This window comes from Oncorhynchus clarkii, chromosome 20 (assembly GCF_045791955.1).
Source record: "Oncorhynchus clarkii lewisi isolate Uvic-CL-2024 chromosome 20, UVic_Ocla_1.0, whole genome shotgun sequence".
Taxonomy (NCBI): Eukaryota; Metazoa; Chordata; class Actinopteri; order Salmoniformes; family Salmonidae; genus Oncorhynchus; species Oncorhynchus clarkii.
Genome location: NC_092166.1, coordinates 3,816,179 through 3,960,357, shown reverse-complemented (window position 1 = coordinate 3,960,357; position 144,179 = coordinate 3,816,179). Strand labels below are relative to the sequence as shown.

At 42.1% G+C, this 144,179-nt stretch overlaps 3 protein-coding genes across 7 annotated transcripts; all 3 read right to left on the bottom strand.

Moving 5' to 3' along the window:
* Positions 1-40,012: 40,012 nt before the first annotated feature.
* On the bottom strand, positions 40,013-52,060 carry LOC139377212 (twisted gastrulation protein homolog 1-A-like). 2 transcript variants are annotated; one of them, XM_071120212.1, is made up of 5 exons: positions 51,687-52,060; positions 48,586-48,776; positions 43,425-43,524; positions 42,734-42,994; positions 40,013-40,652 (listed from the first exon to the last, which is right to left on the bottom strand). In XM_071120212.1, exons 2-5 carry the CDS (start codon positions 48,721-48,723, stop codon positions 40,471-40,473), a joined length of 681 nt encoding a protein of 226 aa, XP_070976313.1. In that variant the 5' UTR covers positions 48,724-48,776; positions 51,687-52,060; the 3' UTR covers positions 40,013-40,470. The 2 variants fall into 2 exon arrangements, with proteins under 2 accessions (XP_070976313.1, XP_070976314.1); XM_071120213.1 differs by having other exon boundaries at positions 40,392-40,652; positions 48,586-48,770; positions 51,687-51,718.
* Positions 52,061-59,029: 6,969 nt separating this feature from the next.
* LOC139375790 (ankyrin repeat domain-containing protein 12-like) lies at positions 59,030-124,621 on the bottom strand. Of its 4 annotated transcripts, XR_011627849.1 has the most exons (16): positions 124,454-124,621; positions 97,542-97,678; positions 95,212-95,368; positions 84,745-84,828; positions 83,679-83,825; positions 83,199-83,402; positions 82,637-82,779; positions 82,149-82,296; positions 76,152-80,692; positions 74,995-75,246; positions 74,308-74,406; positions 72,779-72,955; positions 70,670-70,768; positions 70,128-70,342; positions 59,930-59,999; positions 59,030-59,147 (listed from the first exon to the last, which is right to left on the bottom strand). XR_011627849.1 is itself a non-coding variant. In XM_071117650.1 (14 exons), the coding sequence occupies exons 2-14, from the start codon at positions 97,617-97,619 to the stop codon at positions 70,157-70,159; spliced, it is 6,315 nt and encodes a 2,104-aa protein (XP_070973751.1). In that variant the 5' UTR covers positions 97,620-97,678; positions 124,454-124,621; the 3' UTR covers positions 69,991-70,156. The 4 variants fall into 4 exon arrangements, 3 of the variants coding, with proteins under 3 accessions (XP_070973751.1, XP_070973752.1, XP_070973753.1); XM_071117650.1 differs by lacking the exons at positions 59,030-59,147; positions 59,930-59,999 and having other exon boundaries at positions 69,991-70,342; XM_071117651.1 differs by lacking the exons at positions 59,030-59,147; positions 59,930-59,999 and having other exon boundaries at positions 69,991-70,342; positions 70,670-70,764; positions 72,808-72,955.
* A 9,087-nt stretch (positions 124,622-133,708) lies between these two features.
* LOC139376514 (NADH dehydrogenase [ubiquinone] flavoprotein 2, mitochondrial-like) lies at positions 133,709-143,446 on the bottom strand. The gene is made up of 7 exons (XM_071119201.1): positions 143,408-143,446; positions 141,931-141,993; positions 141,616-141,732; positions 141,209-141,377; positions 138,571-138,680; positions 135,018-135,094; positions 133,709-133,913 (listed from the first exon to the last, which is right to left on the bottom strand). The coding sequence occupies exons 1-7, from the start codon at positions 143,444-143,446 to the stop codon at positions 133,820-133,822; spliced, it is 669 nt and encodes a 222-aa protein (XP_070975302.1). The 3' UTR covers positions 133,709-133,819.
* Positions 143,447-144,179: the final 733 nt, after the last annotated feature.

Below are 144,179 nucleotides of genomic sequence, written 5' to 3'. Positions count from 1 at the left end.
AGATGTAGCTGGTCTGTCATATTATAATAGAGACAGTAGATCTAGCTGGTCTGTCATAATATAATAAAGACAGTAGATCTAGCTGGTCTGTCATAATATAATAGAGACATTAGATCTAGCTGGTCTGTCATATTATAATAGAGACAGTAGATCTAGCTGGTCTGTCATATTATGATAGAGACAGTAGATCTAGCTGGTCTGTCATAATATAATAGAGACAGTAGATCTAGCTGGTCTGTCATATTATGATAGAGACAGTACATCTAGCTGGTCTGTCATAATATAATAGAGACAGTAGATCTATCTGGTCTGTCATAATATAATAGAGACAGTAGATCTAGCTGGTCTGTCATAATATAATAGAGACAGTAGATCCAGCTGGTCTGTCATATTATAATAGAGACAGTAGATCCAGCAGGTCTGTCATAATATAATAGAGACAGTAGATCTAGCTGGTCTGTCAAAATATAATACAGACACAGAGAAGGTAGATGTAGCTGGTCTGTCATATTATAATAGAGACAGTAGATCTAGCTGGTCTGTCATAATTAAATAGAGACAGTAGATCTAGCTGGTCTGTCATATTATAATAGAGACAGTAGATCTAGCTGGTCTGTCATAATATAATAGCGACAGTAGATCTAGCTGGTCTGTCAGAATACAATAGAGACAGTAGATCTAGCTGGTCTGTCATATTACAATAGAGACAGTAGATCTAGCTGGTCTGTTATAATATAATAGAGACAGTAGATCTAGCTGGTCTTTCAATATATAATAGAGACAGTAGATCTAGCTGGTCTGTCACAATATAATACAGACACAGAGACAGTAGATATAGCTCGTCTGTCACAATACAAGAGAGACAGCAGATATAGCTGGTCTGTCACAATACAATAGAGACAGTAGATCTAGCTGGTCTGTCATAATATAATAGAGACAGTAGATCTAGCTTATCTGTCAAAATATAATACAGACACAGATACGGTAGATCTAGCTGGTCTGTCATATTATAATAGAGACAGTAGAAGTAGCCTGTCTGTCATAATATAATAGAGACAGTAGATCTAGCTGGTCTGTCATAATATAATAGAGACAGTAGATCTAGCTGGTCTGTCATAATATAATAGAGACAGTAGATCTAGCTTGTCTGTCATAATATAATAGAGACAGTAGATCTAGCTGGTCTGTCATAATATAATAGAGACAGTAGATCTAGCTGGTCTGTCACAATACAAGAGAGACAGTAGATATAGCTGGTCTGTCAGAATACAAGAGAGACAGTAGATCTAGCTGGTCTGTCATAATACAATAGAGACAGTAGATCTAGCTGGTCTGTCATAATATAATAAAGACAGTAGATCTAGCTGGTCTGTCATAATATAATAGAGACATTAGATCTAGCTGGTCTGTCATATTATAATAGAGACAGTAGATCTAGCTGGTCTGTCATATTATGATAGAGACAGTAGATCTAGCTGGTCTGTCATAATATAATAGAGACAGTAGATCTAGCTGGTCTGTCATATTATGATAGAGACAGTACATCTAGCTGGTCTGTCATAATATAATAGAGACAGTAGATCTATCTGGTCTGTCATAATATAATAGAGACAGTAGATCTAGCTGGTCTGTCATAATATAATAGAGACAGTAGATCCAGCTGGTCTGTCATATTATAATAGAGACAGTAGATCCAGCAGGTCTGTCATAATATAATAGAGACAGTAGATCTAGCTGGTCTGTCAAAATATAATACAGACACAGAGAAGGTAGATGTAGCTGGTCTGTCATATTATAATAGAGACAGTAGATCTAGCTGGTCTGTCATATTATAATAGAGACAGTAGATCTAGCTGGTCTGTCATAATATAATAGAGACAGTAGATCTAGCTGGTCTGTCAGAATACAATAGAGACAGTAGATCTAGCTGGTCTGTCATATTACAATAGAGACAGTAGATCTAGCTGGTCTGTTATAATATAATAGAGACAGTAGATCTAGCTGGTCTTTCAATATATAATAGAGACAGTAGATCTAGCTGGTCTGTCACAATATAATACAGACACAGAGACAGTAGATATAGCTCGTCTGTCACAATACAAGAGAGACAGCAGATATAGCTGGTCTGTCACAATACAATAGAGACAGTAGATCTAGCTGGTCTGTCATAATATAATAGAGACAGTAGATCTAGCTTATCTGTCAAAATATAATACAGACACAGATACGGTAGATCTAGCTGGTCTGTCATATTATAATAGAGACAGTAGAAGTAGCCTGTCTGTCATAATATAATAGAGACAGTAGATCTAGCTGGTCTGTCATAATATAATAGAGACAGTAGATCTAGCTGGTCTGTCATAATATAATAGAGACAGTAGATCTAGCTGGTCTGTCATAATATAATAGAGACAGTAGATCTAGCTTGTCTGTCATAATATAATAGAGACAGTAGATCTAGCTGGTCTGTCATAATATAATAGAGACAGTAGATCTAGCTGGTCTGTCACAATACAAGAGAGACAGTAGATATAGCTGGTCTGTCATAATACAATAGAGACAGTACATCTAGCTTGTCTGTCATAATATAATAGAGACAGTAGATCTAGCTGGTCTGTCATATTATAATAGAGACAGTAGATCTAGCTGGTCTGTCATATTATAATAGAGACAGTAGATCTAGCTGGTCTGTCATAATATAACAGAGACAGTAGATCCAGCTGGTCTGTCATATTATAATAGAGACAGTAGATCCAGCAGGTCTGTCATAATATAATAGAGACAGTAGATCTAGCTGGTCTGTCAAAATATAATACAGACACAGAGAAGGTAGATGTAGCTGGTCTGTCATATTATAATAGAGACAGTAGATCTAGCTGGTCTGTCACAATACAATAGAGACAGTAGATCTAGCTGGTCTGTCATAATATAATAGAGACAGTAGATCTAGCTGGTCTGTCATAATATAATAGAGACAGTAGATCTAGCTGGTCTGTCTAAATATAATACAGACACAGATACGGTAGATCTAGCTGGTCTGTCATATTATAATAGAGACAGTAGAAGTAGCTGGTCTGTCATAATATAATAGAGACAGTAGATCTAGCTGGTCTGTCATAATATAATAGAGACAGTAGATCTAGCTGGTCTGTCATATTATGATAGAGACAGTAGATCTAGCTGGTCTGTCATAATATAATAGAGACAGTAGATCTAGCTGGTCTGTCATATTATGATAGAGACAGTACATCTAGCTGGTCTGTCATAATATAATAGAGACAGTAGATCTATCTGGTCTGTCATAATATAATAGAGACAGTAGATCTAGCTGGTCTGTCATAATATAATAGAGACAGTAGATCCAGCTGGTCTGTCATAATATAATAGAGACAGTAGATGTAGCTGGTCTGTCAAAATATAATACAGACACAGAGAAGGTAGATGTAGCTGGTCTGTCATATTATAATAGAGACAGTAGATCTAGCTGGTCTGTCATATTATAATACAGACAGTAGATCTAGCTGGTCTGTCATATTATAATAGAGACAATAGATCTAGCTGGTCTGTCATAATATAATAGAGACAGTAGATCTAGCTGGTCTGTCATAATATAATAGAGACAGTAGATCTAGCTGGTCTGTCATAATATAATAGAGACAGTAGATCTAGCTGGTCTGTCACAATACAATAGAGACAGTAGATCTAGCTGGTCTGTCAGAATACAAGAGAGACAGTAGATCTAGCTGGTCTGTCATAATACAATAGAGACAGTAGATCTAGCTTGTCTGTTATAATATAATAGAGGCAGTAGATCTAGCTGGTCTGTCAAAATATAACAGAGACAGTAGATATAGCTGCTCTGTCATCTTATAATAGAGACAGTGGATCTAGCTGGTCTGTCATAATATAATAGAGACAGTAGATCTAGCTGGTCTGTCATATTATGATAGAGACAGTACATCTAGCTGGTCTGTCATAATATAATAGAGACAGTAGATCTATCTGGTCTGTCATAATATAATAGAGACAGTAGATCTAGCTGGTCTGTCATAATATAATAGAGACAGTAGATCCAGCTGGTCTGTCATATTATAATAGAGACAGTAGATCCAGCAGGTCTGTCATAATATAATAGAGACAGTAGATCTAGCTGGTCTGTCAAAATATAATACAGACACAGAGAAGGTAGATGTAGCTGGTCTGTCATATTATAATAGAGACAGTAGATCTAGCTGGTCTGTCACAATACAATAGAGACAGTAGATCTAGCTGGTCTGTCATAATATAATAGAGACAGTAGATCAAGCTGGTCTGTCATAATATAATAGAGACAGTAGATCTAGCTGGTCTGTCTAAATATAATACAGACACAGATACGGTAGATCTAGCTGGTCTGTCATATTATAATAGAGACAGTAGAAGTAGCTGGTCTCTCATAATATAATAGAGACCGTAGATCTAGCTGGTCTGTCATAATATAATAGAGACAGTAGATCTAGCTGGTCTGTCATATTATGATAGAGACAGTAGATCTAACTGGTCTGTCATATTATGATAGAGACAGTACATCTAGCTGGTCTGTCATAATATAATAAAGACAGTAGATCTAGCTGGTCTGTCATAATATAATAGAAACAGTAGATCTAGCTGGTCTGTCAAAATATAATACAGACACAGAGAAGGTAGATGTAGCTGGTCTGTCATATTATAATAGAGACAGTAGATCTAGCTGGTCTGTCACAATACAATAGAGACAGTAGATCTAGCTGGTCTGTCATAATATAATAGAGACAGTAGATCTAGCTGGTCTGTCATAATATAATAGAGACAGTAGATCTAGCTGGTCTGTCTAAATATAATACAGACACAGATACGGTAGATCTAGCTGGTCTGTCATATTATAATAGAGACAGTAGAAGTAGCTGGTCTGTCATAATATAATAGAGACAGTAGATCTAGCTGGTCTGTCATAATATAATAGAGACAGTAGATCTAGCTGGTCTGTCATATTATGATAGAGACAGTAGATCTAGCTGGTCTGTCATAATATAATAGAGACAGTAGATCTAGCTGGTCTGTCATATTATGATAGAGACAGTACATCTAGCTGGTCTGTCATAATATAATAGAGACAGTAGATCTATCTGGTCTGTCATAATATAATAGAGACAGTAGATCTAGCTGGTCTGTCATAATATAATAGAGACAGTAGATCCAGCTGGTCTGTCATAATATAATAGAGACAGTAGATGTAGCTGGTCTGTCAAAATATAATACAGACACAGAGAAGGTAGATGTAGCTGGTCTGTCATATTATAATAGAGACAGTAGATCTAGCTGGTCTGTCATATTATAATACAGACAGTAGATCTAGCTGGTCTGTCATATTATAATAGAGACAATAGATCTAGCTGGTCTGTCATAATATAATAGAGACAGTAGATCTAGCTGGTCTGTCATAATATAATAGAGACAGTAGATCTAGCTGGTCTGTCATAATATAATAGAGACAGTAGATCTAGCTGGTCTGTCACAATACAATAGAGACAGTAGATCTAGCTGGTCTGTCAGAATACAAGAGAGACAGTAGATCTAGCTGGTCTGTCATAATACAATAGAGACAGTAGATCTAGCTTGTCTGTTATAATATAATAGAGGCAGTAGATCTAGCTGGTCTGTCAAAATATAACAGAGACAGTAGATATAGCTGCTCTGTCATCTTATAATAGAGACAGTGGATCTAGCTGGTCTGTCATAATATAATAGAGACAGTAGATCTAGCTGGTCTGTCATATTATGATAGAGACAGTACATCTAGCTGGTCTGTCATAATATAATAGAGACAGTAGATCTATCTGGTCTGTCATAATATAATAGAGACAGTAGATCTAGCTGGTCTGTCATAATATAATAGAGACAGTAGATCCAGCTGGTCTGTCATATTATAATAGAGACAGTAGATCCAGCAGGTCTGTCATAATATAATAGAGACAGTAGATCTAGCTGGTCTGTCAAAATATAATACAGACACAGAGAAGGTAGATGTAGCTGGTCTGTCATATTATAATAGAGACAGTAGATCTAGCTGGTCTGTCACAATACAATAGAGACAGTAGATCTAGCTGGTCTGTCATAATATAATAGAGACAGTAGATCAAGCTGGTCTGTCATAATATAATAGAGACAGTAGATCTAGCTGGTCTGTCTAAATATAATACAGACACAGATACGGTAGATCTAGCTGGTCTGTCATATTATAATAGAGACAGTAGAAGTAGCTGGTCTCTCATAATATAATAGAGACCGTAGATCTAGCTGGTCTGTCATAATATAATAGAGACAGTAGATCTAGCTGGTCTGTCATATTATGATAGAGACAGTAGATCTAACTGGTCTGTCATAATATGATAGAGACAGTACATCTAGCTGGTCTGTCATAATATAATAAAGACAGTAGATCTAGCTGGTCTGTCATAATATAATAGAGACATTAGATCTAGCTGGTCTGTCATATTATAATAGAGACAGTAGATCTAGCTGGTCTGTCATATTATGATAGAGACAGTAGATCTAGCTGGTCTGTCATAATATAATAGAGACAGTAGATCTAGCTGGTCTGTCATATTTTGATAGAGACAGTACATCTAGCTGGTCTGTCATAATATAATAGAGACAGTGGATCTATCTGGTCTGTCATAATATAATAGAGACAGTAGATCTAGCTGGTCTGTCATAATATAATAGAGACAGTAGATCCAGCTGGTCTGTCATATTATAATAGAGACAGTAGATCCAGCAGGTCTGTCATAATATAATAGAGACAGTAGATCTAGCTGGTCTGTCAAAATATAATACAGACACAGAGAAGGTAGATGTAGCTGGTCTGTCATATTATAATAGAGACAGTAGATCTAGCTGGTCTGTCATAATTAAATAGAGACAGTAGATCTAGCTGGTCTGTCATATTATAATAGAGACAGTAGATCTAGCTGGTCTGTCATAATATAATAGAGACAGTAGATCTAGCTGGTCTGTCAGAATACAATAGAGACAGTAGATCTAGCTGGTCTGTCATATTACAATAGAGACAGTAGATCTATCTGGTCTGTCATATTATGATAGAGACAGTACATCTAGCTGGTCTGTCATAATATAATAGAGACAGTAGATCTATCTGGTCTGTCATAATATAATAGAGACAGTAGATCTAGCTGGTCTGTCATAATATAATAGAGACAGTAGATCCAGCTGGTCTGTCATAATATAATAGAGAGAGTAGATGTAGCTGGTCTGTCAAAATATAATACAGACACAGAGAAGGTAGATGTAGCTGGTCTGTCATATTATAATAGAGACAGTAGATCTAGCTGGTCTGTCATATTATAATACAGACAGTAGATCTAGCTGGTCTGTCATATTATAATAGAGACAATAGATCTAGCTGGTCTGTCATAATATAATAGAGACTGTAGATCTAGCTGGTCTGTCATAATATAATAGAGACAGTAGATCTAGCTGGTCTGTCATAATATAATAGAGACAGTAGATCTAGCTGGTCTGTCACAATACAATAGAGACAGTAGATCTAGCTGGTCTGTCAGAATACAAGAGAGACAGTAGATCTAGCTGGTCTGTCATAATACAATAGAGACAGTAGATCTAGCTTGTCTGTTATAATATAATAGAGACAGTAGATCTAGCTGGTCTGTCAAAATATAACAGAGACAGTAGATATAGCTGGTCTGTCATCTTATAATAGAGACAGTGGATCTAGCTGGTCTGTCATAATATAATAGAGACAGTAGATCTAGCTGGTCTGTCATATTATGATAGAGACAGTACATCTAGCTGGTCTGTCATAATATAATAGAGACAGTAGATCTATCTGGTCTGTCATAATATAATAGAGACAGTAGATCTAGCTGGTCTGTCATAATATAATAGAGACAGTAGATCCAGCTGGTCTGTCATATTATAATAGAGACAGTAGATCCAGCAGGTCTGTCATAATATAATAGAGACAGTAGATCTAGCTGGTCTGTCAAAATATAATACAGACACAGAGAAGGTAGATGTAGCTGGTCTGTCATATTATAATAGAGACAGTAGATCTAGCTGGTCTGTCACAATACAATAGAGACAGTAGATCTAGCTGGTCTGTCATAATATAATAGAGACAGTAGATCTAGCTGGTCTGTCATAATATAATAGAGACAGTAGATCTAGCTGGTCTGTCTAAATATAATACAGACACAGATACGGTAGATCTAGCTGGTCTGTCATATTATAATAGAGACAGTAGAAGTAGCTGGTCTGTCATAATATAATAGAGACCGTAGATCTAGCTGGTCTGTCATAATATAATAGAGACAGTAGATCTAGCTGGTCTGTCATATTATGATAGAGACAGTAGATCTAGCTGGTCTGTCATATTATGATAGAGACAGTACATCTAGCTGGTCTGTCATAATATAATAGAGACAGTAGATCTATCTGGTCTGTCATAATATAATAGAGACAGTAGATCTAGCTGGTCTGTCATAATATAATAGAGACAGTAGATCCAGCTGGTCTGTCATATTATAATAGAGACAGTAGATCCAGCAGGTCTGTCATAATATAATAGAGACAGTAGATCTAGCTGGTCTGTCAAAATATAATACAGACACAGAGAAGGTAGATGTAGCTGGTCTGTCATATTATAATAGAGACAGTAGATCTAGCTGGTCTGTCATAATATAATATAGACAGTAGATCTAGCTGGTCTGTCATAATATAATAGAGACATTAGATCTAGCTGGTCTGTCATATTATAATAGAGACAGTAGATCTAGCTGGTCTGTCATATTATGATAGAGACAGTAGATCTAGCTGGTCTGTCATAATATAATAGAGACAGTAGATCTAGCTGGTCTGTCATATTATGATAGAGACAGTACATCTAGCTGGTCTGTCATAATATAATAGAGACAGTAGATCTATCTGGTCTGTCATAATATAATAGAGACAGTAGATCTAGCTGGTCTGTCATATTATAATAGAGACAGTAGATCCAGCAGGTCTGTCATAATATAATAGAGACAGTAGATCTAGCTGGTCTGTCAAAATATAATACAGACAAAGAGAAGGTAGATGTAGCTGGTCTGTCATATTATAATAGAGACAGTAGATCTAGCTGGTCTGTCATAATTAAATAGAGACAGTAGATCTAGCTGGTCTGTCATATTATAATAGAGACAGTAGATCTAGCTGGTCTGTCATAATATAATAGAGACAGTAGATCTTGCTGGTCTGTCAGAATACAATAGAGACAGTAGATCTAGCTGGTCTGTCATATTACAATAGAGACAGTAGATCTAGCTGGTCTGTTATAATATAATAGAGACAGTAGATCTAGCTGGTCTTTCAATATATAATAGAGACAGTAGATCTAGCTGGTCTGTCACAATATAATACAGACACAGAGACGAGACAGTAGATATAGCTCGTCTGTCACAATACAAGAGAGACAGCAGATATAGCTGGTCTGTCACAATACAATAGAGACAGTAGATCTAGCTGGTCTGTCATAATATAATAGAGACAGTAGATCTAGCTTATCTGTCAAAATATAATACAGACACAGATACGGTAGATCTAGCTGGTCTGTCATATTATAATAGAGACAGTAGAAGTAGCCTGTCTGTCATAATATAATAGAGACAGTAGATCTAGCTGGTCTGTCATAATATAATAGAGACAGTAGATCTAGCTGGTCTGTCATAATATAATAGAGACAGTAGATCTAGCTGGTCTGTCATAATATAATAGAGACAGTAGATCTAGCTTGTCTGTCATAATATAATAGAGACAGTAGATCTAGCTGGTCTGTCATAATATAATAGAGACAGTAGATCTAGCTGGTCTGTCACAATACAAGAGAGACAGTAGATATAGCTGGTCTGTCAGAATACAAGAGAGACAGTAGATCTAGCTGGTCTGTCATAATACAATAGAGACAGTAGATCTAGCTGGTCTGTCATAATATAATAAAGACAGTAGATCTAGCTGGTCTGTCATAATACAATAGAGACATTAGATCTAGCTGGTCTGTCATATTATAATAGAGACAGTAGATCTAGCTGGTCTGTCATATTATGATAGAGACAGTAGATCTAGCTGGTCTGTCATAATATAATAGAGACAGTAGATCTAGCTGGTCTGTCATATTATGATAGAGACAGTACATCTAGCTGGTCTGTCATAATATAATAGAGACAGTAGATCTATCTGGTCTGTCATAATATAATAGAGACAGTAGATCTAGCTGGTCTGTCAAAATATAATAGAGACAGTAGATCCAGCTGGTCTGTCATATTATAATAGAGACAGTAGATCCAGCAGGTCTGTCATAATATAATAGAGACAGTAGATCTAGCTGGTCTGTCAAAATATAATACAGACACAGAGAAGGTAGATGTAGCTGGTCTGTCATATTATAATAGAGACAGTAGATCTAGCTGGTCTGTCATAATTAAATAGAGACAGTAGATCTAGCTGGTCTGTCATATTATAATAGAGACAGTAGATCTAGCTGGTCTGTCATAATATAATAGAGACAGTAGATCTAGCTGGTCTGTCAGAATACAATAGAGACAGTAGATCTAGCTGGTCTGTTGTAATATAATAGAGACAGTAGATCTAGCTGGTCTTTCAATATATAATAGAGACAGTAGATCTAGCTGGTCTGTCACAATATAATACAGACACAGAGACAGTAGATATAGCTCGTCTGTCACAATACAAGAGAGACAGCAGATATAGCTGGTCTGTCACAATACAATAGAGACAGTAGATCTAGCTGGTCTGTCATAATATAATAGAGACAGTAGATCTAGCTTATCTGTCAAAATATAATAAAGACACAGATACGGTAGATCTAGCTGGTCTGTCATATTATAATAGAGACAGTAGAAGTAGCCTGTCTGTCATAATATAATAGAGACAGTAGATCTAGCTGGTCTGTCATAATATAATAGAGACAGTAGATCTAGCTGGTCTGTCATAATATAATAGAGACAGTAGATCTAGCTGGTCTGTCATAATATAATATAGACAGTAGATCTAGCTGGTCTGTCATAATATAATAGAGACATTAGATCTAGCTGGTCTGTCATATTATAATAGAGACAGTAGATCTAGCTGGTCTGTCATATTATGATAGAGACAGTAGATCTAGCTGGTCTGTCATAATATAATAGAGACAGTAGATCTAGCTGGTCTGTCATATTATGATAGAGACAGTACATCTAGCTGGTCTGTCATAATATAATAGAGACAGTAGATCTATCTGGTCTGTCATAATATAATAGAGACAGTAGATCTAGCTGGTCTGTCATATTATAATAGAGACAGTAGATCCAGCAGGTCTGTCATAATATAATAGAGACAGTAGATCTAGCTGGTCTGTCAAAATATAATACAGACAAAGAGAAGGTAGATGTAGCTGGTCTGTCATATTATAATAGAGACAGTAGATCTAGCTGGTCTGTCATAATTAAATAGAGACAGTAGATCTAGCTGGTCTGTCATATTATAATAGAGACAGTAGATCTAGCTGGTCTGTCATAATATAATAGAGACAGTAGATCTAGCTGGTCTGTTATAATATAATAGAGACAGTAGATCTAGCTGGTCTTTCAATATATAATAGAGACAGTAGATCTAGCTGGTCTGTCACAATATAATACAGACACAGAGACAGTAGATATAGCTCGTCTGTCACAATACAAGAGAGACAGCAGATATAGCTGGTCTGTCACAATACAATAGAGACAGTAGATCTAGCTGGTCTGTCATAATATAATAGAGACAGTAGATCTAGCTTATCTGTCAAAATATAATACAGACACAGATACGGTAGATCTAGCTGGTCTGTCATATTATAATAGAGACAGTAGAAGTAGCCTGTCTGTCATAATATAATAGAGACAGTAGATCTAGCTGGTCTGTCATACTATAATAGAGACAGTAGATCTAGCTGGTCTGTCATAATATAATAGAGACAGTAGATCTAGCTGGTCTGTCATAATATAATAGAGACAGTAGATCTAGCTTGTCTGTCATAATATAATAGAGACAGTAGATCTAGCTGGTCTGTCATAATATAATAGAGACAGTAGATCTAGCTGGTCTGTCACAATACAAGAGAGACAGTAGATATAGCTGGTCTGTCAGAATACAAGAGAGACAGTAGATCTAGCTGGTCTGTCATAATACAATAGAGACAGTAGATCTAGCTGGTCTGTCATAATATAATAAAGACAGTAGATCTAGCTGGTCTGTCATAATATAATAGAGACATTAGATCTAGCTGGTCTGTCATATTATAATAGAGACAGTAGATCTAGCTGGTCTGTCATATTATGATAGAGACAGTAGATCTAGCTGGTCTGTCATAATATAATAGAGACAGTAGATCTAGCTGGTCTGTCATATTATGATAGAGACAGTACATCTAGCTGGTCTGTCATAATATAATAGAGACAGTAGATCTATCTGGTCTGTCATAATATAATAGAGACAGTAGATCTAGCTGGTCTGTCATAATATAATAGAGACAGTAGATCCAGCTGGTCTGTCATATTATAATAGAGACAGTAGATCCAGCAGGTCTGTCATAATATAATAGAGACAGTAGATCTAGCTGGTCTGTCAAAATATAATACAGACACAGAGAAGGTAGATGTAGCTGGTCTGTCATATTATAATAGAGACAGTAGATCTAGCTGGTCTGTCATAATTAAATAGAGACAGTAGATCTAGCTGGTCTGTCATATTATAATAGAGACAGTAGATCTAGCTGGTCTGTCATAATATAATAGAGACAGTAGATCTAGCTGGTCTGTCAGAATACAATAGAGACAGTAGATCTAGCTGGTCTGTCATATTACAATAGAGACAGTAGATCTAGCTGGTCTGTTATAATATAATAGAGACAGTAGATCTAGCTGGTCTTTCAATATATAATAGAGACAGTAGATCTAGCTGGTCTGTCACAATATAATACAGACACAGAGACAGTAGATATAGCTCGTCTGTCACAATACAAGAGAGACAGCAGATATAGCTGGTCTGTCACAATACAATAGAGACAGTAGATCTAGCTGGTCTGTCATAATATAATAGAGACAGTAGATCTAGCTTATCTGTCAAAATATAATAAAGACACAGATACGGTAGATCTAGCTGGTCTGTCATATTATAATAGAGACAGTAGAAGTAGCCTGTCTGTCATAATATAATAGAGACAGTAGATCTAGCTGGTCTGTCATAATATAATAGAGACAGTAGATCTAGCTGGTCTGTCATAATATAATAGAGACAGTAGATCTAGCTGGTCTGTCATAATATAATAGAGACAGTAGATCTAGCTTGTCTGTCATAATATAATAGAGACAGTAGATCCAGCTGGTCTGTCATATTATAATAGAGACAGTAGATCCAGCAGGTCTGTCATAATATAATAGAGACAGTAGATCTAGCTGGTCTGTCAAAATATAATACAGACACAGAGAAGGTAGATGTAGCTGGTCTGTCATATTATAATAGAGACAGTAGATCTAGCTGGTCTGTCACAATACAATAGAGACAGTAGATCTAGCTGGTCTGTCATAATATAATAGAGACAGTAGATCTAGCTGGTCTGTCATATTATGATAGAGACAGTAGATCTAGCTGGTCTGTCATAATATAATAGAGACAGTAGATCTAGCTGGTCTGTCATATTATGATAGAGACAGTACATCTAGCTGGTCTGTCATAATATAATAGAGACAGTAGATCTATCTGGTCTGTCATAATATAATAGAGACAGTAGATCTAGCTGGTCTGTCATAATATAATAGAGACAGTAGATCCAGCTGGTCTGTCATAATATAATAGAGACAGTAGATGTAGCTGGTCTGTCAAAATATATTACAGACACAGAGAAGGTAGATGTAGCTGGTCTGTCATATTATAATAGAGACAGTAGATCTAGCTGGTCTGTCATATTATAATAGAGACAGTAGATCTAGCTGGTCTGTCATAATATAATAGAGACAGTAGATCTAGCTGGTCTGTCATAATATAATAGAGACAGTAGATCTAGCTGGTCTGTCACAATACAATAGAGACAGTAGATCTAGCTGGTCTGTCAGAATACAAGAGAGACAGTAGATCTAGCTGGTCTGTCATAATACAATAGAGACAGTAGATCTAGATTGTCTGTTATAATATAATAGAGACAGTAGATCTAGCTGGTCTGTCAAAATATAACAGAGACAGTAGATATAGCTGGTCTGTCATCTTATAATAGAGACAGTGGATCTAGCTGGTCTGTCATAATATAATAGAGACAGTAGATCTAGCTGGTCTGTCATATAATGATAGAGACAGTACATCTAGCTGGTCTGTCATAATATAATAGAGACAGTAGATCTATCTGGTCTGTCATAATATAATAGAGACAGTAGATCTAGCTGGTCTGTCATAATATAATAGAGACAGTAGATCCAGCTGGTCTGTCATATTATAATAGAGACAATAGATCTAGCTGGTCTGTCATAATATAATAGAGACAGTAGATCTAGCTGGTCTGTCATAATATAATAGAGACAGTAGATCTAGCTGGTCTGTCATAATATAATAGAGACAGTAGATCTAGCTGGTCTGTCAGAATACAAGAGAGACAGTAGATCTAGCTGGTCGTCATAATACAATAGAGACAGTAGATCTAGCTTGTCTGTTATAAGATAATAGAGACAGTAGATCTAGCTGGTCTGACAAAATATAACAGAGACAGTAGATATAGCTGGTCTGTCATCTTATAATAGAGACAGTGGATCTAGCTGGTCTGTCATAATATAATAGAGACAGTAGATCTAGCTGGTCTGTCATATTATGATAGAGACAGTACATCTAGCTGGTCTGTCATAATATAATAGAGACAGTAGATCTATCTGGTCTGTCATAATATAATAGAGACAGTAGATCTAGCTGGTCTGTCATAATATAATAGAGACAGTAGATCCAGCTGGTCTGTCATATTATAATAGAGACAGTAGATCCAGCAGGTCTGTCATAATATAATAGAGACAGTAGATCTAGCTGGTCTGTCAAAATATAATACAGACACAGAGAAGGTAGATGTAGCTGGTCTGTCATATTATAATAGAGACAGTAGATCTAGCTGGTCTGTCACAATACATTAGAGACAGTAGATCTAGCTGGTCTGTCATAATATAATAGAGAGAGTAGATCTAGCTGGTCTGTCATAATATAATAGAGACAGTAGATCTAGCTGTTCTGTCTAAATATAATACAGACACAGATACGGTAGATCTAGCTGGTCTGTCATATTATGATAGAGACAGTAGATCTAGCTGGTCTGTCATAATATAATAGAGACAGTAGATCTAGCTGGTCTGTCATATTATGATAGAGACAGTACATCTAGCTGGTCTGTCATAATATAATAGAGACAGTAGATCTATCTGGTCTGTCATAATATAATAGAGACAGTAGATCTAGCTGGTCTGTCATAATATAATAGAGACAGTAGATCCAGCTGGTCTGTCATAATATAATAGAGACAGTAGATGTAGCTTGTCTGTCAAAATATAATACAGACACAGAGAAGGTAGATGTAGCTGGTCTGTCATATTATAATAGAGACAGTAGATCTAGCTGGTCTGTCATATTATAATACAGACAGTAGATCTAGCTGGTCTGTCATATTATAATAGAGACAGTAGATCCAGCTGGTCTGTCATAATATAATAGAGACAGTAGATCTAGCTGGTCTGTCATAATATAATAGAGACAGTAGATCTAGCTGGTCTGTCATAATATAATAGAGACAGTAGATCTAGCTGGTCTGTCACAATACAATAGAGACAGTAGATCTAGCTGGTCTGTCAGAATACAAGAGAGACAGTAGATCTAGCTGGTCTGTCATAATACAATAGAGACAGTAGATCTAGCTTGTCTGTTATAATATAATAGAGACAGTAGATCTAGCTGGTCTGTCAAAATATAACAGAGACAGTAGATATAGCTGGTCTGTCATCTTATAATAGAGACAGTGGATCTAGCTGGTCTGTCATAATATAATAGAGACAGTAGATCTAGCTGGTCTGTCAGAATACAAGAGAGACAGTAGATCTAGCTGGTCGTCATAATACAATAGAGACAGTAGATCTAGCTTGTCTGTTATAAGATAATAGAGACAGTAGATCTAGCTGGTCTGACAAAATATAACAGAGACAGTAGATATAGCTGGTCTGTCATCTTATAATAGAGACAGTGGATCTAGCTGGTCTGTCATAATATAATAGAGACAGTAGATCTAGCTGGTCTGTCATATTATGATAGAGACAGTACATCTAGCTGGTCTGTCATAATATAATAGAGACAGTAGATCTATCTGGTCTGTCATAATATAATAGAGACAGTAGATCTAGCTGGTCTGTCATAATATAATAGAGACAGTAGATCCAGCTGGTCTGTCATATTATAATAGAGACAGTAGATCCAGCAGGTCTGTCATAATATAATAGAGACAGTAGATCTAGCTGGTCTGTCAAAATATAATACAGACACAGATACGGTAGATCTAGCTGGTCTGTCATATTATGATAGAGACAGTAGATCTAGCTGGTCTGTCATAATATAATAGAGACAGTAGATCTAGCTGGTCTGTCATAATATAATAGAGACAGTAGATCCAGCTGGTCTGTCATAATATAATAGAGACAGTAGATGTAGCTTGTCTGTCAAAATATAATACAGACACAGAGAAGGTAGATGTAGCTGGTCTGTCATATTATAATAGAGACAGTAGATCTAGCTGGTCTGTCATATTATAATACAGACAGTAGATCTAGCTGGTCTGTCATATTATAATAGAGACAGTAGATCCAGCTGGTCTGTCATAATATAATAGAGGCAGTAGATCTAGCTGGTCTGTCATAATATAATAGAGACAGTAGATCTAGCTGGTCTGTCATAATATATAGAGACAGTAGATCTAGCTGGTCTGTCACAATACAATAGAGACAGTAGATCTAGCTGGTCTGTCAGAATACAAGAGAGACAGTAGATCTAGCTGGTCTGTCATAATACAATAGAGACAGTAGATCTAGCTTGTCTGTTATAATATAATAGAGACAGTAGATCTAGCTGGTCTGTCAAAATATAACAGAGACAGTAGATATAGCTGGTCTGTCATCTTATAATAGAGACAGTGGATCTAGCTGGTCTGTCATAATATAATAGAGACAGTAGATCTAGCTGGTCTGTCATATTATGATAGAGACAGTACATCTAGCTGGTCTGTCATAATATAATAGAGACAGCAGATCTATCTGGTCTGTCATAATATAATAGAGACAGTAGATCTAGCTGGTCTGTCATAATATAATAGAGACAGTAGATCCAGCCGGTCTGTCATATTATAATAGAGACAGTAGATCCAGCAGGTCTGTCATAATATAATAGAGACAGTAGATCTAGCTGGTCTGTCAAAATATAATACAGACACAGAGAAGGTAGATGTAGCTGGTCTGTCATATTATAATAGAGACAGTAGATCTAGCTGGTCTGTCACAATACAATAGAGACAGTAGATCTAGCTGGTCTGTCATAATATAATAGAGACAGTAGATCTAGCTGGTCTGTCATAATATAATAGAGACAGTAGATCTAGCTGGTCTGTCATAATATAATAGAGACAGTAGATCTAGCTGGTCTGTCATATTATGATAGAGACAGTACATCTAGCTGGTCTGTCATAATATAATAGAGACAGTAGATCTATCTGGTCTGTCATAATATAATAGAGACAGTAGATCTAGCTGGTCTGTCATAATATAATAGAGACAGTAGATCCAGCTGGTCTGTCATAATATAATAGAGACAGTAGATGTAGCTTGTCTGTCAAAATATAATACAGACACAGAGAAGGTAGATGTAGCTGGTCTGTCATATTATAATAGAGACAGTAGATCTAGCTGGTCTGTCATATTATAATACAGACAGTAGATCTAGCTGGTCTGTCATATTATAATAGAGACAGTAGATCCAGCTGGTCTGTCATAATATAATAGAGACAGTAGATCTAGCTGGTCTGTCATAATATAATAGAGACAGTAGATCTAGCTGGTCTGTCATAATATAATAGAGACAGTAGATCTAGCTGGTCTGTCACAATACAATAGAGACAGTAGATCTAGCTGGTCTGTCAGAATACAAGAGAGACAGTAGATCTAGCTGGTCTGTCATAATACAATAGAGACAGTAGATCTAGCTTGTCTGTTATAATATAATAGAGACAGTAGATCTAGCTGGTCTGTCAAAATATAACAGAGACAGTAGATATAGCTGGTCTGTCATCTTATAATAGAGACAGTGGATCTAGCTGGTCTGTCATAATATAATAGAGACAGTAGATCTAGCTGGTCTGTCAGAATACAAGAGAGACAGTAGATCTAGCTGGTCGTCATAATACAATAGAGACAGTAGATCTAGCTTGTCTGTTATAAGATAATAGAGACAGTAGATCTAGCTGGTCTGACAAAATATAACAGAGACAGTAGATATAGCTGGTCTGTCATCTTATAATAGAGACAGTGGATCTAGCTGGTCTGTCATAATATAATAGAGACAGTAGATCTAGCTGGTCTGTCATATTATGATAGAGACAGTACATCTAGCTGGTCTGTCATAATATAATAGAGACAGTAGATCTATCTGGTCTGTCATAATATAATAGAGACAGTAGATCTAGCTGGTCTGTCATAATATAATAGAGACAGTAGATCCAGCTGGTCTGTCATATTATAATAGAGACAGTAGATCCAGCAGGTCTGTCATAATATAATAGAGACAGTAGATCTAGCTGGTCTGTCAAAATATAATACAGACACAGAGAAGGTAGATGTAGCTGGTCTGTCATATTATAATAGAGACAGTAGATCTAGCTGGTCTGTCACAATACATTAGAGACAGTAGATCTAGCTGGTCTGTCATAATATAATAGAGACAGTAGATCTAGCTGGTCTGTCATAATATAATAGAGACAGTAGATCTAGCTGTTCTGTCTAAATATAATACAGACACAGATACGGTAGATCTAGCTGGTCTGTCATATTATGATAGAGACAGTAGATCTAGCTGGTCTGTCATAATATAATAGAGACAGTAGATCTAGCTGGTCTGTCATAATATAATAGAGACAGTAGATCCAGCTGGTCTGTCATAATATAATAGAGACAGTAGATGTAGCTTGTCTGTCAAAATATAATACAGACACAGAGAAGGTAGATGTAGCTGGTCTGTCATATTATAATAGAGACAGTAGATCTAGCTGGTCTGTCATATTATAATACAGACAGTAGATCTAGCTGGTCTGTCATATTATAATAGAGACAGTAGATCCAGCTGGTCTGTCATAATATAATAGAGACAGTAGATCTAGCTGGTCTGTCATAATATAATAGAGACAGTAGATCTAGCTGGTCTGTCATAATATAATAGAGACAGTAGATCTAGCTGGTCTGTCACAATACAATAGAGACAGTAGATCTAGCTGGTCTGTCAGAATACAAGAGAGACAGTAGATCTAGCTGGTCTGTCATAATACAATAGAGACAGTAGATCTAGCTTGTCTGTTATAATATAATAGAGACAGTAGATCTAGCTGGTCTGTCAAAATATAACAGAGACAGTAGATATAGCTGGTCTGTCATCTTATAATAGAGACAGTGGATCTAGCTGGTCTGTCATAATATAATAGAGACAGTAGATCTAGCTGGTCTGTCATATTATGATAGAGACAGTACATCTAGCTGGTCTGTCATAATATAATAGAGACAGCAGATCTATCTGGTCTGTCATAATATAATAGAGACAGTAGATCTAGCTGGTCTGTCATAATATAATAGAGACAGTAGATCCAGCCGGTCTGTCATATTATAATAGAGACAGTAGATCCAGCAGGTCTGTCATAATATAATAGAGACAGTAGATCTAGCTGGTCTGTCTAAATATAATACAGACACAGATACGGTAGATCTAGCTGGTCTGTCATATTATAATAGAGACAGTAGAAGTAGCTGGTCTGTCATAAAATAATAGAGACAGTAGATCTATCTGGTCTGTCATAATATAATAGAGACAGTAGATCTAGCTGGTCTGTCATATTATGATAGAGACAGTAGATCTAGCTGGTCTGTCATAATATAATAGAGACAGTAGATCTAGCTGGTCTGTCATATTATGATAGAGACAGTACATCTAGCTGGTCTGTCATATTATAATAGAGACAGTAGATCTAGCTGGTCTGTCATATTATGATAGAGACAGTAGATCTAGCTGGTCTGTCATAATATAATAGAGACAGTAGATCTAGCTGGTCTGTCATATTATGATAGAGACAGTACATCTAGCTGGTCTGTCATAATATAATAGAGACAGTAGATCTATCTGGTCTGTCATAATATAATAGAGACAGTAGATCTAGCTGGTCTGTCATAATATAATAGAGACAGTAGATCCAGCTGGTCTGTCATATTATAATAGAGACAGTAGATCCAGCAGGTCTGTCATAATACAATAGAGACAGTAGATCTAGCTGGTCTGTCAAAATATAATACAGACACAGAGAAGGTAGATGTAGCTGGTCTGTCATATTATAATAGAGACAGTAGATCTAGCTGGTCTGTCATAATTAAATAGAGACAGTAGATCTAGCTGGTCTGTCATATTATAATAGAGACAGTAGATCTAGCTGGTCTGTCATAATATAATAGAGACAGTAGATCTAGCTGGTCTGTCAGAATACAATAGAGACAGTAGATCTAGCTGGTCTGTCATATTATAATAGAGACAGTAGATCTAGCTGGTCTGTTATAATATAATAGAGACAGTAGATCTAGCTGGTCTTTCAATATATAATAGAAACAGTAGATCTAGCTGGTCTGTCACAATATAATACAGACACAGAGACAGTAGATATAGCTCGTCTGTCACAATACAAGAGAGACAGCAGATATAGCTGGTCTGTCACAATACAATAGAGACAGTAGATCTAGCTGGTCTGTCATAATATAATAGAGACAGTAGATCTAGCTGGTCTGTCAAAATATAATACAGACACAGATACGGTAGATCTAGCTGGTCTGTCATATTATAATAGAGACAGTAGAAGTAGCCTGTCTGTCATAATATAATAGAGACAGTAGATCTAGCTGGTCTGTCATAATATAATAGAGACAGTAGATCTAGCTGGTCTGTCATAATACAATAGAGACAGTAGATCTAGCTTGTCTGTTATAATATAATAGAGACAGTAGATCTAGCTGGTCTGTCAAAATATAACAGAGACAGTAGATATAGCTGGTCTGTCATCTTATAATAGAGACAGTGGATCTAGCTGGTCTGTCATAATATAATAGAGACAGTAGATCTAGCTGGTCTGTCATAATATAATAGAGACAGTAGATCCAGCTGGTCTGTCATAATATAATAGAGACAGTAGATCCAGCTGGTCTGTCATATTATAATAGAGACAATAGATCTAGCTGGTCTGTCATAATATAATAGAGACATTAGATCTAGCTGGTCTGTCATAATATAATAGAGACAGTAGATCTAGCTGGTCTGTCATAATATAATAGAGACAGTAGATCTACCTGGTCTGTCACAATACAATAGAGACAGTAGATCTAGCTGGTCTGTCAGAATACAAGAGAGACAGTAGATCTAGCTGGTCTGTCATAATACAATAGAGACAGTAGATCTAGCTTGTCTGTTATAAGATAATAGAGACAGTAGATCTAGCTGGTCTGTCAAAATATAACAGAGACAGTAGATATAGCTGGTCTGTCATCTTATAATAGAGACAGTGGATCTAGCTGGTCTGTCATAATATAATAGAGACAGTAGATCTAGCAGGTCTGTCATATTATGATAGAGACAGTACATCTAGCTGGTCTGTCATAATATAATAGAGACAGTAGATCTATCTGGTCTGTCATAATATAATAGAGACAGTAGATCTAGCTGGTCTGTCATAATATAATAGAGACAGTAGATCCAGCTGGTCTGTCATATTATAATAGAGACAGTAGATCCAGCAGGTCTGTCATAATATAATAGAGACAGTAGATCTAGCTGGTCTGTCAAAATATAATACAGACACAGAGAAGGTAGATGTAGCTGGTCTGTCATATTATAATAGAGACAGTAGATCTAGCTGGTCTGTCACAATACATTAGAGACAGTAGATCTAGCTGGTCTGTCATAATATAATAGAGACAGTAGATCTAGCTGGTCTGTCATAATATAATAGAGACAGTAGATCTAGCTGGTCTGTCTAAATATAATACAGACACAGATACGGTAGATCTAGCTGGTCTGTCATATTATGATAGAGACAGTAGATCTAGCTGGTCTGTCATAATATAATAGAGACAGTAGATCTAGCTGGTCTGTCATATTATGATAGAGACAGTACATCTAGCTGGTCTGTCATAATATAATAGAGACAGTAGATCTATCTGGTCTGTCATAATATAATAGAGACAGTAGATCTAGCTGGTCTGTCATAATATAATAGAGACAGTAGATCCAGCTGGTCTGTCATAATATAATAGAGACAGTAGATGTAGCTGGTCTGTCAAAATATAATACAGACACAGAGAAGGTAGATGTAGCTGGTCTGTCATATTATAATAGAGACAGTAGATCTAGCTGGTCTGTCATATTATAATACAGACAGTAGATCTAGCTGGTCTGTCATATTATAATAGAGACAATAGATCTAGCTGGTCTGTCATAATATAATAGAGACAGTAGATCTAGCTGGTCTGTCATAATATAATAGAGACAGTAGATCTAGCTGGTCTGTCATAATATAATAGAGACAGTAGATCTAGCTGGTCTGTCACAATACAATAGAGACAGTAGATCTAGCTGGTCTGTCAGAATACAAGAGAGACAGTAGATCTAGCTGGTCTGTCATAATACAATAGAGACAGTAGATCTAGCTTGTCTGTTATAATATAATAGAGACAGTAGATCTAGCTGGTCTGTCAAAATATAACAGAGACAGTAGATATAGCTGGTCTGTCATCTTATAATAGAGACAGTGGATCTAGCTGGTCTGTCATAATATAATAGAGACAGTAGATCTAGCTGGTCTGTCATATTATGATAGAGACAGTACATCTAGCTGGTCTGTCATAATATAATAGAGACAGTAGATCTATCTGGTCTGTCATAATATAATAGAGACAGTAGATCTAGCTGGTCTGTCATAATATAATAGAGACAGTAGATCCAGCCGGTCTGTCATATTATAATAGAGACAGTAGATCCAGCAGGTCTGTCATAATATAATAGAGACAGTAGATCTAGCTGGTCTGTCAAAAGATAATACAGACACAGAGAAGGTAGATGTAGCTGGTCTGTCATATTATAATAGAGACAGTAGATCTAGCTGGTCTGTCACAATAGAATAGAGACAGTAGATCTAGCTGGTCTGTCATAATATAATAGAGACAGTAGATCTAGCTGGTCTGTCATAATATAATAGAGACAGTAGATCTAGCTGGTCTGTCTAAATATAATACAGACACAGATACGGTAGATCTAGCTGGTCTGTCATATTATAATAGAGACAGTAGAAGTAGCTGGTCTGTCATAATATAATAGAGACAGTAGATCTAGCTGGTCTGTCATAATATAATAGAGACAGTAGATCTAGCTGGTCTGTCATATTATGATAGAGACAGTAGATCTAGCTGGTCTGTCATGATATAATAGAGACAGTAGATCTAGCTGGTCTGTCATATTATGATAGAGACAGTACATCTAGCTGGTCTGTCATATTATAATAGAGACAGTAGATCTAGCTGGTCTGTCATATTATGATAGAGACAGTAGATCTAGCTGGTCTGTCATAATATAATAGAGACAGTAGATCTAGCTGGTCTGTCATATTATGATAGAGACAGTACATCTAGCTGGTCTGTCATAATATAATAGAGACAGTAGATCTATCTGGTCTGTCATAATATAATAGAGACAGTAGATCTAGCTGGTCTGTCATAATATAATAGAGACAGTAGATCCAGCTGGTCTGTCATATTATAATAGAGACAGTAGATCCAGCAGGTCTGTCATAATATAATAGAGACAGTAGATCTAGCTGGTCTGTCAAAATATAATACAGACACAGAGAAGGTAGATGTAGCTGGTCTGTCATATTATAATAGAGACAGTAGATCTAGCTGGTCTGTCATAATTAAATAGAGACAGTAGATCTAGCTGGTCTGTCATATTATAATAGAGACAGTAGATCTAGCTGGTCTGTCATAATATAATAGAGACAGTAGATCTAGCTGGTCTGTCAGAATACAATAGAGACAGTAGATCTAGCTGGTCTGTCATATTATAATAGAGACAGTAGATCTAGCTGGTCTGTTATAATATAATAGAGACAGTAGATCTAGCTGGTCTTTCAATATATAATAGAGACAGTAGATCTAGCTGGTCTGTCACAATATAATGCAGACACAGAGACAGTAGATATAGCTCGTCTGTCACAATACAAGAGAGACAGCAGATATAGCTGGTCTGTCACAATACAATAGAGACAGTAGATCTAGCTGGTCTGTCATAATATAATAGAGACAGTAGATCTAGCTGGTCTGTCAAAATATAATACAGACACAGATACGGTAGATCTAGCTGGTCTGTCATATTATAATAGAGACAGTAGAAGTAGCCTGTCTGTCATAATATAATAGAGACAGTAGATCTAGCTGGTCTGTCATAATATAATAGAGACAGTAGATCTAGCTGGTCTGTCATAATATAATAGAGACAGTAGATCTAGCTGGTCTGTCATAATATAATAGAGACAGTAGATCTAGCTGGTCTGTCATAATATAATAGAGACAGTAGATCTAGCTTGTCTGTCATAATATAATAGAGACAGTAGATCTAGCTGGTCTGTCATAATATAATAGAGACAGTAGATATAGCTGGTCTGTCAGAATACAAGAGAGACAGTAGATCTAGCTGGTCTGTCATAATACAATAGAGACAGTACATCTAGCTTGTCTGTCATAATATAATAGAGACAGTAGATCTAGCTGGTCTGTCATATTATAATAGAGACAGTAGATCTAGCTGGTCTGTCATATTATAATAGAGACAGTAGATCTAGCTGGTCTGTCAGAATAGAATAGAGACAGTAGATCTAGCTGGTCTGTCATAATAAAATAGAGACAGTAGATCTAGCTGGTCTGTCATATTATAATAGAGACAGTAGATCTAGCTGGTCTGTCATATTATAATAGAGACAGTAGATCTAGCTGGTCTGTCATAATATAATAGAGACAGTAGATATAGCTGGTCTGTCATAATATAATATAGACAGTAGATCTAGCTGGTCTGTCATATTATAATAGAGACAGTAGATCTAGCTGGTATGTCATATTATAATAGAGACAGTAGATCTAGCTGGTCTGTCAGAATAGAATAGAGACAGTAGAAATAGCTGGTCTGTCATATTATAATAGAGACAGTAGATCTAGCTGGTCTGTCATAATTAAATAGAGACAGTAGATCTAGCTGGTCTGTCATATTATAATAGAGACAGTAGATCTAGCTGGTCTGTCATATTATAATAGAGACAGTAGATCTAGCTGGTCTGTCATATTATAATAGAGACAGTAGATCTAGCTGGTCTGTCAGAATAGAATAGAGACAGTAGATCTAGCTGGTCTGTCATAATAAAATAGAGACAGTAGATCTAGCTGGTCTGTCATATTATAATAGAGACAGTAGATCTAGCTGGTCTGTCATAATTAAATAGAGACAGTAGATCTAGCTGGTCTGTCATATTATAATAGAGACAGTAGATCTAGCTGGTCTGTCATAATATAATAGAGACAGTAGATCTAGCTGGTCTGTCAGAATACAATAGAGACAGTAGATCTAGCTGGTCTGTCATATTATAATAGAGACAGTAGATCTAGCTGGTCTGTTATAATATAATAGAGACAGTAGATCTAGCTGGTCTTTCAATATATAATAGAGACAGTAGATCTAGCTGGTCTGTCACAATATAATACAGACACAGAGACAGTAGATATAGCTCGTCTGTCACAATACAAGAGAGACAGCAGATATAGCTGGTCTGTCACAATACAATAGAGACAGTAGATCTAGCTGGTCTGTCATATTATAATAGAGACAGTAGAAGTAGCCTGTCTGTCATAATATAATAGAGACAGTAGATCTAGCTGGTCTGTCATAATATAATAGAGACAGTAGATCTAGCTGGTCTGTCATAATATAATAGAGACAGTAGATCTAGCTGGTCTGTCATAATATAATAGAGACAGTAGATCTAGCTTGTCTGTCATAATATAATAGAGACAGTAGATCTAGCTGGTCTGTCATAATATAATAGAGACAGTAGATCTAGCTGGTCTGTCACAATACAAGAGAGACAGTAGATATAGCTGGTCTGTCAGAATACAAGAGAGACAGTAGATCTAGCTGGTCTGTCATAATACAATAGAGACAGTACATCTAGCTTGTCTGTCATAATATAATAGAGACAGTAGATCTAGCTGGTCTGTCATATTATAATAGAGACAGTAGATCTAGCTGGTCTGTCATATTATAATAGAGACAGTAGATCTAGCTGGTCTGTCAGAATAGAATAGAGACAGTAGATCTAGCTGGTCTGTCATAATAAAATAGAGACAGTAGATCTAGCTGGTCTGTCATATTATAATAGAGACAGTAGATCTAGCTGGTCTGCCATATTATAATAGAGACAGTAGATCTAGCTGGTCTGTCATAATATAATAGAGACAGTAGATCTAGCTGGTCTGTCATAATATAATATAGACAGTAGATCTAGCTGGTCTGTCATATTATAATAGAGACAGTAGATCTAGCTGGTATGTCATATTATAATAGAGACAGTAGATCTAGCTGGTCTGTCAGAATAGAATAGAGACAGTAGAAATAGCTGGTCTGTCATATTATAATAGAGACAGTAGATCTAGCTGGTCTTTCATAATTAAATAGAGACAGTAGATCTAGCTGGTCTGTCATATTATAATAGAGACAGTAGATCTAGCTGGTCTGTCATATTATAATAGAGACAGTAGATCTAGCTGGTCTGTCATATTATAATAGAGACAGTAGATCTAGCTGGTCTGTCAGAATAGAATAGAGACAGTAGATCTAGCTGGTCTGTCATAATAAAATAGAGACAGTAGATCTAGCTGGTCTGTCATATTATAATAGAGACAGTAGATCTAGCTGGTCTGTCATATTATAATAGAGACAGTAGATCTAGCTGGTCTGTCATAATATAATAGAGACAGTAGATCTAGCTGGTCTGTCATAATATAATAGAGACAGTAGATCCAGCTGGTCTGTCATATTATAATAGAGACAGTAGATCCAGCAGGTCTGTCATAATATAATAGAGACAGTAGATCTAGCTGGTCTGTCAAAATATAATACAGACACAGAGAAGGTAGATGTAGCTGGTCTGTCATATTATAATAGAGACAGTAGATCTAGCTGGTCTGTCATAATTAAATAGAGACAGTAGATCTAGCTGGTCTGTCATATTATAATAGAGACAGTAGATCTAGCTGGTCTGTCATAATATAATAGAGACAGTAGATCTAGCTGGTCTGTCAGAATACAATAGAGACAGTAGATCTAGCTGGTCTGTCATATTATAATAGAGACAGTAGATCTAGCTGGTCTGTTATAATATAATAGAGACAGTAGATCTAGCTGGTCTTTCAATATATAATAGAGACAGTAGATCTAGCTGGTCTGTCACAATATAATACAGACACAGAGACAGTAGATATAGCTCGTCTGTCACAATACAAGAGAGACAGCAGATATAGCTGGTCTGTCACAATACAATAGAGACAGTAGATCTAGCTGGTCTGTCATATTATAATAGAGACAGTAGATCTAGCTGGTCTGTCATATTATAATAGAGACAGTAGATCTAGCTGGTCTGTCAGAATAGAATAGAGACAGTAGATCTAGCTGGTCTGTCATAATAAAATAGAGACAGTAGATCTAGCTGGTCTGTCATATTATAATAGAGACAGTAGATCTAGCTGGTCTGTCATATTATAATAGAGACAGTAGATCTAGCTGGTCTGTCATAATATAATAGAGACAGTAGATCTAGCTGGTCTGTCATATTATAATAGAGACAGTAGATCCAGCTGGTCTGTCATATTATAATAGAGACAGTAGATCCAGCAGGTCTGTCATAATATAATAGAGACAGTAGATCTAGCTGGTCTGTCAAAATATAATACAGACACAGAGAAGGTAGATGTAGCTGGTCTGTCATATTATAATAGAGACAGTAGATCTAGCTGGTCTGTCATAATTAAATAGAGACAGTAGATCTAGCTGGTCTGTCATATTATAATAGAGACAGTAGATCTAGCTGGTCTGTCATAATATAATAGAGACAGTAGATCTAGCTGGTCTGTCAGAATACAATAGAGACAGTAGATCTAGCTGGTCTGTCATATTATAATAGAGACAGTAGATCTAGCTGGTCTGTTATAATATAATAGAGACAGTAGATCTAGCTGGTCTTTCAATATATAATAGAGACAGTAGATCTAGCTGGTCTGTCACAATATAATACAGACACAGAGACAGTAGATATAGCTCGTCTGTCACAAAACAAGAGAGACAGCAGATATAGCTGGTCTGTCACAATACAATAGAGACAGTAGATCTAGCTGGTCTGTCATAATATAATAGAGACAGTAGATCTAGCTGGTCTGTCAAAATATAATACAGACACAGATACGGTAGATCTAGCTGGTCTGTCATATTATAATAGAGACAGTAGAAGTAGCCTGTCTGTCATAATATAATAGAGACAGTAGATCTAGCTGGTCTGTCATAATATAATAGAGACAGTAGATCTAGCTGGTCTGTCATAATATAATAGAGACAGTAGATCTAGCTGGTCTGTCATAATATAATAGAGACAGTAGATCTAGCTTGTCTGTCATAATATAATAGAGACAGTAGATCTAGCTGGTCTGTCATAATATAATAGAGACAGTAGATCTAGCTGGTCTGTCACAATACAAGAGAGACAGTAGATATAGCTGGTCTGTCAGAATACAAGAGAGACAGTAGATCTAGCTGGTCTGTCATAATACAATAGAGACAGTACATCTAGCTTGTCTGTCATAATATAATAGAGACAGTAGATCTAGCTGGTCTGTCATATTATAATAGAGACAGTAGATCTAGCTGGTCTGTCATATTATAATAGAGACAGTAGATCTAGCTGGTCTGTCAGAATAGAATAGAGACAGTAGATCTAGCTGGTCTGTCATAATAAAATAGAGACAGTAGATCTAGCTGGTCTGTCATATTATAATAGAGACAGTAGATCTAGCTGGTCTGTCATATTATAATAGAGACAGTAGATCTAGCTGGTCTGTCATAATATAATAGAGACAGTAGATCTAGCTGGTCTGTCATAATATAATATAGACAGTAGATCTAGCTGGTCTGTCATATTATAATAGAGACAGTAGATCTAGCTGGTATGTCATATTATAATAGAGACAGTAGATCTAGCTGGTCTGTCAGAATAGAATAGAGACAGTAGATCTAGCTGGTCTGTCATAACATAATAGAGACAGTAGATCTAGCTGGTCTGTTATAATATAATAGAGACAGTAGATCTAGCTGGTCTGTCATAACATAATAGAGACAGTAGATCTAGCTGGTCTGTCATAATATAATAGAGACAGTAGATCTAGCTGGTCTGTTATAATACAATAGAGACAGTAGATCTAGCTGGTCTGTCATAACATAATAGAGACAGTAGATCTAGCTGGTCTGTCATAATATAATAGAGACAGTAGATCTAGCTGGTCTGTCATAACATAATAGAGACAGTAGATCTAGCTGGTCTGTCATAACATAATAGAGACAGTAGATCTAGCTGGTCTGTCATAACATAATAGAGACAGTAGATCTAGCTGGTCTGTCATAACATAATAGAGACAGTAGATCTAGCTGGTCTGTCATAATATAATAGAGACAGTAGATCTAGCTGGTCTGTTATAATACAATAGAGACAGTAGATCTAGCTGGTCTGTCATAACATAATAGAGACAGTAGATCTAGCTGGTCTGTCATAATACAATAGAGACAGTAGATCTAGCTTGTCTGTTATAATACAATAGAGACAGTAGATCTAGCTGGTCTGTCATAACATAATAGAGACAGTAGATCTAGCTGGTCTGTCATAACATAATAGAGACAGTAGATCTAGCTGGTCTGTCATAATATAATAGAGACAGTAAATCTAGCTGGTCTGTTATAATACAATAGAGACAGTAGATCTAGCTGGTCTGTCATAACATAATAGAGACAGTAGATCTAGCTGGTCTGTCATAATACAATAGAGACAGTAGATCTAGCTGGCCTGTTATAATACAATAGAGACAGTAGATCTAGCTGGTCTGTCATAACATAATAGAGACAGTAGATCTAGCTGGTCTGTCATAACATAATAGAGACAGTAGATCTAGCTGGTCTGTTATAATACAATAGAGACAGTAGATCTAGCTGGTCTGTCATAACATAATAGAGACAGTAGATCTAGCTGGTCTGTCATAATATAATAGAGACAGTAGATCTAGCTGGTCTGTTATAATACAATAGAGACAGTAGATCTAGCTGGTCTGTCATAACATAATAGAGACAGTAGATCTAGCTGGTCTGTCATAATACAATAGAGACAGTAGATCTAGCTGGTCTGTCATAATATAATAGAGACAGTAGATCTAGCTGGTCTGTTATAATACAATAGAGACAGTAGATCTAGCTGGTCTGTCATAACATAATAGAGACAGTAGATCTAGCTGGTCTGTCATAATACAATAGAGACAGTAGATCTAGCTGGTCTGTTATAATACAATAGAGACAGTAGATCTAGCTGGTCTGTCATAACATAATAGAGACAGTAGATCTAGCTGGTCTGTCATAACATAATAGAGACAGTAGATCTAGCTGGTCTGTTATAATACAATAGAGACAGTAGATCTAGCTGGTCTGTCATAACATAATAGAGACAGTAGATCTAGCTGGTCTGTCATAATATAATAGAGACAGTAGATCTAGCTGGTCTGTTATAATACAATAGAGACAGTAGATCTAGCTGGTCTGTCATAACATAATAGAGACAGTAGATCTAGCTGGTCTGTCATAATACAATAGAGACAGTAGATCTAGCTTGTCTGTTATAATACAATAGAGACAGTAGATCTAGCTGGTCTGTCATAATATAATAGAGACAGTAGATCTAGCTGGTCTGTCATAACATAATAGAGACAGTAGATCTAGCTGGTCTGTCATAACATAATAGAGACAGTAGATCTAGCTGGTCTGTTATAATATAATAGAGACATTAGATCTAGCTGGTCTGTTATAATACAATAGAGACAGTAGATCTAGCTGGTCTGTCATAAAATAATAGAGACAGTAGATCTAGCTGGTCTGTCATAATATAATAGAGACAGTAGATCTAGCTGGTCTGTCATATTATGATAGAGACAGTACATCTAGCTGGTCTGTCATAATATAATAGAGACAGTAGATCTAGCTGGTCTGTTATAATACAATAGAGGCAGTAGATCTAGCTGGTCTGTCATAACATAATAGAGACAGTAGATCTAGCTGGTCTGTCATAACATAATAGAGACAGTAGATCTAGCTGGTCTGTCATAACATAATAGAGACAGTAGATCTAGCTGGTCTGTTATAATACAATAGAGACAGTAGATCTAGCTGGTCTGTCATAACATAATAGAGACAGTAGATCTAGCTGGTCTGTCATAATATAATAGAGACAGTAGATCTAGCTGGTCTGTTATAATACAATAGAGACAGTAGATCTAGCTGGTCTGTCACAAGATAATAGAGACAGTAGATCTAGCTGGTCTGTCATAATACAATAGAGACAGTAGATCTAGCTTGTCTGTTATAATACAATAGAGACAGTAGATCTAGCTGGTCTGTCATAACATAATAGAGACAGTAGATCTAGCTGGTCTGTCATAACATAATAGAGACAGTAGATCTAGCTGGTCTGTCATAATATAATAGAGACAGTAGATCTAGCTGGTCTGTTATAATACAATAGAGACAGTAGATCTAGCTGGTCTGTCATAACATAATAGAGACAGTAGATCTAGCTGGTCTGTCATAATACAATAGAGACAGTAGATCTAGCTGGTCTGTTATAATACAATAGAGACAGTAGATCTAGCTGGTCTGTCATAACATAATAGAGACAGTAGATCTAGCTGGTCTGTCATAACATAATAGAGACAGTAGATCTAGCTGGTCTGTTATAATACAATAGAGACAGTAGATCTAGCTGGTCTGTCATAACATAATAGAGACAGTAGATCTAGCTGGTCTGTCATAATATAATAGAGACAGTAGATCTAGCTGGTCTGTTATAATACAATAGAGACAGTAGATCTAGCTGGTCTGTCATAACATAATAGAGACAGTAGATCTAGCTGGTCTGTCATAATACAATAGAGACAGTAGATCTAGCTTGTCTGTTATAATACAATAGAGACAGTAGATCTAGCTGGTCTGTCATAACATAATAGAGACAGTAGATCTAGCTGGTCTGTCATAACATAATAGAGACAGTAGATCTAGCTGGTCTGTTATAATACAATAGAGACAGTAGATCTAGCTGGTCTGTCATAACATAATAGAGGCAGTAGATCTAGCTGGTCTGTCATAATACAATAGAGACAGTAGATCTAGCTGGTCTGTTATAATACAATAGAGACAGTAGATCTAGCTGGTCTGTCATAACATAACAGAGACAGTAGATCTAGCTGGTCTGTCATAACATAATAGAGACAGTAGATCTAGCTGGTCTGTTATAATACAATAGAGACAGTAGATCTAGCTGGTCTGTCATAACATAATAGAGACAGTAGATCTAGCTGGTCTGTCATAATATAATAGAGACAGTAGATCTAGCTGGTCTGTTATAATACAATAGAGACAGTAGATCTAGCTGGTCTGTCATAACATAATAGAGACAGTAGATCTAGCTGGTCTGTCATAATACAATAGAGACAGTAGATCTAGCTTGTCTGTTATAATACAATAGAGACAGTAGATCTAGCTGGTCTGTCATAATATAATAGAGACAGTAGATCTAGCTGGTCTGTCATAACATAATAGAGACAGTAGATCTAGCTGGTCTGTCATAATACAATAGAGACAGTAGATCTAGCTGGTCTGTCATAACATAATAGAGACAGTAGATCTAGCTGGTCTGTTATAATATAATAGAGACATTAGATCTAGCTGGTCTGTTATAATACAATAGAGACAGTAGATCTAGCTGGTCTGTCATAACATAATAGAGACAGTAGATCTAGCTGGTCTGTCATAATATAATAGAGACAGTAGATCTAGCTGGTCTGTCATATTATGATAGAGACAGTACATCTAGCTGGTCTGTCATAATATAATAGAGACAGTAGATCTAGCTGGTCTGTTATAATACAATAGAGACAGTAGATCTAGCTGGTCTGTCATAACATAATAGAGACAGTAGATCTAGCTGGTCTGTCATAACATAATAGAGACAGTAGATCTAGCTGGTCTGTCATAACATAATAGAGACAGTAGATCTAGCTGGTCTGTTATAATACAATAGAGACAGTAGATCTAGCTGGTCTGTCATAACATAATAGAGACAGTAGATCTAGCTGGTCTGTCATAATATAATAGAGACAGTAGATCTAGCTGGTCTGTCATAACATAATAGAGACAGTAGATCTAGCTGGTCTGTCATAATACAATAGAGACAGTAGATCTAGCTTGTCTGTTATAATACAATAGAGACAGTAGATCTAGCTGGTCTGTCATAACATAATAGAGACAGTAGATCTAGCTGGTCTGTCATAACATAATAGAGACAGTAGATCTAGCTGGTCTGTCATAATATAATAGAGACAGTAGATCTAGCTGGTCTGTTATAATACAATAGAGACAGTAGATCTAGCTGGTCTGTCATAACATAATAGAGACAGTAGATCTAGCTGGTCTGTCATAATACAATAGAGACAGTAGATCTAGCTGGTCTGTTATAATACAATAGAGACAGTAGATCTAGCTGGTCTGTCATAACATAATAGAGACAGTAGATCTAGCTGGTCTGTCATAACATAATAGAGACAGTAGATCTAGCTGGTCTGTTATAATACAATAGAGACAGTAGATCTAGCTGGTCTGTCATAACATAATAGAGACAGTAGATCTAGCTGGTCTGTCATAATATAATAGAGACAGTAGATCTAGCTGGTCTGTTATAATACAATAGAGACAGTAGATCTAGCTGGTCTGTCATAACATAATAGAGACAGTAGATCTAGCTGGTCTGTCATAATACAATAGAGACAGTAGATCTAGCTTGTCTGTTATAATACAATAGAGACAGTAGATCTAGCTGGTCTGTCATAACATAATAGAGACAGTAGATCTAGCTGGTCTGTCATAACATAATAGAGACAGTAGATCTAGCTGGTCTGTCATAATATAATAGAGACAGTAGATCTAGCTGGTCTGTTATAATACAATAGAGACAGTAGATCTAGCTGGTCTGTCATAACATAATAGAGACAGTAGATCTAGCTGGTCTGTCATAATACAATAGAGACAGTAGATCTAGCTGGTCTGTTATAATACAATAGAGACAGTAGATCTAGCTGGTCTGTCATAACATAATAGAGACAGTAGATCAAGCTGGTCTGTCATAACATAATAGAGACAGTAGATCTAGCTGGTCTGTTATAATACAATAGAGACAGTAGATCTAGCTGGTCTGTCATAACATAATAGAGACAGTAGATCTAGCTGGTCTGTCATAATATAATAGAGACAGTAGATCTAGCTGGTCTGTTATAATACAATAGAGACAGTAGATCTAGCTGGTCTGTCATAACATAATAGAGACAGTAGATCTAGCTGGTCTGTCATAATATAATAGAGACAGTAGATCTAGCTGGTCTGTTATAATACAATAGAGACAGTAGATCTAGCTGGTCTGTCATAACATAATAGAGACAGTAGATCTAGCTGGTCTGTCATAATACAATAGAGACAGTAGATCTAGCTTGTCTGTTATAATACAATAGAGACAGTAGATCTAGCTGGTCTGTCATAACATAATAGAGACAGTAGATCTAGCTGGTCTGTCATAACATAGAGACAGTAGATCTAGCTGGTCTGTCATAATATAATAGAGACAGTAGATCTAGCTGGTCTGTTATAATACAATAGAGACAGTAGATCTAGCTGGTCTGTCATAACATAATAGAGACAGTAGATCTAGCTGGTCTGTCATAATACAATAGAGACAGTAGATCTAGCTGGTCTGTTATAATACAATAGAGACAGTAGATCTAGCTGGTCTGTCATAACATAATAGAGACAGTAGATCAAGCTGGTCTGTCATAACATAATAGAGACAGTAGATCTAGCTGGTCTGTTATAATACAATAGAGACAGTAGATCTAGCTGGTCTGTCATAACATAATAGAGACAGTAGATCTAGCTGGTCTGTCATAATATAATAGAGACAGTAGATCTAGCTGGTCTGTTATAATACAATAGAGACAGTAGATCTAGCTGGTCTGTCATAACATAATAGAGACAGTAGATCTAGCTGGTCTGTCATAATACAATAGAGACAGTAGATCTAGCTTGTCTGTTATAATACAATAGAGACAGTAGATCTAGCTGGTCTGTCATAACATAATAGAGACAGTAGATCTAGCTGGTCTGTCATAACATAATAGAGACAGTAGATCTAGCTGGTCTGTTATAATATAATAGAGACAGTAGATCTAGCTGGTCTGTCATAATATAATAGAGACAGTAGATCTAGCTGGTCTGTCATAACATAATAGAGACAGTAGATCTAGCTGGTCTGTCATAATATAATAGAGACAGTAGATCTAGCTGGTCTGTTATAATACAATAGAGACAGTAGATCTAGCTGGTCTGTCATAACATAATAGAGACAGTAGATCTAGCTGGTCTGTTATAATATAATAGAGACAGTAGATCTAGCTGGTCTGTCATAATATAATAGAGACAGTGGATCTAGCTGGTCTGTCATAATATAATAGAGACAGTAGATCTAGCTGGTCTGTCATAATATAATAGAGACAGTGGATCTAGCTGGTCTGTCATAATATAATAGAGACAGTTTAGAAACATGTGTCTTCATAAAGTCTTCATACTTCTTGACTTATTCCACATTTTATTGTGTTACAGCCTGATTTCAAAATGGATTAAATATATTTTTTTCTCACCCATCTACAAAGTACCCCATAATGACAAAGTGAAAACATGTTTAGAAATGTTTGCTAATTTATTGCAAATGAAATACATAAATATCTCATTTACATAAGTATACACACCCATGAGTCAATACTTTGTAGAAGCACCTTGGGCGGAGATTACAGCCGTGAGTCGTCTCCCATCCTACCTTGCAGATTTTCTCAAGCTCTGTTAAGATAGATGAGGAGCGGCAGTGAACAGCAATCTTCAAGTCTTTCCACAGATTTTCAAGGAGATTTAAGTCTGGGCTTTGGCTGGGCCACTCAAGGACTTTCACATTGTAGTTCTGAAGCCATTCCAGCATTACTTTGGCTGTATGCTTGGGGTCATTGTCCTGTTGGAACGTACATCTTCACCCCAAGTCTAAGGTTGTTTGCATTCTGAGGCAGGTTTTCATCAAGAGTTTGCCTGGCCAGCTCTAGTAGAGTCTGGGTAGTTCCATATTTTTTTCAATTTCCCAATGATGTGTTCGCTGTGTTCTTAGAAACTTTCAACACTCTAGAAATGGTTTAATAACCTTTCCCAGATATAGGCCTCATCAAAATTCTATCTTGGAGATCTCCGGACAGTTCCTGGTATAGTTTCTGCTGTGACATGATGTGGGACCTTATATAGACAGGTGTGCTTCTAAATCATGTCCAAACAATTTGAATTGGCCACAGGTGGACTCTAATCAAGTTGTAGTGACATCTCTAGAATGACCAAAGTAAATGGGATGGCATCTGAGCTCCGTTCGGAGTGTCATAGCAAAGGGGTGGGAATTCTTATGTAAATTAGATATTTCTTTATTTCATTTGCAAATATTTTGAAAAACAGGTTTTCACTGTGTCATTATTATACAAAAAAATACATTTAATCCATTTTGAATTCAGGCTGTAACACAACAAAATGTGGAATAAGTCAAGGGGTATGAAGGCACTGTAAATGATATCAAACTCAACCGTTAATCTTTCCCAGTGATGAAGACATGGATGTCTCGTGGTAGGGTAAGATATGCAAAAATGGGTCAACTTTGAGCACCTCTATCTCCTAAATGTTTTGTCATTCAGGTCCAATAAAAGTAACTTTCTGAGCTCTTCTACCAACGGGTAAAATAATGGATGGAAGGTTCCGTTCAAATCAAAAGGAACGACCCACAAGCTTTAAGATGAGAACAAGCCGAAGGACGAAAAATACCAGAGTTTTGGCGCAGGTATAACCAACTTGCGCCAGCTAACACTACCTAGAAAAGAAAAAAAATCATAGTCAACCTTTCTGTAAATGTTCATGTTTACAAATCAATATTTTGAGTCAAAGTATCAGTGAAATACCCCCCCCCCCCCCCCCCCCCCCCCCCCCATATTGCATATTAGCCATATTAAGATGGATGAACTAAGTATAAGTCACTTAAGATGGATGAACTAAGTATAAGTCACTTAAGATGGATGGACTAAGTATAAGTCACTTAAATTAATGATGAACTAAGTGTAAATCACTCTTGATAAGAGCAACTGCCAAATGATTCAAATCTGTAACTCGATATAAACAGTAACAAGGTAATGTCTCTTATTCGTCTTCTTCTTGAACTTTTTCTTCTTCTTCCCATGTTCTTAATCCTCATCTGACACGGCGTCGATGACCTCATGATGGTGGTGTCCGTCGTGGGGGGACGAAGGCTCGCCCGTCCCGTACAGCCCGGGGAATTTGGTGGGGCTGATCTCCTCCGAGCTGGGCGTACGAGCCACCCCTCCTGGGTGCTCCGCCCGACGTACTGCCGCTGGGCTGCTCCTGGGGGGATGGAAGCATTCGGTCATGGCTGGGCACTCTGCATTGGGCACTGTTCTAGACACAGAGTCCTGGGTCTCTTCTCTCCTCTGGTCAGTGATACGTCACCTCCCCATTAGACCTGCAGGGGGCAGTACACACACACACTTCGTCACGCAGTACAAAGAGTAATACAGGTAGGTTACTAAAGCCAGCCAGGACAGGGGAGAACGACTGCCTCCTCTCATTGAAGCCACAAAAGTTCAAGGCCCACCGCAGTACATTATTTGCAGAAAGCAGGACCGCCCCCCAATTATAATGAATGGAAAAATGGCCTTCTTCCTAGTCAACCTTCGTGTAAATAAAAAATGTTTAGAAAACAATCATGGCACCAATAATAGCTTCTAATTAGGGGTGTGATGTGTGTGAACGTTAATGTTAAGGATCACAATTTCGTTTTAAGAAAAATAATCTTAACATAGATGCAGAAAGTAACCAGCATAGTGGGTCTAGGAGCGTTGAAACACAAGGCCTTACTGTTTTGAAGCCTTGGCTACCACACTGTGAACAGAGTGAAGTGAACCCTACAATTATATTTTTACTTTACTTGACCAGTTGTCCGTGTAGTTGGTCCTTTAGGAGGTGGGAATGTGACACAATATATCCACAGGAAAGTATAAAGACATGAACTTTTCAAAGCGCTGGTAGTGCGTTCTGATTTCTATCACCTGAAACGTGCTCAGAACGAGGTGCACCAGCTCGGTCAGTAGTCTTGTATTTGTATCTTCTGAGCACGCTTCAGGTGTTATAAATCTGAACGCACGACCAGCGGTTTTGAAAAGTTCACGTATTTATAATTTCCTGTGGATATATTGTGTCACATTCCCACCTCCTAAAGGACCAACTACACGGACAACGGGTAATGTACACTAAAGAAATACATTTAATTAAACATTCTGGCTTGTAGAGGTCATAACAGGAAACTTTCCTGATTCAAATTCTCATTTCTGTTCGACATCGAATTCAATTAAATTCAACGTCGGGTTTACAGCTGCTTCAGAAGGGGGAAGGGCAGGTAGATTACATACACACAGGTAAAGACTTTCAGCTTGCAAGCAGACACTGGAAGAAGGTTTCTGATTGACAGACGGAAGGGGTTCTGCGCATGCGTTTTGTTGCATATTTTTGTGGGTTATTAACCAGTTCCCATGCACTATTGAGTGTTCACATGGGAATGAATGGTTTCACGTGATCGATGAATTTGTCTACACGGTCAAGGACACGCTGACACGTCACCTTTCTATCACACCTGCAGGAGGCCGTACACACACACGCTTCAGTCAAACAGTACAGTGGAACAGCTGCAGCATTGGTAAGGGAAAGAACGATACCTAGTCAGTTGTACAAATGAATGCATTCAACTGAAATGTGTCTTCTGCATTTAACTCAACGCGTGTGGACCAGAATGGTGTAATAACAGGAAATGATGCGCTTCCTGTCACAATACCACTACGATTAAGAGCGGGAGACTGGACACCCAAGACACACACTGTAGTCGTCTTAAAACTATAGCCAGTAACTTGGTCCCCAGCATTTCACTTTTTTATTTTTACAGATTGGTTAGCTAGCTAGCTAACAGCCTGATTTGTTTATTGAGAAAATAAGTTCCATTTAAATGTTTAAATTATACTGTGTACAAACTCTTGGTCTGAAGTAGATGTCAATCAATTCCAAAACAACACAATTTGGTTATATCTGTATTATAAAAGTCTTGTGTGTTCTGTGAAATAACATGAGGTTTATATTGTTATATTGCGCCAGAGTAGAAAAAGGTTCAACTTAATACAAACCATACCAAGTCAAACATTTTATTTGGCATGATTATTGTAAAAAATAAAAAACATTATCAACAAACAGCTCTAGTAAAAACTTTTTTTTTTTTTTTAAACATCTAAAATATACAACATACACAGAATAAAATAATGATAAAACAATGCATCAGTAAATATTTGACCTATATGATGTACTAAAACAATGTTTTTTGGGGGGGGGCTAGGCTATTTTTGAGGAGGCTTCAGCATCGTCTAGCCCCTCTTTGGAGCCACCCATTGTTTTGGTCCATATTTTTGGTGCCAGTCTCCACCACCGTGGAGCCATCAGTTTTCAGAACAGACAGTTCATGGATCCATCCACCATCTGTTTTCAGAACAGACAGTTCATGCACTTCACAGCCTTGCTGCCGTAGTCCAGACACTCCGGGCCGATGCACTGACAGCAGGCGTTGTGGAACCAGCGGTACTTCGACCCTCCCATCGACTCACAGTATAGTTTACACTGGCGGATGGATACGCAGTCGTCAAAGTAGACCACCGTACACATGTTATCTGGCGGACAAGGGTGGAAGGTGGAAGGATACAGAGAAAAAAAATAGGGCACTGGTCAGCTCTCTCAGTAACCACATCTTTAAAACATAACTAGTAATCCCATGAAAACATATTTATATCCGTAGTAAGTAGTTACCTGCTAAAAGCGGTCATCATTAACCTTCCAATGTTTTCCTTAGGGTTTGCTTTTATGACTGAGGACAATGGGTGTGCTGCTAACACTAAGTGTGACCATGTGTTCTAGATTGCGTCCCAATTGGCACCCTATTCCCTATGCAGTGCACTACTTTTCATTGGGCCCTGGTCAAAAGTGGTTCACTACATAGGGAGACTAGGGTACCAATTGGGACGCACATCTGGTGTTTCTAATGAGTTAACAGCTGGGCATTGTGGTGGGATCCAACCAATGCTCTCATATTTAACCAATATGGGGTCTCAGGAAACTCATGAATGCAGTGTCTTTTTTTTCTATAAGAGCTAGATCAAAGGTTCAGGACCAAACCAGAGAGAGGAGAGAGAGGAGGGGGAACGGGAGGAGAGAGAGAGAGAAAGAAGAGGGGGAACGGGAGGAGAGAGAGAGAGAAAGAAGAGGGGGAACGGGAGGAGAGAGAGAGAGAAAGAAGAGGGGGAACGGGAGGAGAGAGAGAGAGAAAGAAGAGGGGGAACGGGAGGAGAGAGAGAGAGAAAGAAGAGGAGGAACGGGAGGAGAGAGAGAAAAGAGGAGGAACGGGAGGAGAGAGAGAAAAGAGGAGGAACGGGAGGAGAGAGAGAGAAAAGAGGAGGAACGGGAGAAGAGAGAGAGAAGAGGAGGAACGGGAGGAGAGAGAGAGAGAAGAGGAGGAACGGGAGGAGAGAGAGAGAGAAGAGGAGGAACGGGAGGAGAGAGAGAGAGAAAGAAGAGGGGGAACGGGAGGAGAGAGAGAGAGAAAGAAGAGGGGGAACGGGAGGAGAGAGAGAGAGAAAGAAGAGGGGGAACGGGAGGAGAGAGAAAGAAGAGGGGGAACGGGAGGAGAGAGAAAGAAGAGGGGGAACGGGAGGAGAGAGAGAAAAAAGAGGAGGAACGGGAGGAGAGAGAGAGAAAAAAGAGGAGGAACGGGAGGAGAGAGAGAAAAGAGGAGGAACGGGAGGAGAGAGAGAGAAAAGAGGAGGAACGGGAGGAGAGAGAGAGAAGAGGAGGAACGGGAGGAGAGAGAGAGAAAAGAGGAGGAACGGGAGGAGAGAGAGAGAGAAGAGGAGGAACGGGAGGAGAGAGAGAGAGAAGAGGAGGAACGGGAGGAGAGAGAGAGAAGAGGAGGAACGGGAGGAGAGAGAGAGAGAAGAGGAGGAACGGGAGGAGAGAGAGAGAAGAGGAGGAACGGGAGGAGAGGATGATGAGAGAAGAGGAAGAACGGGAGGAGGAGGGGAGGAGGAGAGAGAAGAGGAGGATGATGAGGAGAGGAGGATGATGAGGAGAGGAGGAAAAGGCAGTTCACATCACCAACATCATCCCTCCGGACTGAACACAACATCCGATTTGGTGTTTCTCCTCTAGTGGGATGACATGTAGTGTAAACTAGAAAATAAAGGAGAGCTGCAAACTCTAGGAGCTCAGATGTAAAAATACAATATCCAACGTTTCGTTATACCCTGATGAAGACAGCTCGTCTGTCGAAACGTTGGATATTACATTTTTCCATCTGAGCTCCTAGAGTGTGCCTTTATTTTCAAGTTTTCAACTCCGCTAGCCAGCACCTCGCCTAAATAGGTGTGCGTTTCTTTCCTTCTAGAATGTAGTGTAAACTAACCACTCAGTGTTTTACACAGTCTAAACAGTGTTCACTGCAACGAAGCCCAACTGTCTCTGTAATGACTACGGTGGTCCATTCATAGAAATGTAATCTATCATACTATTCTAGTTCTGTGGTTCCACAGTCAAATCATTCTAGTTCTGTGGTTCCACAGTCAAATCATTCTAGTTCTGTGGTTCCACAGTGATTCTGTGGTTCCACAGTCAAATCATTCTAGTTATGTGGTTCCACAGTCAAATCATTCTAGTTCTGTGGTTCCACAGTCAAATCATTCTAGTTCTATGGTTTCGCAACCTTGAGTGTCGTAGCTGCCGTGGATGCTGTTGGCGGGGAGCGATATGTTCTGGTGCTGGTCGTCAAGCGTCTCTAGGAAAGAGACCAGGTTCTCATGGTGAGATAGTTCCTCGGCAACGGGAAAGGACACCACCATCATGTTGATAGGGGCGTCGCCCTCCGTGAGGGCTCGGAACAGCGAGGGGATTGGTCGATGGAGTTCCTCCACTGTGCTCTTGGAGGTGGCTGGAGTATCACTGTAGTTCTTAGGGTTACACATCCCTGAGAGAGAAAAAGAGAGAACGAGGGAGAGGCAGAGGGAGAGAACGAGGGAGAGTTTACAACGTAATTAGTGCAGTAAAAAATATAATGCAATACGGTCTGATATACCACGGCTGTCAGCCAACCAGCATTCAGGGCTCGAACCACCCAGTTTATAATTCAGTATAGCTCCCTTAATTTTCAGAGTCCAATAACGAGTCCACTTTTAAACCAACCTGTGCAGAAAACAACTTGCCAAGTGCACTCAGTCATTTAAATAACTCCACAGACATTCCTGTCTAATTGAGGAGGCTGGTAACAACCGTATCGTTTTTGACTGAGCTGAGGTATTGTTGTGTTTCATGAATAAACACACATATTGTACTGTTTGAGATGTGACTTACCAACACACACATACACACACACACACACACACACACACAGTACTCACCAACACAGTCACAGCATTCCTCCCACAGTGTCCCCAGACAGAGCATACACTCTTTACAACATGAACAGTTCCCGTCGGATGGACGACACTGACACAGCTCCTGCAACACACACACACACACACACACACACACACACACACAACCAAGTCAATACAATAAACTACTGACAAGATACAGTATGTTGTTCTCAGAGCTGAGGTTATAGTTTTCAAAGACAGAACCAAGTCTCCACAGAGACCTGTCTAGAAACATTTCAGAAAAACAGCAGGTCTCTGTCCAGATTTACATTCCACTGTTAGAAATAAAACAAACAGTCAAGCATTCATAACAGAGACCCTCTATTACTAGTCAGAGCAACTTCATATCACATGGTATCTTCTCCAGGAAGGAAGGGGAATCTACATGATACTGTATGGTATCTTCTCTAGGAAGGAGAGGAACAAACCTGATACTGTATGGTATCTTCTCTAGGAAGGAAGGGGAACAAACATGATACTGTATGGTATCTTCTCTAGGAAGGATGGAGTTACAGTTGGACACGCTAGGCTCATGTCTGGTTAGGAGTGGAACATAAATACATGATATTGTATGCATGTACATGTTCAGGCACGCGGCAAGTTCACAACACACAAGCAATTGATTTTTCTGCATTAACCCAAACTCAATTGTGAACCAGAAGAATTTTCACTGTACAAGTATGCTAAATTCTAATAAAATCTTGTCTTGGAAAGCACAAAGAAAAAGGAAAATCTAGGACACATGTACATTGTTTCAACAAAAGTGAAAACACATTTTGGCAACAAACTAAAGCCACCGTGGTGGGGTAAAGAGTGAGCAATGAGTTGGGCCGGGGTGCCATTTCGGGGGGCCACAAGGGGGTCCAAAATTGTTGTCACAGGGGCACTTGCCTCCCCCCCAGAACCGCCACTGCCGGCCTAAAGCCTAGAACAGCCTCACAACTCATCCTCCTTCCTGTCCGGGGAGTTCAGACCAATGACTCTGGTTGTTGTGGATGTGTCACTAGCCCATTAAATCACTAGGAGAGACTGTTGCTTTCACGGACAAGTTAACAAGCGTCTGAGAGTTCAAAGCAGCAAGTCTATAAATACTCAGAGGCTCTACTCAGAACACACGGAATATCCAGTGGCTACAGACAGGTGTCATGCATGGAAAGATGTGATGGTAGAGAGAGAGAGGTAGAGAGACAGGCTATGTGCCCACTGCCCACAAAATGAGGAGGAAACTGAGCTGCACTTCCTAACCTTCTGCCAAACTGTATGACCATATTAGAGAGACATATTTCCCACAAAGAATTTGAAAACAAATCCAATTTTGAGAAACTCCCATATCAACTGGGTTTACATACCAGTGTGACATCACAGCAGCAAGATGTGTGACCTGTTGCCACAAGAAAAAAGGGCAACCAGTGAAGAACAAACACCATTGTAAATACAACCCATATTTATGTTTATTTTCCCTTTTGTACTTTCACTATTTGCATGTCGTTACAACACTGTATGACCTTTGAAATGTGTGAGTAATGTTTACTGTTCATTTTATATTGTTTATTTCACTTTTGTTTATTATCTATTTCACTTGCTTTGGAAATGGAAACATATTTCCCATGCCAATAAAGCCCTTTGAATTGACATTGACAGAGAGAGAGAGTTCATCTGGATTTGGCCTAAGGAGCAGGAACCCAGACTTCACCAAATAAAAACACAGGCATTCTCATCCTACAAGAAGCATGGTATAGAGGAGATGGACCCACTGGTTACCCTCTAGGTTACAGAGAGCTGGTCGTCCCATCCACCACACTACCAGGTGTGAAACAGGGAGGAAACTAGGTCTGCTATTAGCTAATATAGAGCAGACCTAACCCACTATTACATTTATCAAAACAGGAACCTTTTACTTTTGGTTAGAATATAATTTAAAAAAGGAAACTAGAAATCCATGAAGTTTCATGCAAATGTCTGCTAATTATCACTGTTTATAGTTTAGAAACATTTAAGAGTTGTAGTTAGGCTAGCCAGCTATATTGTAAATGTAGAACCCTCTGTGGAAAGGGTTCTACCTGGAACCAAAAAGGGTTCTACCTGGAACCAAAAAGGGTTCTACCTGGAACCAAAAAGGGTTCTACCTGGAACCAAAAAGGGTTCTACCTGGAACCAAAAAGGGTTCTACCTGGAACCAAAAAGGGTTCTTTAAAATGGTTCTCCTATGGGGAAAGTCGAAGAACCCTTTTAGATTATAGATAGCAGCTTATTTTCTAAGAGTGAATAGCTGTTGTTTTTAATGGTACAGAATAATGTATAGAATTACAGTGGCAAGGAAAAGGTGTGTGAACCCTCAGGAATTACCTGGATTTCTGCATAAATATGACATAACATTTGATCTGATCTTCATCTAAGTCACAACAACAGACAAACACAGTCTGCTTAAACTAATAACACACAAATTATTGTATTTTTCTTGTCTATATTGAATACATAATTTAAACATTCACATTGTAGGTTGGAAAAAGTATGTGAACCCCTAGGCTAATGACTTCTCCAAAAGCTAATTGGAGTCAGGAGTCAGCTAACCTGGAATCAATGAGACGAGATTGGAAATTTTGGTTAGAGCTGCCATGTCCCATAAAGAACACTCACAAAATTTGAATTTGCTATTCACAAGAAGCGTTGCCTGATGTGAACCATGCCTCGAACAAAAGAGATCTCAGAAGACCTGAGATTAAAAGTTGTTGCCCTACATAAAGCTGGAAAGGGTTACAAAAGTATCTCTAAAAGTCAGTCCACGGTAAGACAAATTGTCTATAAATGGAGAAATATCAGCACGGTTGCTACTCTCCCTAGGAGTGGCCGTTCTGCAAAGATGACTGCAAGATCAAAAGCGCAGAATTCTCAATGAGGTTCAGAAGAATCCTAGAGTGTCAGCTAAAGACTTACAGAAATCTCTGGAACATGTTAACATCTCTGTTGACAAGTCTACAAAACGTAGAACATGAAACAGGAATGGTGTTCATGGGACGACACCACGGAAGAAGCCACCACGGAAGAAGCCACCACGGAAGAAGCCACCACGGAAGAAGCCACCACGGAAGAAGCCACCACGGAAGAAGCCACCACGGAAGAAGCCACCACGGAAGAAGCCACCACGGAAGAAGCCACCACGGAAAAAGCCACCACGGAAGAAGCCACCACGGAAGAAGCCACCACGGAAAAAGCCACCACGGAAAAAGCCACCACGGAAAAAGCCACCACGGAAAAAGCCACCACGGAAGAAGCCACCACGGAAGAAGCCACCACGGAAAAAGCCACCACGGAAGAAGCCACCACGGAAGAAGCCACCACGGAAGAAGCCACCACGGAAGAAGCCACCACGGAAGAAGCCACCACGGAAGAAGCCACCACGGAAGAAGCCACCACGGAAGAAGCCACCACGGAAGAAGCCACCACGGAAGAAGCCACCACGGAAGAAGCCACCACGGAAGAAGCCACCACGGAAGAAGCCACCACGGAAAAAGCCACCACGGAAGAAGCCACCACGGAAGAAGCCACCACGGAAGAAGCCACCACGGAAGAAGCCACCACGGAAGAAGCCACCACGGAAGAAGCCACCACGGAAGAAGCCACCACGGAAAAAGCCACCACGGAAGAAGCCACCACGGAAAAAGCCACCACGGAAGAAGCCACCACGGAAGAAGCCACCACGGAAGAAGCCACCACGGAAGAAGCCACCACGGAAGAAGCCACCACGGAAGAAGCCACCACGGAAGAAGCCACCACGGAAGAAGCCACCACGGAAGAAGCCACCACGGAAGAAGCCACCACGGAAGAAGCCACCACGGAAGAAGCCACCACGGAAGAAGCCACCACGGAAGAAGCCACCACGGAAGAAGCCACCACGGAAGAAGCCACCACGGAAGAAGCCACTGCTGTCCAAAAAAAAACATGTTTGCTGAAGTTTGCAAAGGAGCACCTGGATGTTCCACAGCGCTACTGGAAAAATATTCTATGGACAGATGAAACTAAAGTTGAGTTGTTTGGAAGGATGACACAACACTGTGTGAGGAGAAAAAAAGGCACAGCACACCAACATCAAAACCTCATCCCAACTGTAAAGTCTGGTGGAGGGAGCATCATGGTTTAGGGCTGCTTTGCTGCCTCAGGGTCTGGACAGCTTGCTATCGTTGACGAAAAAATTAATTCCCAAGTTCATCAAGACATTTTTGAGGAGAATGTAAGGCTATCTGTCCGCCAATTGAAGCTCAACAGAAGTTGGGTGACGCAACAGGACAACAACCCAAAAACACAGAAGTAAATCAACAACAGAATGGCTTGAACAGAAGAAAATATGCCTTCTGGGGTGGCCCAGTCAGTCCTGACCTCAAGGGACCTCAAGGGAGTGGTTCACACCAGACATACCAAGAATATTGCTGAACTGAAACAGTTTTGTAAAGAGGAATGGTCCAAAACTCCTCCTGACCGTTGTGCAGGTCTGATCCACAACTAGAGAAAACGTTTGGTTGAGGTTATTGCTGCCCAAAGGAGGGTCAACCAGTTATTAAATCCAAGGGTTCACATACTTTTCCCACCCTGCACTGTGAATGTTTACACGGTGTGTTCATTAAAGACACGAGAACGTATAATTGTTTATGTTATTAGTTTAAAGCAGACTGGGTTTGTCTGTTGTTGTGACTTAGATAAAGATCAGATAACATTTTATGACCAATTTATGTAGAAATCCAGGTAATTCTAAAAGGTTCACATACCTTTTTCTTCCCACTGTTTACTCAGGGTCTTTCAACCCCGGTGGAACTCTAGAGCTTGGTGGCAGCTCCTGGCTTTCCAACACCGGGTCCGGCCACCAGGGGGGAGTCTTTTATACTTTTTCCTTACCACTGTTGTAAAGGCACATAATGCAACTGGATAAACCACATGAACAAACTAGTGGAGGGAAAAGTGAAAATTCAATAATAGGATACAAATATACAAGACACAGTCACACACACACACACGGTTGTAATGCAAAGATAGTGTTTGGTTTGGAGTCTGTTCAAAAAAAATAATAATTGGCTGGATTGATGACATCACAAGTGTTCACATTACCCTCTTCTACACATCACCAAGATATGACACACACACACACACACACCTGTATGAGGCACTTGCTGACGTCGGAGGCGCAGAGGGCCTTGTTACAGGCGCTGGTCTGAGAAGATCCTGATAGGACCAGGAGGAAGAGGAGGGTAGTGGAAGCTGGGACCAGAACACACAGCTGACCAGGCCTCATCCTGATGGTCGGCTCAACACACAGCAACGCAACGTGTGTCTGTCCACCTGACTCTACACACAAGAGAGAATAGTGTTAGTGGGAGGTGTGTGTGTGGGGGGATACAAATCTGATAGATACTTCACTACATTCCTAAAGAAAATAATGTACTTTTTACTCCATACATTTTCCCTGACATCCCAAATGTACTCATTACATGTTGACAAGAAAATGGTCCAATTGATACACATCAAGAGAACATCCCTGGTCATCCCTACTGCCTCTGATCTGGAGGACTCACTAAACAGAAAACATCCCTGGTCATCCCTACTGCCTCTGATCTGGAGGACTCACTAAACAGAGAACATCCCTGGTCATCCCTACTGCCTCTGATCTGGAGGACTCACTAAACAGAAAACATCCCTGGTCATCCCTACTGCCTCTGATCTGGAGGACTCACTAAACAGAGAACATCCCTGGGCATCGCTACTGTCTCTGATCTGGAGGACTCACTAAACAGAGAACATCCCTGGTCATCCCTACTGCCTCTGATCTGGAGGACTCACTAAACAGAGAACATCCCTGATCATCCCTACTGCCTCTGATCTGAAGGACTCACTAAACAGAGAACATCCCTGGTCATCCCTACTAGCCTCTGATCTGAAGGACTCACTAAACAGAGAACATCCCTGGTCATCCCTACTGCCTCTGATCTGAAGGACTCACTAAACAGAGAACATCCCTGGTCATGCCTACTGCCTCTGATCTGGAGGACTCACTAAACAGAGAACATCCCTGGTCATCCCTACTAGCCTCTGATCTGGAGGACTCACTAAACAGAGAACATCCCTGGTCATCTCTACTGCCTCTGATCTGGAGGACTCACTAAACAGAGAACATCCCTGGTCATCCCTACTAGCCTCTGATCTGGAGGACTCACTAAACAGAGAACATCCCTGGTCATCTACTGCCTCTGATCTGGAGGACTCACTAAACAGAGAACATCCCTGGTCATCTCTACTGCCTCTGATCTGGAGGAATCACTAAACAGAGAACATCCCTGGTCATCTCTACTGTCTCTGATCTGGAGGACTCACTAAACAGAGAACATCCCTGGTCATCCCTACTAGCCTCTGATCTGGAGGACTCACTAAACAGAGAACATCCCTGGTCATCTACTGCCTCTGATCTGAAGGACTCACTAAACAGAGAACATCCCTGGTCATCCCTACTAGCCTCTGATCTGAAGGACTCACTAAACAGAGAACATCCCTGGTCATCCCTACTACCTCTGATCTGGAGGACTCACTAAACAGAGAACATCCCTGGTCATCCCTACTAGCCTCTGATCTGGAGGACTCACTAAACAGAGAACATCCCTGGTCATCCCTACTAGCCTCTGATCTGAAGGACTCACTAAACAGAGAACATCCCTGGTCATCCCTACTAGCCTCTGATCTGGAGGACTCACTAAACAGAGAACATCCCTGGACATCCCTACTAGCCTCTGATCTGGAGGACTCACTAAACAGAGAACATCCCTGGTCATCCCTACTAGCCTCTGATCTGGAGGACTCACTAAACAGAGAACATCCCTGGTCATCCCTACTGCCTCTGATCTGGAGGACTCACTAAACAGAGAACATCCCTGGTCATCCCTACTAGCCTCTGATCTGGAGGACTCACTAAACAGAGAACATCCCTGGTCATCTACTGCCTCTGATCTGGAGGACTCACTAAACAGAGAACATCCCTGGTCATCCCTACTGCCTCTGATCTGGTGGACTCACTAAACAGAGAACATCCCTGGTCATCCCTACTGCCTCTGATCTGGTGGACTCACTAAACAGAGAACATCCCTGGTCATCCCTACTGCCTCTGATCTGGTGGACTCACTAAACAGAGAACATCCCTGGTCACCCCTACTGATCTGATCTGGAGGACTCACTAAACAGAGAACATCCCTGGTCACCCCTACTGTCTCTGATCTGGAGGACTCACTAAACAGAGAACATCCCTGGTCATCCCTACTAGCCTCTGATCTGGAGGACTCACTAAACAGAGAACATCCCTGGTCATCCCTACTGTCTCTGATCTGGAGGACTCACTAAACACAAATGCTTCATTTCTAAATGATATCTGAGTGTTGGAGTGTGCCTGTCGCTTTCCGTTAATAAAATAAAATGAGTAAATCATGCCGTCTGGATTGCTTAATATAAGAAATTTGAAATTATTTATACTTTTACTTTTGATTCTTAAGTATATTTAAAACCAAATACTTTGACTTTTACTCAAGTAGTATTTTACTGGGTCACTTTCACTTGAGTCATTTTCTATTAAGGATATCTTTACTTTTACTCAAGTATGACAATTGGGTACTTTTCCCCACCACTGCATTTACACACAGAACAGTCAGCTTCTGCTGTGAATAATGCAGAGGATTTACATTCTCTATGACAAGACACCAAAAATCACAACCTTTATAGGCAATTACGTCAAGATAAAAAAAGTTATATAAAATCAATAACAAACCGTATTGTTATGAAATCCTGTTTGGTTACAACATATTGACAATAATGTAGGCTCCCATTTGATGTAATGAATAAAAATGTCTCCGCTGTGATATTTGTTGTTGTTTTTTGTGTGTTTCTCTTACTACAAATACACTGAAGCAGCCCGGGCAGTTAGTAGAAGATCTATGTGCCCCAAGTGAGAGAATATTAGAGTAGCATTTGCCTTGCCCTTTCATTTTTCACAATGGAAAGAGGAGAAGACCATTGTGAAAACCACAAGTTATAGTCATTTCGTTAATGACACTGCACTTACAGTAAGTAGCCTAGCATACCTTCTACTAGTCGTTTTACACGTCGCTTTCCTAGGGGCTAAAACGCCTACCTAGAACACCTAAACCGTTTCCTCGTACGCACAACACCGATTCATCCAGTAACGCCACATGCGTCAAGATGAGATTTTTTAACACTCACCGCGACAGAGTTGCAATAGTTTGGGACGTTTGTTTTTGATTGACGGCTGTATCTCCTATGAACGCAACGCCGCCAGTTTCCTCGCCGGTTCTGGATGGAATAATAACGTGGACTACAGGGTCCCGGGCGTCAGTTTCTCTGCCACAGCAACACACATCTACAGGGCAGTAGGACGCCTTAAAGACACACCGTTCATTTTCACATCCAGAGTAGACCAGCAACTTGGTACGTTAGTTAGTTGGACACATAGGACGCGTTTGAGTGGTAACATGCTGACCAGACCGGACACGTCGCGTGCGCAAGCGTAGCAAAATACATTTAGAAATCCATGTTAGTCAATTATTGCGCGCGCGCCAACGCGCTTCTGCGTTGCCAAGGGCTAAAATAGAAATCAGTCCTTTTTATGACGCAGATCGTGCTGAAAGTCCTGCCTCTCCCATCTCCTCATTGGTTTATAGAAGCAGGTACCCACGTGCCATCTCCTCATTGGTTATAACAACATGGGTGATTGGAAGAGCAACTGTTTTGCAGGTTGTTGTGGTAATACAATGAAAGTTTAGATGCATCACCATACAAGTTCAAAGATGAAAAAGCCTGGAAGGAGGAGAGACTAGAAAATAATTTGGTTGGCCGTTTTATGTGTGGATTAATTGTCGGAGTAGAGGACCTTGTGCATTTCAGGTAAAATAACAACTCAATGTTTATATCCCAGGACAAATTAGCTAGCAACAGCAAGCTAGTTAAAAAGGACAAATTAGCTAGCAAGTGCAAGATAACTAGTTAAATTGCCATACATGTTTAATGCTTTTCGACCTGTCCCCAAATTAATGTCATTGTTTCAGAGTTTGTTTTGATTTTTTTTTTTTATTATTATTTTTTTTAAATTAATTTCAAATCAATACATAAAGCACATGAGGGAACACAAGCATACATAGATTACAAACAATAGACAATCGAGCTAGGGGGTACAATATCACATTACAATTACACAAGGACCTTAAGGGACATGCATATACAGTGCCTTGCGAAAGTATTCGGCCCCCTTGAACTATGCGACCTTTTGCCACATTTCAGGCTTCAAACATAAAGATATAAAACTGTATTTTTTTGTGAAGAATCAACAAGTGGGACACAATCATGAAGTGGAACGACATTTATTGGATATTTCAAACTTTTTTAACAAATCAAAAACTGAAAAATTGGGCGTGCAAAATTATTCAGCCCCCTTAAGTTAATACTTTGTAGCGCCACCTTTTGCTGCGATTACAGCTGTAAGTCGCTTGGGGTATGTCTCTATCAGTTTTGCACATCGAGAGACTGACATTTTTTCCCATTCCTCCTTGCAAAACAGCTCGAGCTCAGTGAGGTTGGATGGAGAGCATTTGTGAACAGCAGTTTTCAGTTCTTTCCACAGAATCTCGATTTGGATTCAGGTCTGGACTTTGACTTGGCCATTCTAACACCTGGATATGTTTATTTTTGAACCATTCCATTGTAGATTTTGCTTTATGTTTTGGATCATTGTCTTGTTGGAAGACAAATCTCCGTCCCAGTCTCAGGTCTTTTGCAGACTCCATCAGGTTTTCTTCCAGAATGGTCCTGTATTTGGCTCCATCCATCTTCCCATCAATTTTAACCATCTTCCCTGTCCCTGCTGAAGAAAAGCAGGCCCAAACCATGATGCTGCCACCACCATGTTTGACAGTGGGGATGGTGTGTTCAGCTGTGTTGCTTTTACGCCAAACATAAAGTTTTGCATTGCTGCCAAAAAGTTCAATTTTGGTTTCATCTGACCAGAGCACCTTCTTCCACATGTTTAGTGTGTCTCCCAGGTGGCTTGTGGCAAACTTTAAAAAACACTTTTTATGGACATCTTTAAGAAATGGCTTTCTTCTTGCCAATCTTCCATAAAGGTCAGATTTGTGCAATATACGACTGATTGTTGTCCTATGGACAGAGTCTCCCACCTCAGCTGTAGATCTCTGCAGTTCATCCAGAGTGATCATGGGCCTCTTGGCTGCATCTCTGATCAGTCTTCTCCTTGTATGAGCTGAAAGTTTAGAGGGATGGCCAGGTCTTGGTAGATTTGCAGTGGTCTGATACTCCTTCAATTTCAATATTATCGCTTGCACAGTGCTCCTTGGGATGTTTAAAGCTTGGGAAATCTTTTTGTATCCAAATCCGGCTTTAAACTTCTTCACAACAGTATCTCGGACCTGCCTGGTGTGTTCCTTGTTCTTCATGATGCTCTCTGCGCTTTTAACGGACCTCTGAGACTATCACAGTGCAGGTGCATTTATGCGGAGACTTGATTACACACAGGTGGATTGTATTTATCATCATTAGTCATTTAGGTCAACATTGGATCATTCAGAGATCCTCACTGAATTTCTGGAGAGAGTTTGCTGCACTGAAAGTAAAGGGGCTGAATAATTTTGCACGCCCAATTTTTCAGTTTTTGATTTGTTAAAAAAGTTTGAAATATCCAATAAATGTCATTCCACTTCATGATTGTGTCCCACTTGTTGTTGATTCTTCACAAAAAAATAGTTTTATATCTTTATGTTTGAAGCCTGAAATGTGGCAAAAGGTCGCAAAGTTCAAGGGGGCCGAATACTTTCGCAAGGCACTGTACTTACAATTCTAACAGCTTTTTTGTTAGTAGAGCATTTAACTGTCTTAAAATACAGTTCAATTTATTTTTGTAGGGTACGAAAATGTGGTTTTCTGTTTGTAAATTTACTTTTGTGTATATGAAATTTGGCCAAAAGAATAATGAAATGAATTACATAAAAATTATTCTGCTTATTTCTATTGTATGTAAAGAATCCAAACAGGATTGTTTTGATATTTTAACATGCGTGTCATGATCGCGTTTGGTGTAGGGGGACAAAATAAATTTGCGCACGATGGTGCACACGCGCAGCCGATTTGGGTTCCGTGTAAGGCGAAAGCAACTGACTGTACGAAAGTCGAGGGTTGAATTCGGGGATGGGTGAATCTGCAACAGCCGAAAGTCAGACACTAATATGGGTTAACCGATAGCAAGTCTCTGATCTACATGGCAGTTGTTTATAACAGTTGGTCTTTAACCTCTACAGCAGGGGTGTCAAACTCAAATACCCAGTGGGCCAAAATGTAAAACCTGAACAAAGTCACGGGCCAACATTGAACAAATTAACCTTTTAATATGGACCCAAACAAGTTTTGCTTTAACATTGAATATGGAACAAGCATCGCTTATTACCATACAATATATAATTTAATAGTGGAGACATGCAAAATCGAATTTCAAATGAAAAAACACATCAATGGCATTCATTTATTAAATAAATAAAATTTAAATAAAAATTGTATGCCTCTTTTCTATTTGCAGCCTTCTGATTTAAATACCAAAATAAACTTTTTCCACTGGCTAATAATTTTACAAATAAAATGATAATAAATCAATCAACCATTCAAGCCCATGCCTTGTAGCAAGAAAAAGTGCATAAAGAAAACGTTAATTATTGCACACTGGTCTAATCTGATGTGCCCAAGCCAGATACCTGGCATCTCTTCTTGAATGCTAGTTCATCAATGTCTGGGCTCAAGCTCTGAGCTGAAGAAATCCTCAGTATCGAGCGAAGATGTTCATCAGTCAGACGTCTCCTGTGAGTTGTTTTGGTCATCTTCATCGAGGAGAAAAGTTGCTCGCATAGATAAGTGCTGCCGAACATGGAGAGCATCTGAGCAGCTTGGGTGCGGAGCTGAGGCATTGTGTCAGGGATGAACCGTGGAAACTGTGCGGCGCCCACAGCATCATACTTTGACTTCAGCGTGTCGTTGCACTGGAGTTCAATCAGCTCCATTTGGATGTTGGTTGGTGCATTTTCCACATCAACTGCGAAGGGATTACTAAGCAGTTCAAACTTGCATTTCTGGGCATCGAAGTCGGCAAATCGCCGGCTAAACTCAGCGGCGAGAACACTGAGTTTTTCAGCAAACTGTGCGCATGGGAACACGGCGGTAGAGATCTGCGCTTTTATGGATTGGCAGCAGGGAAAATGACAAGGGTTTCCTTGCAGCATCTGATTCTCCCACAGGCACAGTTTAGTTTTGAAGGCCCTCACTGCAGCGTACATGTCTGTGATGATGCGCCCCCGCCCCTGAAGCTGCAGGTTCAGCGCATCGAGATGGCTCGAGATGTCACAGAGAAAGGCCAGCTCACACAGGAACTTTTGCTCCCGGAGCTCTGCTGTATCCTTCCCTTTGGTTTCCAGGAATTGACATATTTCCTCACGCAGCTCGAAACATCTGTTCAGTACTTTTCCTCTGCTTAGCCATCTCACCTCTGTGTGATACGGCACGTCTGCGTATTCCGAACCACACTCCTCCAGAAAAGATTTAAACTGGCGGTGATTTAGACCTTTGGCTCTTATAAAGTTAACTACCTGTGTTACTGTGGTCATAACATGTTCCATCTTTAGGGCTTTGGCACACAGTGCTTCCTGATGTATGATGCAGTGGTAAACAGTTAGCTCACCTGCACAGTTCTCTTCCCGCATCTTCTCCCGAACCATGCCCACCAATCCACTCTTTTTACCGCACATCGCTGGCGCACCATCTGTCGTTAATCCAACGAGTTTATCCCACGGCAGCTTTATTTCAGTTACACATTTGGAAACCTCCTCAAAGATTTCCTTTCCTGTGGTTGTGCCATGCATTGATTTGAATCCTAATAGCTCCTCCGTAACACACAGATTTGAGTCCACTCCACGGATGAAGACTGACAGCTGAGCAGTATCAGATGCGTCGCAGCTCTCATCCACAGCGAGGGAGAACGCAACAAAATCTTTTCCCTTTTCCATCAGCTGGTCATACAGATTGGTGGCAAGATCACATGTGCGATCAGCTACTGTGTTCCTGCTCAGGCTCACGTTTGAAAATGCTTGTTTTTTCTCTGGGCATACGAGGTCACAAACCTTCATCATGCACTTTTTCATGAACTCTCCCTCATTAAAGGGCCGGGCTGATTTTGCGATCTCTGCTGCCACTATATAACTAGCCTTTACAGCAGCCTCGCTTTGTGATGTGGCTTTTTTAAGCATATTCTGTTGTGAAACCAAACTTCTTTTCATCTCCTCTACTTTCTGGCTCCTTTGAGTCATGTCCAGGTCCTTGTATTTGTCATGGTGTTTCGTTTCATAGTGTCGTCTAATGTTTTACTCCTTACTTACAGCCACGTTGACTCCACAAACAAGACAAACAGGTTTGTCTTTTACATATGTAAACAGATATTCTGCCTCCCACTTGTCCAGAAAGCTCCTGTTTTCTGCCTTTCTTTTCGCCATTTTTGGGAAGGGTTAGCTCGCTGACAGTTGTAGCGTCTATGTTGCTATGACTACTGTCACAGAGGAGAGAGCGTTTCTGGGTTCTGTCCTGATTGGCGCGCGAAAACAGCAGAGCATTATGGGATTCGTAGTATTAGTGGTGAATGCGCTGTATAATACCGGCGGGCCAGCTCTAGTAGTAATTTGGTATTGTCTCGCGGGCCAAATATAATTACCCCGCGGGCCAAATTTGGCCCACGGGCCAGAGTTTGACACCCATGCTCTACAGGATCGGTTGTCTTTAATCTGGCGATGCATCATTCAGGGCAAGTGAGGCTCCTGTTTAGCTAAATATATATATATTGGCCTGTTTTGCATGTTATTGTGGCATTAATAAATGTAACATATCAGTTTGCAAACAATGTCAAAAAAAAATTAATAATAATAAAGAATTGAGTTAATAAAGCCGCATACAAACATGGTCTCTTTTTTTGCTTTCTTGAGTAATGCCCGGTGTAGACCCTTTTCAACGGAAGGAAAGCGCTGAGAAGCAGAGCGGGTGGGGGGGCCGTTGGGCGGCGCGAACGTGGCGTGGGAAGCGGTGAAAAAAATGCAACATTTTCCAACTTTATGCAAACCACCAGCGGAGACCGCTGGGCGATGACCAATCAAATCGAGTGGTTCCCAGTGATGAATGTGACGCGATGCAACCCAAGGCTGGAGACTTTCTTCAGCAAAGATGGGCTGACAAAAATACTAGGATGGAAGTAAATGTAAATGATAACTTCATAACGAATCATGCAAAACATGTACAGTGGACAGGAATATGTTAGTTATTTCTGTAGACAAACAATAATGCATTTTTTTTTTTGTCATAAAGTTAATTCACAAAAAAATCAATATTTAGCAAGCTAGCTGGCTAGCTGAATGTACAATGTTGTAAGCTTGCCTTGCTGATATTTGCCATGCAATGCAGTTGAAGTAACATAGCTAGCTAATCATGCAGTGGTGGATTAAAATACCTGTATGCCTATGGATGTGTAGCCGATCTGTGTATGTGACCCTAAAACGTTTGATATAAATATTAGTTCAGAACCTCAGCTATCATAGCCGGTTGTATCAACTTCAAAACAGTCTGAAAGACATGAATGAGGCCTATGGACTGAGTAGAATATAATATTAACTTTGTACCAAGTATGCAAAGTCGTATGTATATACATGTAGTTATTACCATGCATGAGATCCCCACATTGTGGCCTGTACATTGAACATATTCACTGATCATGTACTCTTCCTTGGCAAATAAAGGTGCAGTTCAGGTATGAATGTCTTTGAGATTATTTGTCAGTCTTATCCAATACCAGGAGTATCAAACTCCATTATTTGAATAATGCTGTGTCTGCATGTATGTATTACCAGATATACACTTCAACAGTGTTTTTCCACTCCTGCTCCTGGGACATCAATGATTACACATTGTAACTATGCAATAGACTAGAAACATGATTGATTTGTAATTCATATATACAGAAGAAAACAAAACCTTTGCATATCTAACTCCCTTCATCTGCATTAATCTGAGGACACAGGATAGTATTTTCAATCAGATACTTAATTTCACCCCGTGGAGAAATGCTTTTATTGAAAGACGTTCATTATCCAGGTGTTATAAATACATACTAATTATGATAATAATTATAATATTATTATTATGATAATCTGCGTTGATCTGATAAACACAGGATAGGTGTAGTATTTCGTCAAATGAGAGACTTAATTTCAACCAGTAGATAATGTGAAACGCTTTATTGAAAGAAGTTCATTATCCCAGGTGTTATAAATACATAATTACATGGATTATAAATATTATAATATTATATAAATACAAGTTAAATCTGTACTTCAATGCACATCTGTTGTGCGTGATAAAAACATAGGAAGAAAGAGGTGTAAAAGACAAAGGGAAAGAGGTAAGAACGAAGGAGCAGGGAAGGCAGCATATGATTAATGAATCACAGTGCTACCCTAATAGAGCCTCTAGTGATGTCTCCTAACCAGCCTTGGGCTCCCAGTCGGCCTGAAGGATATCTTAAGAGCGGGTGAGGTGGTGATGACGGGGACTGGCTTCCTCTCTCACATCTAAACATACCTGCAGATGAGAGACAGATGGATAGAGAGAGAGCATGAAAACATACCTGCAGACGACAGACAGATGGAGAGAGAGAACATGATTAAGCCTTGTTTTTTTATTCTAACACGGCCAGTCATCATAATCATCAGGAGGTGAAATGCAAAACTGACTTGGGATCATTAACTCTGGGACTACTACATCTCTTTAATAATACTTCCTGTATAATATAAACTGACCTGGGATCATTAACTCTGGGACTACTACATCTCTTTAATAATACTTCCTGTATAATATAAACTGACCTTGGATCATTAACTCTGGGACTACTGCATCTCTTTAATAATACTTCCTGTATAATATAAACTGACCTGGGATCATTAACTCTGGGACTACTACATCTCTTTAATAATACTTCCTGTATAATATAAACTGACCTGGGATCTATAACTCTGGGACTACTACATCTCTTTAATAATACTTCCTGTATAATATAAACTGACCTGGGATCATTAACTCTGGGACTACTGCATCTCTTTAATAATACTTCCTGTATAATATAAACTGACCTGGGATCATTAACTCTGGGACTACTACATCTCTTTAATAATACTTCCTGTATAATATAAACTGACCTTGGATCATTAACTCTGGGACTACTACATCTCTTTAATAATACTTCCTGTATAATATAAACTGACCTGGGATCATTAACTCTGGGACTACTACATCTCTATCTGTATTTCAATGTAAAGCATCTCTTTAATAATACTTCCTGTTGACCCCACCATGTGACTTCTCACCTCTGATCATGCTGTGCCCTCAAAATGTCAGCCAGTTCAGATGTGGGTTCACCAACACAGCTGATATAACCTAGAGGATTTAGGGAGAAGGGGGAGAGAGGGATGAAGTGAAGGAGAGACTGTTATTGAGAAAATAAGGTAGAGACACAATGTTCAACAGGAATCTGTGTGTGTGGCCTCCCCTGGTGTCCATACTAAGTGTGTAATTTATGCTGAAAAAACATGCAGACATGAGGACAAACAAATATAGCGTACTTATTTAAATATAAATAATGAAGTGTCTCACTATTCTCCATGGTTGGTCCTCTTGCCTATTCTTTGAAGGTGGAAGGAGCCACAGTTATACACCTGAGCCTGCTTACTGCACAACACAATCCAACAACCAGATTGATACATGAGTTTGTAGGTGTGGGTTATAATGTGTCAAATTGTTCTAAATGTTTGCAATATGGGTGACTTAAATAGCCTGTTTTGTTTTTGTACAGACATCACACCCTTACCTACACAGCACCATCACCTGAGAAGTAGCAATCAAAAGGGAGAGAAACTATGAATTGAATTGAATAACTGCAGTTAACATAGCTAAGTAAATGGAAGAATACTCTTATTGCAATGTGGAAGGCTCTTAAAATAGCATTTGGTTATGCATAGCGTACAGTTGTGGCCAAATGTTTTGAGAATGATACAAATATTAATTTCCACAAAGTTTGCTGCTTCAGTGTCTTTAGATATTTTTGTCAGATGTTACTATGGATACTGAAGTATAATTACAAGCATTTTCATAAGTGTCAAAGGCTTTTATTGACAATTACATGAAGTTGATGCAAAGAATCAATATTTTCAGTGTTGACCCTTCTTTTTCAAGACCTCTGCAATCCGCCCTGGCATGCTGTCAATTAACTTCTGGGCCACATCCTGACTGATGGCAGCCCACTGAGTTTGTCAGAATTTGTGGTTAATCGTTTGTCCACCAGCTTCTTGAGGATTGACCACAAGTTCTCAATTGGATTAAAGTCTGGGGAGTTTCCTGGCCATGGACCCAAAATATCAATGTTTTGTTCCCCGAGCCACTTAGTTATGACTTTTGCCTCATGGAAAGGTGATCCATCATGCTGGAAAAGGCATTGTTCATCACCAAACTGTTCCTGGATGGTTGTGAGAAGTTGCTCTCGGAGGATATGTTGGTACCATTCTTTATTCATGGCTGTGTTAGGCAAAATTGTGAGTGAGCCCACTCCCTTGCAGAATATCAGTCTGTCCCTGATGTTTTTCCTGGAGAGAAGTGGCTTCTTTGCTGCCCTTCTAGACACCAGGCCATCCTCCAAAAGTCTTCGCCTCACTGTGCGTGCAGATTAGAGGTCGACCGATTAATCGGAATGGCCGATTAATTAGGGCCGATTTCAAGTTTTCATAACAATTGCAAATCTTTATTTAATCTTTATTTAACTAGGCAAGTCAGTTAAGAACACATTATTTAATTCTTATTCAATGACTGCCTAGGAACAGTGGGTTAACTGCCTCATTCAGGGGCAGAATGACAGATTTTCACCTTGTCCACTCGGGGGATCCAATCTTGCAACCTTACAGTTAACTAGTCCAACGCAATAACGACCTGCCTCTCTCTCGTTGCACTCCACAAGGAGACTGCCTGTTACGCGAATGCAGTAAGCCAAGGTAAGTTGCTAGCTAGCGTTAAACTTATCTTATAAAAAACAATCAATCATAATCACCAGTTAACTACACATGGTTGATGATATTACTAGATATTTGGGTTGGGTATAAGCTGACTGAGCATACAAGTATCTAAGTATCTGACTGAGCGGTGGTAGGCAGAAGCAGGAGCGTAAACATTCATTCAAACAGTACTTTGTTGCATTTTGCCAGCAGCTCGTCGTTGTGCGTCAAGCATTGCGCTGTTTATGACTTCAAGCCTATCAACTCCTGAGATTAGGCTGGTGTAACCGAAGTGAAATGGCTAGCTAGTTAGCGCGTGCTAATAGCGTTTCAAAACGTCACTCGCTCTGAGACTTGGAGTAGTTGTTCCGCTTGCTCTGCATGGGTAACGCTGCTTCGAGGGTGGCTGTTGTCGTTGTGTTCCTGGTTCGAGCCCAGGGAGGAGCGAGAAGGAAATGGGAATATTGAAGACTCATTTTAAAAGGAACCACCAGCTTTCATATGTTCTCATGTTCTGAGCAAGGAACTGAAACGTTAGCTTTCTTACATGGCACATATTGCACTTTTACTTTCTTCTCCAACACTTTGTTTTTGCATTATTTAAACCAAATTGAACATGTTTCATTAATTATTTGAGGCTAAATTGTTTTTATTGATGTATTAAGTTCAAACAGGTGTTCATTCAGTATTGTTGTAATTGTCATTATTACAAATATATATATATATATTTTTAAATATGCCGTTTAATCTGTATCGTCTTTTTTGGTCCTCCAATAAATCGGTTCGGCTTGCAAGCCTCCCCCATTTTCCTCCAAACATAACAATGGTCATTATGGCCAAACAGTTATATTTTTGTTTCATCAGACCAGAGGACATTTCTCAAAAAAGTAAGATCTTTGTCCCCATGTGCAGTTGCAAACTATAGTCTGTTTTTTTATGGTTGTTTTGAAGCAGTGGCTTCTTCCTTTGTGGGTGGCCTTTCAGGTTATGTCGATATAGGACTAGTTTTACTGTGGATATAGATACTTTAGTACCTGTTTCCTCCACCATCTTCACAAGGTCCTTTGCTGTTGTTCTGGGATTGATTTGCCCTTTTTTCACCAAAGTGTGTTCATCTCTAGGAGACAGAACGCATCTCCTTCCTGAGAGCGGTATGACGGCTGCGTGGTCCCCATTGTGTTTATATTTGCATACTATTGTTTGTACAGATGAACGTGGTACCTTCAGGCATTTGGAAATTGCTCCCAAGGATGAACCAGACTTGTGGAGGTCTACAATTTTTTTCCTTGGCTGATTTCTTTTGATTTTCCCATGATGTCAAGCAAAGAGGCACTGAGTTTGAAGGTAGGCCTTTAAATACATCCACAGGTACACCTCCAATTGACTCAAATTATGTCGTTTAGCCTATCAGAAGTTTCTAAAGCCATTATATAATTTTATGGAATTTTCCAAGCTGTTTAAAGGCACAGTCAACTTAGTGTATGTACACTTCTGACCCACTGGAATTGTGATACAGTGAATTCTAAGTGAAATAATCTGTCTGTAAACAATTATTGGAAAAATGACTTGTGTCATGCACAAAGAAGATGTCCTAACCGACTTGACAAACTATAGTTTGTTAACAAGAAATGTGTGGAGTGGTTGAAACACTTAGTTTGGAGTCATTAAAACTTGTTTATGTAAACTTTCGACTTCAACTATATGTGTAGGAATATGGAAGATAATGTAATTATTAGACTTTTACATCACCAGGTCATTGTGGATTGCATCCCCAAGATCAGGACTGAGAACCACAGCTCTCTGTATCTGAGGACAGAAAACCTCAGAAGAAACTTACTTCATTATACTCAAATTAGACCTCACTGAATATTACATTACTTTTATCTTCGTCATCACTTCTAGGGACTGGAACTACACAAAAGTACCTGCCCTATCCAGAATAGCCTCCTCTCTCATTGACAGTTGGTGCTGCTATCCTTTCACCCTCCTCCATGGCTGTTAGCTAGCTACCTACAAATGTATTTTGAGTTCGCTTTTTTTACAGTGATAAATACATCAAGATAGCTAGCTAATATGAAGTAAGGTATCTGGTAAAAAAAATGCATTCACTTAGCTAGCTATCTATACAGTATTTCAAGTTGGCTAGATAGCTAGCTCCTTTAGCAGCTCATTTGAGTTAGCCTGCACTGTAGCTAGTTAGCTAATTGTTTTTTAATGCATTTTCTAAGTGTATTTACTTGAATAGGTTCTCACAGCCATGTGGACGATTGGAAACAGGGCAGCAAAGTTAGTTAGTCACCAGAGTGGTTTAGAGCAGTGTTACTATTTACCTGTGAATACATTCATGAAATGGACAACGGATTAACCCCATTTACCTGTGAATACATTCATGAAATGGAGAACAGATTAACCCCATTTACCTGTGAATACATTCATGAAATGGAGAACTGATTAACCCCATTTACCTGTGAATACATTCATGAAATGGAGAACGGATTAACCCCATTTACCTGTGAATACATTCATGAAATGGACAACGGATTAACCCCATTTACCTGTGAATACATTCATGAAATGGAGAACAGATTAACCCCATTTACCTGTGAATACATTCATGAAATGGAGAACGAATTAACCCCATTTACCTGTGAATACATTCATGAAATGGAGAACGGATTAACCCCATTTACCTGTGAATACATTCATGAAATGGAGAACGGATTAACCCCATTTACCTGTGAATACATTCATGAAATGGAGAACTGATTAACCCCATTTACCTGTGAATACATTCATGAAATGGACAACGGATTAACCCCATTTACCTGTGAATACATTCATGAAATGGACAACGGATTAACCCCATTTACCTGTGAATACATTCATGAAATGGAGAACAGATTAACCCCATTTACCTGTGAATACATTCATGAAATGGAGAACGAATTAACCCCATTTACCTGTGAATACATTCATGAAATGGAGAACGAATGAACCTATTTACCTATTTGATAACCAGACCTTCATACAAACTTGCTGAATTCTTGATGCACCATCGAACGTGCTGCTATATGCTGCCAGAACGCCGAAACGGCACGTGGCAATTTACCACCTGCTAGTTTACGCCAGCTGTTAGGCAAAATGCAGGTTTTCCACCATAATTTGCAAATAAATTCATTTAAAAAAAAAAATCTAATTTTGTCTGTCATAGTTGAAGTGTACCTATGATGGAAATTACAGGCCTCATCTTTTTAAGTGGGAGAACTTGCACAATTGGGTGCTGACTAAATACGTCTTTTTGCCCCACTGTAAGTGTACATTGTGTACACAGCTGTTAGTAGCCCATGTGCCTTACCCTAATAATTTGGTCCCTTTCCTCCCTCATAACTTAGTCTAGTGTGCTACAGTGAGGGAAAAAAACATCTGACCTCTGTGATTGCCAACAAGGGTTTTGCCACCAAGTCATGTTTTGCAGAGGGGGTCAAATACTTATTTCCCTCATTAAAATGCCAATCAATTTATAACATTTTTGACATGCGTTTTTCAGGATTTTGTTGTTGTTATTCTGTCTCTCACTTCAAATAAACCTACCATTAAAATTAGACTGATCATTTCTTTGTCAGTGGGCAAACGTACAAAATCAGCAGGGGATCAAATACTTTTTCCCCCTCACTGTAACTTTGTGGTGCACATTTAGCCTATAACCTGTTTTAGAGAAATGAAATCATTGAATATTCTAAGAGCTTTCATTGTCTGTTTATATGCCCCCTTTATTTGTCCTACAGTTCTGACTTGTTGTACAGGGAATACACTAAGAACGGACCATGTTCTGAATTCTGTAACTTTACATTTCAAAAGTGCTGAACAAATAGTTACTGACAACGTCCGTCCTAGCTGGCTCATTAATGTCTTAATCTAAATTACAGATTGCCTCTTATCCACTAGTCGTCCCCTTACACCATAGTTTGTACATCTCAATTGTCAGTAGAAACCACATTTATTTAAGCAAGTCAGCCATATCAGCTATGTTCTTTAAAAAGGCAGTAAATGAGGCTGAACGAACTGTTTCGCTGCCAGACAAGGCTCCGCTGATAGCCAGGTGTAGCGGTGGTAAGGATTCACTCCATGGCGCTGAAAAGAAAGCTCTGTTGTTGGGACAGTTTTATGTAGACCTTAACAGTTTGGCATGCATCTAAAACACTGGTCTTTATAATGTCGAAATAAAAACACATCTTCAACCTTCATACCACACCCACAAACTTAAATCATACACTCAACCATTAAGCGAAAGCCTCAAATATCACATTCATGTGTATGACTCCACTGTTGTATATTCATATACAGTATATGAATTGCAGTATATGAATTGCAGCAAAGTTTGTTGCCGCTTCAGTCATGTCTTCGGGTTACGTGGGTCAAACAAACCCCCTAATGATTGGTTGACAATAGATCCCGCCCACTGCAGGTATTGGCTGCAGGATGAAGAGGGTGACGAGCAACTACAGAAACCTGCAGTCAAAACTTCATGACCTTTTGAGCACATTATTTTTGTTTTAAAGATCATTCAGTCGACATCGAGGCGCAAGTCAGACAAAACATTTTTTTACCCCATAATGATTTATTATTATTTATTTATTTTATTTTTTTTTTTAAAGGTGGTGACCAAACGATTTGTTAAAACTGACCCGAATCAACGACTTCAATAGATATTCTATCTGTCCCATTATGGTGTAGGTGAGAGCGCGGCAGTATTATGGTGTAGGTGAGAGCATGGCAGTATTATGGTGTAGGTGAGAGCGCGGCAGCATTATGGTGTAGGTGAGAGCGCGGCAGTATTATGGTGTAGGTGAGAGCGCGGCAGTATTATGGTGTAGGTGAGAGCGCGGCAGTATTATGGTGTAGGTGAGAGCACGGCAGCATTATGGTGTAGGTGAGAGCGCGGCAGTATTATGGTGTAGGTGAGAGCGCGGCAGTATTATGGTGTCGGCGAGAGAATGGCAGTATTATGGTGTCGGTGAGAGCGCGGCAGCGCCATTGATCTCCATTTTGCAGTCCATCTCCTTCTACTACTACGAGTCGGTAAACAAACTCTCAGGGTGCTGCCCCCTGGAGGGTGTTGTCTGAACAAATATAAAGACCAGGATGGTGATTTACTGCCCCCTGGAGGGTGTTGTCTGAACAGGTATAAAGACCAGGATGGTGACTTACTGCCCCCTGGAGGGTGTTGTCTGAACAGGTATAAAGACCAGGATGGTGATTTACTGCCCCCTGGAGGGTGTTGTCTGAACAGGTATAAAGACCAGGATATTTACTGCCATCTGCAGTTATGGAAAGTTTTAACTCACAATGATAATTCATTGGCTGATCCCTGCTGATGACCTGGATGGATTTATATGATCCTTCCTTAACCCACAGGAAGTCCCACCCTGGTACCTACTTCAAAAATGGCGCTGTCCATACTAGAACAGTCTTTTGGGCACTGAAGCCCTCGCTCTCCAATTGGTTGGACAGGCGGGTAGGCAGGTGAGATGAAATCAGTGTGGCGGGGGTCTGTTGGCTCTTCAAGAGAACCCGCGGACAGGGGGCATTTTGTACACGTTAGGGGTGAAAAGGCAACTGGGAAGCCATCAAGTAGCAGTGTATAGGTATATATGCATCTCCCCCACTGAGAGACACGCCACTGATGTGCTTCCCCACACAAGGTAATATACACATCTTATTTTGCTATTGTAGAGGGAGATGTTAGTTAGCCAAATCAACACAACTCAGTAAGTGACAGATCCATTCAGGAGCTTAAACGAACGTCTGGTTGAACAATTTAACAGCATTGATTTAGGGACATCATTACTGGGATGTGTATGTCGCCACCTACTGGAAGGATACGGTTATGCCACCGACAGATTCTACTAAAGAAAAACAATCACTTTACAAAATCCTAATTTCTCCCCCCCCCCCCTCCATGTACACGTGAAACCCTAGCCTCACAAGTGACCACATCTCTGCGGCCAACGCCATGCCCATACGCGTTTATTGGCGTGATTGATAATCAAATTCAGCAGTAGCCGTCAGGCAAATAATAACGGTTTGCTAATAGACACAAAAAAAAAGTTGATGAAACCAAAACTACCAAGACAAGATTTGAATTCACAACCAATAAAATTTATTCAATTATATATATATATATATATATATATATATATTACAAATATGTACATGTCATGTAACAAGTAAATATTAAAATATATATATTTTTTTGAACTTCTGTTCAAAATGACATTTGAAAAAATAGGTTTTGTTGCATTCAATTCTCACATTAAAACTGGAAAAGGATGGGTATTTTCTTCTCCTAATAGAAGCCACAACAAACGTTGTATTTTTTAATGACTCACCCACCGGACAACACACACACACACACACACACACACGCGGGATAGAGAGGCTGTACACAGAGTGTTCCAGTATCCCAAATGGCACCCTATCCCCTATATAGTGCACTACTTTTCACTAGAGCCAGTATAGGTTCCTGATGAAAAGTAGTGTACTATATAGGGAATAGGGTGCCATTTCAGATGCACTCGTTTGTTGCAAACGAAGGGGAGCGAATGACGACAAATTACTTTTTTTTTTTTTAAGGTTTAACTGAACTTTCAACGGTACAGCTTCTTCTGGGGAGTAACAGCTACCAGCCTGCAACGACAACAGCAGCATCCAAAAATCACAACTCTAGAATGAAACACCTCGTTGTGGTGCCTGGATCCAACTCCATTAGAATGAACACCTTCGTTGTGGTGCCTGGATCCAACTCCATTAGAATGAACACCTTCGTTGTGGTGCCTGGATCCAACTCCATTAGAATGAACACCTCGTTGTGGTGCCTGGATCCAACTCCATTAGAATGAACACCTCGTTGTGGTGCCTGGATCCAACTCCATTAGAATGAACACCTCGTTGTGGTGCCTGGATCCAACTCCATTAGAATGAACACCTTCGTTGTGGTGCCTGGATCCAACTCCATTAGAACGAACACCTCGTTGTGGTGCCTGGATCCAACTCCATTAGAACGAACACCTCGTTGTGGTGCCTGGATCCAACTCCATTAGAATGAACACCTCGTTGTGGTGCCTGGATCCAACTCCATTAGAATGAACACCTTCGTTGTGGTGCCTGGATCCAACTCCATTAGAACGAACACCTCGTTGTGGTGCCTGGATCCAACTCCATTAGAATGAACACCTTCGTTGTGATGCCTGGATCCAACTCCAGTCCAGAGGGGAAATGGAGACGGAAGAAACAACGGAACCAAACGGAACCAAATCCGATTCAACACATGCTTCAAGAGTTAAGCCAATAACATCGACTAACAATAATAACAAGGAACTTGACACCGACTCAATATAAAAAAACAACAACTTTGGTCCAGACAAAACAATAACCTTTTACGATTAAAATATCTATTACTTATTTTTTCCCTGTACAAGTTTAAAACCATAATTACATGGGTTATTTACAAATGCACAATCTTTACGTAGAAAATAAGTTAAAAAAAATAATTAAGAGCACAAGTCTGTACATTATGTATTGAACAAAACGCACTTGAAAACAAAAGTAGAATTGTATTCTTTTTTTCGTAACCCTGCCTGGTGAGGAAGGTGCAGCGGGCACAGGGATGGTAGTCTCCACAGGGCGGTGCCCGCTAACCACGCACCCCCGAAGAGCGGTGCTCTCTAACCACGCACCCCCGAAGAGCGGTGCTCTCTAACCACGCACCCCCGAAGAGCGGTGCTCTCTAACCACGCACCCCCGAAGAGCGGTGCTCTCTAACCACGCACCCCCGAAGAGCGGTGCTCTCTAACCACGCACCCCCGAAGAGCGGTGCTCTCTAACCACGCACCCCCGAAGAGCGGTGCTCTCTAACCACGCACCCCCAAGAGCGGTGCTCTCTAACCACGCACCCCCAAGAGCGGTGCTCTCTAACCACGCACCCCCAAGAGCGGTGCTCTCTAACCACGCACCCCCCAAGAGCGGTGCTCTCTAACCACGCACCCCCAAGAGCGGTGCTCTCTAACCACGCACCCCCAAGAGCGGTGCTCTCTAACCACGCACCCCCAAGAGCGGTGCTCTCTAACCACGCACCCCCAAGAGCGGTGCTCTCTAACCACGCACCCCCAAGAGCGGTGCTCTCTAACCACGCACCCCCAAGAGCGGTGCTCTCTAACCACGCACCCCCAAGAGCGGTGCTCTCTAACCACGCACCCCCAAGAGCGGTGCTCTCTAACCACGCACCCCCAAGAGCGGTGCTCTCTAACCACACACCCCCAAGAGCGGTGCTCTCTAACCACGCACCCCCAAGTTCCGTCAACTTCAGTGCTTGACCTTTCTTTTCTTTACTTCATTCCTTCTAACATGTGACCCCCTCCATCACTTCATTCCTTCTAACATGTGACCCCCTCCATCACTTCATTCCTGTTCGAGGTAGTTGGCCACTAGATGATCCGTCCTCATCAGTCCTCTGCCTGACCCTTACCGTGGGTCGTGTAGCCTAAAGGTCACGGGTCATATGGGCGTGAGGTCAAAGTCGTCGTTGACCTCTACCAGGGGGATGTAGAACTCGGGTATCTCGAAGATGGAGGTGGACTTGTACACGACTGGATCCAGCTCCTGGAGTTTCAGCTGCCAATGGAGACGCTGGACAGCATTAAGAGCTGCTGCCTCGTGCTGCTGCCTCATCAGAAGACACGTCTGGGGGGGGGGGGGGGATATTAATAAGATGGAGGAGGAAAGGAGAAGAGTTACGGAGAGAAGGAGAAAGGTATGAGACGTGAACTTCACCCTAAAACCCAAATCAGACCATTTTGACATTATTGAGATGCTTGTTTTGCCAAATTAATACATTTAAAAACGAGAAGTACTATCGGAAATAGAGGGTCCAAGCTCTATCCAAAACCGATATGTAGCCACTTACTGCATCAGACCGAATGGATGAACAAAAACATACCACCGGGTATTACGTTCCAACATTAGTTTTACTGCTGCAAGAAGGGCCACGTTGACAGAGACCAAACTTACCTTGAGTTTATCGAACTTGTCATCCACGTCTTGCAACCAGGACATAAACTGGCGGGCGTTGAAACGATCCCTCACAGACGTCTTGCCATCTTGGTCTCCCTAGAAACACAACATCGATAGTACAACGTTACCGAAAACTGGCAGCGTTAGTTAAGGTTCTGTTGAACCATTATGGTCAAAACTGGCAGCGTTACGGTTCTGTTAAACCATTATGGATCAGAACGGGCAGCGTTAGTTAAGGTTCTGTTGAACCATTATGGTCAAAACTGGCAGCGTTACGGTTCTGTTAAACCATTATGGATCAGAACGGGCAGCGTTAGTTACGGTTCTGTTGAACCATTATGGATCAGAACTGGCAGCGTTAGTTACGGTTCTGTTAAACCATTATGGATCAGAACTGGCAGCGTTAGTTACGGTTCTGTTGAACCATTATGGATCAGAACTGGCAGCGTTAGTTACGGTTCTGTTAAACCATTATGGATCAGAACGGGCAGCGTTACGGTTCTGTTAAACCATTATGGATCAGAACTGGCAGCGTTAGTTACGGTTCTGTTGAACCATTATGGATCAGAACAGGCAGCGTTAGTTACGGTTCTGTTAAACCATTATGGATCAGAACGGGCAGCGTTACGGTTCTGTTAAACCATTATGGATCAGAACTGGCAGCGTTAGTTACGGTTCTGTTGAACCATTATGGATCAGAACGGGCAGCGTTACGGTTCTGTTAAACCATTATGGATCAGAACTGGCAGCGTTAGTTACGGTTCTGTTGAACCATTATGGATCAGAACAGGCAGCGTTAGTTACGGTTCTGTTAAACCATTATGGATCAGAACGGGCAGCGTTACGGTTCTGTTAAACCATTATGGATCAGAACTGGCAGCGTTAGTTACGGTTCTGTTGAACCATTATGGATCAGAACTGGCAGCGTTAGTTACGGTTCTGTTAAACCATTATGGATCAGAACGGGCAGCGTTACGGTTCTGTTAAACCATTATGGATCAGAACTGGCAGCGTTAATTACGGTTCTGTTGAACCATTATGGATCAGAACAGGCAGCGTTAGTTACGGTTCTGTTAAACCATTATGGATCAGAACGGGCAGCGTTACGGTTCTGTTGAACCATTATGGATCAGAACGGGCAGCGTTACGGTTCTGTTGAACCATTATGGATCAGAACGGGCAGCGTTACGGTTCTGTTGAACCATTATGGATCAGAACGGGCAGTGTTAGTTACGGTTCTGTTAAACCATTATGGATCAGAACGGGCAGCGTTACGGTTCTGTTGAACCATTATGGATCAGAACGGGCAGCGTTACGGTTCTGTTGAACCATTATGGATCAGAACGGGCAGCGTTACGGTTCTGTTGAACCATTATGGATCAGAACGGGCAGCGTTACGGTTCTGTTGAACCATTATGGATCAGAACGGGCAGCGTTACGGTTCTGTTGAACCATTATGGATCAGAACTGGCAGCGTTACGGTTCTGTTAAACCATTATGGATCAGAACGGGCAGCGTTAGTTACGGTTCTGTTAAACCATTATGGATCAGAACTGGCAGCGTTACGGTTCTGTTGAACCATTATGGATCAGAACGGGCAGCGTTAGTTACGGTTCTGTTAAACCATTATGGATCAGAACGGGCAGCGTTAGTTACGGTTCTGTTAAACCATTATGGATCAGAACTGGCAGCGTTAGTTACGGTTCTGTTAAACCATTATGGATCAGAACGGGCAGCGTTAGTTACGGTTCTGTTAAACCATTATGGATCAGAACGGGCAGCGTTACGGTTCTGTTGAACCATTATGGATCAGAACTGGCAGCGTTAGTTACTGTGTTAACTGGAAATCACTGAGTGTTTGCTTCATGACAAAAAAATATTAAAATACAACTGCTGTTAGCAAAGGGATTTATAAATATAAATATATTCGATCAGTTGATTGATGCCAACTTAGGAATTCTACATTATTTTAGTTTAAATGTGATCTATTGATTGGTCGATTCCAACTTACTGATTCCACATTTTAAATAAATGTGATCTATTGATACAAAATGACTGTTTCTACAGTACATTATAAATAAATGTGACTGATTGACACAAACTTACTGATTCTACAGTACGTGACATCATGCCACTTGCCTGGGCATCCTGCGGCATGTTGTACACCTCGGCGTCCAATAGCACGGTGCACGCACTAAACGGGAGCGTCTGATTGGCTAGTGTTCTGGCAGCCCGGTAGTGAACTCGTAACACTTCCTGTTCGTTGGAAACAATTAACTTTTCCTGGAAGAGAGAAGAAGAGAAGAGTTGAGTTAGACTAGAATAATGAGTGGATGAAAAGGGTGGAGTTAGACTAGAATAAGGAGTAGAGGAAAAGGGTGGAGTTAGACTAGAATAAGGAGTGGAGGAAAAGGGTGGAGTTAGACTAGAATAAGGAGTGGAGGAAAAGGGTGGAGTTAGACTAGAATAAGGAGTGGAGGAAAAGGGTGGAGTTAGACTAGAATAAGGAGTGGATGAAAAGGGTGGAGTTAGACTAGAATAAGGAGTGGAGGAAAAGGGTGGAGTTAGACTAGAATAAGGAGTGGATGAAAAGGGTGGAGTTAGACTAGAATAAGGAGTGGAGGAAAAGGGTGGAGTTAGACTAGAATAAGGAGTGGATGAAAAGGGTGGAGTTAGACTAGAATAAGGAGTGGAGGAAAAGGGTGGAGTTAGACTAGAATAAGGAGTGGATGAAAAGGGTGGAGTTAGACTAGAATAAGGAGTGGATGAAAAGGGTGGAGTTAGACTAGAATAAGGAGTGGATGAAAAGGGTGGAGTTAGACTAGAATAAGGAGTGGATGAAAAGGGTGGAGTTGAGTTAGACTAGAATAAGGAGTAGAGGAAAAAGGGTGGAGTTAGACTAGAATAAGGAGTGGAGGAAAAGGGTGGAGTTAGACTAGAATAAGGAGTGGAGGAAAAGGGTGGAGTTAGACTAGAATAAGGAGTGGATGAAAAGGGTGGAGTTAGACTAGAATAAGGAGTGGAGGAAAAGGGTGGAGTTAGACTAGAATAAGGAGTGGATGAAAAGGGTGGAGTTAGACTAGAATAAGGAGTGGATGAAAAGGGTGGAGTTAGACTAGAATAAGGAGTGGATGAAAAGGGTGGAGTTAGACTAGAATAAGGAGTGGATGAAAAGGGTGGAGTTGAGTTAGACTAGAATAAGGAGTAGAGGAAAAAGGGTGGAGTTAGACTAGAATAAGGAGTGGAGGAAAAGGGTGGAGTTAGACTAGAATAAGGAGTGGAGGAAAAGGGTGGAGTTAGACTAGAATAAGGAGTGGAGGAAAAGGGTGGAGTTAGACTAGAATAAGGAGTGGAGGAAAAGGGTGGAGTTAGACTAGAATAAGGAGTGGAGGAAAAGGGTGGGGTTAGACTAGAATAAGGAGTGGAGGAAAAGGGTGGAGTTAGACTAGAATAAGGAGTGGAGGAAAAGGGTGGGGTTGAGTTTAATAGTTGAGACAGAAGAAAACGAAAGAGTCTCCTACTTGTATTTGTAACGTCAAACAGTATTTCGACGTAAATAACAGCTCCTAAATAAGTACCATCAAGCTATAAAAAGGAAAATTAAATAGGACAGAGTTTAAATTCACTCCACATACCCGTTCAATGCTGTGTTGCAAGCGTAGCTTCATACGAACGACTTCCTGTTGTTTAAACATCTCCTTCAGTTGGTCCGGTAGAGACGGAGGGGGAGTTATCTGTTAGGAGAGACAAATTAATATAAACATTACAAACAGTTCAACATCATGAAACATTTGAAGATTGTTTAATAAGACCCTTTAATGCAGGAGTGTCTTGAGTGGAGGACATTAGCGATAAAGAAACATTCAATGGGAAAAGAGAGGAGATCCAAGAGAGGACAGAGCAGATCCAAGAGAGGACAGAGGAGATCCAAGAGAGGACAGAGCAGATCCAAGAGAGGACAGAGCAGATCCAAGAGAGGACAGAGGAGATCCAAGAGAGGACAGAGGAGATCCAAGAGAGGACAGAGGAGATCCAAGAGAGGACAGAGGAGATCCAAGAGAGGACAGAGGAGATCCAAGAGAGGACAGAGCAGATCCAAGAGAGGACAGAGCAGATCCAAGAGAGGACAGAGGAGATCCAAGAGAGGACAGAGGAGATCCAAGAGAGGACAGAGGAGATCCAAGAGAGGACAGAGGAGATCCAAGAGAGGACAGAGGAGATAAGATAATAAAAACACAGGAGTGGAGATGCTCTCTCAAGTGTCAATAGATATTTTCAGTCAAGGAGTACCAAACCCTTTAATGATCAAACTCCAGACTCACAGTCGGAATACAGAGTTTGCCGAAGGGGTTCCCGTCTAGCAGGTACGATCCTGTAAACGTCACGTATTCGTCGTAATACTGCGGCGGCTGGGGGATGACGCTCAGCAGCACTTTGCGGTTATCCTCGATCTTCTTGCGGATGTGCAGGAACTCGTAGTAAGGGTTGGCCCTCTCCGTCTGGTACGGCTGAATCTCCTCCAGCTTCAGAGAGTCAACGATGGCCGCCAGAGACGGTTGAGGCTTCTCCATCCCCTGAGCAAAGACGAGAAGAGATATACAGTAAGATAAGGTAGGGGAGGCATACGGTAGAGGAGACATACGGTAAGGTAGGCATACGGTAAGGTAGAGGAGGCATACGGTAAGGTAGGGGAGGCATACGGTAAGGTAGGGGAGGCATACGGTAAGGTAGGGGAGGCATACGGTAAGGTAGGCATACGGTAAGGTAGAGGAGGCATACGGTAAGGATAAGGTAGAGGAGACATACGGTAAGGTAGGCATACGGTAAGGTAGAGGAGGCATACGGTAAGGTAGAGGAGGCATACGGTAAGGTAGGGGAGGCATACGGTAAGGTAGGGGAGGCATACGGTAAGGTAGGGGAGGGATACGGTAAGGTAGGGGAGGGATACGGTAAGGTAGGGGAGGCCTACGGTAAGGTAAGGTACAGGAGGCATACGGTAAGGTAGGGGAGGCCTACGGTAAGGTAAGGCCTACGGTAAGGTAAGGTAGGGGAGGCATACGGTAAGGTAGGGGAGGCCTACGGTAAGGTACACGAGGCATACGGTAAGGTAGGGTACAGGAGGCATACGGTAAGGTAGGGGAGGCCTACGGTAAGGTAAGGTAGGGGAGGCATACGGTAAGGTAAGGTAGGGCAGGCATACGGTAAGGTAGAGGAGGCATACGGTAATGCAAGGTAGGAGATAAGAAACTTTACTGTTCCCAAGATAAGATATTTTGTCCCAAATGTCAACCCTTTACGAAACCTACCGCTCCAGTATCCCCTCCTTTACTAAATCTACTGCTCCATTCTCTCTCTTCTTCCTTTCCACTTCCTCCCAGTCTCCCTCCTAAACCTCATTCTCTCTCAGCCATACACCCATCCCTCTATTCCTCCCTCACCTCCAACCTCTCCCCCTCCATTATCCTCCAGAGGAACCCACCTGTTGTGTGCTGCCTCCGGCCTGGTTTGAGGTAGACATCCTTGGCATTTTCCTCTTCCTGGGGTGGGTCTGCTGGAGGTCCTGGTCCTCTTCCATGGTTACGGAGCGGACCTTGGCCTTAGCCCCGGAGGAGTCAGAGTCTCTGTCCCCAGACTGGGGGGAAGAGCTAGCAGAAAACCCACTGCAGCTGTAACTACCACTACTACCACTCTGGTCTGTCTGCGAGCCTTGCTGGAAGTTACTAAACTGTCCAGAAGCACCGGACAGTGTCTGTCCTTCTGATCTCTCCTCAGAGGTAGATGCGACTTCCATTGGCTCTGGGCATGGCTCTAATTTCACCTCAGGGACGGTGACCATATTACTGCCCTCTGACGAAGACCGACAACTAGTCCTTCCTGTTGACATGACCTCAGGACCTCTGCTCTTCTCCAATGTGTTGTCAGGTGTATCAGAAGTTTCTTCCGATTTGTGTTCAAGGCACGGCCATCGCGACACAGATAGTGTATGCTGGCTAGCATGATCGTTTTTCCCCGGTTGAGGATCGCTGGAGTCGACAACGTCACTGGAGAATCTGGATTGCTTACAATCCTGAAAGCTTGCGTCAGTGTCCATGTCCTCTTGAGATTCATTGGTTCTACTCTGCATAGATTCCTCTGTACTAACACTGCTGGTGGAGGTTACTGGGTTGTCCATTGCTCCTGGTCTAGACGCTCCTAACACACTGTCAAGGCTCTCTACAGCTGCTCTGTTTTCAGAGCTGCTGGCTGCACTCTCAACTGGAGTTGTATCTTTAGGATCAAGAGCCAAATCTCCACCAATCTCTGTCTTCGTCTGCTGTGAGGTCACCGTGCTGGTGTTTGGAAGGGTTTCCCGTGACTGGCTAGCAGAGTGAGATGAGGTGGTTTCGGTGCTGGAGAACGGCAGTTGACAGGATAGAGAAGATAATGTCACCAGTGGCGTCATATCCTCAGAGGGCAGGTCTTTCATGCTACATTCGGGCGCCGCACTGGAAGTCTCTACAGGGATACACTGGACGTCCCGTATTAGGAGAGGATCAGAGGTGGAAGAAAACCCTCTCTGTTCTGGCGTAACTAGCTGTTGGACACTAGCCTGTTGAAGTGTTGAGGAGTCCTTTACAAGAGGATCTCTGGTGTTGGACGCTTGAGGTGGAAGATGGACACCTGAAGCGGTGTTCCCTTCGCTCTCAGTGTTGAGATCTGCATCGGTTCTTGGAGCGGTGTTACCTTCACTCTCAGTGTTGAGATCTGCATATGTTCTTGCATTAGAGAGATTTGGAAACATCTGAGTAGGACCCCTTTGACTCTGGCTCTCCTCCAGATCTGCACAGGTTTCTGAAGGAGGCTGAAAAGCTGAAGGCTCTTCATTTGGTTGAGCAGCAGGCACCACGCTGGCCTTTGACAGAGTTTCAAAATGTTTAGCTGCCGTCGCAGAGTTTGCTTCCTCGTCCAGAATAGCTATAAGGTAAGGGGAAGTGTGTCGGCTCTGCAGCGGAGTCCTGTTACCTTGCGCTGAGTCTGGAAGACCGTTGTGGTCTTTGTCCTGAATGGCAGGTGATCTAGACTGTGAGAGGAGGGAAGACAGTAGGAAAAGTGGCTGAGAGTCCTGGGAGGCATCCAGGGTCATATCCGAGTCGTACTCTACGGGTCTCGGCGTCAACATGGTTGCCTGACTGGAGTCCTCAGAACTGGCCATGGAGAACATGGACCTGGACATGAGACCCGCCCGCTCGCTCTCCGGCCTGGGGGACCTGCTCAAGCTGTTCTCAATACCAGCTATCAACTTCCCACTGAGGGAGGAGAGTGTTTTCCCGTCTAGGGACATGGTCCTGGAGCTGGTGCTCTCCTTTATAGGTTTGTCTCGGTCCCGGCCATGAGCGTCGCCAGAGCCTTCGGAGCTCTTGGAGCGAAGCAGTTCTTTGCTCGAACACGGTTCTCCAGATGACAAGGACATCGTCTTGGCTTTGCTTTTGAGCTTCCCTGGGTCTGTTGTCGTAGAGGAGGGTCGTTGTTTCATCCTCTCTCTCTCCTTCTGTTTGATCTTTTCTAGATGCTTCCGGTGCCACTGTTCAATCTCCTGGTCCTTCAGACTCAGCATTCGTTCGAAACTGGTCTGCCTCAGGTCCTCGTTGACCAGACGTTTCTCTTTGGGTCGCTTCTCTTCCCGGGTGGCAGGCGAGGCTTTAGCTTTGGACCTGTTGTCTCGGTCAGTCTCAGTCTCGTTGGATTTGGTCTTACAGGCCTTGCTACCCTCCTTGGAACGGTCCTTGTCGCTCTTGTGACGATCTTTGTCTCGATCTCTGTGCCGGTCAAAGTCTCTGGATTCTCTGTCTCTTCGGTCTCTGTCTTTCTCTGGCATTTTCAGGACCTCCTCCTTTAGCAGTTTTGCTGGTGTGGTCTTGCCACTTTCAGACACATAGCCTTTCTTCTCCTCCAAGGGGAGCTTCAGGTTAGAGCTGGAGGAAGATGAAGAGCCGTCTTTAGATTTTTCCTTTTTCTTCTTATCGCAGTCTTTGTCTTTCTCCTTAGCACGATCCAATTTACTTTGATCAGTGCCTTTCTCTGAAGGTGGTTTTCCTTTGTTATCCCAGCCTATCCTATCTTTGTCTCTGTACTCCCTCTCCTGCCTCTCCCTCTCACTCTTCTTATCGGGCTTCTCTTTGCTCTTCTTGTCCTTGCTCTCTTCGTGTTTTTTTGTTGTGGACAAGGGTCTGAGCTTTTCGCTCTCTTTGTGGTTCTTGTCACCAGGGGACAAATGAGATGAGCCAGACGCCATCCTCTCCTTCTCCCTCCAGCGATCCATGGAATTTTGCGAATTCTCTGATTTCTCCAGGTGCTCCATCTTAACCTTCTTCTCCTTATCGGGATTCTTTTTATCAGTCTCCCGTTCTTTTACAGAAGGCCTCCTGTCAGATTTGTCCCGCTGGTCTTTCTCAGAGGCATCCAGTCGGGCTAGATCAGCCGTAGACGTGGTCTCCGTTACCGGTTTATCCTCCGGTTCATCTTTCACGCTTGTAGTGTTATGCTGCGTCTCCTCAGGAAGAGAGGAAGTCCGTCCAGAGGTAGAGCACTCTGTCCTCTCCTCACGCTCAATGGGCTTCCCATCTTTTAGTCCTTTCTCTTTACAGACAGCAGAGGTTTCCTTCCCTTCCTTCTTCACCACCTTGTCTTTATCCTTCTCTTGCACCTCTCTCAGCCAAGTCTCCTTACTGATGCTAGAGAGGTATATTTCTTTCGTCCCCCTCTCTTCCTTCACAGGAGAGCCGTCCTCCCTCTCGGTCTCAGTTTTCCCTGGAGGCGGAGGTTCGTCGTCATTGAAGAAGTTCTCTTTCCAGAACTCCCTGTCAAACTCCTGGTTCTTTTGGCCATCCTTCCTGCCGCCCTCCTTCTGCCGGTGGCGGTCCCTCTCCCTGTCCGCCTCATACTCCCTGCAGTGGTTGTTCTTCTCCTTGTGTTTTAGTTTATGTTTTTTGACCACTTTGCCATCTTTGTCCTTCTTCCGTAAGGCACCACCGTCAGAGCTGTGGACCACGCTGCGTTCTTTATTATGCGGACTGGAGCCGCCGCCCCCGACGCTACAGTCCACGGCGATGTCCTTCTGGTGGTGCTTGCTCTTCTCCTTGTGCTTGCAGCCTTTACTACTGGAGCTCTCCGTGCAGAACTCAGACTCTGGGTTGTAGTGGTTGTACTTGACACCATCTGGCGGACAGGGGCCTTCGGCAATCGAGACGCACGTCATCTTGGCGTTCTCCTGTTTGAGCGGGTTGGAGGACGGCTGCTTGTCGGCATGACCGTAGTTGAGCTTAGGGGACTTGACGGTGGCAGACAGGTGGAAAAGGTGGACGGACGAGTCGTCCTTGGGACTGAAGGAGATTTTGAACGAGTCCTCGTCCCCACAGAGTCCTCGGCTGTTCTTGTCCATGTGCGTCTCCGACACAGACACGGTGGCTACGGAAAACACCAGAGCTTTGCTGTTCTCCTTCTCGTCCTCCTGGTTCTCCTTGTTCTTGCTCTGGTTCTTGTTCTTTTTCTTGACTTTGCTGCTTTTGTCTTTCTGTTCGGAAGTCGTGAGGCTGCAGAGGTTCTCTTTCTTAGTCCTGCTGGCGTCTGACGCCTTGTGTCCCTCAGAGCCGTTGGAGCAGGTCGGAGAGCTCCTTCTCTCTGTTGGCATCTCCATCTCATCACTGGAACTATCCGAGCTGCAGTAGCGAACACGGGACGACGTCTTCGTCTTCTTAGACTTCGAGGACTGGACTGAGCCGCTCCCGCCCCCTTTATTGCTCTGCTTCACCAAATGATTCCTTTCCTTCTCCCTCAGCTCTCTCCGGAGGATGTGTCGATCGTTCAGGGCTTTACTCAAGTCCTCTTCGTCTTTGAACTCATACTCATCCAGGCCGGACATGGAGGATGAGGCCTTCACGGTGCTCTGCTTTCCGTCAGAGTCCTTTCCCACGTCCGAGTCATCCAGGTGGTCGTCATCAACGTCCACGCTGGAGGGGTTCACCGACGGAGGGCCTTCTGACTCTGTAGAGAGGACATAAGGAAAATAGAGGAAATTGTTTTTTTGTTGTTTTTAAATTAAGTTTAATTTAAAAAAGGTAAATGACCATATGTAAGCAAATATAACAAATGACAGATCTATAACACGTTTATTTTTGAAATCACAAAATAGAATAAACTTTTAAAAAATACGATTAAAACACCACCTAAAAAAATATACAACTCTACAGGACACCCTACCCGAGGGGCGGGGCTACCCTCTACAGGACACCCTACCCGAGGGGCGGGGCTATCCTCTACAGGACACCCTGCCCGAGGGGCGGGGCTACCCTCTACAGGACACCCTGCCCGAGGGGCGGGGCTACCCTCTACAGGACACCCTGCCCGAGGGGCGGGGCTACCCTCTACAGGACACCCTGCCCGAGGGGCGGGGCTACCCTCTACAGGACACCCTACCCGAGGGGCGGGGCTACCCTCTACAGGACACCCTACCCGAGGGGCGGGGCTACCCTCTACAGGACACCCTACCCGAGGGGCGGGGCTACCCTCTACAGGACACCCTACCCGAGGGGCGGGGCTACCCTCTACAGGACACCCTACCCGAGGGGCGGGGCTACCCTCTACAGGACACCCTACCCGAGGGGCGGGGCTACCCTCTACAGGACACCCTACCCGAGGGGCGGGGCTACCCTCTACAGGACACCCTACCCGAGGGGCGGGGCTACCCTCTACAGGACACCCTACCCGAGGGGCGGGGCTACCCTCTACAGGACACCCTACCCGAGGGGCGGGGCTACCCTCTACAGGACACCCTACCCGAGGGGCGGGGCTACCCTCTACAGGACACCCTACCCGAGGGGCGGGGCTACCCTCTACAGGACACCCTACCCGAGGGGCGGGGCTACCCTCTACAGGACACCCTACCCGAGGGGCGGGGCTACCCTCTACAGGACACCCTACCCGAGGGGCGGGGCTATCCTCTACAGGACACCCTACCCGAGGGGCGGGGCTATCCTCTACAGGACACCCTACCCGAGGGGCGGGGCTATCCTCTACAGGACACCCTACCCGAGGGGCGGGGCTATCCTCTACAGGACACCCTACCCAAGGGGCGGGGCTATCCTCTACAGGACACCCTACCCGAGGGGCGGGGCTATCCTCTACAGGACACCCTACCCGAGGGGCGGGGCTATCCTCTACAGGACACCCTACCCGAGGGGCGGGGCTATCCTCTACAGGACACCCTACCCGAGGGGCGGGGCTATCCTCTACAGGACACCCTACCCGAGGGGCGGGGCTATTCTCTACAGGACACCCTACCGGGGGGGCTAGGCTATCCTCTACAGGACACCCTACCGGGGGGGCTATCCTCTACAGGACACCCTACCGGGGGGGCTATCCTCTACAGGACACCCTACCTGAGGGGCTATCCTCTACAGGACACCCTACCTGAGGGGCTATCCTCTACAGGACACCCTACCTGAGGGGCTATCCTCTGGGTCTGAGAGGGGCACCTCTCCCTTTAGGAGGAGCTCCAGCGCCTGAGAATCAGCTACGTCTACAGGCCGCTCCCCTCGCTTGTTGGCCTGGAATGCATTTCCTCCATGTGTCAGCAGCAGCTTGACAATCTAGACGGAAAAGGAAGGGACAAGTGGTTAATGAATCCGTTATGGTCCTGAATGAACAGATAATTGTGAAAATGGGTTTAGGACAAGAAATATACACCTGCATTGCTTGCTGTTTTGGGGGTTTAGGCTGGGTTTCTATACAGCAATTTGGAGATATCAGGTGATGTACGAAGGACTTTGTAAATAAATGTGATTTTCATTTGAAGTGTAGAAAAATGACGTGTTTTCTTTAGACCAAGTTGTATCATCATTACTCGTTGGTTAGTTGACGGAATGAGTCAGTTAACGTAATCCTGGTTATAGAGCGAGCGAACGGCGGAGGGAGGGAAGTAAACCTTACGTCTGTGTGTCCACTGCTGGAGGCATCGTGGAGCGGAGTGTCGTCATCCAGACCCTGAGTGTTGACTTCTGCTCCGGCTGCAATCAGAACCTTTGCCACGTCGAAGAAACCAAGGTTACACGCCTCGTGAAGGGGCGTCCAGCCTGACAGAGGATGCATTTTTAAAATGGTAATAACATAATTATCATACTATTTTTTTTATTTCACTAGGTAAGTCAGTTAAGAACTAATTCTTATTTACAATGACGGCCAATCAGGGAACGGTGGGTCAACTGCCTTGTTCAGGGGCAGAACGACAGATTTTTACCTTGTCAGTTCGGGGCTTCGATCCAGGAACCTTTCGGTTACTAGTCCAATGCTCTAACCACTAGGCTACCCTGCCGCCCCAAACTTCACAGTACTAACCTATGAAATACTTGATTCATTGTTTCTACGGGACACATTTAAACAAAGTACTACTGGCAAACGCAACATTGAGTATGAACTGAATCCTCAACACTTCTGCAAATCTCTGCACTATAAAAGAACCTTGTCGTTGTATCAAGGCCAGGTGTTCTTTTACCCGCGAAGTCTTTAATGTTGACGTCAGCTCCGAGGCTAATAAGCTCCTTGACCTGTTTGGCATCCCCTCGTATGGCGGCCATGTGTAGCGGCGTCTCGCCACGCTCGTTCCTCTTGTTCACCTTGTCCCTCGCTCTGGAGGCCGTGCTGCTAGGGAGCTTCTTCTGCACCGTGGGGGCCTGGGACGGGTGGCTAGGGGTAGAGTCTGAGGGGAGGTGAGAGAGAAAGAGTCAAAAGACTAGAGATGATCTAACACTCAACCAAAACAAACTGACACTGGCCAGTGTCTTTAAGGCTGTTGTTTAGCATTACGACTCATCCTTAGAACTATAGTCCTTACCACATCCCTATAGGCTGATACGAGGTTACAGAAGAGAGGGTAAGAGAGAGGGGTAAGAGAAATGGAGGGAGAGAGAGGGTAAGAGAGAGGGTAGGAGAGAGGGAGTAGGAGGAGACAGGGCATGAATGTGTTCTGACTAACCTGGGCTGTTGTCCCTAGCGGTCATCTGCATCAGGAGGGCCATCTGCTTGCGTTCCGACAGCGGGTAGCCAAACAGGAGATTAACCGGGGCCTTCTTACTCCCCCCAGACTCCTTCTTGACTTTCTTCTTATCCGGGCCATCTTTATCTACAGAGTTAGGACAGGGTTAGACTTAGAGACAAATACACGTCTCTCCAAACCAACAAGGTGTGAATCCCAAATTGCACCCTATTCTCTATATAGTGCACCTGAGCCCTATGGAGCAGTGGCCAAACGTAGCGCACTATATAGGGGGACAGGGTGCCTTATAGGACACAGCCAAGATCATCAACAAAAGGTGACCCAGTGGTCCCCCCCCCCCCCCAACCTCATCATTCACACCATCTCTCCATCACGGGCAAAAAAACAACTGTTAGCAAGTAGAGAGGGGGGAACAAAGCAAAACATTCTTTGTAGTTGGCAAAGTTGGTACCTTATCACTAATAATAGGATCAAGTCAACAACATACAGACCTGTATGACATGAGCTAGCTAGCAAGCCAGAGAGAGCAGACAGACAGGGAGGAGCAAGCCAGAGAGAGCAGGCAGACAGGGAGGAGATGGAGGAGGAAGCCAGAAAGAGCAGGCAGACAGGGAGGAGGAAGCCAGAGAGAGCAGGCAGACAGGGAGGAGGAAGCCAGAGAGAGCAGGCAGACAGGGAGGAGGAAGCCATAGAGAGCAGGCAGACAGGGAGGAGGAAGCCATAGAGAGCAGGCAGACAGGGAGGAGGAAGCCAGAGAGAGTAGGCAGACAGGGAGGAGGAAGCCAGAGAGAGCAGGCAGACAGGGAGGACAGGTCACATGCTCATGTGTGTTTACAGTGTAGCACAGCAGCGTGGGTTAGACCTGGCATGATACAACTTAATGTGATCCCGGACAAGACACACACCACATGTGTTTACAGCACAGCATGTGTGTTTACAGCATAGCAGATAGTGTGGCCTACAAGCTGCTGAAGTCACTACGTCGAGACGAGACACCTACATACACATGTCTAGAGGACCCAGGCCGAAGCTGCAGTACAGTTACCTGCTGAGTACATCCTGCAGGGAGTCACTAACCTCCCCTCAGACTCTCCCCAGGACTCAGTGGACTGGTCTGGGACTGACTCATCTACTGGGCAGAGCAGAGACACGGGAGGGAGGGAGGAGGAAGGAGGGAGAGTAGAGGGAGTAGGGGGGAGAGGAGAGGAGGGAGGGAGAGTAGAGGAGAGGGAGGAAGGGGAGAGTAGAGGAGAGGGAGGAAGGGGAGGGTAGAGGAGAGGGAGAGTAGAGGAGAGGGAGAGTAGAGGAGAGGGAGAGTAGAGGAGAGGGAGGAGGGGGAGAGTAGAGGAGAGGGAGGAGGGGGAGAGTAGAGGAGAGGAAGGAGGGGGAGAGTAGAGGAGAGGAAGGAGGGGGAGAGTAGAGGAGAGGGAGAGTAGAGGAGAGGGAGAGTAGAGGAGAGGAAGGAGGGGGAGAGTAGAGGAGAGGGAGAGTAGAGGAGAGGGAGAGTAGAGGAGAGGGAGAGTAGAGGAGAGGAGAGGAGACAGAGGGGGAGAGTAGAGGAGACGGAGGGGGGAGAGTAGAGGAGACGGAGGGGGGAGAGTAGAGGAGACGGAGGGGGGAGAGTAGAGGAGACGGAGGGGGGAGAGTAGAGGGAGAGGAAAGCAGGCAGAAAGCACAGCATTAAGGCACGCCGAACTTTCTCGCAAAAACGCTCCTTCACACAAAACACACAGACGATCAGTGATGAAGGGCTGCAGCGGCCATGTTGGCAGACAGTTATTGTCCACGCTGATAAGCGCTGTTGGATCATAAGCATATGTTTTATAAAGTATAATAAATCCATTTAGTCAGGTCTAAAGAAACACGATACGAAGGAAATGTTTTTCAGAAGAACAGAATAGGAGTCGTCTACTGTATGTTATTTGACTAGATACTGTATGTTATCAGACTAGATACTGTATGTTATCAGACTAGATACTGTATGTTATCAGACTAGATACTGTATGTTATCAGACTAGATACTGTATGTTATCAGACTAGATACTGTATGTTATCAGACTAGATACTGTATGTTATCAGACTAGATACGGTATGTTATCAGACTAGATACGGTATGTTATCAGACTAGATACGGTATGTTATCAGACTAGATACTGTATGTTATCAGACTAGATACTGTATGTTATCAGACTAGATACTGTATGTTATCAGACTAGATACTGTATGTTATCAGACTAGATACTGTATGTTATCAGACTAGATACTGTATGTTATCAGACTAGATACTGTATGTTATCAGACTAGATACTGTATGTTATCAGACTAGATACTGTATGTTATCAGACTAGATACTGTATGTTATCAGACTAGATACTGTATGTTATCAGACTAGATACTGTATGTTATCAGACTAGATACTGTATGTTATCAGACTAGATACTGTATGTTATCAGACTAGATACTGTATGTTATCAGACTAGATACGGTATGTTATCAGACTAGATACGGTATGTTATCAGACTAGATACGGTATGTTATCAGACTAGATACTGTATGTTATCAGACTAGATACTGTATGTTATCAGACTAGATACTGTATGTTATCAGACTAGATACTGTATGTTATCAGACTAGATACTGTATGTTATCAGACTAGATACTGTATGTTATCAGACTAGATACTGTATGTTATCAGACTAGATACTGTATGTTATCAGACTAGATACTGTATGTTATCAGACTAGATACTGTATGTTATCAGACTAGATACGGTATGTTATCAGACTAGATACTGTATGTTATCAGACTAGATACTGTATGTTATCAGACTAGATACTGTATGTTATCAGACTAGATACTGTATGTTATCAGACTAGATACGGTATGTTATCAGACTAGATACTGTATGTTATCAGACTAGATACTGTATGTTATCAGACTAGATACTGTATGTTATCTGGCTATAGACTGTAGGCTTGTTCATTTATCAGACTAGATACGGTATGTTATCAGACTAGATACGGTATGTTATCAGACTATAGACTGTAGGCTTGTTCATTTATCAGACTAGATACTGTATGTTATCAGACTAGATACTGTATGTTATCAGACTAGATACTGTATGTTATCTGGCTATAGACTGTAGGCTTGTTCATTTATCAGACTAGATACGGTATGTTATCAGACTAGATACTGTATGTTATCTGGCAATAGACTAGGCTTGTTCATTTATCAGACTAGATACGGTATGTTATCAGACTAGATACTGTATGTTATCAGACTAGACACTGTATGTTATCTGGCTATAGACTGTAGGCTTGTTCATATCAGACTAGATACGGTATGTTATCAGACTAGATACTGTATGTTATCTGGCTATAGACTGTAGGCTTGTTCATATCAAACTAGATACGTACGGTATGTTACTCAGCACTAACGGCCGTCGGGTCTTAACGACCTGGTACTCAGCACTAACAACCTGGTACTCAGCACTAACGGCCGTCGGGTCCTAGTAGCCTTGTACTCAGCACTAACGGCCGTCGGGTCCTAATGACCTGGTACTCAGCACTAACGGCCGTCGGGTCCTAATGACCTGGTACTCAGCACTAACGACCGTCGGGTCCTAATGACCTGGTACTCAGCACTAACGGCCGTCGGGTCCTAATGACCTGGTACTCAGCACTAACGGCCGTCGGGTCCTAATGTCCTGGTACTCAGCACTAACGGCCGTCGGGTCCTAATGTCCTGGTACTCAGCACTAACGGCCGTCGGGTCCTAATGACCTGGTACTCAGCACTAACGGCCGTCGGGTCCTAATGACCTGGTACTCAGCACTAACGGCCGTCGGGTCCTAATGACCTGGTACTCAGCACTAACGGCCGTCGGGTCCTAATGACCTGGTACTCAGCACTAACGGCCGTCGGGTCCTAATAACCTGGTACTCAGCACTAATGGCCGTCGGGTCCTAATGACCTGGTACTCAGCACTAACGGCCGTCGGGTCCTAATGACCTGGTACTCAGCACTTTATTTTTATTTTATTTCACCTTTATTTAACCAGGTAGGCTAGTTGAGAACAAGTTCTCATTTGCAACTGCGACCTGGCCAAGATAAGGCATAGCAGTGTGAACAGACAACACAGTTACACATGGAGTAAACAATTAACAAGTCAATAACACAGTAGAAAAAAGGGGAGTCTATATATACATTGTGTGCAAAAGGCATGAGAAGGTAGGCAAATAATTACAATTATGCAGATTAACACTGGAGTGATAAATGATCAGATGGTTATGTACAGGTAGAGATATTGGTGTGCAAAAGAGCAGAAAAATAAATAAATAAAAACAGTATGGGGATGAGGTAGGTGAAAATGGGTGGGCTATTTACCAATAGACTATGTACAGCTGCAGCGATCGGTTAGCTGCTCAGATAGCAGATGTTTGAAGTTGGTGAGGGAGATAAAAGTCTCCAACTTCAGCAATTTTTGAAATTCGTTCCAGTCACAGGCAGCAGAGAACTGGAACGAAAGGCGGCCAAATGAGGTGTTGGCTTTAGGGATGATCAGTGAGATACACCTGCTGGAGCGCGTGCTACGGATGGGTGTTGCCATCGTAACCAGTGAACTGAGATAAGGCGGAGCTTTACCTAGCATGGACTTGTAGATGACCTGGAGCCAGTGGGTCTGGCGACGAATATGTAGCGAGGGCCAGCCGACTAGAGCATACAAGTCGCAGTGGTGGGTGGTATAAGGTGCTTTAGTGACAAAACGGATGGCACTGTGATAAACTGCATCCAGTTTGCTGAGTAGAGTGTTGGAAGCAATTTTGTAGATGACATCGCCGAAGTCGAGGATCGGTAGGATAGTCAGTTTTACTAGGGTAAGTTTGGCGGCGTGAGTGAAGGAGGCTTTGTTGCGGAATAGAAAGCCGACTCTTGATTTGATTTTCGATTGGAGATGTTTGATATGGGTCTGGAAGGAGAGTTTAGAGTCTAGCCAGACACCTAGGTACTTATAGATGTCCACATATTCAAGGTCGGAACCATCCAGGGTGGTGATGCTGGTCAGGCGTGCGGGTGCAGGCAGCGAACGGTTGAAAAGCATGCATTTGGTTTTACTAGCGTTTAAGAGCAGTTGGAGGCCACGGAAGGAGTGCTGTATGGCATTGAAGCTTGTTTGGAGGTTAGATAGCACAGTGTCCAAGGACGGGCCGGAAGTATATAGAATGGTGTCGTCTGCGTAGAGGTGGATCAGGGAATCGCCCGCAGCATGAGAAACATCATTGATATATACAGAGAAAAGAGTCGGCCCGAGAATTGAACCCTGTGGCACCCCCATAGAGACTGCCAGAGGACCGGACAGCATGCCCTCCGATTTGACACACTGAACTCTGTCTGCAAAGTAATTGGTGAACCAGGCAAGGCAGTCATCCGAAAAACCGAGGCTACTGAGTCTGCCGATAAGAATACGGTGATTGACAGAGTCGAAAGCCTTGGCAAGGTCTATGAAGACGGCTGCACAGTACTGTCTTTTATCGATGGCGGTTATGATATCGTTTAGTACCTTGAGCGTGGCTGAGGTACACCCGTGACCGGCTCGGAAACCAGATTGCACAGCGGAGAAGGTACGGTGGGATTCAAGATGGTCAGTGACCTGTTTGTTGACTTGGCTTTCGAAGACCTTAGATAGGCAGGGCAGGATGGATATAGGTCTGTAACAGTTTGGGTCCAGGGTGTCGCCCCCTTTGAAGAGGGGGATGACTGCGGCAGCTTTCCAATCCTTGGGGATCTCAGACGATATGAAAGAGAGGTTGAACAGGCTGGTAATAGGGGTTGTGACAATGGCGGAGGATAGTTTCAGGAATAGAGGGTCCAGATTGTCAAGCCCAGCTGATTTGTACGGGTCCAGGTTTTGCAGCTCTTTCAGAACATCTGCTATCTGGATTTGGGTAAAGGAGAACCTGGAGAGGCTTGGGCGAGTAGCTGCGGGGGGGGGGGGGGGGAGAGCTGTAGGCCGAGGTTGGAGTAGCCAGGCGGAAGGCATGGCCAGCCGTTGAGAAATGCTTGTTGAAGTTTTCGATAATCATGGATTTATCGGTGGTGACCGTGTTACCTAGCCTCAGTGCAGTGGGCAGCTGGGAGGAGGTGCTCTTGTTCTCCATGGACTTCACAGTGTCCCAGAACTTTTTGGAGTTGGAGCTACAGGATGCAAACTTCTGCCTGAAGAAGTTGGCTTTAGCTTTCCTGACTGACTGTGTGTATTGGTTCCTGACTTCCCTGAACAGTTGCATATCGCGGGGACTATTCGATGTTAGTGCAGTCCGCCACAGGATGTTTTTGTGCTGGTCGAGGGCAGTCAGGTCTGGAGTGAACCAGGGGCTATATCTGTTCTTAGTTCTGCATTTTTTGAACGGAGCATGCTTATCTAAAATGGTGAGGAAGTTACTTTTAATGAAAGACCAGGCATCCTCAACTGACGGGATGAGGTCAATGTCCTTCCAGGATACCCGGGCCAGGTCGATTAGAAAGGCCTGCTCACAGAAGTGTTTTAGGGAGCGTTTGACAGTGATGAGGGGTGGTCGTTTGACTGCGGCTCCGTAGCGGATACAGGCAATGAGGCAGTGATCGCTGAGATCCTGGTTGTAGACAGCGGAGGTGTATTTGGAGGGCCAGTTGGTCAGGATGACGTCTATGAGGGTGCCCTTGTTTACAGAGTTAGGGTTGTACCTGGTGGGTTCCTTGATGATTTGAGTGAGATTGAGAGCATCTAGCTTAGATTGTAGGACTGCCGGGGTGTTAAGCATATCCCAGTTTAGGTCACCTAACAGAACAAACTCTGAAGCTAGATGGGGGGCGATCAATTCACAAATGGTGTCCAGGGCACAGCTGGGAGCTGAGGGGGGTCGGTAGCAGGCGGCAACAGTGAGAGACTTATTTCTGGAGAGAGTAATTTTCAAAATTAGTAGTTCGAACTGTTTGGGTATGGACCTGGAAAGTATGACATTACTTTGCAGGCTCTCTCTGCAGTAGACTGCAACTCCTCCCCCTTTGGCAGTTCTATCTTGACAGAAGATGTTATAGTTGGGTATGGAAATCTCAGAATTTTTGGTGGCCTTCCTGAGCCAGGATTCAGACACGGCAAGGACATCAGGGTTAGCAGAGTGTGCTAGAGCAGTGAGTAAGACAAACTTAGGGAGGAGGCTTCTGATGTTGACATGCATGAAACCAAGGCTTTTTTGATCACAGAAGTCAACAAATGAGGGTGCCTGGGGACATGCAGGGCCTGGGTTTACCTCCACATCACCCGCGGAACAGAGAAGGAGTAGTATGAGGGTGCGGCTGAAGGCTATCAAAACTGGTCGCCTAGGGCGTTGGGGACAGAGAATAAGAGGAGCAGGTTTCTGGGCATGGTAGAATATATTCAGGGCATAATGCGCAAACAGGGGTATGGTGGGGTGCGGGTACAGCGGAGGTAAGCCCAGGCACTGGGTGATGATGAGAGAGGTTGTATCTCTGGACATGCTGGTTGTAATGGGTGAGGTCACCGCATGTGTGGGGGGTGGGACAAAGGAGGTATCAGGGGTATAAAGAGTGGAACTAGGGGCTCCATTGTAAACTAAAACAATAATAACTAACCTGCACAACAGTATACAAGGCATATTGACATTTGAGAGAGACATACAGCGAGGCATACAGTAATCACAGGTGTTGAATTGGGAGAGCTAGCTAAAACAGTAGGTGAGACAACAGCTAATCAGCTAGCACAACAACAGCAGGTAGAATGGCGATTGATTAGGCAGAGAGGGTCGGATTAACTACACACAGAGCCTAAGTGCGGCTGGGGCCGACAGATAAAACATAAACAAGCAGAATGGATTACCGTGATTAATGGACAGTCCAGCATGCATCAGCTATGTAGCCAAGTGATCAGTGTCCAAGGGGCAGCGGTGGATGGGGCAGGGAAGCTGGACTGGCGAGTGTTATCCAGGTTAGAAAACTAACAATGACTAAATAGCTTGTAGCCAGTTAGCTGGTTAGCTTCTGGAGGTCGGGTCGTCGGGTCCTAATGACCTGGTACTCAGCACTAACGGCCGTCGGGTCCTAATGACCTGGTACTCAGCACTAACGGCCGTCGGGTCCTAATGACCTGGTACTCACCTCTCGTCTCTTATGCACTCTGGACTACGTAACTAAACTATTTGGTAGAAGGTGGCTGGCCGAACAGGCAAGTGACACGTCTTGAAGACAAAGTCTATTTGCTTTCACTAGTCCGCATGTACATGTGCATTTGCTGGCCACAACAAAAAATAAACCAAGGCAAGCATCACACAGTTCTTCTCCCTAAAGTGGCTGAATTAATGAAGGTGATGCAGGGGTGAGGGGTCATACTGGTGTTGGCTTTCTGCCAGGTTTGAGAAGTCAAAAGCCCATTGGATTAGTTATTTGTATAGCTGCAACCATTTTGATTTCCTTGCATTTTTTCCCCCCCTCTCCATTACGGTTCTTCCTTCAGACAGACATCCGTCAAAAAAAAGTGAGTTCATTTGCACAATGTCTCTCGTTCAAATTCGCTTGTAAAATGTCCAAACTCAAAACAAAAAGAGACATTCGGTAGCTCCTACAGTCCTGTGAAAAAGTATTTGCCCCTTTTCTAGTTCTCTACTTTGCATCTTTTTGTTACAGAATGTTATCAGATTTTTACCCAAAACTTAATATTCGATAAAGGGAACCTGAGTGAACAAATAACACAATGACATATTATTTCATAAAAAGTTATGCAACACCCAAATTCCCCGGTGTGAAAAAGTAATTGCCCCCTTTACATTCAACAACTGGTTGTGCCACCTTTAGCTGCAAGGACTCCAACCAACCACTTCCTGTAGTTGATCAGTCCACCTTTAGCTGCAAGGACTCCAACCAACCACTTCCTGTAGTTGATCAGTCCACCTTTAGCAGCAAGGACTCCAACCAACCACTTCCTGTAGATGATCAGTCCACCTTTAGCAGCAATGACTCCAACCAACCACTTCCTGTAGTTGTTGATCAGTTTCTCACGTCGCTGTGGAGGAATTTTGGCCCACTCTTCCATGCAGAACTGCTTTAACTCAGCAACATGTGTGGGTTTTAAAGCATCAACTGCTCGTTTCAAGTCCTGCCACAACATTTCAATTGGAATTAGGTCTGGACGTTGACTAGGCCGTAAAAATATTCTAATTTGTTGCTTTTTTTTTAATAGCCATTTTCGTGTACCGTAATTTCCGGACTATAAACCGCTAGCATAATTTGAATAAGCCAAGTAGCCAATGGGCAGAAAGTAGCATAATTTGTCTGATTCCCTGTAATAACAGGAACAATACTGTATTTTAGAAAGTGGTTTCTTGCATCAAACACATTCAGTCACGTCCTTGTCTGAAGGACAAGTGGATGAACAGGTTCATGTGAAGCCCTGCATGTGTTTTCTTCAAAAGGCCTATATTGAACACCTGCACATTGAATATTAATGATAGAACAGCCATTTCCATGTTAACATATTATGGGATGCATGTTCTCCATTGTTTTTAAATGGTAGGCCACTGCTGCTGCTCCAGTTTCAACTGTTCTGCCTTATTATTATTCGACCATGCTGGTCATTTATGAAGATTTGAACATCTTGGCCATGTTCTGTTATTAATCTCCACCCGGCACAGCCAGAAGAGGACTGGCCACCACACATAGCCTGGTTCCTCTCTAGGTTTCGGCCTTTCTAGGGAGTTTTTCCTAGCCACCGTGCTTCTACACCTGCGTTGCTTGCTGTTTGGGGTTTTAGGCTGGGTTTCTGTACAGCACTTTGAGATATCAGCTGATGTACAGAGGGCTATATAAATAAATTTGATTTGATCAGGTAGGTAGGTCAACATTGTGATCAAATAGCCACAGTAGCCTACTTGGCCACTTCATACCAACAGTGTTCACTGCGTTGGAAGTTGAACAGATTTTTCAAAATGTTCAAGTTTGCGCTCAGTACACCTGAGATTTGATCAGTGTCGGATTGTACTTTTTTTTAAGGAACACCGGCGCTGAATTTAACATCTCTCCAACAAGACAGAGCTTGAGAGGATCTGCAGAGGAGCACGGTGAGAAACTCCCCAAATACAGGTGTACCAAGCTTGTAGCGTCATACCCAAGAAGAATCAAGGCTGTAATCGCTGCCAAAGGTGCTTCAACAAAGTACTGAGTAAAGAGTCTGAATACTTATGTAAATGTGATATGTTTTTGTCCTTAAGGGGTATTGTGATGTCCTTAAGGGGTATTGTGATGTCCTTAAGGGGTATTGTGATGTCCTTAAGGGGTATTGTGATGTCAATATGGGGTATTGTGATGTCCTTAAGGGGTATTGTGATGTCCTTAAGGGGTATTGTGATGTCCTTAAGGGGTATTGTGATGTCCTTAAGGGGTATTGTGATGTCCTTAAGGGGTATTGTGTTTAGATTGATGAGTGAACAAAAGTATTTAATCCATTTTAGAATAAGGCTGTAACGTAACAAAATGTGGAAAAAGTCAAGGGGTCTGAATACTTTCCCAAATGCACTGTAGTATAATCTGTATAAACTACCTGTAGATAGGATAACATGCATATAGGATAACCTGTATATACTACCTGTATATAGGATAACATGCATATAGGATAACCTGTATATACTACCTGTATATAGGATAACATGCATATAGGATAACCTGTATATACTACCTGTATATAGGATAACCTGTATATACTACCTGTACATAGGATAACATGCATATAGTATAACCTGTATATACTACCTGTATATAGGATAACATGCATATAGTATAACCTGTATATACTACCTGTATATAGGATAACATGCATATAGGATAACCTGTATATACTACCTGTATATAGGATAACCTGTATATACTACCTGTACATGGGATAACATGCATATAGGATAACCTGTATATACTACCTGTATATAGGATAACCTGTATATACTACCTGTACATAGGATAACATGCATATAGGATAACCTGTATATACTACCTGTAGATAGGATAACATGCATATAGGATAACCTGTATATACTACCTGTACATGGGATAACATGCATATAGGATAACCTGTATATACTACCTGTACATAGGATAACCTGTATATACTACCTGTACATAGGATAACATGCATATAGGATAACCTGTATATACTACCTGTACATAGGATAACATGCATATAGGATAACCTGTATATACTACCTGTATATAGGATAACCTGTGTGGGAATGTGGTATATGGCCAATATACCACGACTAAGGGCTGTAACCGCGTTGCGTCATGCATAAGAACAGCCCCTAGCCGTGGTATATTAGTCATATACCACACCCCTCTGGCCTTAACGCTTAATTATATATACACTATTCATGAAAACGGCACACAAGGATATTTATGGAAAATAATAAAGATACCCAATCGTCTTCTCACACACAGTTGCTTAGCAGCCAGGTGAGTAGCTCGTGGGTCGTTACCTGTGTCAGAGTGTCTCTCCTCGTTGCGAGGGGGGCTCATGGTGAAGGACAGTTTGCGTTTCATGGAAGACTTGGGTGGTTTTCCTTCCTTAACCCCCAACAACTTACTCCGGTCCAGCTTCAGAGTCTTTGTGAACGGGGAAATCTTATCTTTGTTCTGGAGAAAGGAAAAAGGAAGAATTAAGGAGTTAAGTCCAAATTAAGCCAATAAAAATGAAGGTGAATTCATTATCTCAGATTGATCCAGGTTTTCCTTTAGGATTTTGCCTGTGCTTAGCTCATTTCTGTTTATTTTTTATAATGACAAACTCCTCAGTACTTTGCAATAAGGCAATAAAGTTATACTGCAAAAAAATGTGGCAAAGCCAATTCACCTTTTGTACTGAATACAAAGTGCTGTATTGGGTTTCCCTGAACATAACACAGTACCACTCTCCATATTTTCAAGCACAGTGGTGGCTGCATCATGTTATGGGTATGCTAGAAATTGTTAAGGACTGGGGAGTTTTTCAGGATAAAAAAAATAAACAGAATGGAGCTTATCACAGGCAAAATCCTAGAGGAAAATCTGGGTCAGTCAGATTAATTCACCTTTCAGCAGGACAATACTTTTATTCTGTACAGGGTTCCTTCTTAACTTCTTTGGGATAGTGGGTGGTATTTTGACGTCCAGATGAAAAGCATAGCCAAAGTAAACTGCCTGCTACTCAGAAGATAGGATATGCATATAATTGATAAATTTGGATAAAAAAAAAAAACACTACAGTTTCTAAAACTGTGAAAATAATGTGTGTAAGTATAAAAGAACTGAAATGGCAGGCGAAACCCCGAGGACGAACCATCCCCCCAAATATGTTTTTTCATCCTACCACTGATTTCAATGGCTGGCACTTTTATAATAGGGCGAAACTGTGCCCGATTGCAGTTCCTAGGGCCTCCACTAGATGTCAGTCTTTAGAGAGAGTTTCAGGAAAAATGAGTGAGAAGAAGTAGTTTTTCTAAGGGCTCTCATTTTGGCTGTAGTGTTTCCATGCGCATGGCCGAGATAAACAAAAAGAACGCGCTCTCTCTGGTAAAGACAATAACGATTCTCAGTCTTAAATTTGATCGTTTACTTGCGTATTAGGGTACCTAAGGATTGATTATAAACGTTGATTGACCTGTTTGGATAAGTTCATTGGTAATGTTTGGGATTCATTTTGTATGCATTTTGACCGATGGAAACCGGTGGATTATTGAATGAAGCGTGCCAACTAAAACTGAGTTTTTATGGATATAAAAGGACTTTATCGAACAAAAGGACCATTTGTAATGTAACTGAGACCTTTTGGAGTGCCAACAGAAGATCTTTAAAAAGGTAAGACATTTATTATATTGCTATTTCTGACTTTCGTGTCTCAACTCCCTGGTTGAAAATGATTTGTTATGCATTTGTGTGCCGTCCTCAGATAATCGCATGGTTTGCTTTCGCCGTAAAGCCTTTTTGAAATCTGACACCTTGGCTGGATTAACAAGAAGTTAAGCTTTATTTTTGATGTATTACACTTGTGATGTCATGAAATATTTATAGCAATTATATTTAATTTGGCGCTCTGCCATTTCACCGAATGGTGGCCAGGTGGGACGCTACCGTCCCACCGTATCCCAAAGAAGTTTTAACACTGTCAATTAGGTAAGTAATTCCATCCATCAATTTTCTCCTAACACAGCCATTAAACTCTAACTATTTTAAAGTCACCTTTGGCCTCATGGTGAAATCCATGAGCAGTGTTTCCTTCCTCTCCAGCAACTGAGTTAGGAAGGATGCCTGTGTCTTTGTAGTGGCTGGGTGTAATGATCCACCATCCAAGGTGTAATTAATAACTTTCACTCAAAAGGATATTCAAATATCTGCTTTTTAAATGTTTTACCCATCCACCAATCTGCGCACTTTGCGAGACATTGGAAAACCTCCCTGGTCTTTGTGGTTGAATCAGTGTTTGAAATTCACTGTTCGACTGAGGGACGTTACAGATAATTGTATGTGTGGAGTACAGACATCAGGTAGTCATTCAAACACCATGTTAAACATTATTACTCCTGAACTTATTTAGGCATTGCCATAACAAAAGGGGTTGAATACTAATAGACAAGACATTTCAGCTATTCATTTTTAATTAATTTGTCAAATTTAGAGAGACATAATTCCACTTTGACATTATGGGGCATTGTGTGTAGGCCAGTGGATTTTCTCTCTCAATTGAAATCATTTTAAATTCAGGCTGTAACACAACAAAATGTGGGAAAAGTCGAGTGATGTGAATAGTTCTAAAAGGAACTGTATAGCATACCTTCTTCCCAACCATGGCTCCATCTCGGTCTGTCCCAGGTTTGGCCATGGCGCATTGTGCTGGTGGTGCGGACGCCATCCTGGGCGTCCTCCCTCCCACCGCGTGACTAGCTACGGCCCAGCACACTCATCATGGACCTACAACAACAACAACAACAACGGTAAAGATGTCAATAATGCTACAGTGTTTTCCGTACGTACAGAGTAGCGAGCCAAATAGAAACAGTGGCCAGCCAAGGAGATTCTGGAACGAGCTCTAGTTGTGGCGGGCCTCTGGTACATTCTGATCCAAAATACACATCTAAATTATTCAATTCAATTTCACCTCCCAGATCAGTAAAAATCAGTTGTGATATTGTGTAGAAAGACATTACTTTACAATTCAAAATGATTGGAAAATATATGAATTCAAGTTTGTCATATCGTAAACATGTCTAGACTAACAGTGAATAGCTTACTAACGGTCCCCTCCCAACAACGCAAAGAGAAAAATAACACAGAAGAACAATAACCTTGCTATATACACACGGGGTACCAGTACCGAGTGGATGTGGATGAGCACCAGGAAATGGAGGTAGACTAGGGCTGTCCCCGAGAACAACAAAAAGAGTGTGTTCTTTTGACAAATCGATTGTTTTTTTTCCCCCTATATAGACACCCTCTGTGTTAATAAAAACACACACACACATACATACATACATACATACATATATATATATATATATATATATAACAATACACACACACTACTGTGCTTGTCTGATGCTTTAAGCACACTGTGATTAAATAATTCTGAAAAACAAATGACGCAAGAGGGAGCAAGAGATCAATATAGCCTAACCAGAAGAGATATAAACCTCTTCCTGACCGCTGCTGCTCCCCTTTACAGATAACAGGTAACCGGCTTCACCAGGGGATCGGAAACCTTCTCCATTCTTACCATTTCTACCCGCGTGCCAGTTATGATTTTCAAATGCACATTTTTTTCGTGGAACACCCAAGAATATGCTAAAATCTAATCTATAAAAATGTACATGGGGGGGGAAAAAAAATGAAATAATTTATGATCTACAGGAATCTTTTAAGTGGACCACAAAACAAATACTTAGGATGGTTAAGAGACAAACAAAGACTTTATTCCATTTCAACAATATGAAAGCAGATCTAATCAAATGGAACAAACTTCCCATGAATCTTACAGGTAGAATAAACCATGGCTCCCAAAGTTATATTTATTCTTGATGATAATACCCCACCGAAGACATTATAATTTTTTTTTAAAAGTATACGCGGACATAAGAATTTATATAATAAAACTGATGGAATAAAGTCGGACGGTGGTTTTGAAGCTTCCAGATAACCCAAGACTTTTTCTTGAGACAAAACATTAAGAACACTTCCCTAATATTGAAAGCGTTCCACAGGGAAGCCTGCTCTCTCTTCTTCTAGCTAGCCTGTTCTCCTAGCTAGCCTGCCCTCTCTTCTTCTAGCTAGCCTGTTCTCCTAGCTAGCCTGTTCTCTGATCTCCTAGCTAGCCTGCATTGTTTTTCTAGCCAGATGGTATTCAAAGTCAGGGTCACGACCCCAAATGCAATTAAAATATATACAAAACAGTAGGAACACCTTCCTGAAATTAGGAACACCTTCCTGAAATTGATTTGCAAAATCTTTATGTCCTCAGAACAGTCTCAATTTGTCGGGCATGGACTCTACAAGGTGTCGAAAGCGTTCCACGGTGATGCTGGCCCATGTTGACTCCAATGCTTCCCACAGTTGAGTCAAGTTAGCTGGATGTCCTTTTGGGTGGTGGACCATTCTTGATATATACGGGAACCTGAAAACACAGCAGTGTCGCAGTTCTTGACACAAACTTCTGGCACCTACTTACCATATCCCTGTTCAAAAAGGCACTTAAACCTCAATTAGTCAGGGCATGGACATTTCAAGGTGTCAAGCGCTGGCCCATGTTGACTCCAATGCTTCCCACAGTTGTGTTAATTTGGCTGGATGTCTTTTTGGGTGGTGGACCATTCTTGATACACACGGGAAATGGTTGTGTCGGAAAACCCAGCAGCGTTGCAGTTGTTGACACCCTCAACCTGGTGCTCTTGTCTTGCCCATTCACCCTCTGAATAGCGCGCACACACAATCCATGTCTAAAATGGCCTCAAAGCTTAAAAATCCTTATTTAACATGTCTCCTCCCCTTCATCTACACTGATTGAAGTGGATTTAAGGGACATCAATAAGGGATCCTAGTTTTCACCTCAACATTATATGGAAGAAAATTAAAGCTTATACAAGAACCAGTATCACTAACAATTGTTTGGCCGATATTCAATAATTTTCCAAAATAACTGATGCCGATAAATAATATTAAATATTTTAGCGTCCTTTTAAGCATTCTACTACAGTTACATAGTTAACACACACACGGCGGTCTACGGCACTGCATCTCGGTGCAAGAGGCGTCACTACAGTCCCTGGTTCCAATCCAGGGTGTATCACATCCGGGCGTGATTGGGAGTCCCATAGAGCGGCGCACAATTGGCCCAGCATCGTCCGGATTTGGCCGTCATGGTAAATAAGACTTTGTTCTTAACTGACTTGCCAAGTTAAATAAAGGTTACACACACACACACACACACACACACACACACCACGCTGACCAAAAAGTTATTTTGTTGGCATTTACGTATGTCCCCATTACCAGTAAAACATAATCAAAACCTATTTCTTTCACTTACTTGCTGTGCTGTTTCATTGTTCATTTGTTCAGTTTCATTCCCCAACCAGGATTGGGTCTTTGCCATGTCAAATAAGCTTGTTGACCAATCAGGACCTGAATATGACTGCACGTCACATAATAATTTAACGCTTTCATTAATTTGACGTAGTTATTACACAATGATTACACTATCACTTGCATTTCATATGTCACAACGATTCGTCTGCTATAATGCTGGTAAATTTGTCTGGTGCACCTACAGTACTGGTCATAATAAAAAGCTAGCTAGCTCATGGATGTAAAACAATGTTCATCCCCAAAAACATGACAATCTGTTTCAGTAGCTATAATTAGCTATAGCTAGGTGTCATCATCTAAAATAACCCTAATTTATAACGCAGTTCTTATTTGATTAATGGTGGTCGGACCATCTATGTGAAGCTAGCCACAAAGATGAGCCACAATAGTGGACTTGCGGTTGGCCTTCAAAATAAAAGTGTCATTGACAGTGACGCAAATGCATACAAACAGTAGAATTATGCCATAATTGAATAGATCATGCTAAACGGGGTTGGAATGTTATATAAAATCAACAAAAGACAATAATTTGTTAATTTGATAAATCTTTGATGATCAGTGACGTGGGGTATCAGTCTACTCAGTGACACCCAGAGAACATTAGCATCGTAGCTCTTATTGCGGGACTCTGAAACAACTGAAATGAGCCACATTTATTGTCAATCTACGTGTACTGAACACTATTCCTGAGGAAAAACAATACTGCATGGATGTTTTGGAGTCTGATAACTCTGAGGAGGACATTGGAAAAAAATATATTGGGTATTGAGTAGACTATTACCCCATTTCATTGATCCCCAATCCTTAGGTAAAGCTGTACAGTGCATTATGATTGTCAATACACACAATAGGCTGACTGGGGAGGTGATTATCATTTTCAAATAGGTACTTTTATTTTGAAGGCAAACCCCAAATTCCACTATTGTGCCTAATCCTTATTGTGGCTAGCTTCGCAACACCGGTCAGGTCGAGCCTCACTAGCCAGATGAAGCTAGGTGACTGCTTAACACGTTAGCTTTGGGCAGGTTAGCAAACCACATGCATAGCTGACACCTAGCCACTTAGCTAGCGGGTTAGCAAACCACATGCATAGCTGACACCTAGCCACTTAGCTAGCGGGTTAGCAAACCACATGCATAGCTGACACCTAGCCACTTAGCTAACGGGTTAGCAAACCACATGCATAGCTGACACCTAGCCACTTAGCTAGCGGGTTAGCAAACCACATGCATAGCTGACACCTAGCCACTTAGCTAGCGGGTTAGCAAACCACATGCATAGCTGACACCTAGCCACTTAGCTAGCAGGTTAGCAAACCACATGCATAGCTGACACCTAGCCACTTAGATGCCTCAAGTCCTCAACTGGAAGCTTCATTAAATAGTACCCACAAAACCCCAGTCTCAACGTCAACAGTGAAGAGGCGACTCCGGGATGCTGGCCTTCTAGGCAGAGTTCATCTGTCCAGTGGTTGTGTTCTGTTGCCCATCTTAAATCTTTTATTTTTATTAGCCAGTCTGAGATATGGCTTTTTCTTTGCAACTCTGCCTAGGCCAGCATCCCGGAGTCACCTCTTCACTGTTGAGACTGGTGTTTTGTGACCACTACGATTTCCCCCCTGTAGCCAATTCAACTGCAGTAATTCCAGTAGAGATTATTTGGAAATTCCATTAGCAATTTGACAAATTATTTAACACTCAGGTAGATGGTTTTTCCAAAGACCCCTTTTCTATACGTTAGAACAGAAATCAAATCCTTTGCTATTTCATAATTTTGTGGATGAAAAACAGTTAAAAAATATGTGATACATGCCTTAAATTCAAAATAATAATAGACTCAGCTTTTCATAAAACATACTCTTATGAACTTCCCATGTTGATGCTCATGGGTCCTTGTGACAGACTAGGATTTGAACCCGGGTCTCCTGCATGCTAAAGACTGCTAGCCCAGTTGAGGTAAAGCCAATACCTAGGGACCAAAATCTTCAGGTTTCAGGCAAGATCATTTTCTAAACAGTCAAAACAAAATCACCCGAAAAGGGAGGACCAATCCACAAGAATTATGATTAACAGAATGCGACATTTAGATCGTTTGGCCCAAAGATCTTCGGTCCTAATCCTCCACACAGCAGAGTGACACTAATACGCTGAATGAGACACTGCATTAAGACTAAAACAGCAATGCCACGTGGGTAAAAAGTCTGTATGCTGCTGGAAGGGCATGCGGGCTCTTTTATCCTGCGCTGGCTGTCAGAGTAAAATGGGGGTAGGTCTCTGTCACAAACACTCCCCGTCAGACCCCTGTAGAGTGGTAGGATGGAGGCAAGAGCAAAAGCCTGATTACTGAGAGGGTAGAGAAGAGGGAGGAGAGAAACCGAGTGGAGGGGGAGAAGAGAAGAGGTGGAGGTTGGAGTGGGAAAGGGAGGAGGGATAACAATGAATGCTGCGGCCTCACACGGACTCACACACACACACACACACACACACACACACAGAGAAAGAAAAGCACACACACTATACTTTAACATGTGGCCAGTAATCCACACATGTAGAGGCAGCACCAGGGAAGAGAGAACCTACGTCCCAAATGGTGCCCTAATCCCTTTACAGAGCTCTATGGGCCCTGGTCAAAAGTAGTGCACTATATAGGGAATATGGCTCTGATCTAAAAGTAGTACCACTCTATAGAGAATAGGGCTCTGGTCTAATGTAGTGTACTATATAGAGAATAGGGCTCTGGTCTAAAGTAGTACCACTATATATAGGGAATAGGGCTCTGGTCTATAGTAGTGCACTATATAGAGAATAGGGCTCTGGTCTATAGTAGTGTACTATATAGGGAATAGGGCTCTGGTCTATAGTAGTGCACTATATATAGGGAATAGGGCTCTGGTCTAAAGTAGTACCACTATATAGGGAATAGGGCCCTGGTCAAAAGTAGTGCACTGGATATAGAACAAGTTGTCATTTGGGACGCCAAGGCAGGGATCAAAACAGACAGGCCGAGGGGGCGATGCCAGGCAGGGATCAAAACAGACAGGCCGAGGGGGCGATGCCAGGCAGGGATCGGACAGGCCGAGGGGGCGATGCCAGGCAGGGATCGGACAGGCCGAGGGGGCCGATGCCAGGCAGGGATCAGACAGGCCGAGGGGGCCGATAACAGGCAGGGATCAGACAGGCCGAGGGGGCGATGCCAGGCAGGGATCAGACAGGCCGAGGGGGCGATGCCAGGCAGGGATCAGACAGGCCGAGGGGGCGATGCCAGGCAGGGATCAGACAGGCCGAGGGGGCGATGCCAGGCAGGGATCAGACAGGCCGAGGGGGCGATGCCAGGCAGGGATCAGACAGGCCGAGGGGGCGATGCCAGGCAGGGATCAGACAGGCCGAGGGGGCGATGCCAGGCAGGGATCAGACAGGCCGAGGGGGCGATGCCAGGCAGGGATCAGACAGGCCGAGGGGGCGATGCCAGGCAGGGATCAGACAGGCCGAGGGGGCGATGCCAGGCAGGGATCAGACAGGCCGAGGGGGCGATGCCAGGCAGGGATCAGACAGGCCGAGGGGGCGATGCCAGGCAGGGATCAGACAGGCCGAGGGGGCGATGCCAGGCAGGGATCAGACAGGCCGAGGGGGCGATGCCAGGCAGGGATCAGACAGGCCGAGGGGGCGATGCCAGGCAGGGATCAGACAGGCCGAGGGGGCGATGCCAGGCAGGGATCAGACAGGCCGAGGGGGCGATGCCAGGCAGGGATCAGACAGGCCGAGGGGGCGATGCCAGGCAGGGATCAGACAGGCCGAGGGGGCGATGCCAGGCAGGGATCAGACAGGCCGAGGGGGCGATGCCAGGCAGGGATCAGACAGGCCGAGGGGGCGATGCCAGGCAGGGATCAGACAGGCCGAGGGGGCGATGCCAGGCAGGGATCAGACAGGCCGAGGGGGCGATGCCAGGCAGGGATCAGACAGGCCGAGGGGGCGATGCCAGGCAGGGATCAGACAGGCCGAGGGGGCGATGCCAGGCAGGGATCAGACAGGCCGAGGGGGCGATGCCAGGCAGGGATCAGACAGGCCGAGGGGGCGATGCCAGGCAGGGATCAGACAGGCCGAGGGCGATAACAGACAGGGATCAGATGCCATATGTAGATCTGGCCCTGATCACCACAACTACATAATACAGCACCATGTGACAAAGTTCATTAAATCAAAAACCAAAGAGAGATAATTGTGTACTATGGTCATCATCAATATAGGCTGTAGTAAAGGGGGCTTTGCCTTTAATCCAACTGAACTGGGAGGGCATAGGCCCAACCACTTGGGAGCCAGGCCAAGCCAATCAGAATGAGTTAGGCCTGGCTCGCAGTCAGCGTTCCAATTCATCAAGAAGGTGTTCGATGGGGTTGAGGTCAGGGCTCTGTGCACGCCAGTCAAGTTCTTCCACACCGATATAGACAAACCATTTCTGGATGGACCTCGCTTTGTGCACATGGGCATTGTCATGCTGAATACAGACTGGATGATCTACGATAAAGACTATCCTACCAACGGGACATTAAAAACTGTAATATCTTATGTTTCACCGAGACGTGGCTGAACAATGACACGGATAATATAGAGCTGGCTGGCTTCTCCGTGCATCGGCAGGACAGAGCAGCTACGTCTGGTAAGACGAGGGGCGGTGGTATGTGTCTATTTGTCAATAACAACTACGTCTGGTAAGACGAGGGTCGGTGGTGTGTGTCTATTTGTCAATAACAGCTGGTGTGCGATGTTGAATATTCAAAGAAGTCAAATCAAATCAAATTTTATTTGTCACATACACATGGTTAGCAGATGTTAATGCGAGTGTAGCGAAATGCTTGTGCTTCTAGTTCCGACAATGCAGTAATAACAAGTAATCTAACTAACAATTCCAAAACTACTGTCTTGTACACAGTGTAAGGGGATAAAGAATATGTACATAAGGATATATGAATGAGTGATGGTACAGAGCAGCATAGGCAAGATACAGTAGATGGTATCGAGTACAGTATGTACAAATGAGATGAGTATGTAAACAAAGTGGCATAGTTTAAAGTGGCTAGTGATACATGTATTACATAAGGATACAGTCGATGATAGAGTACAGTATATACGTATGCATATGAGATGAATAATGTAGGGTAAGTAACATTATATAAGGTAGCATTGTTTAAAGTGGCTAGTGATATATTTACATCATTTCCCATCAATTCCCATTATTAAAGTGGCTGGAGTTGAGTCAGTGTCAGTGTGTTGGCAGCAGCCACTCAGTGTTAGTGGTGGCTGTTTAACTGTCTGATGGCCTTGAGATAGAAGCTGTTTTTCAGTCTCTCGGTCCCAGCTTTGATGCACCTGTACTGACCTCGCCTTCTGGATGATAGCGGGGTGAACAGGCAGTGGCTCGGGTGGTTGATGTCCTTGATGATCTTTATGGCCTTCCTGTGACCTCGGGTGGTGTAGGTGTCCTGGAGGGCAGGTAGTTTGCCCCCGGTGATGCGTTGTGCAGACCTCACTACCCTCTGGAGAGCCTTACGGTTGAGGGCGGTGCAGTTGCCATACCAGGCGGTGATACAGCCCGCCAGGATGCTCTCGATTGTGCATCTGTAGAAGTTTGTGAGTGCTTTTGGTGACAAGCCAAATTTCTTCAGCCTCCTGAGGTTGAAGAGGCGCTGCTGCGCCTTCTTCACGATGCTGTCTGTGTGAGTGGACCAATTCAGTTTGTCTGTGATGTGTATGCCGAGGAACTTAAAACTTGCTACCCTCTCCACCACTGTTCCATCGATGTGGATAGGGGGGTGTTCCCTCTGCTGTTTCCTGAAGTCCACAATCATCTCCTTAGTTTTGTTGACGTTGAGTGTGAGGTTATTTTCCTGACACCACACTCCGAGGGCCCTCACCTCCTCCCTGTAGGCCGTCTCGTCGTTGTTGGTAATCAAGCCTACCACTGTTGTGTCGTCCGCAAACTTGATGATTGAGTTGGAGGCGTGCGTGGCCACGCAGTCGTGGGTGAACAGGGAGTACAGGAGAGGGCTCAGAACGCACCCTTGTGGGGCCCCAGTGTTGAGGATCAGCGGGGAGGAGATGTTGTTGCCTACCCTCACCACCTGGGGGCGGCCCGTCAGGAAGTCCAGTACCCAGTTGCACAGGGCGGGGTCGAGACCCAGGGTCTCGAGCTTGATGACGAGCTTGGAGGGTACTATGGTGTTGAATGCCGAGCTGTATTCGATGAACAGCATTCTCACATAGGTATTCCTCTTGTCCAGATGGGTTAGGGCAGTGTGCAGTGTGGTTGAGATTGCATCGTCTGTGGACCTATTTGGGCGGTAAGCAAATTGGAGTGGGTCTAGGGTGTCAGGTAGGGTGGAGGTGATATGGTCCTTGACTAGTCTCTCAAAGCACTTCATGATGACGGATGTGAGTGCTACGGGGCAGTAGTCGTTTAGCTCAGTTACCTTAGCTTTCTTGGGAACAGGAACAATGGTGGCCCTCTTGAAGCATGTGGGAACAGCAGACTGGTATAGGGATTGATTGAATATGTCCGTAAACACACCGGCCAGCTGGTCTGCGCATGCTCTGAGGGCGCGGCTGGGGATGCCGTCTGGGCCTGCAGCCTTGCGAGGGTTAACACGTTTAAATGTCTTACTCACCTCGGCTGCAGTGAAGGAGAGACCGCATGTTTTCGTTGCAGGCCGTGTCAGTGGCACTGTATTGTCCTCAAAGCGGGCAAAAAAAGTTATTTAGTCTGCCTGGGAGCAAGACATCCTGGTCCGTGACTGGGCTGGATTTCTTCCTGTAGTCCGTGATTGACTGTAGACCCTGCCACATGCCTCTTGTGTCTGAGCCGTTGAATTGAGATTCTACTTTGTCTCTGTACTGGCGCTTAGCTTGTTTGATAGCCTTGCGGAGGGAATAGCTGCACTGTTTGTATTCGGTCATGTTACCAGACACCTTGCCCTGATTAAAAGCAGTGGTTCGCGCTTTCAGTTTCACACGAATGCTGCCATCAATCCACGGTTTCTAGTTAGGGAATGTTTTAATCGTTGCTATGGGAACAACATCTTCAACGCACGTTCTAATGAACTCGCACACCGAATCAGCGTATTCGTCAATGTTGTTATCTGACGCAATACGAAACATCTCCCAGTCCACGTGATGGAAGCAGTCTTGGAGTGTGGAGTCAGCTTGGTCGGACCAGCGTTGGACAGACCTCAGCGTGGGAGCCTCTTGTTTTAGTTTCTGTCTGTAGGCAGGGATCAACAAAATGGAGTCGTGGTCAGCTTTTCCGAAAGGGGGGCGGGGCAGGTCCTTATATGCGTCGCGGAAGTTAGAGTAACAATGATCCAAGGTCTTTCCACCCCTGGTTGCGCAATTGATATGCTGATAAAATTTAGGGAGTCTTGTTTTCAGATTAGCCTTGTTAAAATCCCCAGCTACAATGAATGCAGCCTCCGGATAAATCGTTTCCAGTTTGCAGAGAGTTAAATAAAGTTCGTTCAGAGCCATCGATGTGTCTGCTTGGGGGGGGATATATACGGCTGTGATTATAATCGAAGAGAATTCTCTTGGTAGATAATGCGGTCTACATTTGATTGTGAGGAATTCTAAATCAGGTGAACAGAAGGATTTGAGTTCCTGTATGTTTCTTTCATCACACCATGTCACGTTGGCCATGAGGCATACGCCCCCGCCCCTCTTCTTACCAGAAAGATGTTTGTTTCTGTCAGCGCGATGCGTGGAGAAACCCGTTGGCTGCACCGCTTCGGATAGAGTCTCTCCAGTGAGCCATGTTTCAGTGAAGCAAAGGACGTTACAGTCTCTGATGTCCCTCTGGAATGCTACCCTTGCTCGGATTTCATCAACCTTGTTGTCAAGAGACTGGACATTGGCAAGAAGAATGCTAGGGAGTGGTGCACGGTGTGCCCGTCTCCGGAGTCTGACCAGAAGACCGCCTCGTTTCCCTCTCTTTCGGAGTCGTTTTTTTGGGTCGCTGCATAGGATCCGCTCCGTTGTCCTGTTTGTAAGGCAGAACACAGGATCCGCGTCGCGAAAAACATATTCTTGGTCGTACTGATGGTGAGTTGACGCTGATCTTATATTCAGTAGTTCTTCTCGACTGTATGTAATGAAACCTAAGATGACCTGGGGTACTAATGTAAGAAATAACACGTAAAAAAAAAAAAAACTGCATAGTTTCCTAGGAACGCGAAGCGAGGCGGCCATCTCTGTCGGCGCCGGAAGTCATGAGGCATTGAGGTAGAATACCTTATGATAGTGTGGTCGACAGCTTATCTATATTATTTTTCACCACAAACCGATGTTGGCACTAAGACCGCACTCATTGAGCTGTAAAAGGCCATAAGCAAACAAGAAAATGCTCATCCAGAAGCGTCGCTCCTAGTGGCCGACGACTAATGCAGGTAAACTTAAATCAGTTCTATCTCATTTCTACCAGCATGTCACATGTGCAACCAGAGGAAGAAAAACTCTAGACCACCTTTACTCAACACACAGAGATGCGTACAATACTCTCCCCCGCCCTCCATTTAGAAAATCTGACCATAATTCTACCCTCCCGATTCTAACTAACAAGCTAAAATTCAAGCAGGAAGTACCAGCGACTCCCTCAATACGGAAGTGGCCAGATGACGCAGATGCTACGCTACAGGACTGTTTTGCACAGACTGGAATAGTGTTCCGGGATTCTTCCGATGGCATTGAGGAGTATACCACCTCAGTCACTGGCTTCATCAATAAGTGCATCGATGACGTCGTCCCCCACAGTGACCGTACGTACATTTCCCAATCAGAAGCCATGGATTAAAAAGGCATTAATCTGGACGCTTACAGATGAACCATCAAACAGGCAAAGTGTGAATACAGGACTAAGATTGAATCCTACGACACCGGCTCTGACGCGCGGATGTTTATTTAATCTTCATTTAACTAGGCAAGTCAGTTAAGAACAAATTCTTATTTACAATGACGGCCCAGGAACAGTGGGTTAACTGCCTCGTTTGGGGCAGAACGACAGATTTGTACTTTGTCAGCTCAGGGATTAGATCTAGCAACCTTTCGGTTACTGGCTCAACGCATTAACCACTAGGCTTCCTGCCCCCATGTGGCAGGGCTTGAAAAAATATTACGGACTACAAAAGGGAAACTCGACCACGAGCTGCCCAGTGACTAGAGCTTACCAAACGAGCCAAATGCTTTATATGCTCGCTTCGAGGCAAGAAACACTGAAGCATGCATGAGAACACCAATTGTTCCGGACGACTGTATGATGACGTTCTCCGTAGCCGATGTGAACAAGACCTTAAAAACAGGTCAACATTCACAAAAGCCACAGGGCCAGATGGATTACCAGGATGTGTACTCCAAGCATGTGCTGACCAACTGGCAAGTGTGTTCAATGACATTTTCAACCTCTCCCTGACCGAGTCTAATACCTACATGTTACAAACAGACCACCATAGTGCCTGTGCCCAAGAACACTAAGGTAACCTGCCTAAACGACTACCGAACCACAGCACTCACATCTGTAGCAATGAAATGCTTTGAAAGGCTGGTCATGGCTCACATTAACACCATCATGCCAGAAACCCTACACCCACTACAATACGCATAATGCCCCAACAGATCCACAGACCAATGCAATCGCACTACAACACTGCTCTTTCCCACCTGGACAAAATAAACACCTGTGTGAGAATGCTGTTCATTGACTACAGCCCATAGCTTAGTAATGAGCTTTATGGGAACTAAGTACCCTGGGAGTAAACACATCCTTCTGCAACTGGATCCTGGACTTCCTGACAGGCCACACCCAGGTGGCAAGTGTAGGCAAGAACACATCTGCCATGCTGATCCTCAACACTGGGGCACCTCAGGGGTGTGTGCTCAGTCCCCTCCTGTACTCCCTGTTCACCCACGACTGCATGGCCAGGCACGACTCCAACAACATAATTAATTTGCTGACGACAACAGTGGTAGGCCTGATCACTGACAACGATGAGACAGGAAGTCAGAGACCTGGCCGTGTGGTGCCAGAACCACAACCTCTCCCTCAACGTGATCAAGACAAAGGAGCTCATCGTGGACTACAGGAAAAGGCGGGCCGAACAGGCCCCCATTAATATCGGCAGGGCTGTAGTGGAGCAGGTTGAGAGCTTCAAGTTCCTTGGTGTCCACATCACCAACAAACTATCATGGTCCAATCAGTCGTTAAGAGGGCACAACACCTTTTCCCCCTCAGGAGACTGAAAAGATTTGTCATGGGTCCTCAGATCCTCAAAAGGTTCTACAGCTGCACCAGAGAGCATCCTGACCTGTTACCTCACCGCCTGGTACGGCAACTGCTCGGCAGTTCCAGAGGGTAGTGCGTACGGCCCAGTACATCACTGGGGCCAAGCTTCCTGCCATCCGGGACCTATTTAATGTTGTGTCAGAGGAAGGCCCAAAAAATTGCCAGAGACTCCAGCCACCCCAGTCATAGACTGTTTTCTCTGCATGGCAAGCGGAGGACCAAAAGGCTCCTTAACAGCTTCTACCCCCAAGCCATAAGACTGTTGAACAATGAATCAAATGGCCACCGGAGTATTACATTGACCCTCCCGCCCCCATTTAATTTGTACACTGCTGCTACTATCACTTCCCCCCCTACCTCCATGTACAAATTACCTTGACTAACCTGTTCCCCTGCACATCAACTCAGTACCAGTACCCCTCTGCACATAAACTCATTATTGTGTTACTTTTTCTGAAAATATTATTTGAACTCTTATTGAACTGCACTGTTGGTTAAGGGCTTGTCAGTAAGCATTTCACTGTAAGGTCTACTACACCTGTTGTATTCAGCATTTCACTGTAAGGTCTACTACACCTGTTGTATTCAGCATTTCACTGTAAGGTCTACTACACCTGTTGTATTCAGCATTTCACTGTAAGGTCTACTATACCTGTTGTATTCAGCATTTCACTGTCAGGTCTACTACACCTGTTGTATTCAGCATTTCACTGTCAGGTCTACTACACCTGTTGTATTCAGCATTTCACTGTCAGGTCTACTACACCTGTTGTATTCAGCGCAGGTGACTAATAAAGTTTGAATTTATACTGCTGAGACAGAGAGAGAGAGCGAGAGAGAAACAGAGAGAGAGCGAGCGAGAAACAGAGAGAGAGAGAGAGAGAGAGAGAGAGAAACAGACCTAGAGAGAAAAAGTAACAAGGATGAAGGGAGAGAGCCATGAGAGTGTTAAACAAAACCAAGACTAACATATTCTGCTGTTGGCTTGACTAACATGCTGCTGTGTAATCTGTAGGCCTCCCCCTACCACCGCGTCTCTCTCTGAACACACATTGAAGCCTCACAGTTAGTGATGGGGGAGCTAAAGCCAACTGCAGGGCAGATATGAAGTGTCAGTACTATCATAACACTTTCAGTTTCACAGCCTCATTCACACCCTGCTGCATTGAGCCAAATAAATTATCTTTCTCTCTCTGAGTGATACGTCTGTGTGGTTGGACCTGAAGGCCTCACAAGGAAAGTAAAAGACAAGGAAAGGACATTTCTCCAGTCCCAACAAGAAAAAAGGCAAGTTTAGGTTTATAATTAGGGATAGGGGGAAGAAGGAAAAAAATATTTTGAATAGGAATCAATCAATTGTTTGGTGCCGTGTAACCCCCCCCTCATAGCCTGGTTCCTCTCTAGGTTTCTTCCTAGGTTTTGGCCTTTTTAGGGAGTTTTTCCTAGCCACCGTGCTTCTACACCTGCATTGCTTGCTGTTTGGGGTTTTAGGCTGGGTTTCTGTACAGCACTTTCATATATCAACTGATGTAAGAAGGGCTTTATAAATTTATAAATTTGATTTGATGCCCACAAGGATAGTAAAACAAAATGTGTCAAAAGTGGTCTTAACATCCGTCCCAGCAGTTTAAGTTATGTAATACTTTCAAACAACAAATCAAAAACGACCCTGGAGATCAGACAATTCCTCTCGTTCAGGTTGCGTACAATCGTTGAGGTTTTGTCTCTCAGTTCATTTGGAGTAAGACATCTGTGTCAGTCGACTAGTTCGGTGCTCTGATTAGTGTGTGTGAAACAGGCTATACAAAACCGTCTGCTATTCAGCGTCTTAGTTCATACTAAACTGTTAATGTTGTTGTTGGACAAATGTGCATAATAGTCTCATAAAAGGCTTAGATTAGAATATGGCCGTCAAAAAGTATAAACTATGCATTAGGCTAACTGACCTGTGTAGGAGAAACAGTAAAAATAGAAATCTGATATTTTTTTGGGGGGGGGGCTTCCCCCTAAGGAGACACAATGCATGATGTTCAAAACTAAAAAAAAAAGAGGAACGTGTAGGTTTGTCTGTGAATCAGTATGAGTAAAGTTACTGAAGATTCTTGTCCTGCGTGCCTAGTAGTAACAACACAAGTACACAGGAAATGACTGCTTGGTGGGTTCCGTCGTCACAGTGAGACCAACAGCATGACTATACTACTACATCATGAAGTCATAAAAACGAGCCCAAATGACACGAACGTTGTCTGAAACAAACAGTCAGTTGGCCCGGGAGTTTCACATAGAAATATATCATGAAGAACAGATGATTCTTCTGAAGGTTCATAGAAATATATAATGTAGAACAGATGATTCTTCTGAAGGTTCATAGAAATATATCATGTAGAACAGATGATTCTTCTTGCATAGACCGCTGGCATTGTTTGGGGGCTTGTTCAGACAAATTAAACTAGGGCCTTGCGTAGTCAGAAATACATGATGTAACCTTGACGGTTCAGATAGAAATACATGATGTAGATTGAGGAACAAGTGATTCTTCGTAGCCACAACTGTATATGTAACAGAGATCCTTTAGAGTCACGCTTTCATGGTGAGGTAAACACCAACGTCACCCTCGGCCCAAAATGAGAATTCCCACTTGCTCTAAAACAAAATGTTGAAGACATTGGTTTCCTAAAAAGCGAGAAGTCTGTGGTACGAAGCCGACCAGTTAGGCCTTACATATACATCTGTTTACAAGTAGGTACTGGTTCGAGACTTAACATGTATTCATTCAGTCAGTGATTTTACATCGCAACAATTCTTTCTTTCTGTGGAATCAAGCAATATAAATATATTTTAAAATCTTAGTCATTCACAGCGGTTTATTTTTTTAAAAGTGTAATGACAACAGAGATGGTACTCAGGAAATAGGTTGCATCATCTTTTCATGCAATTGAAAATATATATATTTGTATATGTGCAAACTCATCCAGTCATGCATTATGATGTTAAATTTTACTGTTAAAATAGAGTTCCAGAATTGGTGTTGTTTATAAAAAATAAAATACATTTTAAAAAAAAAGTTTCCCTCCAAAAGAGATGAATTTGCCTGTATCTTTATTAGAGGTCGACGATTAATCGGAATGGCCGATTAATTAGGGTCGATTTCAAGTTTTCATAACAATCGGAATTCGGTATTTTACACACCTTTATTTCTCCTTTATTTAACCAGGCAAGTCAGTTAAGAACAAATTCTTATTTTCAATGACGGCCTAGGAACAGTGGGTTAACTGCCTTGTTCAGGGGCAGAACGACAGATTTTCACATGGTCAGCTCAGGGATTCAATCTTGCAACCTTACAGTTAACTAACCACCTGATTACATTGCAGTCCACGAGGAGACTGCCTGTTACGCGAATGCAGTAAGTCAAGGTAAGTTGCTAGCTAGCATTAAACTTATCTTATAAAAAAACAATCAATCATAATCACTAGTTAACTACACATGGTTGATGATATTACTAGATATTATCTAGCGTGTCCTGCGTTGCATATAATCGATGCGGTGCGTATTCGCGAAAAAGGACTGTCTTGCTTCAATGTGTACCTAACCATAAACATCAAAGCCTTTCTTAAAATCAATACACAAGTATATATTTTTAAACCTGCATATTTATTTCATATTGCCTGCTAACCTGGCTCGTTGCGAACTCTGTGAAGACTATTTCTTCCTAACAAAGACAGCCAACTTCGCCAAACGGGGGATGATGTAACAAAAGCGCATTTGCGAAAAAAGCACAATCGTTGCACGACTGTACCTAACCACAAACATCAATGCCTTTCTTAAATCAATACACAGAAGTATATATTTTTAAACCTGCATTTTTAGTTAAAAGAAATCCAGGTTAGCAGGCAATATTGTGTGTGTTCCTGGTTCGAGCCCAGGTAGGGGCGAGAGGAGAGGGACGGAAGCTATACTGTTACCCTGGCAATACTAAAGTGCCTATAAGAACATCTAATAGTCAAAGGCTAATGAAATACAAAACGTATAGAGAGAAATTGACCTATAATAACTACAACCTAAAACTTATTACCTGGGAATATTGAAGACTCATGTTGAAAGGAATCACCAGCTTTCATATGTTCTCATGTTCTGAGAAAGGAACTTAATCATTAGCTTTTTTTACATGGCACATATTGCACTTTTACTTTCTTCTCCAACACTTTGTTTTTGCATTATTTAAACCAAATTGAATATGTTTCATTGTTTATTTGAGGCTAACTTGATTTTATTGATGTATTAAGTTAAAATAAGTGTTCATTCAGTATTGTTGTAATTGTCATTATTACAAATAAATGAAATTAAAATTAAAAAATTAAACAAAATTGTCCAATTAAGCGGTATCAGATTTTTTTGGTCCTCCAATAAATCGGTATCGGCGTTGAAAAATCAATCGGTCGACCTCTAATCTTTATATGCACTAATATCAGTAGGCTCATTTATTTGGGGCTAATATATACCTGAGTAAGTGGAAACTCAAAACACAGCTAGATCACCAACTGTACATATATTACCCACTGCTAGTAGCCATTTACTAAAAACAGTAAATGTAAGCCCGCTGTCCAATGAGGCCTCTGCAATCGGTATGGCCAATGTGCATAATCATTTTGTGTGCCAAGAATCTCAAACCCATATCAAATATACCCACAGAAAAAGTGGAGAACCTCCTCTCGTCAACGTGACAGCTGTTTTTTTTTGCCAACAATGGGATTTTATGATGTTATATGACCGTGTAGAATGTGCAGCTCACAGCAATGCGACCCAATTGAAATTTACTCGCACGGGGGGGGGGGTCATGAATGTAGGCTGTGGGCGTAATAAGGGTTTTAAATACAGTAGCAGAGACGGTGAAAATAGCTGAAAACAGTTCAAATGGGAAGCTGAGAAAACGTCTCTCCCCCGGGAAGGAAAGACCTCAGACGAATTGCGCAGGGAGGGGACAATTGGCAGGAGGAACGCAGTACAAAAAGGACACATTGCTATGCCTAGTTATTTTTAAATCGAGTTGCAGAATGATTTTCCAATTGGTAGGGCTATACTTCTCCTCCATAAAAATACTAAAATAGTTATATTAGCTTTTAGAAACAGTTACACAACGGGGCGGGTTTAATCCTGAATGCTGATTGGTTAAAACCGCATCCCAGCCGGTGTCTATTCCAGAAGTTACCACCAGCTAAATCCATGATATTAAAATGCCTATTTACTCTGTTCCATCTGACTGTGCAATCCACTGTCTCATCAGCCCAGCCAGACAATTTATAAACTTGATCTCTGCTATAAAACGCATCTAGACATCATCTAAATCAGAATAAAACAATGCCAGCCTCAGTAACTACAGCAGAGCCGGCCTCAGTAACTACAGCAGAGCCGGCCTCAGTAACTACAGCAGAGCCGGCCTCAGTAACTACAGCAGAGCCGGCCTCAGTAACTACAGCAGAGCCGGCCTCAGTAACTACAGCAGAGCCGGCCTCAGTAACTACAGCAGAGCCGGCCTCAGTAACTACAGCAGAGCCGGCCTTAGTAACTACAGCAGAGCCGGCCTTAGTTAAATATGAATAAAACGATAGCGGACTCGATGGGAAAGAAAAGCACCCGTTTGGCAGTTCTTCAGCTTCACGCTAAATGATCAAGGTGAGCCAGTAGACCTGACCAAAGTCACTTGGATAATATGGAAACAGATTACTAAGGCAAAGGATGGCCAAACTACAAATCTCAGTCATCCTGCGGAGTTTGCTACTCTGGGGCAGAAAAGGTGGACATGCTGCTGTTCCTTTCCAGAAACCTTTGGGTAGGCCTAAGACATGGTAACAAACAACTAGACCTACCACTCTAGTGGTGCTAGACTTGTGATAGTGGACTGGACCCTACCACTCTAGTGGTCCATCAATGTACGCACTTTCTTGACAAAAACAATGTAGTGTTTACATTAGGTAGGTTAGTTCAAACAAGTATTTACCTTAGGTTTAAATAAAGGGAACACTAAAATAACATCCTAGATCTGAATGAAATATTCTTATTAAATTATTTTTTCTTTACATAGTTGAATGTGCTGACAACAAAATCACACAAAAAAAAATATAAATTGAAATCAAATTTATCAACCCATGGAGGGTCTGGATTTGGAGTCACACTCAAAATTAAAGTGGAAAACCACACTACAGACTGATCCAACTTTGATGTAATGTCCTTAAAACAAGTCAAAATGAGGCTCAGTTGTGTGTGTGGCCTCCACGTGCCTGTATGACCTCCCTACAACGCCTGGGCATGCTCCTGATGAGGTGGCGGATGGTCTCCTGAGGGATCTCCTCCCAGACCTGGACTAAAGCATCCGCCAACTCCTGGACAGTCTGTGATGCAACGTGGCGTTGGTGGATGGAGCGTGTGACATGATGTCCCAGATGTGCTCAATTGGATTCAGGTCTGGGGAACGGGCGGGCCAGTCCATAGCATCAATGCCTTCCTCTTGCAGGAACTGCTGACACACTCCAGCCACATGAGGTCTAGCATTGTCTGGCATTAGGAGGAACCCAGGCCCAACCGCACCAGCATATGGTCTCACAAGGGGTCTCATCTCGGTACCTAATGGCAGTCAGGCTAACTCTGGCGAGCACATGGAGGGCAGTGCAGCCCCCCAAAGAAATGCCACCCCACACCATGACTGACCCACCGCCAAACCGGTCATGCTGGAGGATGTTGCAGGCAGCAGAACGTTCTCCACGGTGTCTCCAGACTGTCACATGTGCTCAGTGTGAACCTGCTTTCATCTGTGAAGAACACAGGGCGCCAGTGGCGAATTTGCCAATCTTGGTGTTCTCTGGCAAATGCCAAACGTCCTGCACGGTGTTGGGCTGTAAGCACAACCCCCACCTGTGGACGTCGGGCCCTCATGGAGTCTGTTTCTGACCGTTTGAGCAGACACATGCACATTTGTGGCCTGCTGGAGGTAATTTTGCAGGGCTCTGACAGTGCTCCTCCTGCTCCTCCTTGCACAAAGGCGGAGGTAGCGGTCCTGCTGCTGGGTTGTTGCCCTCTTATGGCCTCCTCCACGTCTCCTGATGTACTGGCCTGTCTCCTGGTAGCGCCTCCATGCTCTGGACACTACGCTGACAGACACAGCAAACCTTCTTGCCACAGCTCACATTGATGTGACATCCTGGATAAGCTGCACTACCTGAGCCACTTGTGTGGGTTGTAGACTCCGTCTCATGCTACCACTAGAGTGAAAGCACCGCCAGCATTCAAAAGTGACCAAAACATCAGCCAGGAAGCATAGGAACTGAGAAGTGGTCTGTGGTCACCACCTGCAGAACCACTCCTTTATTGGGGGTGTCTTGCTAATTGCCTATAATTTCCACCTGTTGTCTATTCCATTTGCACAACAGCATGTGACATTTATTGTCAATCAGTGTTGCTTCCTAAGTGGACAGTTTGATTTCACAGAAGTGTGATTGACTTGGAGTTACATTGTGTTGTTTAAGTGTTCCCTTTATTTTTTTTGAGCTGTGTATATACAAAAATTATTAAAAAATAAAAATAGCACACGAGACAGCAGTCTGATTCAGTCTGAATGGCAAACCTGTATCAACAGTAGTACATTTACTGTTGATTCGAAATTATCTGAATTTACAGTGTTTGTTTGGCTACAGTAAGTTCTGTTAAATCCATTCAATCTAGTCATATTACCGTCTTAACGCTGTCGTTGTAAGAGTGGACATGTTTGCAGAGCGCACAACCTTTCAGTTATTGACAAATTATTAATTATTATGTTTGCTCTGGTCAAATCTTTGAGTAAGAGCACAAACCTGATTACGCATAGAAGTAGACCTAGTCTATCTGGCCTGCCTGCAAATGTAGGCCTATAAATGTGTCCCTCTGGGGATATGATACCATTTCTGATGGTCTTAACTCACCATTTAAAATGTGGAGCTTCTCAAAAGTAATAACTTCCTTCACCTCAAAACAGCAAGTGAACAAAAATCTGTTTCCGCATCTATTGAGAATGACAATAGTTCCTCAATGTAGCCTATTGGAAAAATACTTTTTGATGACCACTCAGCACAAGGGGGGGGGGGGGGGTGCCCTGATCCGGTGGAAACATCATAAAAACAGGTCTGATTACTTATCCCATGCGCAAATAGTCTACAGCTGTTGTCTGTCCAGAGCTCACTGGTACAGGAAACACGGAGGCCCCAGAATATTCAATACATTGTTGCAAGTATGCTAACATGAGCTCTGGGCGAGACCAAGTTAATAGTGTTTTTGACATACAGTCAATAATACAGTAGAAAAATAAGTCTACATACAATGTGAGCAAATGAGGTGAGATAAGGGAGGTAAAGGGGGGGAAAAAAGGCCATGGTGGCGAAGTAAATACAATATAGCAAGTAAAACACTGGAATGGTAGATTCGCAGTGGAAGAATGTGCAAAGTAGAAATATAAATAATTGGGTGCAAAGGAGCAAAATAAATAAATAAATACAGTAAGGGAAGAGGTAGTTGTTTGGGCTAAATTATAGATGGGCTATGTACAGGTGCAGTAATCTGTGAGCTGGTGCTTAAACAAACTCTTATTTACGATGACTGCGTACCCCAGGGCAAAACCCGGACGACGCTGAGCCAATAGTACACCACCCTTTGGGACTCCCAATCGCAGGTCGGTTGCGCTACAGCCTGGAATTGAACCAGGTTGTCTGTAGTGATGCCTCTAGCACGGAGATGCAGTGCCTTTAGATAGGTGCACCACTCTTGAATCACAACATCCTACATAATATTTGTGAACTCACCCCCAACATGTAAACACATTTCTATGTTCTGTAGTATAAAAAAAAATTTAAAAAAAATTAAAAGGAAGGAAGAGAAGTGTTTTTGATGACATCATCAGTGTGCATCGTGTGATTTGAACTATTCATGAGTAGGCATTGTCTACTAATTGGTTGAGGAAGTCATTGGAAACACTGAGATAAATATGAAGTAGAACATTTTAGAAATGCCCCTTTAAAAATTTATTTATTTTTAAAAGTCAGTTTTACTGATAGAGGAATTAATACTAAATTACTAAGAAATTAGTCCAAATAAGGCATAACAGGGCATTATACTCATTGTGAGAGTCCAAGATGAATGGCAAGTAATTGCCATTGCTCACTGGTTGTTACTGAAACCGATGTAAGTTTAGATTAACAGATAATCTATTTTTAGTTGGGGGTTTTTTTGCACGGACTGCGTCTCAATTCACCACATCTGCAAATATCGCCGTTCTGCATGTGCAGTGAGATGTGGCAGAGCTAGAGTGGTGTTTTGCCAGACCATGAGACGCCACTAAAAAAAAAAAAAAAATTATACTTGAGATTCTTCAAAAAGTAGCCACCCCTTTGCCTTGATGACAGCCTTGGCATTCTCTCAACCAGCTTCATGAGAAATGCTTATTCAACAGTCTTGAAGGAGTTCCCACATATGCTGAGCACTTGTTGGCTGCTTTTCCTTTATTTTGGTTACTACATGATTTCATAAGTTGATCAATATTATTCTACAATGTAGAAAATAGTAATATATTTATATTTGTTTAAACCCTTGGATGAGTAGGTATCCAAACATTTGACTGGTACTGTATATGTAGGTTGTTTTGCCCACAAGCCTCAAGACTCGTCTGAAGGTCCCCGGTAAAAAAATAAATAAGTATACAGTGTGTTCGGAAAGTATTCAAGACCACTTGACTTTTTCCACATTTTGTTACGTTACATCCTTATCCTAAAATGGATGAAGAAAGAAAACATCCTCAATCTACACAACACACTATAATTCATTTAAAAAAAAAAACAGAAATACATTATTTTCAAAATTGAGCTCAGGTGCATCCTGTTTCCATTGATCATCCTTGAGATGTTTCTACAACTTGATTGGAGTCCACCTGTGGTAAATTCAATTGATAGGACATGATTTGGAAAGGAACACACCCGTCATATATAAGGTCCCACAGTTGACGGTGCATGTCAGAGCAAAAAACCAAGCCATGAGGTCGAAGGAGTTGTCCGTAGAGCTCCGAGACAGGATTGTGTCGAGGCACAGATCTGGGGAATGGTACCAAAACATTATTCTTAAATGGAAGAAATTTGGAACCACCAAGAATCTTCCTAGAGCTGGTCGCCTGGCCAAACTGAGCAATCGGGGGAAAAGGGCCTTGGTCAGGTAGGTGACCAAGAACCTGATGGTCACTCTGACAGAGCTCCAGAGTTTCTCTGTGGAGATGGGAGAACCTTCCAAAAGGACAACAATCTCTGCAGCACTTCACCAATCAGGCTTTTATGGTAGAGTGGCCAGCTGGAAGCCACTCTTCAGTAAAAGGCACATGACCGCCCGCTTGGAATTTGACAAAAGGCACTTAAAGACTCTCAGACCATGAGATACAAGATTCTCTGGTCTGATGAAACCAAGATTGAACTCTTTGGCCTGAATGAATTCCTACAGCGAAGCATGGCGGTGGCAGCATCATGCTGTGGGGATGTTTTTTCAGCGGCAGGGACTGGGAGACGAGTCAGGATCGAGGGAAAAATGAACTGAGCAAAGTACAGAGAGAGATCCTTGATGAAAACCTGCTCCAGAGCACTTAGGACATCAGACTGGGGTAAAGATTCACCTTCCAACAGGACCACCAACCTGACAACGATTTTGTTTAAAAAAATGTTTTTGCTTTTGTCATTATGGGGTATAGTGTGTAGATTGAGGGGGGGAAAACAATTTCCTCAATTTTTAGAATAAGGCTGTAACATAAAATGTGGGAAAAGTCTAGGGGTCTGAATACTTTCCGAACGCACTGTGTCATTAAATCAACAAGTAATTGTGCATGCTGAACAACAAATTAATTAGTGGGTGATGGTGATTTCTGATAAAAAGTGAGGGGAGAAAAAGCACACTGCCGCCGCCCTCCCCCCCATCAGATAGTGGGTGGTAGATGCCTAGTTTCCCTTCTGACTCAGCTCAGGTGCCAACATAGACATCATTTACAAACACACAGAGAAAAGTCAGCTCAGGGTAAAGTGACGAGGCATCAGGATAGGTAATCATAAGAGAAGAGAGTAGCAACCGCATACGAGAGCGTGCGGGCGTATTGTGTCGGTATGTGAATTAGGGTCGGGACGATACCAGTATCGCACTATTTGTTTGTATCGTGACAGGGAAACAAACACAAAAAAAAGGGGATTTAACTTCTTAAGGAAAACAACACGGACGTTGGAAACAAACGTCATTGTGATGTCATTCAGAGTCACATGGATTCATTTTTTATTTTACATTCAGGAACAGAATGAAATCTGCTTCGTGTTATCATTTTTTTTGAGGGGGGGGGGGAATATTGCGATACTGATATCATACCAGCCCTAAATGTGTGTGGTTTTTTTTGTCAGTGTCATGCATACAATAATGTGATTATTGTGGAAAGTGAGATTAGGAGTGGCAGGAAGCCTAGTGGTTAGAGCTTTTGGCCAGTAACCGAAAGGTTGTTAGATCGAAATACCGAGCTGGGAAGGTCAAAAATCTGTCATTCTGCTCCTGAACAAGGCAGCTAACCCACTGTTCCAAGGCTGTCATTGTAACTAAGAATGTGTTCTTAACTGACTTGCCTAGTTAAATAAAGATTACATTTTTTGAAAATAAGTTTGATTAAAACTTTTACATGCTTTGGAAGAAGACAGATTTCCCTAATAATCCTGTTTTCATGGACAACGTCTGAAATCAGGCAACCTTGACGGCACCGATAAATGCAGAAAAATCACCAATCAAAACAAACATTCTAGCACATCAAACATGTTATTTTTGGGAAGCATATTTTGATTCCGAGTTTGGACATATAAAGTACACGTGAAAACTACTTCTAAAAGAAGCATATATATTCAGCTGTTCTAAGTACAACTCACTCGCAAAGAGGGAAGCGTGCTTGGCTGGTGTATGGGTGAATCAAACGCACCGCTGGAACGCCGATTAAGGTATTTACATGTCCTAATAATTTGAAAGATTACCCAGAAAACCAGGTGTTTTTAAACGGCATATGCTTACTTCCGATTATGACCTTACGCCAATTAAGACTAGCAGAGTACGGTGTTCACATAACTACTGCATAAACTGCCATAATAAGTTCAATATGTAAAATGTACTCGTGATACTGTACTCAGTGATAGTGAGTTTTAAGTACTTGGTACGACAGTAACACAAATGAGGAACATGATGTGACAACAAAATACAATTTTAGTGTAGCGATGATCAAAGTTAGACATTCAAACCAGAATTCTGTCATCGAGCTAAATAACAATTCAGGGTGGTATCAAAGGCCCATTTTTAAAGTATATAGGAAAATATATAGGACTAGTATTTTGGGGGAAGGGTTTGTTTTCAACATGTTAAGTGTTTAAGACAAACCCTAGGGTTAGTCACTATGCATTCTGTAATTAACTTCTTTATTGCACACACATTACTATGATTTTGATTATTTAGGGTGGAAGGCGTACAGCTATATTTTGTAGTAGGAAAAAGGGGAAAACTATTTAGATAAGCGGAGCCCTACTTGCAACTAAATTCATAGACTCAGTGTCATTATCATTGCTGCCTCACTGAAGACAATAGCTGGATATCAATTTCAACCTGGATTGCTCTGATATTAGGCTATACAAAATACTGCAACAGCATGGGGAGGGTAGAAATGACATCACCCGTGATTTGATATTTCATCATACTTCATGGAGACAGTTCATTCTGCACCCATTGTGGCTATAATACAATGTATTTATTCTGTCATTGTCATGAACGAGAGACGTGAAGTATTATTCAGCTCGCACTGGTGGCTTGGTTTTTGTATAGGATCTGAGTGATACGTCCTGTAGACAAAAGGTTTCCAGAGCGAAGGACGGTCACACCAGACAGACAGACAAGCGGTTCAACCAACACACCCCCCCCAAAAAAATGCTTGACTCGCTGCTGTACCTTGGCTGTACTGTTGTCAGATTTACAAATAGCAAATAATTATAATTGTTATTATGTGCATTTTTGTTTTACAGATCCAACGTGGCAAATATTCGGACGTTTTAAACGTATATGGACATGAATGGACGCGAATACAGTTAGCTTGCTAGCTAGTTAGCCCGGGTTAACGTGGATAGTGTTTAGAGAATAGCATACTTACGCTACGTTCGGCGCTGGAACGCCTGTAATGAGGGCTACAGTAGTTAAATTGACGTTAGCTATTCCTTCTGGAGACTACGTAGACTACGTTACATAAAATGTGTCGAATTTGCTACCTGGCGAAAGTCTCGGTCAATTTACTTTGTAACCATGGTCTGTTGCAGGGGGAAAAATACTTTACAGATATATATTTTTTTAATCGTACAATGTGTAAGTTACATGGAGAACAAAAACAAAAAAAAACATCCCGTGTAGACAAAAGCCCGCTGAGGCGAATACCTTACAGGCTAACTGAAGCTAACTAGTTAGCCACCAGTTGTCACCCAGCTTTTCCCTTCGACACACAGCAACACACAGCTATAATTATTAATATTATTAGCATGAAAGCAACTTTGACACATAAGTAAAACACCTGTTACTTAAATGCGTCCATAAAAAAAAAAAGTAGATGACATACAAGTCCAAAAATAACAATAAAAGTTGTGGCCATAGCTAACGTCAAAGTTGATTAGCTTGCTAGCTGGGGTTTTACCTATGATCATGAGCAATCAAATCTAAAGAAATATGAACATTTCACTTTCTGCTTACCTTTTCAATGCCCATCAGGTTCTGCCTGTTCATTCAGATCGTGAAGATAAAACTACGTAGCTTGTAAAACAGTAATTTCCCAAAATATTGAACATGAACAGTAGCTAGACTACGGGCTATGTGTGACGTCCAGTTTATTGCTGGGTTTGAAAACATCCCCAGTCCGTCCTTCGTCTTCAAGAAGAAACTCCCCCCAGCAAATCATGCAAACGTCGCTCCCATTGGCCGAGAACAGTCATATTGGTCACGTGAGTCCTGACAATCTTATTTTTTTTAAGGGTCTAAGTCTGCTGGATAATGGGTATGTCAAGCTATTTACCACATTTTAAACATTTCCCGGAACTGATAGATAGAATGGCTTCGATATGATAATAAAAAATTAAATAAATCTTCGTTAGGTTAGTATGTACATTTTAAAGTCGTGTTTTATTGCGTGTATAGATACCGAATGGTGAGTATTTTGCAAGTCAACTTTTGGGGTGCATCGGAGAGGGAGAGGTGGGTGACGCTGGGCGCGTCATCCTTTCCGCTCCGCTCTGCGGCTTTAGGGAATGTTTTTCGAACATGTCGAATGAAGACATAACAGAGAGGTAAAATCTGATTATGTGCATTCAATTGTCATTTATATGAATGCATAGACACTGTATTCTAGTTCCGTCGATGTGTTGCATCATTCCTGCCGCTCTGTCTATATCGAATTGTTGTGGCGCAGTGATATTTGCATTATATGGGCATTAAAGCGCATGCGCGATTGGGAGAACATTATGAAAGATTTTCTATTATATTGACAAGAGATTCGAGTGCCCGCTCGAACAATAGAAATACATGTCCTCAAAGATGGAAGGCATGAGGAGGAGGGGGCGAGATCAGGTGGGACCATTCTAGCCAATGAGAGGGTAGATACGTGTGTATATACAGGCCATAGAGATAGATATAGGACTCATCTTTGTTTTCTGTGTCATTATAGCGTCCGTGACGCTGTTGCATTGAAAGCCATCTTCATTTTCTTCCTCTTCTTCATTGGCTGATAATTCTCAACTCATAGGTATCCCCATCCATTTGACACATTTAAAATTGTTGAAAGCCTCAATTGCAATGTCCATGCTATAAGTGGTTATACCCATCATGAGTCTTCTATCTCTATGACAACAGACAACTCTGATATAAAGTCGTAAAAAAAAAAAAAAATCAAACTTGCCAAAATGCCACATGCATCTAGCCTGAAGACTCACGGTACCACTGTGATGTCTTATGTCATCTTCACAGAGTATTGCTGCGCTACTAAACAGACAGTTGAACTTTCTACTCGAATTGCACTGTGCTAGCTACCTCCTTGCCAGCTAACAGTGCCTGGCAGGCAAGGGCAAAGTACACTGTCTACCAGTGTCCTAGCTAGCTACCTATCCTGCCTGCTGTGTCCAAGTTAGCTAGCTAACCAGCTAGCACAGTGTCCTTCGCTCCCGCTTGCCAAACACGTCCCCTCGCTGTCGTAACAGAACTGCGGGAAAACAGTCCGACAGGCCGGGGGCAAAGGACACCGGTGTCCTAGCTATCTCTAGTTAGTTACCTATTGTGCTTGCTATGTACCAGAGTCGTTAACAGAACTGCAGGAAAACAGTGCTAGCTACTTAACTATCCCCACCTCCTGCTTGCACAGTGTACCGGAGTCCTATCTTTCTAACTAGCTAGCTAGCTAACACCCAGTGTCCTAAATGTTTACATAACAACTGCCATCATTAACAGAACTGCGGGGAAAAAGTGCCCGACAGGCGAGGGCGAAGGACAGTCTGCCTCTTCTTCTGTGGGTTTATCTGCGGTTCGCATCCAAGGGTGCATTACCGCCACCTATTGTACTGAAGTGCCTCCTCCTCCTAGCTTTAAAATGGACCAATAGAAGCATAAAGAGGTGTTCCTGCAGATGCAGGAATGCCCACGTTCAGGAAACCCCAATGTGCAAAATATTACCTTTTCATTCAAGACAGGATAAATATATTGTTTCAAATGATAAAACATGTTTTGTTTTAGTTACTTATTTTTTCTCCCTCAACTCAGCTAGCTAAAAGCGAGGCTAGGTTGAAGATACCACTGTAGCTAGCGACCTCAACCTAATAACCTAATGAAAACAAACGTCATTACCATCACGATAAACTTAAACGAGAGGAGGCAAGTCATAATACAATTGGCTTAGTTGCCAATTTATTATTTAACATTACTAGTACAATAGTACTTCCTTATCGGAATGCGTAACTGTTTACAAGTTCCTAGCTATCCCAAATGCATGACATCCGACATAACGGGGCGGCAGGGTAGCCTAGTAACCGGAAGGTTGCAAGTTCAAATCCCGAGCAGACAAGGTACACACATCTGTCTTTCTGCCCCTGAACAGGCAGTTAAACAGGCCGTCATTGTAAATAAGAATGTGTTCTTAACTGACTTGCCTAGTAAAATAAAAAAAATAACGTAACAGAGTGCTTATGGGTAAAGCCTCGTTCACATTACACGAGTCTCACCGTTACTACGGATGTCATGCATTTCAATGGGGACGTCCACAGCGGCGTGGAATCGTAACACCCCCGCCTTGCGGTTTAAGGCTCCATTTGCGAGACACATTTTCCAAACTTTGCGTCGTCCTCAGTCCAGCCAGAGTCGGTCAGATATACTTTTGAGGAGATGGGGAAATTCCATTGGAATCGTATTAACGCCCATTGTGTCGTAATGGGTAGCGCAGTGCATCCAGGGTGATTCTAGGACAAAGAGAGGACTCCTTCAAGGAGTGAATGGGAGTCAATTGGGCGCTGGATAAAATACCCAGCATTAGCATGAAATTCGTGAACAAGAAATACAACGTTACCATTTAAAAAAAAAAAAAAAAATTTTTTTTTTTTTTTAGATGTAACATAATTAGCACTTCATGGCTACAGACGTGAGTGCTACGGGTCGGTAGTCATATAGGCAGGTTGCCTTTGTGTATTTATTTTGCCATGTTGGTATTACAGACTCAATCAGGGACATGTTGAAAATGTCAGTGAAGACACCTGCCACCCACGACTGCATGGCCATGCACAACTCCAACACCATCATTAAGTTTGCAGACGACTCAACAGTGGTAGGCCTGATCACAGACAACGACGAGACAGCCTATAGGGAGGAGGTCAGAGACCTGGCCGGGTGGTGCCAGAATAACAACCTATCTCTCAGCGTAGCCCAGACTAAGGAGATGATTGTGGACTACAGGAAAAGGAGGACTGAGCATGCCCCCTTTCTCATCGACGGGGCTGTAGTGGAGCAGGTTAAGAGCTTCAAGTTCCTTGGTGTCCACATCAACAACAAACTAGAATGGTCCAAACACACCAAGACAGTCGTGAAGAGGGCAAGACAAAGCCTATTCCCCCTCAGGAAACTAAAAAGATTTGGCATGGCTCCTGAGATCCTCAAAAGGTTCTACAGGTGCAACATCGAGAGCATCCTGACTGGTTGCATCACTGCCTGGTATGGCAACTGCTCGGCCTCTGACCGCAAGGCACTACAGAGGGTAGTGCGTACGGCCCAGTACATCACTGGGGCTAAGCTGCCTGCCATCCAGGACCTCTACACCAGGCGGTATCAGAGGAAGGCCCTAAAAATGGTCAAAGACCCCAGCCACTCCAGTCATAGACTGTTCTCTCATGGCAAATGGTACCGGAGTGCCAAGTCTAGGAAAAAAAGGCTTCTCAACAGTTTTTACCCCCAAGCCATAAGACTCCTGAACAGCCAATCAAATGGCTACCTGGACTATTTGCATTGTGTCCCGCCACCCCCAACCCCTCTTTTACTCTGCTGCTACTCTCTGTTCATCATATACGCAGTCACTTTAACCATATCTACATGTACATACTACCTCAATCAGCCTGACTAACCAGTGTCTGTATATAGCCTCTCTACTGTATGTAGCCTCTACTGTATATAGCCTCGCTACTGTATGTAGCCTAGCTACTGTATGTAGCCTCTACTGTATATAGCCTCTACTGTATGTAGCCTCGCTACTGTATGTAGCCTAGCTACTGTATGTAGCCTCTACTGTATATAGCCTCTACTGTATGTAGCCTCGCTACTGTATATAGCCTCTACTGAATATAACCTCTCTACTGTATATAGCCTCTCTACTGTATATAGCCTCTCTACTGAATATAACCTCTCTACTGTATATAGCCTCTCTACTGTATATAGCCTTGCTACTGTATATAGCCTCTCTACTGTATATAGCCTCACTACTGTATATAGCCTCTCTACTGTATAGAGCCTCTCTACTGTATATAGCCTCTCTATAGCCTCTCTACTGTATATAGCCTCTCTACTGTATATAACCTCTACTGTATATAGCCTCTACTGTATATAGCCTCTACTGTATATAGCCTCTCTACTGTATATAGCCTCTCTACTGTATATAGCCTCTCTACTGTATATAGCCTCTCTACTGTATATAGCCTCTTTTGTATAAAGCCTCTACTGTATATAGCCTTGCTACTGCATATAGCCTCGCTACTGCATATAGCCTCTCTACTGTATATAACCTCTACTGTATATAGCTTCTCTACTGTATATAGCCTCTCTACTGTATATAGCCTCTCTACTGTATATCTGTAACTTGTTCTCTGTAATATCGTATAGCTTTGGAATCGTGACATTACATACTTGAGGGAAATAGGCAGGTTTTGTCGACTCAACCTGATTTTTGAGAAGGGATTGAAGGACAATTAGCTTAGCAACCGTGTGACGCAGCATGACAAAGTGAATGTGATTTGTCTAGTCTGCTGGGTGGGGCGTTACACGTGCCTCCATTCATTACCCAATGGATTACCTCTCTCCTCCTTTCTCTAATATCTCTGCGTCTGTCGAAGAACAGGAAGTTACCAAACCACAGAAGAAAATAAAAATGTGGTTTTCGGTAGGAACTAGTAAACAATTACCCATTACTATAAATGAGTACTTTTCTTAATAAGCCAATTATGACTGCCTTCCGTTCCAAGTTTGATGGCAATGACATTTGTTTTTTTATTATAATTATTAGGTTGAGGTCGCTAGCTACAGTGGTATCTTCAAACTAGCCTCGCTTTTAGCTAGCTACAGTGGTATCTTCAAACTAGCTTCGCTTTTAGCTAGCAACAGTGGTATCTTCAAACTAGCCTCGCTTTTAGCTAGCTACAATGGTATCTTCAAACTAGCCTCGCTTTTAGCTAGCTACAGTGGTATCTTCAAACTAGCCTCGCTTTTAGCTAGCTACAGTGGTATCTTCAAACTAGCCTCGCTTTTAGCTAGCTACAGTGGTATCTTCAAACTAGCCTCGCTTTTAGCTAGCTGCTCTGCAGTGCAAGCTAGCTTGACTTGCTATAGTTAGAAGCAAGTTGAGGAAAAAGTAACAGAACATGTTTTATCACCCCCCAAAACAACTAATATATATATTTATATACAAAAATACATTGAATAAATATTTTAAAAATCGGGCTTCAGACCAAATTCTTCCAGGCGTAGCATATAGTCTGAGTAGCCAGGCAAACGTGCATCCACTTATATCAGTGCATTCAATAACATCTTAATCATTACTACAGTTCTATTAGATCGAATGAGCCTCACGTAGCAAATTAGCAATGCATTTTTTTTGTTGTCAACCAAATTTGACACGCAAATTGGCTTTCCATACAAAAACTCACCATATCATGGGCTTATTTTCATGGACCACTTTTGGGCGGAATAAAACATCTTGCTTTGCCTCTTCCTCTCTGACATTATGTTGCAGAAGATGAACAAGCTTAAAATCACAAGAGGAAAATTGGAGTGGGGGGGGGGGCAGTGGCTAGACACTGTGACAAGCCTCTCCATCAAGGCTTGAATGGCTTTTGCAGTTAAAACATAAGGGCCTTTTGTGTGGGTTGCGATGGTTTTGAACAGGAGGTCATTGCATCATATCTATCTATGCTTCAGAAGCTAAGGATCATTCGCAGTTTCTGCAGTTCCATTGCAGGAGTATTTGTTTACATACAGTACCAGTCAAAAGTTTGGACACATCTACTCATTCAAGGGTTTTTCTTTATTTTTTAGTGTGTGCCTTGAATTCAGATTTGTATTTTTTAAACTTTTACCTTTTTCTCCCCAATTTCGTGGTATCCAATTGGTAGTTACAGTCTTGTCTCATCGCTGTAACTCCCATACGGAATCGGGAGAGGCAAAGGTTGAGAGCCATACAAACCGGATTGCTTCTTGACACAATGCCTGCTTAATCTGGAAGCCAGCCACTCCACTGTGTCAGAGGAAACACCGTACACCTGGCGAATGTGTCAGCGTGCATGCACCTGGCCCGCTAGAGCATGATGGGACAAGGACATCCCTGCGGGCCAAAACCCTCCCCTCTAACCTGGACGACGCTGGACCAATTGTTTGCCGTCCCATGGGTCTCCCGGTCGGCTGCGACAGAGCCTGGATTCGAACCAGGATCTCTTGTGGCACAGCTAGCAACTGCGATGCACTAATATGAGGAAATATATTTTCGTATATAAACTGACGGCCAAATTATGTTACAAATAATTTGAACTGCGAGGCTGGTAACTCTATTGAACGTATCCTCTGCAGCAGAGGTAACTCTGGGTCTTCCTTTCATAGCGCTTGACGTTTTTTGCAACTGCACTTGAAGAAACCTTTAAAACAGTTCTTGAAATTTTCCAGATTGACTGACCTTCATGTCTTAAAGTAGTGACGGATTGTCGTATCTCTTTGCTTATTTGAGCTCTTCTTGCCATAATGTAGACTTGAGCTGTGTTCGAATACCCATTCTACATATTTAATGAGTATATACTACATACTATTAGTTCATTTTAGTATACTGGAAACGAATGGTATCCTTTCAGTTGAGCTACGCCTGTCTTACCGGAAAGTTGGTGCTTTTGCTATGCAACCGCTTGTTATTTTAACAAATTACTAGCTAAACATTTTACGATTTCGGGTTTGTTCTTAAATTCAGACTCTCGGGGGGGTTCAGAGCGCACACTGGACGCTCTGGCGGAGGAGCTACGGTTGATCCGAGGGTTCAACCGGCAGTCAAGCACCAAAGCTAACTGGCTAACGTTGGCTAGCTACTTCCAGACACATCATGAGAGAACACCTCACTCTGACCATTTTACTCCCCCTAGCAGAGCTGGTTAGGTTGTTTGTGTTATCCAGAGCGTCGGTGACTAAATGTGCTGCTGGCAACAATTGAATTACGCTTTTTATTTTGTTGCACACACCGGCCATATTCAACAGGTATTGAGTGTTCGTAAATTCATCAGTTACTCTGCGGGAGAGTGCTCTGAAATCAGAGTAGATAGCTAAGTGGTAAAGTCGTACGATTCAATGGCTAATGATGTCAATAAACGTTGTTGGGTAGTTTAGTTAATATACTGCCTGGCATGTTCGATGTATTAGTAGCTAGCTAACATACCGGTACATACTGCTGTAATGCTATGTGGTCCATAAGGATAGAGTAGCTAACATACTGGTGTAATGCTATGTGGTCCATAAGGATAGAGTAGCTAACATACTGGTGTAATGCTATGTGGTCCATAAGGATAGAGTAGCTAACATACTGCTGTAATGCTATGTGGTCCATAAGGATAGAGTAGCTAACATACTGCTGTAATGCTATGTGGTCCATAAGGATAGAGTAGCTAACATACTGGTACATACTGCTGTAATGCTATGTGGTCCATAAGGATAGAGTAGCTAACATACTGCTGTAATGCTATGTGGTTCATAAGGATAGAGTAGCTAACATACTGGTACATACTGCTGTAATGCTATGTGGTCCATAAGGATAGAGTAGCTAACATACTGCTGTAATACTATGTGGTCCATAAGGATAGAGTAGCTAACATACTGGTACATACTGCTGTAATGCTATGTGGTCCATAAGGATAGAGTAGCTAACATACTGGTACATACTGCTGTAATGATATGTGGTCCATAAGGATAGAGTAGCTAACATACTGGTACATACTGCTGTAATGCTATGTGGTCCATAAGGATAGAGTAGCTAACATACTGCTGTAATGCTATGTGGTCCATAAGGATAGAGTAGCTAACATACTGCTGTAATGCTATGTGGTCCATAAGGATAGAGTAGCTAACATACTGCTGTAATGCTAATGCGGTTCAGTATAGCTAACAAATTGTCAGCCAACATAACGTGTAACGTATTTGAAAAGGCATTACTTTATTACATATTTCAATTTTCTTAACTTATGTTATGAGCAATGAATTTGTCTGACTTTGGCTGCATATTTTCCACCATTTTTAATCTAATCTGAAAACACGAAGCCACGCCCATTTTCTGAATAATTGCATTATGGGTCCTATAAGCATGGAAATCGTGTCCACTGCACGTATACTTAGTATTTTGGCGAATTTAGTACGTCATCCGGGAGCTTTTGGCATACTAAACTATGACCACTAAGTATATTATATACTCAATTCACTTCACAAATAGTAGTGTTAGTATAAGTATTCAAACTTCCCTAACACAGCTTTGGTCTTACCAAATAGGGATATCTTTCTGTGTACCACCCCTACCTTGTCACAGCACAACTGATTGGCTCAAACAAGGCACACCTGTTAATTGAAATGCATTCCAGGTGACTACCTCGTGAAGCTGGTTGAGAGAATGCCAAGAGTGTGCAAAGTTGTCATTAAGCCAAAAGGTGGCTACTTTGAAAAATCTCAAAAATATTTTGTATGTAATACTTTTGATTCCGTGTGTTATTTCTTAGTTTTTCTTCTATTCTACAATGTAGAATAGAGAAAAACAATAAATAAAAACCCTGGAATGGTGTGTCCGCTTTTGACCGGTACTGTACGCATTTTACCCCATCAATTGATGCTCTCAATAAGAATACACATTTTTGTGTGAGGCTTGTGGCAACTTTAACAAAATTCACATATGAGTTCCTATTCTTTCCGGCAGTTTTTTTCTTTTCTGACTTTTTAAATGATTAATAGTTTCTTGATCTGCATGTCGTTGACAGTGTGGTTTTCTAATAGAAATACTGTATCAAATCGGTGTCGACCTAGACTTCTCTTTGAGACAGATAATTAGTGTCTTATCTAAATTGACACACAAGGAGACAGTCTGACACCCATGAGCACATTGACATTTTATTTACAATATTACATTATTTCCACTGTGAAGTTAGGTGTTCCCCTGAACAGAACGATTATTATACAGTGTGATATATATATATATATATATATATATATTTATTTTAAAAGGCATCCGATACACTACTTTGAACTGGAGCCCTGTGGGCTTCGGGTAGTGCACTATATAGGGGCTAGGGACTTGTTGAAATACACTGTAGGTCTCTATAGATCAGCTCTGACACCGAAACCAGGTCCAGGGGGAGGCTCAGACAGACTCGTCAGTCCTCCTGCTGGCTCACAGGAGAAACGCCCGTTCCTGGAAGATAAAAAAATAAATTATATATATATAATGTGAGTCTATATACACTATATTTCATTCTAGATGAAATAATCAAACCCTGTTCAAGTGTATCATTAGTCATTTAATTCACTGATAAACCACAGCATTCTATTGAGGCCTGAGCTCCAAAGCCTGGAATATATTTAAATTTTTTATTTCACCTTTATTTAACCAGGTAGGCCAGTTGAGAAGTTCTCATTCATCAGGATGGTTAGGTAAAATACATGTTTAAAAATATTTAAAAAATATTGGGAGTAAAAATAATGGGGGACAAAACAGTAAAAACATTAGTGAAACGGCGATTTATAACTTTTTTATTTTAATTTTTTTATTACCCCGTTTTCTCCCCAATTTCGTGGTATCCAATTGTTTTTTTTTAGTAGCACTATCTTGTCTCATCGCTACAACTCCCGTACGGGCTCGGGAGAGACGAAGGTTGAAAGTCATGCGTCCTCCGATACACAACCCAACCAGCCGCACTGCTTCTTAACACAGCGCGCATCCAACCCGGAAGCCAGCCGCACCAATGTGTCGGAGGAAACACCGTGCACTTGGCAACATTTGTTAGCGTGCACTGCGCCCGGCCCGCCACAGGAGTCACTGGTGAGCGATGAGACAAGGATATCCCTACCGGCCAACCCCTCCCTAACCCGGACGACGCTAGGCCAATTGTGCGTCGCCCCACGGACCTCCCGGTCGCGGCCGGTTACGACAGAGCCTGGGCGCGAATCTCTGGTGGCACAGCTGGCGCTGCAGTACAGCGCCCTTAACCACTGCGCCACCCGGGAGGCCCAATTTTCCTAACTTTTGAATCTGTTTTCTGACCCATGAATGCTTAATTTGGATCGGTTTGAGCTCCCGGACTAGTGCACTACTATCTTAAACATTTAAACCAGGGACCGATGGTGAAATCGTTACATCCCTAAACAGTCTTCATAGTTCCCCTGCTAGACAAGTAACATAATGCCGTTGCATTGCAGGGACAGGACGAGCACCAGTCCAGTTCTCGTCTTTATAGTTCCCTGCTAAACAACATGCTGTTTGTGTTCATGAGACAGACAGGAGGGTAGACGTTCATACCTGGGCCCAGGCGGAGGGACGTTCCCAGCTTTCAGCTCATCAATGATCTGATCGATATCTTTTGGCCTCAGGTCTTCCTGGAAAGCAGAGGACAGAAACGTCACAATAACATCCTATCGCCTCAACACCAGTCTATTTACCCAGTCGCCACAACACCAGTCTATTTACCCAGTATCGCCACAACACCAGTCTATTTACCCAGTATCGCCACAACACCAGTCTATTTACCCAGTATCGCCACAACACCAGTCTATTTACCCAGTATCGCCACAACACCAGTCTATTTACCCAGTATCGCCACAACACCAGTCTATTTACCCAGTATCGCCACAACACCAGTCTATTTACCCAGTAACGCCACAACACCAGTCTATTTACCCAGTAACGCCACAACACCAGTCTATTTACCCAGTAACGCCACAACACCAGTCTATTTACCCAGTATCGCCACAACACCAGTCTAGTTACCCAGTAACGCCACAACACCAGTCTATTTACCCAGTAACGCCACAACACCAGTCTATTTACCCAGTAACGCCACAACACCAGTCTATTTACCCAGTAACGCCACAACACCAGTCTAGTTACCCAGTATCGCCACAACACCAGTCTAGTTACCCAGTAACGCCACAACACCAGTCTATTTACCCAGTATCGCCACAACACCAGTCTATTTACCCAGTAACGCCACAACACCAGTCTATTTACCCAGTATCGCCACAACACCAGTCTATTTACCCAGTATCGCCACAACACCAGTCTATTTACCCAGTAACGCCACAACACCAGTCTATTTACCCAGTAACGCCACAACACCAGTCTATTTACCCAGTAACGCCACAACACCAGTCTATTTACCCAGTATCGCCACAACACCAGTCTATTTACCCAGTATCGCCACAACACCAGTCTATTTACCCAGTATCGCCACAACACCAGTCTATTTACCCAGTATCGCCACAACACCAGTCTATTTACCCAGTAACGCCACAACACCAGTCTATTTACCCAGTAACGCCACAACACCAGTCTATTTACCCAGTAACGCCACAACACCAGTCTATTTACCCAGTATCGCCACAACACCAGTCTATTTACCCAGTATCGCCACAACACCAGTCTATTTACCCAGTATCGCCACACCACCAGTCTATTTACCCAGTATCGCCACAACACCAGTCTATTTACCCAGTATCGCCACAACACCAGTCTATTTACCCAGTATCGCCACAACACCAGTCTATTTACGCAGTATCGCCACAACACCAGTCTATTTACGCAGTATCGCCACAACACCAGTCTAGTTACCCAGTAACGCCACAACACCAGTCTATTTACCCAGTATCGCCACAACACCAGTCTATTTACCCAGTATCGCCACAACACCAGTCTATTTACCCAGTAACGCCACAACACCAGTCTATTTACCCAGTATCGCCACAACACCAGTCTATTTACCCAGTAACGCCACAACACCAGTCTATTTACCCAGTATCGCCACAACACCAGTCTATTTACCCAGTATCGCCACAACACCAGTCTATTTACCCAGTATCGCCACAACACCAGTCTATTTACCCAGTATCGCCACAACACCAGTCTATTTACCCAGTATCGCCACAACACCAGTCTATTTACCCAGTAACGCCACAACACCAGTCTATTTACCCAGTATCGCCACAACACCAGTCTATTTACCCAGTAACGCCACAACACCAGTCTATTTACCCAGTATCGCCACAACACCAGTCTATTTACCCAGTATCGCCACAACACCAGTCTATTTACCCAGTATCGCCACAACACCAGTCTATTTACCCAGTATCGCCACAACACCAGTCTATTTACCCAGTATCGCCACAACACCAGTCTATTTACCCAGTATCGCCACAACACCAGTCTATTTACCTTTGAACTAGAGGACCGAATATGATTTTTCAACGCAGATACTGATACTTGAGGACCAAAAAAAGCAGATACCGATTAATCAGACATTTATTTATTTATTTGTAATAATGACAATTACAACAATATTGAATGCACTTATTTTAACTTAATCAATAACATCAATAAAATCAATTTAGCCTTAAATAAATAATGAAACATGTTCAATTTGGTTTAAATAATGGAAAAACAAAGTGTTGGAGAAGAAAGTAAAAGTGCAATATGTGCTATGTAAGAAAGCTAACGTTTAAGTTCCTTGCTCAGAACATGAGAACATATGAAAGCTGGTGGTTCCTTTTAACATGAGTCTTCAATATTCCCAGGTAAGAAGTTTTAGGTTGTAGTTACTATAGGAAGTATAGGACTATTTCCCTCTATACCATTTGTATTTCATTAGCCTTTGACTATTGGATGTTCTTATAGGCACTTTAGTATTGCCAGTGTAACAGTATAGCTTCCGTCCCTCTCCTCGCTCCTACCTGTGCTCGAACCAGGAACACATAGACAACAGCCACACTCGAAGCAGCGTTGCCCATGCAGGGCAAGGGAAACAACCACAGGCTCAGAGCGAGTGACGTTTGAAACGCTATTAGCACGCACCCCGCTAACTAGCTAGCCATTTCACTTCGGTTACACCAGCCTCATCTCGGGAGTTGATAGGCTTGAAGTCATAAACAGTGCAATGCTTGACGCACAACGAAGAGCTGCTGGGAAAACGCACGAAAGTGCTGTTTGAATGAATGTTTACGCACCTGCTTCTGCCTACCACCGCTCAGTCAGATACTTAGATACTTGTATGCTTGTATGCTCAGTCAGATTATATGCAATGCAGGACACGCTAGATAATATCTAGTAATATCATCAACCATGTGTAGTTAACTAGTGATTATGATTGATTGTTTTTTATAAGATAAGTTTAACGCTAGCTAGAAACTTACCTTGGCTTACTGCATTCGCGTAACAGGCAGTCTCCTTGTGGAGTGCAGCGAGAGAGGCAGGTCGTTATTGCGTTGGGCTAGTTAACTGTACGGTTGCAAGATTGAATCCACCGAGCAGACAAGGTGAAAATCTGTCGTTCTGCCCCTGAACAAGGCAGTTAACCCACCATTCCTAGGGCCGTCATTGAAAATAAGAATGTGTTCTGAACTGACTTGTCTAGTAAATTTAAGGTCTAAATAAAATCAAATATATATATATTTTTTTTAATCGGCAAATCGGCGCTCAAAAATACCTATTTCCGATTGTTATGAAAACGGCCATTCCGATTAATCGGTCGACCTCTACTTTGAACAGGCTATGGTAGTAGGTGCCAGGAGCACCAGTTTGAGGGTGTCAACAACTAAAACGCTGCTGGGTTTTCAGACACAACCGTTTCCCGTGTGTATCAAGAATGGTCCACCACCCAAAAAGACATCCAGCCAAATTAACACAACTGTGGAAAGCAGTTGGAGTCAACATGGGCCAGCGCTTGACACCTTGAAGTGTCCATGCCCTGACTAATTTACTGTTCTGAGGGCAAAACAGGGTGCAACTCGATATTAGGAAAGTGTTCCTAATAATTTGTCCACAATTTGTTGTGTTTTTTTGTGTGAAGCAGAGAATAACTCACGTAGTAGTTGTCGTTGATCTGGACCATGGGAGCGTTAACACAGGCACCGAGACACTCCACCTCTATTAGAGAGAACATCTTGTCTGACGTCATCCCTCCTACCTTGATGCCTGAGGGAAAAAAAATGTTTTTTTTTAAATTTAAAAGGTCAAATGTAGCCATTTTTTATCTCAATATCTAAATGTTTTCTGGGTAACTTTTAGCATCACTGATTGTTTTCATTGAAAATGTTTAAATAAATAAATAAATAAATAAATATATATATATATATATATATATATATATATATATATATATAAATAGCTTCTTAGCAAAAATTTAGCTAAGACAGTTTGGGAGTGGTCTGAGTGGGGAGGGGAAAAGTGAAAATTTGCTGTTATTGGCAGAGAGGTTTTGGAACTCTTTCTTATTGGTCTATTAACACATTTACTGCCTGGTGATGTCACCATGTAGGCCAAAACTCCATCCCACTAAAACAGGTTGAAATGTCAGGTGGTCTTTTCAAACAGTTCTTACACTAAATGGGGCATTATCATTTTCACAGTATTATTCCAAACTCTGTGTGGAGATATATATATATATATATATATATATATATATATATATATATATATATATATAGAAAAACACAAAACAATCATGTTTTTGATTACACTGGGCCTTTAACATAGTACTAATTACACTGATCTGATGGAAGAATTGGGATCATGATAGCCGGGTCTCAGATCTGTTGGTATTGTTACCTAATCCATTCCATAAGGAGCTGGCAACAGACCAGAAACGGACAGGCACCCAGGCTATATTAAAGAGATCAGAAACGGACCGACTCCCAGGCTATATTAAGAGACCAGAAACGGACAGGCACCCAGGCTATATTAAAGAGACCAGAAACAGACAGGCACCCAGGCTATATTAAAGAGACCAGAAACAGACAGGCACCCAGGCTATATTTAGAGACCAGAAATGGACTGACTCCCAGGCTATATTAAGAGACCAGAAACGGACAGGCACCCAGGCTATATTAAAGAGACCAGAAACAGACAGGCACCCAGGCTATATTAAGAGACCAGAAACGGACTGACTCCCAGGCTATATTAAAGAGATCAGAAACGGACCGACTCCCAGGCTATATTAAGAGACCAGAAACGGACAGGCACCCAGGCTATATTAAAGAGATCAGAACAAACTTCAAATTCTATTGCCTAATATGTCTACCTATCATGGAAATAGAACAATGAAAGCTGTGTCTACCTATGGCTAAATAATAGGACAATGAAAGCTGTGTCTACTTATCATGGTTAAATAATAGGACAATGAAAGCTGTGTCTACCTATCATGGAAATAGAACAATGAAAGCTGTGTCTACCTATGGCTAAATAATAGGACAATGAAAGCTGTGTCTACCTATCATGGAAATAGAACAATGAAAGCTGTGTCTACCTATGGCTAAATAATAGGACAATGAAAGCTGTGTCTACCTATCATGGCTAAATAATAGGACAATGAAAGCTGTGTCTACCTATCATGATTAAATAATAGAACAATGATTTCAATACAATACATATAACATAATAATTGTTTTCCTCCACAGCTAGCTTAAAGCTTCTGTGAACACATCTACACAGAACAATAATATACATGCAACATGTCAAGTGTTGGTCCTATGTTTCATGTGCCGAAATAAAAGATTTAAGACTTATTTCTCCAAAATGTTGTGAAACAAATTTGTTTACATCCCTGTTAGTGAGCATTTCTCCTTTGTCAAGATAATCCTTCCACTTGACAGGTGTAGCATATCAAGAAACTGATAAAACAGCATTATCATTACACAGGTGCACCTTATGCTGGGGTCAAAGTTTTGTTACAAAACACAATGCCACAGATGTTCAAGTTTTGAGGAAGCGTGCAATTGGCATGCTGACTGCAGGACTGTCGACCAGAACTGTTGCCAGAGAATTGAATGTTCATTTCTCTACTAGAAGCCGTCGTTTTAGAGAATTTGGCAGTATGTCCAACCGGCCTCACATTCACAGACCAGGTGTATGGCGTTGTGTGAGCGATCGGTTTGCTGACTTCAACGTTGTGAACAGAGTGCCCCATGGTGGTGGTGGGGTTATGGTATGGGCAGGCATAAGTTACGGACAACAAACAATTGCATTTTATCAATGGCAGTTTGAATGCACTTTTGAATGACGAGATCCTGAGGCCCAACATGCCACAACCAACAGCCTGATCAACTCTATGTGAAGGAGATGTGTCGTGCTGCATGAGGCAAATGGTTTGTCACACCAGATACTGGCTGGTTTTCTGATACACGCCCCTACTTTTTAATTTAAGGTTACCAACAAAAGCATATCTGTATTCCCAGTCATGTGAAATCCATAGATTAGGGCCAAATTAATTTATTTCAATTAACGGATTTCCTTAAAACTCCGTAAAAATCTTTGAAATTGTTGCGTTTCTATTTTTTGCTTTTGGATAAAATGTTTTTTGTTGTTAGTATTTGCAGAACTTCCATGTTGTTCATCTGTCATAAATATACGCAGTCAAGACATCTGTTTTCCATCTCCACTTGACTAACCCTAACCCCTTCATTCTAGGTCCGTCTGTGAACCAAACGGGACAGTCGATCTCTTACCCAGTTTGTTCTGGAGGGCCTCCAGGATGCTGTCGGAGTCGCAAAGCATGCAGGGAGTTGTAGTGCAGATCTGGATGTGGTACTTGCCCACCGGCTGCCTCAGGAACATGGTGTAGAACGTCGCTACCTCATAGATCCTCATCGGAGGGACCTCAAGCACCTCGGCCACCTGGGAGAAAAGAGCGAGAGAGAGAGAGAAACAATTCTGAAAAATGAAGGCTCGTGGACAGTAGGAGCGTTAATCTAATAATGGATGGAGTACTGAACACACCCCAAGTCTACACAGGTTCTGTCGAATTCTATCGTTCTACAAATCGTTGCCAAACAGCAAAAAAAAAGAAAGAACATACTCTATTCTAAAAACAGACCGATGCCTCAGGATATTGATTGATAGATTGATGAATGACCTTGTTCATGGCTGAGATGGGGAGCCATCCATGCTGTCTCTGAGCCAGGTCCAACACGGGGATGGTGGCGGCCTGCTTGTGGCCCTCTGGGTACATACTAATGATAGCATCAATCCTCTAAAAAACAACGACAAAACAGCTTTTCATTAGTGAGGCTACATGATGTCCACAAGAACAGAGAATGTGACCTTTTTTTTTTTTTTATATATATAAAGCTTCCTGTTCAAAACGATTTATAAAGATGTGATAAAAGTGATGGTTTTCAAAGTTGAGTCTGCAGGTATTTCTCTGATGGTCGTGCTCTCGTCGACTCACCTTCAGGTTCTCCGCTGTGAACTCAAAGGGAGTGTCTGGGTTGTTTTCAGGAGTATCTCTGTGCTACAGTAGAGGAAAAACGCATCACATCAGTCATCACATTGATGAACAGCGATATCTCACTGAGTTTCATAAGACATTTGACCAGGCACAAACTAAACATGTTAAGTTAAACTGTTAAATGTGGTAACGAAGCAGACGTGTAAAGGAAAAGCCGATATTTCCATAGATCATTTAGAAGGCAGGGTAAAGAATAGGAGACGAATCCCTCAGGCCACTCAGACTCAACTCTGGACCTCCCAGCCAGTTCCACTGCATTTTGTCATTGTTCCCCTCTAATCAGGGACTGGTTTAGACCTGGGACACCAGGTGGGTGATTCCCCTCTAATCAGGGTCTGATTTAGACCTGGGACACCAGGTGGGTGATTCCCCTCTAATCAGGGACTGGTTTAGACCTGAGACACCAGGTGGGTGATTCCCCTCTAATCAGGTTCTGATTTAGACCTGGGACACCAGGTGGGTGATTCCCCTCTAATCAGGGACTGATTTAGACCTGAGACACCAGGTGGGTGATTCCCCTCTAATCAGGTTCTGATTTAGACCTGGGACACCAGGTGGGTGATTCCCCTCTAATCAGGGACTGATTTAGACCTGGGGCACCAGGTGGGTGGTTCCCCTCTAATCAGGGACAGATTTAGACCTGGGACACCAGGAGGGTGATTCCCCTCTAACCAGGGACTGATTTAGACCTGGGACACCAGGTGGGTGATTCCCCTCTAATCAGGGACTGATTTAGACCTGGAACACCAGGTGGGTGATTCCCCTCTAATCAGGGACTGATTTAGACCTGGAACACCAGGTGGGTGATTCCCCTCTAATCAGGGACTGGTTTAGACCTGGAACACCAGGTGGGTGATTCCCCTCTAACCAGGGACTGATTTAGACCTGGGACACCAGGTGGGTGATTCCCCTCTAATCAGGGACTGATTTAGACCTGGAACACCAGGTGGGTGATTCCCCTCTAATCAGGGACTGGTTTAGACCAGGGACACCAGGTGGGTGGTTCCCCTCTAATCAGGGACAGATTTAGACCTGGGACACCAGGAGTGTGATTCCCCTCTAATCAGGGCCTGATTTAGACCTGGGACACCAGGTGGGTGATTCCCCTCTAATCAGGCTGATTTAGACCTGAGACACCAGGTGGGTGATATTAATGATCAGGTAGAACAGAGAACCAGCAGGCTCTGGACTGCTGTTGAGTACCCCTGGTAAAGGCTATTGAGATGTATCCTGTACCTCTTCCCTGAGGGACAGTTGTATCCAACAACACACTGTGGCACGACAGACAGTGGGGGTGCATAAACTTCTCTACTTCTGTACACTGCCCCCTTGTGGACAGTAGTGTAATACTCCTATCCATGTTTTATTTAAATCTGACTAAATGCATCATTTCAAAACAGATTTGATTGTAGTTTACATTGGCAGTCCTTGGGTGCACATTTTGGGTTTTGCCCATTTTGGTTTAACACTACACAGCTGATTCAAATGATCAAAGCTTAATGATGAGTTGATTTTTTTGAATCAGCTATGTAGTGTTAGAGGGGCAAAAACCAAACTGTGCACCCCTTGGGAAACCCTACACTGACACACAGTGTCCTCTACACTGACACACAGCGTCCTCTACACTAGTAGTTATGAAAAGTGGCTTATCAAAGAAAGGATCATATACAGGTAACTACCCCCAAAAAAGGAAACACAAATGAGGGATACACAGAGTATTAAAAGCAGATGCTTCCACACAGGTGAGTTCATTAAGCAATTAACATCCCATCATGCTTAGGGTCATGTATAGAAATGCTGTGCAGGCCATTATTTTAGCTACCATGGCTATGCCCTCATAGAATGACAATGCCCCCCATCCACAGGGCACCAGTGGTCACTGAATGGTTTGATGAGCCGTCTCAGACTCCAGATCTCAACCCAATTGAACGCTTATGGGAGATTCTGGAGCAGCGCCTGAGACCATGTTTTCCACCATCAACAAAACACCAAATTATGTCATTTCTCATGGAAGAATATAGGAGGGATGCGACGCCAGAGTTCCAGAACACTTGTAGAATCTACGCCAGAGTTCCAGAACACTTGTAGAATCTATGCCAAACTGCATTGAACACACTTGGTGTTTCCTTTATTTTGGCAGTTACATGTATCATTGACTTGCAAAATATATAACTGCACTATACTACATT

Coding starts and splice junctions, on each gene's coding strand:
- LOC139377212 (XM_071120212.1), bottom strand. CDS start 48,723: ATGAGGCCTGGTCAGCTGTGTGTTCTGGTCCCAGCTTCCACTACCCTC. Junction 42,995..43,424: donor GGAATGCTGTGACTGTGTTG/GTGAGTACTGTG, acceptor TTTCTCTCTCAG/GGATGTGTAACCCTAAGAAC. Junction 40,653..42,733: donor CGGCAGCTACGACACTCAAG/GTTGCGAAACCA, acceptor CTTGTCCGCCAG/ATAACATGTGTACGGTGGTC.
- LOC139375790 (XM_071117650.1), bottom strand. CDS start 97,619: ATGGCGTCCGCACCACCAGCACAATGCGCCATGGCCAAACCTGGGACA. Junction 84,829..95,211: donor GGAGAGACACTCTGACACAG/GTAACGACCCAC, acceptor TCTGCCCAGTAG/ATGAGTCAGTCCCAGACCAG. Junction 82,297..82,636: donor CCAGCAGTGGACACACAGAC/GTAAGGTTTACT, acceptor TTTTCCGTCTAG/ATTGTCAAGCTGCTGCTGAC.
- LOC139376514 (XM_071119201.1), bottom strand. CDS start 143,446: ATGGGCAAAACCCAAAATGTGCACCCAAGGACTGCCAAT. Junction 141,994..143,407: donor TGCACCCAAGGACTGCCAAT/GTAAACTACAAT, acceptor CCTCTACTGTAG/CACAGAGATACTCCTGAAAA. Junction 133,914..135,017: donor GTCCCTCCGCCTGGGCCCAG/GTATGAACGTCT, acceptor TTTATCTTCCAG/GAACGGGCGTTTCTCCTGTG.